The sequence below is a fragment of the Pseudopodoces humilis genome, chromosome 14 (genome assembly GCF_049639895.1).
Source record: "Pseudopodoces humilis isolate 2021_Gansu_Grassland_sample_001 chromosome 14, ASM4963989v1, whole genome shotgun sequence".
Classification (NCBI taxonomy): domain Eukaryota; kingdom Metazoa; phylum Chordata; class Aves; order Passeriformes; family Paridae; genus Pseudopodoces; species Pseudopodoces humilis.
Genome location: NC_142213.1, coordinates 2,580,531 through 2,721,523, shown reverse-complemented (window position 1 = coordinate 2,721,523; position 140,993 = coordinate 2,580,531). Strand labels below are relative to the sequence as shown.

Below are 140,993 nucleotides of genomic sequence, written 5' to 3'. Positions count from 1 at the left end.
GTGGTTGAAAAATCCCCAGAGATATCAAAAAATCCCAGCTCTGCACAGAACACTGTCAGGAAAGTCACAATTTGTGTATTCTTACTGTGTAGGAACGATCTTTATGGGGGATTCCCTCAAAGAATTTAAAAAATAAATCTAAGTCTGTACAGTCACTCAACATGAATTCTAGAAAACATCCAGGAAGAGCAAATGTTAAAAAAAAAAAATAACAACTGACGTAGTCAGAGGCTTTGGGACTTTAAACTGAACATATTTTCTTTATCTATGGCCTAAACAACAAGAGCAGCTAATAATTTAACCAAGGTCATCCTGCCAAGACTTGTATAGTTTTCATCTTATAAATTAAATTGATCAAAATATTCATTCTCAGACCTTAATGAGTAGCCCAAAAAGCATCAATTCTGATGGTGGAAATAAAAAAATTAAAAAAAAACCAAAAGAAAATGCAGCAAAAGTACTTATAAATAATCACCCATTTGAATAATTTCAGTGTTCTGGGGTTTATATGTTTCTTCAGACTTGATAATTAATTATCCAGATACTCAAAACAATGGACAAATAGCCAAATAATGTCAATTATCCTCAAATAGATCTGGAGGAACTCAAATGTGGCTTAGTGAAGGGACCCACGTGGATCACTGAATCCAACATGGATCATCCAACCCAAACCTTGTTAAGGACAGTTGACTAACAGGACACCAAACTACACAAAGCTTTCTTTCAGCCTGAGAGGGAAAAAGAAATATGATTATCTTTCTCTCTTTTTTTTCTTTTTTTTCTTAGCAATTATTCCTTGTTTCCAAACTCCCGTCTATTTCCTGGTTCCAGCCCAGACGTGCCATGGGAAAGGCAGTTCTCACGGCGTTTGCACAAACAGGAAGCATGCGGATTTTCAAAAGAGACCCTATTTTTGTGAGAGCTCCCACTGAGTTTTGCTGACTCAAGAGACCTTGGCCTGAATTTAAATAAGCAGCTTTGGAGGAACCCAACTAACTAATCCTTGCGTCTCCAGACTCCTTATCTGCCGTTCATTTACCGAAACAGAGCAAAGAGCCCGGCTCAAAACCCTCTGCCCACAGCATGGACTCACTCAGAACCTGGTACAGATCCTGTAGGACAGGGAGGCTCTAGGACTTGGAGCAGTTATGAAGAATACCATTTTACTGCTGCCAAATATTTAGGGAATCCCAATTTCTTTCCACTCCTGGGAAGGGGATCTGGCCAGATGTCACGCCGAGCTGTCAGAAAGCATCACCTTCCTCCCTCCTGATGCTGCCCAGACCCTGGGATGTCAAGAGCCATCAGGCCTGAAGGGGATGTTGATTTCTTTTGATGCTGAGGTGAAGATTTGTATCCTCCTGGCATCCTCTTGGAGCAACACCATTCCCTCCAATCCCTCTCCAGCTCGGCTGGGTTGGCTCAGCCTTTCCAAGGGATGGATTTTGATGCTCTCCCTTCTGGCAGGTGCCATTCACACCCATGGAAACGAGCCTGATCCCACCAAAACCTGTCCAAGCCTCATTCTGGGGTCTGAAGTTGGTGATTTTTTTATTGCCAGATGGAAATTGAGGCTTCCAGGCGGGTTGGAAGGGGCGGCTGCTCTAGGAAACAACAGGCTTTTTGAAGAATGAGGTGAAAGGACCTTTTCTGTGGCTGAAATTCTTGACGCTAATTTTAACAACTCTTCCAACCCCTTGAAAATTGCCACTCTGAAAAAATAAACAGGGCCCATATTCAGCCACTGAACTGGCACCCAGGCTTTGCTGGGCCACCACTGGGAATGCCTAACAATAGCCAGCCTTATTCCTGCCTGCAGAAACCATGGGAGAGAGAGGGAGAAAGGGAGAAAGAAAGGGAGAGAGGGCTACTCCAGCCTAATTGGCCCCTGGTTGGATGGGGCTGCTGACTTTGGGCTGGTTTTAAGTTACATGTGAGCAAGTGAAATGGAATATAAATAATAGCAGGGGGAGAGCTCCAGTGGAAAAGCCAGCCAGTGTCTGCCTGACTGGCTGCTCTGGTATCCATCAAGTCCTGCTGTGGTTTGTGTCACTCGAGGCAGGGAGCTGCCCTTGGAGAGAGCCCACCAGTGCTCCAGGGATCCTCTGGGGAGGGATCTGCCACCCCCAGGTTGGAAAAAGCCCCAGATGAGGGAGTCCCTTGGTTTAGAAGCTCTCGGTGAGCTGCTCTGGATCCTGCCCTGGCAGAGCCCGGCATTGCCATCTGTCCCCAGGGGGAAATGGCAATGGATGCGGTTTGGGATTTGTGTAGGGAAGGGGTGGATTTGCTTCCAACGTTACAACAGACCCAGCAAAGAGATCTTCACATCCTCTCCTTTTCCCACAGATCCTCAACACAGAGCAGTTTTAAATCTGAATATCAAGCCCTGCTACACCTGCTACAGGTACAGGCAACACCTCAGCTGGCAGGGGTTTCTGCAGTCCCACAGACCAGCTCCCTTGAATAAACAGTTCTTTCCTATCATTTCAGCCCATGTCTTCTGTTTTGCCACCAGCTGGTCAGTTTTTTCTTTTCTTTTTTTCAGTTTTTTTCAGTAATTTCAATTTTCAAGACCAGACAGGCTGCAGTAATTTGTCCTTTCTCCTACAAACACAAACATGCCCCTTGGAGGGGTGAGTCCCCTACATTTCATACATAACCATGCTTCTGTCTCCTGTTTCCTCCTTGGCCTTGTTTGCAAAGGTTTTCCCCCTGCAACCTTCTTAGTTTGGTTTGTTTATTTCTTTCCTCTCAGCTACATTTCCTCTTCATTCCTCCATCACCTCCTGCCTGTATTCTCCCTTCCATCCTTCTCATCATCTCTGCTGACAGGAGATTTCTCCCCATCTCTGGCAGGTCACACTTTCAGACCTGGTGGATAAATGGAGCTGGGTTGGTTTGTTTTTCATTACACAGAAGAGATGCAGAAATCCCTTCCTTTATTAACTTCTTTATATTTATAACTGGGATCCCTGAAAAAAGCTGTTTTATTGGTTATCACCATGAGTGCATCAAGTTCTCCTGTTCCAGGACTTTCTAAGGCTGCAGGGGAATCAGGAATACAGAAAACTCAGGAGTGATTTTCTGGGAAAACTTGTAGCATAAATATGAACCCAGCAAAAGCTTTGGAGAGGAAACACCCCAAAACCAGGGCAACCCTTTGAGCAAACATGATTTTTCCCCAGATATTTGTTCCCCACCTACCTGTTCCTCTCCATTCCTGTTTTCTGACTTGAGTGCTGGGAGAACATTAAACCCCAATCTGCACCTAAACCTCACATCTACAAAGCCCAGGCTACAAAAAAAGATAAAAAGAAAAAGAGGGGGGGAAAAAAATAAAAAGAAATATTTGGGCAACTGGAAGGAATTATTCTCTCTTCCATAGCCTGGTCTCTATCCATAAATCATCCATAATTTTTTAGATGTCTAGGGCAATGTTACCATTTGATGAAATAAAATACCAAACCTCTGTGACATCATCTTTTATCTGCAGAGTCCTGCACACTTGGTCATGTTCCTGAGCCACATTTGTTCTGCAGATATTTAGACCAAACCTGACATTTTATAGACTTCCTCCTGCTCGTGCATGTGTTGGAGACAGTTGTTTGGATTAGCACGATCAAAAAATTTAACACAGCCTTTCAAGATCCCATTTTCATCTGGATTTGCACAACACAGAAGAAAGCAGGATGCCAAAAATATGTTTTTTGGAAAACACATCCACTTTGTTGTGACTGTTTGTAGCTGGTGAAATCCTGGGATGCCCTGATTACCATGACCTGTGTGTTTTCATACAAGCCTGAGATAGAAAAGCTCTGTATACAAATGAAAACCGTTAACTTTCATACCACATGTGTTGTACTCATGCCAGTGGGAAATGACAGAGAATGTACAAGGTCATGGTTTACTAAAAATATAAAAGTTTAACATGTGGTGTTAATAGAACACACAACAGGGGTCACTGGTACAATGGAAAATAATTCATTTCCAATGTCAGGCCAAGTAATTCACTAGGAAAGAACATTTGAAAATGTGTTACTTATATCTTTCTCTTTCTGTTCTTTAGGACAAGTTTCAGGAGGGGAGAAAAAAGCAAAATTGCTGCTAATACCAGTGCATAAATAATAACCATGATCCAGATTTCAAGAGTGTCAGAATAAACCAGGCCCATCAGCCCTACAGGAGCTGGCAAACCTCCACCAGGGTGGGCAGCATGGTTGGACCCTCCTCTCCCTCCCTCATGTTTGACTGGAATGAGCACAAAACCCCACCAGGATGGGTTCAATCCTTGATCAATATCTCTGCAGCTATTGGGGTGCCACAAAACCCCTCTCCAGACTCTGTCTGATCCAGTAAAATGTCAAGCACAGGAAGGGCTGCCCAGAGATGTGTGGAGTCACCATCCCTGGAAGTGTGGAAGAAACCACTGGATGTGGCTCTGGATGTGCTCTGGTCCAGCTGAAGGGGTGGTGACCATTCAAAGGTTGGACTTGATGATCCCAGAGCTCTTTCCCATGGCCAGTGATTCCACGATTCTGCCATCCCCAGCAGGAGTCTGTGTGCCCTGAGTTACGTGCCACAAGTGCAGGGATTTGTCTGCACCAACCCAGCACTGAAACCCCGGCAGAAATCCCAAAGCTGGTGTCACCCTCCACGTCCCAGCTCATCTGGTGGTCCTGCCCAAAACAATGAGCCAGGCTGAGCCTTGCACAAGCTGGAGCCACAGGGCACAGTCACAGTGTCCCCTCTTTTCCCCCGTGACATCCAGACACAACCACGCTCCGACAGGGGCTGCCACCCTCCCACCCACATCCCCTGGCACCACCAGCACCAGCCGAGGCCCCTCCTGCCCCATCACCTGCACAAGCCCCAGCACTCACCCCAGGGATCCCACACTCCACAGGCACCTCCAGTTATGTGGAGGAACAAATAATTCAAGCCAGAGGTGACAGAGTTGCTTGTTCCAAGCGATGGATAAATCTGTGCAGTGTAGGGTGGCGCAGCTGGTGCTGCTGACACGATGCTGGCTGCAAGGAATGCATCTCTGGAGTCACCCAGCTATTGCATTGATGCTCAGAGAGCTGATGCAACCCCACAGCTGGCCAGGAGCATCCCAAAAAAACCGTCCCTCAGCTCCAGCTGTGCCCTTAGGTGCCTGTGCCACATGCTGCTCTGTCAGCAGCTTTGGCCTGAAGACAGCAGCAGGTGAAATTGCTCTCCTTTCCCTCCCTTGCCAAAAGTGCTTTGATTTCTGGGACGGCTCAGTGAATTTCTGTAACATGCATGTCCCTGCTTGGACAGGCAAACTGATGGAAAACATGTTGGAACTGGCTGTCCTTCCCTTCCCTGACACTGCCACCCCCAGTGTTCACTCCCCAGAGCTGCCTGGCACCAATGCTGCCAGAGATTTTTATGCTTTTCAAGCAAAAATGGTCACAGTGAAGCTAGAAAAGCTACTGGAAACCTTCTATCAGCTGGACCACAGAGACTCATCTGTGGTGCTTCTTTGTAGGGCTCAGCTCAAGCCACAGCCAAATTTTTTAGGTCAAACCTTGAAACTGTTTGTCTTCCCCTGGGAGTCCCGGGAAGGATTGTGAGCGAGGCTGATTTGTGCCCATCCACATCACCCCCAGTGTCACTGAAGTTTATGGGATTCTTCCAGTCTGACTCAGTCAAAGGATCATTAAAATAATACAGTGAGAAACAGTCTAAAACCCACGGCGGAGCAATTAAACCGAGCAGACAGACGGAAAGATGGATCAGAGGGAAATGTGTGCTGGGCACTGAAAAATACAGCGTGGGGGCTGTGCGTGGCTATTCCCAAAAACAACTTTATGATGTCTCCCAACTGGAAAATGCTTCTTTATAAATTGTCTTATCCCCTGCATCCCTTTGGATGCACTAAACCAGCAGCACTGATGGCATTGGATGAGGGTATTCCTTTTCCCCTCAAAGATTTTGAGTGGCAAATGCCAGGGTGGAATTAATCTTTCCTACCCAAACGTGCGTTCAACACATCCTGCTTGCTGCGATTAACAACCTGACATAAAAAAAGTTACAGGGCATAGAAGACTCATAATAAATTCCTAAGAGATGATATTAGCTGGCTCTTGGAGAGGCAGCCGTGTTACAACACACTGAGCTCGCTCTAAAGGATGATTTTTGGGGAGATTTCATCGCAGGGCTGTGGATTATATGGTATAATGTGGTTTTTTGCAATTTATCCTCCAGTTTTCTCACACTGTCCAAGGATTTGGAATGGATTTTTTAAAGATATTGTGTGTGATACGTAACAGGACTTTCCGTGGTGTTAAGGATGGTGGAGAAACCTGCTAAAGTGAGGGGAGTCATTCCACTGATGGAAACATCAGTGCCTCTGTAGAAACACTGGAGAAAAATAAAAGTAAATAATTGCAGCACTTGGAAAAGTGAAATAGTTTGTTTCACAAGCTTCTCTCCTGGTCTTGAGCTGCCCTGAGTCAGGTTAAACCCTTTTCTTGGCAGCACAGCCAGCCCTGCTTGCAGTGCCCCACAGGTGAGTGTGGCTGGGAACCTTTTAACCCTTTGCATGACCATCTGCAGCCTGCTAAACCCACCCAGGTACCCCTGAAAACACATTCCAACGGGACAAGATCCCTCCCTTTTTATCTCTGTGCACATTTACAGCGGTTTCTCATCTCCCAAAGGAAGAGGAAATCTTTTCCTTACATCCACTGATGATGCTTCAGATTATAAAGAAAGAAGCCCTTTTCTTTTAAAATACAGCATTAAACAACTCTTGCAGATATGCTCATGTGTATGCTCAGACAGACAGATACCCTGGCAACTATCACGGGGACATTTTTAGAAAATTTCTTAATTCTCTGGCCCAGGGTTTTGTTATGACATGTAGCTAAGAGAAGGGAGAGATGTGGTTTCTCTGTCCCCTGCCAAACCCTCTGATTTTCACTGTTTGCTTTGTTAATTTAAAAAAGTAGCAACAATTTCAAGAAGCTGCCCATAACATCAAATACAACTGATGGTTGTAACCTCTGCTGGCACAGGCTCTGGGTAAGGAATATGTGTGGGGATGTGAGGAGGGAAGGAGAGGATGCAGACACTGACCTGACAGAGCTTCCTTTTGCAATTCTCCCTCTCTCATCACTAAACACAGTTAAATAAATTATTTCATAAATGTCATCTCAGTAATTTGGGCTATGTCCCTTCTACACCACATCCATCAGGATGTCCCTATAAATCAGGGAATATGAGCAATATAAAATTTTTTTTCATATATAAACATGTCCAAAAAAGAAATCCAAAAGCTGACCAGTCAGGTATCAGTACTTTTAGGAAGATTAATTTCCATACAGCAGCAGGCAGATATATTTCAGAGCAAATCACTTTTAACATCCATCTGAGGAGAAAACTAAGGTGAGAGGGTCGGGATCCTCATGGGAAGGAGGATTTGCAGGGCTGGGATTCAGGGTCAATGGGAAACCTTTAACAGAGAGCCATAAAACACCCCGGAAGAGCTGAGCTCCCAGGCTGTTTGGTGAAATTTGGACTTAATGATCTTGGAAACCTTTTCCAACCTTAATAATTTTATAATTCCATGATACCTGAGCCAGCAATGCAGCCCAGAACATTTAATGGAAAGCAGGTGGCACTGAGGGCTCAGCACCCAGGGCTGCCACGGTGCCTCTTTGCCCCTGGAAAGCTCTTAAAATGCAGCAGGGTCAAACTGAGATCCTCAGTGTGACCACACAATCAAAGTCTTTTAGATTGGAAAAGAACTCTGGGATCATCAAGTCCAGCCCTTGATGACCAGTTTGTCAACTGAGTGCCATGTCCTGTCCCTGACAACATTTAATTGGGATCAGGGCCATAATCAAGGCTGAAAGGAGTTTTTTTTTTTTGCTTGTTACATGGACTTATATCCATCTAATATCCCCTAGAAAAGCAGTATTTAGGCAGGATAAATCTGCAGAAGAAAAGAGTGACACAAATTCAGCAACACCCCACAGAAACAAATCACACCCAGACCTGACTGTGGCAAAAACTGATGAAGTAAATGACATCAAATTAACAAATTGAACATGCTCAGGAAGAGGGTGTAAAACCCAGCTCCAAGCCAGCACTGGGACAGGTTCAAGCCCAGGTTACTTTCCCACAGGAGCTTTCCCTGTTTGGTCAGGCGGATCTGTCTGGCTGATCTATATTTAACTAGTCCAGAAACAAAGGCAGATAACCAGGTTAGGGTTAGTGCTGTGTGCCTGGGTCAGGCAGGGTATCCTGGTTACACAATTAAATGCTTTCCTGTTGGAGTAATTAGGAGAGACACGCTGAGATTTATAGAGCCCTAATCGTGGCAGACACTCTCAGCTCCTATCTGTGGGACTCAGCCTGTGCCTCTTGCCAGGTTCCCATTTCCACCACATTTTTGCAGTTGCAAAATTAGATTAAGAAAGGAGACGAAGGCAGAGGCTTCTCACTGGCTGCTGGCATTTTGATTTCTTTATTTCCACCGACTTTATGTGTTCCTCCCCTTCAAACAAACTCTGTCTTTGTCTTTTTCCTTGACAAGAGCTGTCTAGATGGAAATAGAGACGGAGGCAGACCTTGAACCTCTCTGGGAAAGGATGGAGCAACCCCAACCACTTTTATCCCATTAGTAGACGTGAAAAAGCCCCAGACTGGCCGCGACACAGAGCTGGGCAAAGCAGAGCGCTGGCTGCTCGTAGCCAACGTGGCAGCAGCACAAAAGCCTCGGAAGATGTGAAGATTTAGGGCTCTGACTCACACACGGAGCAGATTAAACTCAGGCTTCCCACAGCTTCCTGCCCTGCTCCGGTTTAAAGTCTTCCTTCTCCACAGCACGGACACTTCAGCCACGGCCACAAACCCAGCCCTTCAGCAAAGGCATTTCCATGGCACCTGCCCCTCAAGGATTTCTGCTTCCTGCCCCATTTTTTCATGGGGGAAAATTGAGATGAGGAGATGTTTGTTGGAAATTTTAGGACTGGCTGGGCAAAGCTGTATTTCTACAGGAGCAAAAAGACATCTACTAAAAACCTGCATGGATATGTAGGCAACTCATGGAAGTGTCTCAGAGTTAGAAATCAGGCTTTAAGGATTTTCAGTCCATTTCCTCCCATGACTCACCCCTCATGCTACAATAGAGGGGACATCATCTGATATCTGAGTTCCAATGGGAATAAAACATTATTAGTAGGATAAAAGAGTTTCCTGCTGGTTTTCTTGGCCCAGGTGAACAGGAGCTGATGAGAAATCAGGTAGAACCTCACCCCCTCTCATCAGGTGGATCTGGGACCACGATCAGCAATCACACCCAGATTTAGTTTTCACAGCTGAACATTTCTGGGACTCTCAATCACGTCCCCAGTTTACATCCCTGAGCATCAGTGTGAGTTAAAATCCACAGTGGTCGGCATTAATACAGCACCACAATTCCATGGGAACCCCAGGATTGCAGGGACAGGTGTAAACTCAGTCCTCTGGAGGATTTTCCCTTTGCAGGCTGCTTTTCCTGGTGAAGTGGTGTTTCCTTGAGGGAATTTGCCTCCTTATCAGGGTTTAGTATCTGCCAAGGTATTGAAATGTGATTTAATTTCTCATCTCTGTGAGCTGGACATTTGTGTTCTGCTTCAGTGCTGAAAAGTTCAGAATAAGCCAAGAGATTCCTGGAACACAACAGTTAATGAGGAAAAGTTGTCTTGGCAGGAGAAATGGTCTCATAGGCTGGTTCGAATATATTAAAGGTGAAATGTTTTGCAGTGGGGAGGATGCTCTTTCCAGCCTGAGCTTTTGAGGTTGAGTTTCCTGATTTGCATTCTTTTGAAAGCACAGATAAAAGCTTGGAGCCATTTCTGCTTCCTTTGCTGTTTGGAAAAGTCTGGGGGCTAGCATGGAGATGCTGAGGGATGTACTTGGCACACACAAAACCAAAAAAAAACCCAGAAAACAAAAACTGAGGGGAAAGAAAAACCAAAACAGGAAGAAACGAAGAGTTTGGGTGTGTGCTAACAGGGCTCATTGCTCCTCTGGTTTGAAAGCTGGTGACTTCACCACGGTGAGCAAGTTCTCATGTCCTGCAGCTCCCTAATGGCATCAGCTGAGATGTTTCATCAGGGAAACATGGAATTATTCTGCTCAGATCGATGGATACCAGCAGGACAAGGCACTCTGTGAGCTCCTTCCCATCGTGGATATCTCTGGACAGCCTCCCCTGCTGCATTTCACCCTTTCACGGGGGGCAAGTGGGACATCTTGTTAGCTTTATAAAGGAGCTTTCCCAGTGGATCAGTCCCTGATGGAAGAAAAGCATCCCTTTAAACCATCACCATTCACCTTGCGGTGTGAGGGTCCCTCCTGCCCATTTTCACACGTCCAGGGGGGAATACGAGAACTCATCATCAAGCTTTCAACCTCCCTGTTTGGCTCCTGCTCCCGCAGCAGCCGCTGCTCCCGCCTGCCTTTGAAGTGGATCTGAGCTGCAGTGGCTCTGGGATGACACTGCAGTCACACCTCTGCTGCATTCTTGTCTCTGTCAGTGGTCTTTGAATCGCTGACACGTTGGCAGCCCCATGGCCCTTCTGGTGAGCACGCTGTCCCCTGTGTGACCTTTGGGTTTCTGAAGGAGACACCTGAAACCCCAAATGGAAGGGATCAGAGGAAAGGGGAATCCCACCTCTTCTTCATCAGCTGCCAAAGAGCCGTCTCCCCTTCCACAGCATCTGTCTTATCTCTTTTTCTGTCTCCCTTTTCGTAGCTTTTCTTTTAGACATTGGACCTTTTGAAATTGCATCTTGCTTTTCCTTCTTTCCAATCCACTTTCCTGCGCAAATAAATATCATTGCAGAAAGGAGGGTGGGAGAAGGAAGGAGGTTGTGCTGCTGCTGTGCAGAATAAAGATGAACTCCTAGAAAATGCCTGAGTTTTTAATCAGCTGCAGCAGCAGCACAGGACACAAACCAATCAGCATTGCTGCAGCAGAGAACAGATTTCCCTTCTTGTGTCACAGTTGCCTTCATTTCAGTGTCAATCCCACTAAAAAGGAGCAATGGGATAAGACTTTTATATAAAGATTAAAATAAAATGCTAAAAGAAATCTCTGCCTGACTTTGGACTAAAGAGTTTCTGCCTCTCCCCATCTTCACCTGCACTAGTTTCTCATTCCTATTCCTACCACGTAACTCTGATAATAAATCTGAACTTCATGAGCTGATGAGTAATTTTACAGTGTTCTCCAACATGAAGGGAGCATCCCCAGAAATGGCATCAAGCCCAGGGCGTCCTGCCAGAAAACTCCTCTGCAGTTACTCGGGGTGGCCAGCAATGGAAGTGTTGGGTTGATGCTGCCTGCAGGGTTTCAGTGCTCGGGTGCCAGGCCTGGATTTGCTGGGCAGAGACAGCAGAAAGTCCCCTGAGCAGTGCAGGGCACCACGGGGCCCCTGGATGTGACACAGGATCTTGGGCAGCCCCACTCCAACCCTTCACTCGGGCCTTTCCTTTGCTTTCTTGCCCGGGCAGTGAAACAGAGCAGCTCTCATTTCTCCTCAGAGGACCAGCTCGCTCTTGGAAAGCCGCTGCCGGCACCAGTCCCTCTTCCAAGCTCCCTTTCCCTCCCTCCTGTGCTACAGATCCACAGCCCCATTTGCATTTGTGCTTCTCTGCCATGTAACGAAGACCAGAAGGGCTGCTGTGATGGACAGAACTGGTCCAGCTCTCGCTGGATTTTGATGAAAGGCAATTTGATTTCCACAGCCAAGCTATTTAATGAGCCTCTAAAATTACAGCCACAAATTATGCACATACAAAACTATGCATTTGTGCACCGAAGAGGCAAGATTTCCAAAACAGGAAGCCGTTGGTCTGCATTTAAAGCAAACCCCTGCCTGCGTAGCTGGTTCCCCATATCAATGTGTGCAATTATTCAGGCTGCCCAGCCAGCACGGTGCATTGACTGCACAATGGCCCTGTAGGTACCTAACTCCTCATTTTCACATTACAGCTGTCTCCTGCTGTGTTTATACATCCATTTGCTCCAACTGGGCTGCACGTTCCACGTCTGGAGCAAGGGAGGACACGGCTCCCACCACGCAAGGAGCCTGTGCACCATTTGCTGGTGTGGAGTAGGGGGGTAAAGCTGCCTTGGCCCAACTGTCTCCTCCTTCCACCCTCCACCTGCACAACCAAATTTTTTTAACCTGAGGTGCCCATAAATCTGCAAACTTTGCACCCCAAGCACCGTGAGGGTGGGCAGGCCCTGGCACAGGTGCCCAGAGCAGCTGTGGCTGCCCCTGGATCCCTGGAAGTGTCCAAGGCCAGGCTGGACAGGGCTTGGAGCACCCTGGGATAGGGGAAGGCCCCTGTTTGGAGGGACTTCCACTCAGGTCTGCCCTTTTACCATGAAGCATTTCAGTGGACTTGAAACATCCCCTTCAAGTAGTGTTTTCCACATTTATGACATAAATTAATTTAATAATAGCAATGTTCCTTGCTCAGTTAAACCTGCTCTCAAAGAATGGTGCTGGAAAAGCTGTCAGAAAGGGTCTTTTACTAATGCCACAAAGCTCAAGAAACTCTCCAGGAATAGCAGCTTAACAAATTGGATTTCTGTTGTCAAAGTGATTTTTGCTGCAGAGAAATGAGGTGCTCGAGTGACAGCCCAACAGATGACAGCCCCACGGATTTCCCAATGGGAAGCACGAGGAATAGTGAGGAATTCAGAGCAGCACATATTATCCTTACACACAGCTGTCTTTAGAACAATTTCAGCGCAGTTTCCAAAATCTCCAGAGTTCTGAGCCACCAGGTTTTTCTTAACCCTCGCAAACTCCTCTGTGGGCACCATGAGCAGATAGAAAATTATCTGCCCTTTTTTGTTTTAATTTGTTTTCTGTTTGTCTCTTCCTTGAAGCAAGTAAATTGTCCTTTTTTTTGCCAATTCCTGTCAAAAAGAGCAGGGTCTCAACTTTTTCTTTTAAGGACTCACACAGCCACCATCAGTGTGCAACACCCAGCAGCATTTAAGTGATCTCAATGCACAGTCAGCCAGGGCACAAATTTATTTTTATTTCCTTTTCAGACAAAATGCACGTCTTTGTTTTTCATCACATATTCCCTAATCCAACCTAAACTGCTATTTAAGCGCAGCTTTTTTATATTGAATAAGTCCTTTGTACAGCCTGACCATTTATAGAAAGTTATAGAATGAAAATCCCCCAGAATGCAGCAACAACTCCCAAAACTGGAGCTCCTGGGAGAGGCAAAGAGCTTGAGGAATAAGGAGAGTTTCCTGTGCAGCAGGAAATGCCAACATGCACCTCCCTGGGCAGAGCAGGATTGGCCGAGTGACCCGAGGAGGAGGAGGAGGTGACAGCAGAGCTAGAAAGGCTGAGCGTGGCACTGGCTAAACTTAGCAGCACATGAAATACATGAAATACATGAAAAACACATGAAATACAGACAGGGGCAGCCTCAGGATAAAGCTCAGACTTTTCAACACAGCCATTTTCTCAGCAGTTAAAATCCAGGGCTGTGAGAGCTGGAGAGGCACGGAGAGCTTAAGCAGAAAAGGAGATGCTTTCCAAGAGAAAAATACCAAAAAGAAGTAAAAAAAAAAAATAAATAAAAGGAGGAAAAGACTGCAAGGAGGTCAGGGCAGAGTATGGAAAGATTTCATCACCAGCAAAGAGATTTGAGATTTCTTCCTCTTCCAGCTTTTTTCTGGATATCTGAGTATTTTGGGGGCAACACAGCACTGAAATCTGCTGGTAAAGCTGGAAGGGGCTGCCAGATAAATCTTAAACACCAGGAGGGGATTTGAGCCAGTGTGGGGGGAGAAATCTTTCCAAATGATCCATGGTCAGCTCAGCTCCAGCTGTGGATCCAGGAGGGAGAACGTGGAGCATCTCTGCGGAGATTTAAACACCCAGCTCAGGAACCAGCATTCGACTTCTGCCAAGCTGGGCACAACCACCCACAGCTGAGCCCTGGAAAAGTGCAGCAGAGCATCTCCAAGAGAAATCTTTCCAAAAGCCCAAGCAAAGGAAGCAGCAGAGCTGCTTTCAGCAGTGTGGAGCTAATGGAAACCACCAAAGGATGCAGAGATGTGGAAGGGACAAGTTTCCACCCTGTGTGCCAGTGTTGGCCCCGGGAACATGTAACATAATGTAAAAATAATATGCTATTAAATATAATGGACTGCTTGACCTAAATGAGTCAAAGGAAGAAAATCAAAATTAAATGTCTCTGTGGCACTAAATTAAAATGACTTTGCCATTATTAAAAAGAAGTGGAAAAGCCAAAATCCGATATCTCACCTTTCGGGGAGTTGTAAATTTATCCCAAATTCCTGCATTTCATATATAATGTAGACAGCATTCCAGTGCGGGTAGAAAATTGCTCCATCAAAAAATGTTGGCTGGCTGCACCCAACAATTGTTGATACGAGAACCAAAATGGAATTTGGGTCAGCATCTTGGTCAGAGCAAAAACCCTGCATAAAAATGCACACATCCTACCCTGTTGTAATAAATTCAGCTATAATATCCTTTTGAATATTGCTTTCCTGCCAGCAGCAGTCCAGATTCAAAGCAGATTCTAAGGCTGGGCTTGAATCCTCCGGTCCCTCCATGTCTGTGCACCTGTGGGAGGGAAAAGGACACTCTGTGAGGTTTGGAACAACGAGGTGTGTGCCATGTAGGGGAAAAAAAAGGTAATTTAGGCACTATTAGTAAGTGCCAAATATTTGCCACTATGTAATAGGAATGGGAGTAGGTTTTATTTTGAAGGATATCTGAAGCCATACTGACTGTTTCTCTAAATGCAGAGCCCTCAGAGGCTCAAGTGCTTCAGGATGTATAAAATGTGGTTTTTCCTCTGGTATATTTGCTGTTTATAAAGGGTGTTTATGTGCTGAGGATGAAAAGGGGAGAAGGTTTCACTTATTTCCAGAGACCTTGCCAGTTCCCAACAACCTTCTATTTCTTTTAACACCGAGCTGGGGAACAATAGTCTTCAACTGACAGCAGCACAAAGCAGATGAGGTTTGAAATAAGCTGAGCCTAACGAGTGCAGAAAGACCAGACTTAGTGTTTAGTTCCCAGCCATGAAAGTGGGCTCTAAATACACGTTTTCAGCTGCTTTGCAAAGACAATTATTAGCACCTCTGTTGAAAATTGCATCTCCAGAGAGCTTGGCAAGTGTGGCCTGGGTTATCCCTGAAAACAGCCAAAGGTGGCTTGTGCTGGAAATATTGAGGTCTTTGTTGAGCCAGATCAAGGTCATCACCTGCAGGTCACTAAAAGGTGCCATTCCTGGAAGTTCAGGAGGGAATGAAGGACATAATCCCTACACCTCTCCCAGCAGAAAAAAAAAAAAGCTGCATTTTCTCCTCTCCCGAGGATGTTTCCATCCCTATTTGATGCCTGTGGTGATCACCACTCCAGTTTCTTTCTGCTTTGATTTCTAACCTTGATTTCACTGAACTCAGGTCAGCAGCTTCCCTCTTTCGTGTGCCCAAAAGGAAAAACTGTGGATGTAACTCTTAGTTCAGCTCTGCCAAAGACAGTATTTTCCATGGCATCACACCTGGACCATCCAAACTTCCACTCTGAACATTTTTATATTACCAAGGACACAGCGATCCCAGTTCCTGCAGCCCCTGTGAGGGAAGAGAACAAGGTTCTGTCACATTTCACTTGCGTTGGGCATTTTATTTTTTAACTCCCCAGCCAAGCAGGAAAAGCGGGGGGAAAAAAATGATGTGGGATTTCGGCACACACAAAACATCTGAGACCAACATTTTTGGAAGGTGGCGATTGCCAATAAAGAAAGAAGTGATTTGAGATTTTCATATTTGCTCGCGTCTTTGAGGATGTTTTGGGCCTTTCATCCCGTTTTGAAGGCGTGTCACCTAATTACGACTCTTTCATCCCTCTATTCCCTAGTTAGAACATGCCAGTCCCTTTTACGGCAATTGATTATGACTTGGAGGTTTCCACATTCCAGCCAGTTCAGAGAGCCGGGATATTTGTGAATACCTGAATAAACTCCTTTAATCCAAAAACAAACTCCACCTGAAAGCGGCGGTATGAAAAGGCCATTCATCCCGTGTTTTCCAACTTACTGCTTCATGGTTTCTTTGGATTTGACCCGACTTCCTGTACTAATGGTCTCTGAATGCATTCCCAATTGTGGCTTCTTGGTCTAGAAGGTGCCCAGCATTTACAGGGAAGAGGAAAAGGAGTCACACAGAAACTGCTTACACAGAAAACTCTGCCTGCAAGGGCAAAAAATGGAGCTGAAGTTAAAAGGAAATATAAAGTGTACAAATAACCATTCCCTAATGCTAAAATTTTTAAAACAAATATTCCCTTGATGTCGCTGCTTTAAAAAGGTCTTGGCTCCTCATGGATGAAAAATACCTTTAAAATTACCACTGCAATTGTCATTCCCAAGTGTGGGAATCGACACTTTGCTGATTAAGGTAGGCCCGAGTTGAAGTAATCTGGGAACAGAAGTGCAAATGTGTCAATGATCTCATGGAGAGGGGAGAGACCCCAGAGGAGATCCCTGCTCCCGATAGCCAGAGGGACAGCACGGGATTGCTGGAGTCGTGGAGAGCAAAGAACCTCAGCTCTGCCAAGATCAGGCCAAGGGAAGGTTAAAGTTCACAAACGCACATAATCACCTACTGCAAGGAATAATTTTGGAGGCTGTGAGAGAGTTTAGAGGTAGCCTTACACATTTTCACTCTATTTATATGTATTTGGATGTATTTTTCTTATACATTTTTCTCTGCCAGAAATATGACTCTGGTCTAGATGCTTTGCTCAAACTTGGTTCCTACAAAACTTAAAACTTCTCAAGGGGATTCATGTTTTTGGATTTTCAGGTTTGAAAGCTGCAGGTGGGCTTTGGTGGCTGAACTTTAACAAACTGGGCCCTGAATGACAAAAATGTGTTCATCAAAGCCCTCCAGCCCCACAGGTGAGATGGGAAATCCTTCCTTTCACAGCAGGCCTGCTGTCTCCAAATGCTTTTCCCAGTATTAAAACCCTGATGCTGAGGCTCAGCAAACCCCAGTGATGATGACAGACTTGCACCCAAGAGCCCTTTTAAAAAGTTAGTTGGTGCTTTTTGTAAAACTTTTCCTTAATTATTGCACTTTTCTGCCTCGTAAAGTTTTACTGGGAATGTGAAAACATCAGGCCCACAGATAGGCCCTTGTGTTAGAATTCCCATTATTTGGTGGTCTGAGGCGATTTATCTGCCCGTGAACACATGGACCTTGATTCCAGCATCCTGTGAGAGGCAGGATCTAATGAGGCAGAGGAAAGAGGTGACAGATTTTAGCTTCCTGCAGCCCATCCAAGAGACACAAACTGCCGGTGTTGATGGACCAGCTTGGCTGAGTGATAAGCCAGGATGGATTTGGGCACCAGGCCAAGATTGGGGTGATTCCTCCTTCAGGAGAAGATCTGTGAATTTTGGGAGTGGTTCAGAGGTTCAGGACTGGTGTTATATGCGATTTTCCCCCTTGCTGTGGTGATACTCCCTTTGCTGGCGCTGGGTCTCTGCATCACTCACTTGGTTTCCCATCTGACTCTGGATTGCTCAGGATGTGCCAGAAGAGCCTGTTCCTTGGAAAAGAGGCATTCCAGCCTGGAGAATTTGGCAGTTCTCCTCCACACACCATATCCTTGGTAAAGGAGATTTTTCTTTTTGGAACCTATAGCTGACTTTGCTTGCTGGCAGTGGCTTTTTGCCTACAAAACAAACAGGCCCAGAATATGCCTCATTACAGTCACACAGTGGGGTTTATTTTTCTCTGACATTTCGGGAGGTGGTGCAGAAAAGGAGCCTCTCTCCAGAGTGATTCACGCTGTGGCCAAAGAGGTCTCTGTGGCTGACAGTAAATGATGTGACCTTCCCATTTCCCAGTAAGGATCCAGTGCCCAGTGCCAGCACGGGACAGCAGGGAAAGAGCGAGAGGGAAGGGAAGGTTCTTGGGCTTGGAAACATCTCTGGGTGAAATTTTAAGGCAAGAAAATAAAAAAAATTAAAAAAATGGAAACGAAGGCAAAGTTTAAAAAGCACCAAAACAACTAAACCGCCTCAAACTGAAGCCAATCTTTGATTCCTTCTCTGAAATGACATCATTGCATACCCAGGGTAGCCACAAAGCCTGACAGCTGTCCTGGGCCTGCTCTGGGAAGGATATATCACTTCCCTCTTGGAAATCCGGAAGGTATTGTCTGTAATCACAGCCTGCCCGGGTCGGGCAGGGGGGCTGGCTCTTGCAATTCGATCCTTCTGCAGCTTTTTTGTTTTGTTCTTGGTCTTTCATACAAATTAGACTACTCCTGAGTATGGGACCCTCTCCACAGTGGTTGTGCACATCCACAGGCATTCAGCAAGGAGGTCAGAGAGGGTTGGAATGGGATGAAGAAGCCAGGCCCCTGCGGATGTGGCTGCTCTGAGGTGACAGCTGCAATGTCCCCTGGTGCCATCTCTTGCTGGTGGCATTCACTGCTGAATGTCTTCATGCTTAACCTCACATCTTCCAGGCTGCAACTGCCTACTCTCATCCTGCCCCACCTCAGGGATGAACCAGGAAAGGAACACGGGTGTGGTTCTTCAGGATTATGGATCCAGGGACAACCAGCTGTTCTTCACCACATGCAAGGAGATCCACAGGGATTGTATTTCCAGGATTCAGATGACCCCAGGATCATCCTGGGATGATTCATACCATATTGTCTGTGCTGGAAAGGATCTTATGAATTATCTGGTTCTCGGCCTCTACCATGGGCAGGGACACCTTCCACCATCCCAGGCTGCTCCAAGCCCCATCCAGCCTGGCCTTGGACACTTCCAGGGATCCAGGGGCAGCCACAGCTTCACTGGACACCTGTGCCAGGACATCCCCACCCTCAGAGGGAAGGATTTCATCCTAATATCCAATCTAAGCCTACTCTCTGTCAATGTGAATCCATTCCCCCTTTCCTGTCGCTCCAGCTCCATGTGAAACATCCCTCTCCATCTTTTTTGTAGGCTCTCTTCAGATACAGGAAGGCTGCAATTACGGAATCACAGAATATTCTGAGCTGAAAGGGACCCACAAGGATCATCAAGTCCAACTCCTGAGAGAATACCCCATAATTAGGTTACCCCAAAGCCTTCTCCTGTCCCTGTCTTGAGGTCAGAGCAGGTCACCATAGAGAATGGAGGAACGAAAGCCCCAGGAAGGGGACTTTGGTCTGGGATTTGACACAATGTTATACAATCCATGGCTGAAAGGAGAGAAAAGGTGATTAAGGTCCTCCAGAGACTTGGTTTTGGATGGTCAAACATCCTGCAAGAGCATGCAGACATCTGCCTTTCAATAGACAAAGCTGGGTTAGCACTTTGTTCCCAAGGGAGAGAGATCAGGGCCCTGCCTCACTCCACAAGCTGCAGTCTGGCAAAAAGATGGACAAATTCCGTAGGAATCTGAAAGATGTATTATTAGGATGTGTGTAGCTCATATTTCATTCTTCCAAAAGTCTAGCTCCATTAATGAAACCCATGTTGCATTGTTTCAGGGAATTTTAGGACCAAAGGGACCATTAGATCATCTGCTGTGACCTGGGGAACACAGGCCAGAGAATTCCATCCACAGAGACAAATAATGTGTGTCTGATTAAGCTCAAGTTAACACAATGTTTCGCCGAGACAATAGAAATGGATGCACTTTCATAATCCATATTTTTAGGCAAGATCTCACAATTTACGTTTTCCCTTTGGGAATAGGGGCTCAGACTTTATTGTTCTGCTAAATGGAGATGCTGCCCGCGCTGGTGGCCTGGCCACACTCCCATCCAGGGGGAGGATGGGGAGAGGAAACCACAGCCACATCACAGGGATGGGCACCACTGGAGGTCCTGCCAGTGGGGCTGGAGCCAAACCCGTGTCTATCCCATGGGCAGGTGGGCTCTGCACACAACAAACCTGGAATTGCAGAACCCCGTCAGCAAAATCCTCTCTCCTCCCAAAATCAGCTCAAACGAGCAGTGCGCAGACCAAGCACAAGCTGAGAGCTCTTCTGCTGCTGGCTTTTTTTATTACTGTTATTATTGTTATTAGCAGAAACACGGTGGAAGATACTCAGACGTTCTGGCCATAGAGCAGAGAGGGAATCTTTGAAATAAAATATCTTTATTATGGCTGCATATTTCAGCTGGCACCAGATGAAGACTGCTGCGATGAGCACTGCACAAGGAATTGCTGGAAGACACCAGGAACAAATGGCAGAGGAAGGCTGACTAGTGGTGAGAAACCCAAAATATCTTCAGAACCACTGGGAATTATTAAAGTTTTGAATGTGTTTCATGGCGTCCCTCTGCTCTTTCATCAGCTGTGGAAGTGGTAGGCATTTCTTCTCACTCAAATTTTGGCAATAAGCTGTGTTTTGCATCCCACAAAAGAGGATCCTATGTTCTTATTTCCTTTTCCCAAAGTACTGAGTGACACACAGAAGCACAAGGAGACTTTCCCCAGGTCATACAGGAAGTTTAAGGATGGGGACAGGAATCAAAACCTGAATTTCTGAGTCCATCACTACAAAGCATAGAGAACATGATAATAATGGATATAAAATAGGGGATATACAATAGAGGATATACAATAGGTGATATACAATGCACATTCCTTAGCCTAAGTAATTTTAGACAGGGGGTAGTTTGGAAGTTAGAAAGAGCTCATTTGCCTGTGGAAATTTTCCAACTAATGCAGTTCTTTAAACTGTTTAAATGAGAGCACAAATCACCACCACTTTGCATTTTTCTGCTGGAATCCATGCAAGTCAGTGATGATCCTGAAAGAGGGATTTTTCACCATCATCTTTCACCAGGCTCTCCATTTCCAAACTGGTACACCTCATTTGAACAGGTAATTTGGGAATGCTGTTGCTCAAGACGTCCAGAGCACAGAGCAGAAAACACTGACTCCACTGTCTTTTCTCCATTCTTTTTTAAGACTCCTTTTCTAGTTTTTTCTCATCCTGTGGTCCACATTACTCACAGACTTCAAATGATTCCCAAGAAAGCCACAATCAGTGGATTCTCCCTGTGTCTGTACAAACAGGAGCTGCTGTGAGGTCACCGTTTGCAGCCTGTTTTTGGCTGGAGCCGTGAAGCTGATTCCCACACACAACCACCCCTCACGAGGGCTGGGCTGGAGAGGACCAGCAAAGCTCCCGTGGTCACTTCCCAGGGCTTGGGCAGCCAGTCTTGGTCAGTGAGTCAGGACATCCTTGACCACCCTGTGACTGCCACACCAGCAGGTCTAGAAGGGGATGATGCTCTTAAAGCAGCACGGGGCATTAAATAATGAGAGCAAAGGATGGGTTAGTGGCAGGCACTGGGGTGCCCCAGCAGCACTGTGGGGCTCAGTACCTCTCATGGGGCTGGGCAGCTCAGTGTGGCACACACAGGGTGACAGAAAAGGCTCCTCAGCTGTGGGCAAAGCCCAGAGTTATCTGGTTTCCAGCCCGAGTCATGACTTCAGCTCCGTTCCCTGCAGCCTTAACCCAGCACTGCTCGTTTAGCACCAGCATCCCGGCTGGCAGAGCCGGGAACAAAAGCCCTCCTGGTCCTGTGAGTTCTCCTCAATGGAGCTGTGAGTCACTCGGTGCTGGGAGATGGGTGGAGGAGGCAAGGAAAGGTGTCACCAGGAACAGTCCTCGTTTGTGCTGCGTGCCCCTGGACACAGTGGTACTTTGTTCTCCCACCAGCCTGAACCAACACAGGCATCCCTCCTCCCCAGGCACCCCCCTTGCCAAACAGTAGGCAGAGGGAATTAGCCCTCAGCACCAGAAGCACCAGGAAAGGTGGCAGATTTGAGCCTTTCATAATCACATTGGAAGGAGGAATTAATTCGGAGTTATCACAAAAGGTGACAGAGTTGTCTTGCTTATGAACTGCTGCTGAGTCTGTGTGTACTGATCTGTCGAGGAGAAAAGAGCCAGAAGCCTTTATTGGCTTTGCTGTGCCTAGTGAAAGTGTCTGCCCTCTTCCACCAGATAAGTTCAGCCTTGTTTATTTTCATTTTAGCTGTTCGGAAAGCGCCATTCTGTGCTGTCCCAGACAATATCCCTGCGCCTTTAAAAAGGAAAGGAAGTGTGGTCCTGGCAAACTCAACCGGAGCAATAAAATATAAATCTTTGTAATTGTTGTGGAGACAGAAAGCAAAACAAACTGTACTTAAGTACATTGTAAGAAAATGTCAGAGATTTGAGGGAATGGTCATTAGCATACGAAATCATTTATCTCCCCTGAGTAAGTGAGTTGGACGCGGACCAACCCATTTAATTTTCTGTATTTTTCCCTTTGGGATTTCTTGGAATGTCAGAACTACTATTTTTTTTTCCTCCAGGAAAGAAGATTGACTTCAAGGCTGATGTTCAGAGGCCACAGAAACAAGCTGAACACGGTGCCAGCTCCCCCAGTCACCCCTGCACACGTGTGTACACAAATGCCCTGCTCTGGGTGGGGATGTCTCCGTGCCCCAAGCTCTCATGCAGGGATGCCATCTGTGGTGTTAGAGCCCTTCCAGCATCCATGGACTCTTCCTGGCATTGACATCCTGAAACATCATCCCCCACTGCCCACGAGGGTGTCCCCAGGGTGTTTCATTTGCTGAAATGAAAATTCTGGTTTGCTGGAGGTCTGCAATCCCCACGGCCACTGGGTTAAACCATCCCAGGAACTGCAGGATGGTCCCAGTGTCACCTCAAACCACCTCTGGTCCAGCTGGTGCCTTCCCTGCTGGGACACTCACCTGGAAAACACCGCCACAGACAGTCACAACTCTGTCATCGCACCAGCATCTCCTCTACTTCTTTCTTCAAAATCCAAATCCTGGAGGGAGAGAACTGCTGGGAAAAACGTGACAGGAGGTATCTCCATGCAGCTGGTGATGGGTGAGGTGTCCCCCAGTCCCCCCAGAATGGTCCCTGTCCCAGGAGATCCCAGGGATAGGGATGGGTGAGGCCAATGGGGAGCCCCATGCCGCTGCTCTTGGTTACACAGCTGCCGAGCTGAAGTGCATGAAGTTGTTTGAGACACTTATGGAAACATTTGGGCACCCTGAACTTCTCCCTGCTGGATTCTCATCCCAGATGGGAAGAAAATGAAGTTCAGATCTTCTGGGATTAATATAATCAGAGAATCTGAGAGGGAAAGCTCATGAGTCGTTTTGCTCCTTTCTTTGATGAAGGGGTGTCTCCAAGGTTAATGAACTGCATCCCTCCTAGTAGGCAAAACGATCCCACCCATGTTTCAGAGCAGAGCAGCCTTGGAAGAACCATGGAAAATGTTTATTCTTTTAATTATGGAACAGGAAAATTGTGTTTCACCTCGCTGGCAAGGCTGTTGCTAGCAAGAAAGTACTGAACAGTACCAAATGCAAATATCTGGCCTCTTTTTTTTCCTTTTAATACGGTGGTCAAAAGGTCTAAGGGGAAGCAGGGATTTTGGAAGTATGCATAAAGTCAACAGTGCAGTTAGCAATGGGATAGTAAGATTTCACAGCTTTGCTTTGATCAGGATTTCAGCAAAGTGAAGCCATAGCACAGAATGTCCTCTGAACTGAAACCAAGGCAGGCTTTGTCTTTTATCTCAAATATCAGCTCAGAAAATAAGAATGATATGAAAACACTGAACTCATTACATTTTACTCGCGGTTTCACAAAAGTGCTCCAGTAAGGGATATGGGTTCTTAATGGAAGTAAAACTTTCTGGGACACTCCAGAAAGTGCTTTGTGGGGTCTCTGTGGGAGCCAAAGAAGCCATCGTGTCCCCAGAATGTTTTACTATTTTCAGCAGCCATCCCTTATTAATTGTCCTTGAGTTTTGGAGCAGTGGTTTCACTTTCTTTTCAGAAGACAGAGATTTAGCCACTAAGAAGTTCAGTAGGAAGGGAATGATTGATTTTGCTTTTCAGCCTAATTGCTTATTTTCTCCTTCCTCACGCGTTTTTAGTCCTTTCTCGTTATTTTGCTTCGGTGCCAAAGCCCTTGCGATGTTTGTTTGAACTCACACGCAAGAAAAGAAAAATGCCCATCCATAATTTGAAGCAGATGCAGCTCCAACATCCAGAGCTTGGATTGTACCTGGAGGTTGTGTTGGGGACTTCTCCTCAGAAAATAATTAAAGATGGATTTGGTGGCATCTGTGCCTTTGTCAGCTTCGGTGGATTTGGATCAGGCCTGTAGTTGTACAATAAACATCCATTTTAATTCCAAAATTATGTCCATCACCTGCATTTCCATGGCTAACTGGAGATAGCCTGAGGTGAAAGAACCTAAGCAGGCAAAGCAAACATGATAATAAGAATTTAAGTAATAGTTGCTGTTTTTCTAAAGTACTTTCTTCCTCTAAAAAGAATAATTATTAATACATAGATAATTAAAGCTCAGGAATGTTCTTTGATTTCCCCTTATTCTTCTTAATGTGCGATTTCAGACAACAAAAACTCCTCCCAAGCATCTCCTTATCCAAATGTCTGCAGAACCACAAGTGGCAGAGAGGGAAGGGAAAACCCCCAACCTGCATTACTGTGCTGCTCCCGATCCAAAACACTTGGATTTAGTGGGAGATCAGACAGAGCTGGGTGTCAGGAGCTATTTGTGTAATTATCCCACGTCTGCTCCTCTGAGGAAAACCACAGGATCTCACCCAGGATACTTCTGGTCCATGAGGGTAACAGAGAAAATCGAAGAGTTGTGTGAAATTCTGGGGTTTTTAAAGAAAGCAGAATCATCTCAATCTCTTCTGAACCTCACGCTCACCACCTCAGTGGGCTTTCTTATGAAGTCAGCTGCAAATTATAGGTGACAAAATCAAAGCCTCCTGCAGGTTGTTCAGCTTGGCTGAGGGGAAGGATCAGAGGCACCTCCAGCCATGGCTCAAAGTCAGGGAAAGCTCCTGGGCACAATTTGGAATCTAATCTTTCAATTTTATCAATGTCCCTGCACTTCCGTACCGGCCTAAACAATTACCGAGCACACCATGGAAAATAAGGAATGAGATGGAAGCAAACTGAATTTTGCTGTCCCAAGGATGAGGAGTTCTCCATCACAGTGAAGAAACAAGGAAAATGGTGCTGGGAGTGGATGTGATGACAATGCCAGAGACCTGGAGCGGTGCCATCATCACCCTCGGTTTCCCGGGCAGCTCCGCTGTCCTCATCACGTTTTGCTTTGGATTTCACCAGAGCAAATGTCCATGGAATGATGATTTCTAACTTACATCAGCACATTTTCAGGGAATGAAAGTCCTGTGCTGTTAAGAGGAGCTGTTCACACCAGAAATGACCCACATTCCTCCAGCTGAGCAACAGAAACGGGTGCACTGTGCTTATCCATCCACAATCAGCACACCCAGCAAAATACCTGCAGGAGCATTTCACAAATTGCATTGCTCAAATGCCCTCTGAGAGCTCAGTGATTGGCCTGGCAGTGCTCCTGGGCAGAAAAAGAGGACAAAGTTGTCCTGTAAATGGAGCAGTTGGCAGTTTTCTCTGTTCTCCAGCTAGGATGCATCCCCAAGGAGAGGAACAGGAGGAGGAAGGGTGGGACAGGATGGGGCAGCAGCAGTTTCAGAGTGAGTTTTCTCTGTGCTCTCGGTGCTGCTCTGAGATGCAGCCCCAGGTCCTGATCTTCCCTCCCCCTGTACCATCCCTCTCACAATGTGCCTGTGTCTTTCCTAGCATGGATTTTTCCAGCAGCTGTTAATTCACTTGAGGCCTTGCTTCTAACTCCAAACTGAGTCCTGAGATGCTCCAGGAAGGTTATTCCAGCTCGAGGGGCACATCCACCCAACCGAGGAACAAAAAACATGGAGATGTTTGTTTTGGGATGCTCTGGCTGCTGCTGACTAACCCTGCTAAGCCTTTGGCCCCAGGATGCAGCTTGGCTTGGGTTTTGCTTTTTTGCAAGCTGGCAGGTGACACAATTGCAATTCCCTTTCCCACTCCAGGAGATTTTTGTGCTGAGGACACACCACCACCCCGGGGGCTGGATGCTGGGTCAGCAGGGAAAGACAGAAGTTCCCAGCCCTCAGACAGACCCACATCCTGCCAGAGACCCAGTGCTGCACTGTGATTTTCCAGAGGAATCCCGGGTCACCAGCCTTCAGGGACACCTTTCCCTGTTCTCATTTATGAGCTTCCTGCTGTATTTAAGGATTATTTCTCCTCTTCACCTTCTTGATGTAATGTAGGGGTGTTATCAGCTAAAATGAGGCTTTACTCCAACCACCTTTACAAATTTTTCTCCCTTTTATTTTTTTTTGCAAATTCACTAGCTATAGACCCATAAAATGACTTCCTACTTATTCCTTTTCTTTCCACAACCATCTCCACAGTTTGTGGCTGAGGGAACTGCAGCCCACCTGCTCTATTCCCCATGAACCCGCTCCAATTTTCACCCCTCAAGACCAGGAGACCCAGTAATTCCCAGGCTGACCCCTGAAGCTGCCCTTATCACAGGTGTGTTGGAGACAGGGGTGACCTAAGCCTTCACAACCCTCTGTATGTGGTGAGAAACAAGGAATTTTACTGGTTTAAAAGTGCATTATTTTTAGGGGTGGTGAGAACCCAACCATGGCTGCTGGAAGGATCAACCATAAAAGATTTTATCTTTTCTTTCAGAAATAACAGGAACTTTCCTCTGCATTGAGGGGTTTTTGTGACAATAAACAATGCACTCCTGAATTCAAACTATTTTCACTTCTTTCTTTTTAATGAGATGAGATTTATAGGAACCTCCTCATATTCAGAGAATCCACTCCAACCCTTGTTCCCCACACATTTTCCATGGCTGATATTCTGGGATGCCAGAGCTTCTTCCTCAAGAGCTTCTCCATTATGGAAAACTAATAAACACTAATTAATTAATACCTTCAATTCCCCACTCCATTGTACAATAACATCACAGAAGTGCTGACTTAACAAAGTAGATACAAAAGTTTAACCACAAATTGAATTTTTTTTATTTCAATAAAACCTCTCCCAGCCCTACAGTTAAGCCAAGCTTAGATTCTCTGCTGTGTCATTGCCTACATATAGAAAATAAGGAGAACAAAAGGGTTTTTCTTTTCCTTTGGTTTCCGTGGTCTTTGTGTCATCAGTGTGGTGGTGACAGTCGGTATTTTCCTCAGGAGCATCGTGGTGGTTTGTGTTTGTTAAGGAAAGTTTTGTATCAGGAGTTTTGTGGCAGGAGTTTTGCGCTCAGCTTTATTGCAGAAGCTGAAATGGTGATAATTCAGATTTTATGTTCTGTTCTCCAAGCCCTTGGAGGCATGGAGAGGTGGTTGGCCAAGGGAAAAACAAGCTCAGGAAAGAGTTGAGCACTTCCACAGTGCTGTGGAATCAAACAGTGCTGGGACTGCACACATCTCTCTTCATCTCCTCCCACTAGATACATTTTTACATTTAAAATTAAAAGAAAAGCAGCCTTCCAACCACTATTAAATATTAACACATATTATTGTAGGTGCATTTTTATCTGAGTACAGGAGAATGTGGCAGAATTTGCCAGAAACCTACTGGGCTTTTTCCCTTTGGAAAAACCCTCACCCACAGTAGATAAGAGAGGGATGAGATGAGGGAGCACTAAGGAATGTCATTTATCCAAATATCAGCCAAACTGTGAGCTGCTGTGCTCCTCCCTGGTGTAAATCCATGTGTTGTTCCCCATTTACAAGAGTTTAGAGGTTTTTTTTTTCTTTAGTTGAAAGTAAAACTCAAAAATTTATTTCACTGTAATCAGTTTAGGTAGGGAAAAAATAAGAAGGGAGAGAAAGGAAAAAGATGAGGAGGAAAATCAAAAATTTACTTCACTGTTATCAGTTTGGGTAGGGAAAAAATATGCAGGGAAAGAAAAGAAAAGGATGAGGAGGAAAATTCCCATGCAACAAAAACTCCATGACAGCAGAATCCAGATAAACATAGGATAATAAAAAAAAAATACCTCCTTTGATTTTAGTTGGGTGCCATGGCTTTTCTGGCTTGGCTCAATGAGCTGAGAGCGAGAGCCCCCGTGCAGTCCCATCCCCTTCCAGCCCATACAAACAGAGGAAGTGGTTTCCTGGGAACAAAACCCACATGAAAGTTGTGCTGATGGTGCTTTGCTTCCTGTCATTTCCTCCTCTCTCCACATTTCACACGTGAACCCCCCAGCAGAACAGAGCACCTGGTGCCTGGGTCAGATTTATTGTCTCATCTGAAAGGAGAGGGCACAGCTCAGCATCCAGGATCATCATCCAAGTCCCACCACACAATTCCCCGTCTCCTAGAACGGCAGAGGTCATGTCAGGCTGGTTTGGAATGGGATCCATCCATGAGTGGTGGGATGAGAAGAGCCAAAAGGGCTTTCTCACCCCCACCAGCTCTGATCCCTGTCTGCCACAGTACCACGGCCATGAGGGCCTCGAGTCCCAGGGATTTGTGTCTGCCCCTATTTAAAGTGATGTTTTTGCTGTGCTTACTTTAATTTAAGAGTTGAAAGGTGACTAAATCAGGTTCCAAGGGGTTGGATTTAAAAACACCTTTGGAGTAACCCAATTTCTGCAGTGTTCCGGGCATTTCTGGCCTCACCTGGCTGCAAGCAGGGATCACACGGGGATGATGTTGTGTTATCAGTGCCCAGACCTTCCCAATTCCTGTGTAATAAAGTAAAGCACAGAATCATGGAATGGTTTGGGTGGGAAAGTGCCTTAAAAATCACCCAGTTCCAACCACAACACCTTCCACTGTCCCAGGTCCAGCCTGGCCTTGGGCACTTCCAGGGATCCAGCGGCAGCCACAGCTTCTCTGGACATCTGTGCCAGGCCTTCCCCACCCTCACAGGGAAGAATTCCTTCCCAATATTCCATCTAAACCTCCTCTCTCTCAGTTTAAAGCAAGTTTTTTAATATTTAAGACTGAAGGATTAAAACTTAGATGCTTCCATAAGCACATTTCCCAAGTTATGGCGTAGATTAAAAGAATTTAATGAGTTAAAACTCCCTTCTCCTGGGTGAAGGCTGCATCCAAAATATTGAATGGACTGTCCTGAATTTGGCAGGAACTTCACAGAGCAGAAACATGCTGGGTTTTTTAAAGAATAATTTTAAATACCTTTAGTACAGTTTAGTTAAGTGCTATTTAGAGAGCCACTGGATATTTAATGGAGCAGTGAAAATAGTCTGATAAGACTGGACAAAATAAGCAGGGAGCTCAGAGTCAAAAATTCTGTTTCCAAATCAATGCAAGAATGCCTTTCATTATAAAAATGAGGTATTTTGTTAATTGCCTTATGTTAAAATATTGTAATTCTACATTTTGCAGAACCCTGAAAAACAACACAAGGGAAGGTTCTCTGCTGAACACCTCAAATGTTAATAAACTGCAGGTCTCCCAGTGGTTTATGTCTTGAAAATTAAGCCTTTAACATGTGTTTGAAGAGTCAAACTTCAGCTGTTTCAGTTAATTAGGAGGCTTAAAAATTGCAGCTTAATGAATTCAGTGCTTGTTTATGTTAAACTGTCAAGGAGTTAAGCAAGGAAAAAGTGTGATTTGGGGAACATCTGATTGCAGCCCATGTGGAATTCCATATGTCAGAGAAGCTGGAAAGCATTTTATTGAGCTATTGTCTAGAATGTGAATTAAATCCCTACTACTTCATAAAAGACTTCTTAGTAGGCTTGACAAAGGATTTATCATAATTATTGCTCTGGCCTGGATCATGATTATAAATGATACTTGCATGGATTTTGTTTATAAAATTCCCAGTTTGCAATTAAAACAAGCTGCAATTTGCTCTTTCCCTGCCTTCTCGTCAGCAGCTGAGCTGAAAATCTACCATTTGTTTTCAAAATTAATACCTGTCAAACATTTCTTTTGGCTCTACACGGCCAGGAAAAGGGAAAAAGAAGAAATGTTTGAAAGATCTGAACAGAAGACGATTGGTACCGAGCTGGTGGAGGATAAATGATGCTCCATATTTGCTGGGACAAAAGCTGCAACCACTTTTCTGTGTGAGGCTGTTTCATTGCTGCAGAGCCAAATCAAACACCCTTAATTATGTCAAGCACCAGCAGTTTGTTTGATTTTAATGAAATCACTTCAGAGGTTCCTGAACTTGGTTTTTCTCTAAATGATCACTGTGTCTGCATGAGTTTTGGGGGCAGGTGTGCATGAAAGGGATGTGTTAAATTAACAGGGCTCCGTGTGCTCCTCCAGGCGGAGTTTGGATGAGTTTCCAGCCAAGGAACTGAAAGAGCATCCCAGGATTGACCTGGCCAAGGTGTGCTGGGTGGGGAACATGGAGCGGTCACACAGACATTTGGGGATGAGGAGAGAGTGTGATCTGCTGTCCTGGAGTGGTTCCAGTGGGAAATACGGAGCTCCAGCAGGAGAAAAGGCAACTTGGGAATGAATCGGGTGAAAGGAGGGTGCAGCGAGAAGGGGGAGGTGGCTCTCACACCTTGGGGCCATCACCACTGACAGAAATTTGGCATTTATACAGCCTGGAAATGAAGAGCCAGCCCAGGATGAGCTGTGTCCTCTGCTCCTCTCATTCCAGAGGTGTAAATCCCTTAAATCCCTAACCCTGCATGCAATTAACATGCTGAGATAATTCAGTTTGGACACCTCAAGTCCTCTGCTTTTCCTCCTTTTCATCCCTGTTGCCTCTGAGGTTTCTTTTACATCCCAAACACTTGCCCAGGCCCTTCAGGATGCACAAGAGTCTGGGTGAGGAGTGGCTGATTTCAGATGGAACAGATCTATGGCTTTAACTTTACAACATTTCTATTATTAAATAAGTCCATCTCATAAATATGAAAAACTACTCAAAGAAGATATTCCAAGTCCACTGAAATACTCAATAGTGAAAGAACAGACCTGAGTGAGGCTGAAAACAAATCTGTCATAAAACTTGATCCAAAGAAGCATTTTGAAAACCAAAAAAAAATCCATTTCAGCTCAGAATTTCAAGCTCTTAAATGTGCCCAATAATTTTAAGTCTCTCAAATCTAGTTTTTCCTGCTTGATACCACCTCGGAGTTTGCAAGGAGAACCACAGCCATCCTGGGCTCTGTGAGCTCTGCAAGAATAAACAACTCTGTAGACATGGCCAAGCCTACGAGTCACTTGTGTCACTTGTGGTTTTCCATAAAATCAGGGCCCATTCCCTTGGAAATTTTGTTTTAAATGCTGTTGCAAGCACCAGTGGTACCAAGTAAGCCCAAAATCAATAGATGGCCCATTAAACATCATAACTGCCTATGGAAATGCTTTCCCCCTCCCAGCAAATCAAATTCCCATTTTCCATTCACAAAATTTGTGTGTTGTTTTTTGAACTTGCCTGTGCTGGATGGTGTTCAAACATCAAGACATTTTTATCACAGGTTTTGGGGTAGGGGTTTTTTTAATACATCTGAAAGTTAAAAGCCTAATGGGATCACTGCACAGAGAGGGAATAGTTCCCAGGGAGGAAGTAATATATGATAAAAAGAAGGGTGTTTGATTTCAAAGACTTCTAACAGAAAGTTTCAGAAAGCCATGAATAGAAAACACTTACACTAATACTGCCAGCCTGCATTATGTATATCAAATAAAAATAGAGAAAAAAAAGGTTCTTTTTTTAGCTCTTGGGGGAAATTAAAATAACATTCTTGTACAGGAGAATATGCAATCGAAGTGAAAGCTTTGTTTATGTTTCATGCAAGGCAGGGAAAAGATTTTTGAATTTGCTGGAGCAAATCAAGCTGGATGCATTTCAATGCCCGAGACTGACCATTGCCGTGATCCTTGTGCTGGCCTTTATCCTGGTGCTGGAATTATTCCTGAGTAATTCCTGAGTGGAATCAGTCCCCACACTGATTGCACTGATGGCCATCACCAGGGCATCAGACTAAACTCAGACATTAACTAACCCCCTTTTCATAATCTCAAATGTGTTTCATTTCTTCTCACTCCTTCGTTTCCTTGTTTGATGTGAAGTTTTCCAGAGTGTTTTTCCTTGGTTGAATTCCTAATTTTTTTCCCTGGAGACAAGATTGCATCCATCATCCTGAGAACATTTCGTGTCAGTTCCCTGTCCCAGTTCCATAAATACATGTGAGTTCATAAACCTTTCAAAAGGCCAAGTTTTCTCTGAAAAGGAACAAATTTTAACACGTGATGGAAATGAAAAGTAAGAACTGTTCGCATGTGCAACGTGAGGCTTATGGGAGCTTTAGGCAGCTACTGGAACCCCTGGAAATGCAAAATGGAGCTCTCAGTGTTGTTCCTGCTTGATGGTCCAAGCAGAAACACTTGGACCTTCTGGACATCAAACAAAGATTTCATCTCTGTGGAAACATCCCACAAGGAAAATCTGCTTCTGCACTCAACCAGCAGAAGTTGTGCAAACCTTGGCTCAGGCTGGGATGTGAGCTTGCAGAAAAGATTTAAATCCCACATATTTGACTTCTTAAAAACTTATTTATTTCTCTTTTCCCTTTCTCAGCCTTGTTTCTGAGCAAGTCTGGCTCAGCCAGGGCAGTGTTTGCTCCCAAGGCAAACCCCACCGGGAGGTTTTCCTCCTCCAGGACACGTGGGATGCTCAGCTGTGCCGAGTCCAGAGAGGTGGTGGAGTCACCATCCCTGGAAATGTCCAAAAAAAGTGTGGAAATGGCCCTTGAGGACACAATTTAGTGGTGGTGCTGAGCTGAGGGCTGGATTTGAGGATTTTAGAGGTCTTTCCCAACCTTAACGATTCTACCGAGCAGCATCAGCCACCACAGGCGCAACAAGAAAGGAGGAAAGGAAAGGTGTGGTTGTATTCCAGAAATCAGGATTTATCCCTCATCCCATTGGATGTGGCAGGACAGTCATTTCAGTGCATCCCACATGCACATCCTACCAACGTGAATTAAAGATGTGAATTTAAATACTGAATTAAAATATGTGAGATTGCTTTCCTCCACCAGTGTGCTGCTAACAATGTTTGGCTGGTATTTATTTGTTGGAGTGTTTGAAGAGGGACTTTTATCCACGTGAATATGGGTATTCATCATGTAAATGAATGTATTTATTCTGTAAAGGCTCACCCTGTCTCTGCTACACTCCTGCAGTTACTTGATAGGAATGTGACAAGAGGAAATTGAATATAAAGTCCACTGGACAGCCAATAAATCAGGCTTATATCTTTCTCTCTACCTCAGACAGGAAGGAACCCAGCTATTTTTAAATCTCTGGTCCATAGAACCAGCCAGAGCTGGCTCTCCTGTTAAAAAAAAATGGGGGGAAAAGACAGAAAAGAAAAATTAGCAAGATTTTAAAAGTCCTATAATTTGTTTACCTGGCCATGTAGCTCCGAGGGCATTGCCTCCCCTTCCAGGAGTGCACAACATCCCAGCCAAAACCCGCTCAAGGACCAGCGTCAGGTCCAACACAGGGCACATTCATCAGCCCCAACCAAGAGCTGGATAAAACAGAGAGCAATAAAAACAGTTTTCACACCACTGCCAGCACGGAGAGCGCTGGTCACCATCCTGGAGCCGCCCTGTCCAGATGTGACAAATCCTGTGTGCCAGGCAGGGCTCTAAAATGCCATTTCTGCAGCCCGGAGCATTTCGGTGGGGCCGGTTACTCACTCATGACCTCGGCAGGGCTGCCGGGGAGGAGGGATTCATTCCAAGCAATCCCCCAGTGTGAATCTTTGCTGATTAACATTTTCATTTGTCTTCCTTTAACAAGCAAGTTACTGCTGATGAGGAGATGAGGGATTCTTAAATTTCCTAGAACTAAATTAACTATTCCTACTCGATTTGCTCTGGCTGAACTTAGATTATATTGCCCTCAAGGTTGCTAATTTGAAAAATGCTGTTGGATATTTTTTTTGTAGTCTTTTTTTTTTTTCTCCTCAGTGTTCTTGATGGGGATCCAAGTGCTAATAAGGAGTTAAGTTACATTTCTTGGTAAGATTTCTTAATTGCCCATGTTGGCTGAAACTTGAACGGTTCAGAGATTCTGTTGATTGTGTCAGCCTGAATATTATTACATGGAAATCCCTTCAGGATAACTGCAGCTTTTGTTGTATCCATTGCATCATCTTCCTAATGTTGTTCAAACCCAGTGCTAAAATCATTTTGTGGATTGGAAGGAAATTAAGTGTGTCCATAAAGCTGTGCCTCTCCAGTTGGGACTGCAGTGTCTTAGAATCATGGAATGGTTTGGGTTGGAAGGGACCTTAAAGCCCATCCAGTGCCACCCCTGCCATGGCAGGGACACCTCCCACTGTCCCAGGCTGCTCCAAGCCCTGTCCAGCCTGGCCTTTGGCACTTTCAGGGATCCAGGGGCAGTCACAGCCATGTCAGGGCATCTCCATCCACCCAGGGAGGGATTTCTTCCCAATATCGCATCTAACAAAATGGTTTTTTGGCCCTATTTGCTCTATCACCTGGATGAAGCTCCACAATATTTTCAAGGAAATATTTCCCACTATGTAATTAGCCACACAGACAGCTCCAATATTTTAGGACAGTGTGGGAAAATTTCCTGCATCCATGAGCCCAGAATCAAGGGGCTCAAGATGAACAAGGGGCTCTCTGAATTCTCTGTGCAAGGACACCAATGAAATTCAAAATAAAAGAGGGGAAATTTAAGTCAGATGTCTGGAAGAAATTCTTCCCTGTGAGGGTTGGGAGGCATAGAGTGCCCAGAGCAGCTGTGGCTGCCCCTGGAAGTGTCCAAGGCCAGGCTGGACGGGGTTTGGAGAAGCCTGGGATAGGGGAAGGTGTCGCTGCCCATGGCAGGGATGGGATGAGATGGGCATTAAGGTCCTTCCAACTGAACCATTCGGTGACGATTCCACGGTAGGATTTTCAATCCAAGCAGCAGCAGTGGGACACATCCCCAGATGCTCATCCCAAGGCAATTCTTCACGGGAATCAGCCGGGACATGGGGTCAGCCCCATCCCCACGGCTGCAGGGCCTCAGCAGTACCTGCCTCTGCCATCAGAGCTCATTTAAAACATTTTCTGTCCATGCCCCTAAAAAATCCCTGCCTTCAGACAGCTCATCCGTTACCCCAGTCACCAGCAGCTCCAGGGGCCATTTGTTCCCTGTGAAAAATGGGGTCTCTGAAGGGACAATATTCTCCCTAAGCCGCAGCTCTCAGTGTCTCATTTATCAGCTCATTAAGAGCACGGCCGGGCTCGGTGGGGCTGATGCAGAAGATAAGACACATCAAGCAGCAGCCCCTGACAGGAGGAGCAGGATTGGACTCAGCTGGCCTTTCCTCCCCATCCCCAGCTCCTCCAGGAATTCCCACCGATGTCTTATTTTCCCTGGTTGCTTTTAGACGACTCCCACTGCAGTCACAAATGAGACTTCTGGTTTTGTTTTTATTCTCTTTTCAGGAAATGCATCATTTTCTTCCTCACTTGTTAGTGTTGGTGCACTCTCACTGCGTCCCTGCAAATCCAAACCCTCGCTCCACCAAGGAAATGTGTTTCTCGTTTTGCCAGCATCAGATTCTCAGAAGCAATTTCTGTATAAACTTTCCACCCTTCTTCTCCTGCTGTTTTCTGTCTTGTGTTCAAAAGGCCTTAAAAGCGTGTCAATTTTCTGTTCCCTTCTGTGGCACAACAATCTTTTTAGCAAATCTCATAAACATCTCTGCTGAGGATGCAAATATAATTCACTGCTCCTGGCTGAATATTTCCCTCTTGTTGGGTAGGCACCAGGAGTTACAACCCATAAAGCCTCCAAGATAAATGTAAGCATTAAAAATATATAATGGATAAAAATTTTCGTTTATTCTCTATTTACATGCTCTTGGTTATCATCAGTACGTCCTAAACCAAGGAGGAATTGCACAAAACTGCTGCTGAATGGAGATTTTACAGGTACCAAATGTGGGTTAATAAGGTATTTAAGGTTCTCAGGAATTTTGTTGCTGTAATATTTGCTGGGTTTTCTCACAACTCCCCTTCGAGACGAAAATCACCAGAACAGGAATGATTTTGTCACTCAAGTCACAGAAATTTTCAGCTTTCTGAACTCTGCTACCAACTGTGGCTGTGGTTGGATCTTTTATTCTCCTTATCCTTCACTTTCCACTCCAACACTAAACTTGGGACTTTGTCACTGCTGTGACAAGAAGTAGGTTTGAGGTTTCAAAATGTGAAAATCCTCTTTTTTTTTTGTTTGTTCGTTCTGTTAAATTTGGGGTTAAAAAAGAAACTTTCCATGTGGGGGAAAGAGAGTTGCTGTCTATTATAAATAATATATAATAAAGATATAATAAACAACTATATAATTATATATAGTAATAAATAATATATATTATATATAGAATAATAAATAAAACAGTAAAATAAATATATAATAATATTTAATAAATATAATAAAATATATCAAATGTAATAAAATAGAATAAAATAGAATAAATATAATGAGGCTCTCCTCATTATCCAGGGCATTCCCCATCCATCCTCCTGCACTGGGACCTGGCAATTCCCAGCCCCTGCTCCCTCCTGCAGGTGATGCTGCCACGTGAGCATCACCTCTGTGCGGCACAATTTGCTCTCAGAGTGCAGACAGGTTCTTACAAAGTGAAAATTTCAGCTCAAAAATGGTTCCATCCTGACTCTTTAGCCTTCCTGCTATCATCCTGGCTCCCGTTGCTAGGAGTGGAGGCAGGATCAGAGCTCACAGAATGTCTGCCTTTGTTTTTCCCGGTTTATTCTGGTGTTTCTGAGGGTTTATTCCCCCTGTTTCCTGGATATCTCTCTCTTTTCACATTAATTTTTCACTTCTTTGCACTGTTCCTGGTTGGGTGGATGAGATCATGGGGCTGGCAGTGTTGTTTTTGGAGAGCCTCTCACCTTATCAGATGGGAGCAGAGTATCCCCTCTCCTTCACCAAGCTGCACAACTGGTGAATTCTGCTTTTTGTGGGAGCTCTGCTCCCAAAAACTGCAGGAACTGAGTAGATTTGTGTGATTGTTTATTGACCTGAGCATCTGTTTGGTAAGAAAACGTGGTGATGAGCCCCCTCTCCCCAGGGCTGGGCTGGCCACTGATGAGATTTCCTGCCCCAAACCCCAGGGAAGCAGCTCTAACACATTTTGGGAGCCTGGGAAGTGGGGAAGGAAAGCAGCCAGTGCCAAGGGTGGCTGTGGTGTGACAGCACCTGCAGGGGGATGTTTTTCTGTCATCTGCTTGGCCGTCCCCAAATGCAGTACATTAGAGTCAGCCAGGCAAACAAGGGCAAAGGGCTTTTATTTTTTTTCCCCATTTGGTCAGAACTGGAAAAGTGAAGAAATCTTCTCCTGACTCTGAGGGTAATGCTGCTGTTCATAAATGGGAGAAAATTGGAATACACCATGTAACCCTGAGACTTCTTCAAACAAGGGTTTTCTAAAGAGTGAGAATCAAATTATTTCCCCCTCCCTTTGCCTTAAAAAAGATCACAACCCTCCAACTGGGGCAGCATTTCGGCTTCCAGTGCAGCTCTCTGAAGGATGAAAGGGTCTAGAGCAAGTGATAATCTAATTTATTAGCACCAGGGTTGAGAAAACAGGGAGGAAAGAAGAAAGGGAAATAAGGGAGAAAATAAAAGGTAGAAAGCATAAAAAAATATGTTCTTGTACTGAACTTCTCAAATCCTTGCGGCAGTAGGTCCCTCCTTGATGGCTAAACTTAACTTGCAAGCCCACTTTTAAATGCCACAAGCTGACCCCTGGTTTGGGATTCCCAGAGTTCTCCAGGCAGAAAAACAGCCTTTTACATAAAAAAAACCCCTCAAATTTCTGTATCCTAATGAGTCAAAATGGCAAGAGCTGCCGGTGACTCGATCCTGTGAATTTTATTCCAGCAAGCAAAGGAAACCTTTGTCAGATGAGAAGTTTTTGTGGTGTTTCTAAAGACAGACAAGCTCTGAGTTCACCTGACACTCAGGAGAGGCAAAGCTGATTTAGGAGAACAGAATGTCTGGGGATGAGCCAGGCAAACCCTTAATCACCTGCCTTCACCCAGCACCTCTGACTGGCACCCCACCAAAAACATCCAACATTCAAAACATTCCCTTGTTTTTCTTTTGGGGTTTTTTTTTTCCCTTTTCAATTTCTTCACTTCTAAGTCCCAATCAAGATGAGAAGGGCCCAGAGCAGCGTCAGAGACAACAGTTCACTCTTCACCAGGAACAGAGGGAGAAGAAAATCAGAGCATATTTTCAAACCAGATAAACCAGTTCCCAATATTTATCTTCTGTGATGCACCAGTTTCATTTTTCTAAGTGAATGGCTCATTCTCTCCTCAAAACCCACTTGCCAGGAAGAAGATTGATTAAATCAAAGAAAAGAGGACATCCCCAGAGCCAGGATTTGGTCAGCAGATGAACTGTCAGAAACTGAGGAAGGTAGAGGATGATTTCCAGTCAGAGCTGGTAAAAAAGAGAGGAAAAAACTGGGAAAGATTAAGACAGGATTGACTTAAAGATCACCTGAAGTGGCTGACTGTGCCTGTGTGAAATGCCCCACTGCCATTTTTGGCACAATCTGCACCTTTTGAAGAAAAACCTAAAACTTTCTCCCAAAGCTGGATGATTCGGTTTCCATGTCAGAGCCTGCAAAACGTGAATCCAACAATACCTGGTGCAGGATCAGGGGTCCCTGATCTGTTTGTTCCACCGTGGTTATCACCGCAGCTCTGCTGGGCCAGGCTCTGACCACAGAGGAGGGTGAGGGTACAGCTACTCCAGGTAGTAAATCTACTGAAACATCACTGGTGGTATTCCATGAGATAGCAGCCAAGAGAATCTGATTTCTTCTCTGTTGTGCTGTTTTCTCCAAGCATTTATAATCTTTAATAACCTTTTCCATTTAGGAATAGAGGAGAGGTGGGCACTGACCCTCCAGCTGCTGGTGGGACCAGTTGGGATTGCTCCGCCCCAAGTTTGAGCACTCAGAAGCAGCACAACAAACAGAATAAAGGAATTTACTCCCTTAGGTAATTTAGTGTGTGTGAGAAGAGAGGTGTGACCTCTGAACGTGAGGTGCCGGAGGCAGGAGAAGGCCTTGAGCCCAGCCCAGCATCCCCTGTGGGGTGGCTGGAGGGGAATGGGGTGCAGGAGACCTGGTTCTCTCCAAGTCAGAGAGAGGAGCTGCAGCACAGAGGAGCAGCTCTGAGAGCTCCCTGCTGCAGGTTCAAAAGGCCAGAGGGGCTGAGTCCCAAGGTGATTTATTTGCCCTCACTCCCACAGGCACCAGATGCAGCCGCTGTGGGGACAAGACGTGCGGGCTCTGTTCTACCCGCTGTCACCATAAGAGGGATCCTTTTGCCTGTCCCTGGAGGCTCGCCTGACATTTCTTCTGGAAATGGAGCAAACAAAGCCTTGCGAGTTGAGTGAAAGTGCAATTACACAACGCTTTGAAGTGCCCTGCTAATCCTCTCCTCCCTCGGGACATGAGGCACAGCTCTGAGCAGTGACAGCCACGGAGCTTCACCCAAATGTTGGCTCAGAGCAAAGGTTCTGGAGGCCCTGCTGCCTCGGGACAAGGCTGTGCACGTGGACAGAGAGTGGGCCAAAAGCCCCTTCCAAAAAAAAAAAAAAAACAAAAAAAAACAAAGTCCATTGGTTGTACTATGGGTGAGGAGGAAGAAGCCCAGAGAAGGAGGAGAAACCCCAGCAGATGAGAACCCCAGTGGACGCAGCAGCACCAGGACTGGTGAGGTTTGTGAAGCCCATCTCACCTCCTGGGATGAAGCCACAGAAAGCTGTGGTAAGAATGAGGTATCCATGTTATTTTAGGATACATCAGTGCAACTCCCAGCATGATCTGAGCAAGAATAAGGCCACATGAGGCTGGTGTGGACCATAAAAACCCTGTCTTCAGCTCAGAAATGAGCTGAGATTTTGCCTCCTGCCTTCCACCAGCTCCCTCTTGGACCTCAGGGATGCAAAGACAGCAGCAAATCATGGAAATCCCAGAGAAACTGGGGAGAGGCGTTCCCACCTGCCTGCAGCACCTTGGCGGGGCTGTTTGTCCCAGTGTATTTACACAGCCTTTAATGCTCCTGATGTCAGCGTGGAGATGTGTTAATAACCCAATTAAACCGTTCACCCAGCTGTGTCAAATCCCAGGCTGGGGGAAGGCCGGCCTGTTTGGCTTTGTAATTCTTGGGCCGCGTTGCAGCACGCAAAGGCCGCGTCCCCGTGGCCGACACGTAGGCCCAGCTCGTCCCCAGAGGGGTCTTGTGCAGGGTTGAGGCAGTGAAATGCTAAAATCTAAAGCTGGATGGATATGTGAACACCACTAGTGCTGTCTGACCGTGTCCTCCTGGCACGCGAGGTCCTGCGTGAGGCAGGAGGTGCTGGTGGCCTCCAGAGGTGAGAAACACCGAGTGCCCTTGGTTTGAATTCCCATGGCAAAGGCACTGGGGGTGGCAGGAGAGCCCAGCAGCTGCCACTGGTGGGGAAGGGGCAGGGTGTGCGTGGCACTGCAGGACCAGGGCTCAGGGCTGCCTGGATTTGCAGAGCTGTGGTGTCTGTGCCTCTGCTACCCCATCCTCCTCAGGAAGCCAGGAATGTTTCCTTGCCCCACTGGGAGGCTCCAGTCGCTCCTGTCCACGAATGGATCACAAAAGCTGTTTTTCAGAGGTGTTTCCTGGAAAAAGATGGGCTGGGCTGTTAATGTCCCTCCGGGGCTGTCACCCTCTGGATGTGAGCAGCCTGTGGAGCACAGGTGTGGATGTGTCCGTATATCCACATCCACAAAGGATCCGTGTTCATATCTCAGTGTATCAACCACAAATGTTTGAATATTGTGGTTTGTATTTCCTTTAGATTGATCCAACTTCCTTCTGATCAAAATCTGCAAGCTCAAAATGCCCTCAGCGCTGTCCCCTGAGCTATGAATTTAATACAAACTCCTGCAGGACCAAAGAGATTGAAAATTCTGTTACACGCTCCCACTAGGAGGAAAAAACTCCCCTCCCAAGAGTCCTTAAGCTTGGATTTAACTGTGGGCATGTGTAATGCCAGATGGGATCCCCAGAGCTGAAAAACACATTCATGAAGCTGAAATTCACCCATTTAACTCAAGAGCTGTTCCAAACTGGGACCAGCTTAAGCCTGTGCTTAAATATTTTCTTGAATCTAAGCCGGTATTAGTGGAAAAATCATTGTTCCATAGTAGATTTTTATAGGTCTGTGACTTTGGGGTAGTTTTAGTATTCTCAATAGTTTTTTTTCTTTGGATGGCTTCCTCCACTCATCATTAATATCTGGCGTCAACTGTCTTTCTTTCTCATCCATTCCCAGAGACAAGGAAAAATTTTCCCTTCTTTCCACGGATGTATTTATGTTCCCCATGGAAATTCCTCTCTGTGATATATGAACTATTTTCAGAGAAGTTTAGCAAAGCCTTAATCACAAAGGGGAAGAAAACCTCCTCAGCTTGAGTTCAGGAGGGGAAAAGTTGGGATTGCAGTGACCTGTAGTGTGAATATTTTCTTGGGTTTAATTGTTATTTCCATTCAAATCCCTTATATCCTTAGCCATAAATAACACTCCTGAATAATCCTTAATTTTTGTCCCTGTATCTGCCTCCCATAAAATTAGGAGGGAATATTTAGGATCTGCCAAGATGACAAAGTGTCCTTTATGGTGGCCGAATGAAAGGAAGAATATAACTTTGGGAGAAAGCAACATGCTTTTCTTCAGCGTAGGATTTCCTCCACAGAGACATCATCACAGACTGTCAGAAGCTGGGCAGCTCTCCAAAGGTTAGAGACAGGGCCAAAACTTACAATTTCTGCTCTGCACAGGGCCAGTTCTGTCTCGGAGATTTTAAAGGCTGTCTCACCACAGCTGTGAAATTCGGAGCTCGCAGATTGTGGCTCGCTCATGGCGTTATCTCGCCAGCCTGGGACAGTTCCCATCCAGGCTATTCCTAGGGAAATAGCTGGGAAATGGTTGTAAAACTGGTCAGGAATTGGTTGTAAAACTAGTTGGGAATTGGTTGTAAAACTAGTTGGGAATTGTAAAATGTGGATAGCAGAAAGGACACAGCCCTGTCCTGGGAGATGACTCTGCTGAAGCCACCATGGGAAAGCTCAGCTCCACATCCCTCTGCCTCCCTCCCTCCTTCCCCACACCAAACCACCCCAAACCCACTCCCTACAAACCTCCCTTCCCTTGCAGAGCCGAGTGTGGGCCCCAGCCGGGTGGGCAGCTGGGTCACCTCGCTGCTGTTGGGGTGTCTTGTGTGAGGCAGGGGTGCTGGGCTTGGTGTGAGAGCTGTGTGGAGGCACAGGAAGGACTGTGGGCTTGGATATTTCACATGTGGAGGTTTTGTGGTCCATGAGGTCATCCTCTGGACTGGGCATCACTCAGGGCTCAGCTCCCACCCCTGCCTAAGCCAGAGAGAGCTGTGCTGAGAGGCCAGGCTCTGCTCAGGCCACCCAGGAGAGATGTTCTGCTCCCAGAACCCCAAGGCTCCCTTGTTAGCTGAGGGTGTAGCTGCCCTGGACAGAAGGTGGGTGTTTCACCTTCAATCCCACAGCATTCCTTAAGAACAGGAGGGATCTCCTGGAGAGACAACCCTCACTGTGAAGAACTCCACATTCACATGTGTGCCACAGCCACAGAACTGCAGAATCCACCTGGGACTCTGTGCAGCCACGACCTTTGGATTTGCATCCCAGCACTTTGCAGTGGACACAAAGCAATCCAGGGAGACCCTGAGCCTGGGAAAGGTCTGCACAGCCCAGCCCAGCTCCCTGGTGGTCGCTCCTTGGGCCAGAGCAGAGCTGCTGGTCTTACCCTGGCTGGGGCAAAGGCAGCCAGGATTTATGGGCTCCCAGGGCTGCTCCAAGCCCCCAAAAGGAACACGCAGGAAGCCTCGGCTCATCGGCTCACTGATCCTGCCCCACCATAGGAAATCAGAGGAGATGGATTTTCCCTCAGACATCGTAACTGCAATAGAGTTTGGGAGGCAAACGCACAGCCCCTGGCACTGAGCCAAGGGAGTAAGCCTGGGATAGGTTTTCTTTCAAGAATTCCAACTCATTCATATACTTTCTTAATGATCCAAAGTCTTCTAGGAGTTGCCTTTCAGCTTCAGCTCCCTCTCAATATTTGTCATGTGTGTCAAAGTTGATTCTTCACATTTCCTCTGTAGTTTTAACGTTCTCAAACCAAAACTTCATTCCTTTGACATTTGAAAGATATTTTTCCCCCTATTGATTTCTTTTTTTTTAATGGAAGAAAAGAAGATCCCTTTTAAAGTAAAGGGGGGTAGGAGCAGAGGGAAGTGTGTCTTATTTGGAGATGCTAATAAAGAAATCTTAGCAAATGACTGGAAAAGGCCATGGAGTCACTAATTCCTCATATTACTTGGATGGACAAGCAACAGTCTACAAGCAGTGACCACTTGTCCACCACTTCTGAGTCCTTGGAAATGCCAAGAGAGTGCCCAACACCAGCTGGCCCTGATAAGGAGCAGGAGTGGGAACAGAACTTCACCCAGCTTTTCTCACAAGCTGCCCCCACCTTGGGAAACTCAAGGAAAGGCCAAAAGGTCTCTGCTGAGCCACCAGGGTGGAGTATGGCGAGTCCTGTCTTGATGAAAGGCTTGACAAGAGCAGAGAGAGCAAGGTTGGGAGGCCAACCCAACAAAACTTGGTGGGTGCCTGCCCAGGCAAAGCCTGAGCTCTGCAAATTAAACACTCAGCAAAGCTTGTCTGAGCCCTGAGAGACAGAACCCCCTCCAGACACCCCCTCCTGCTCAGAGAGAGTTACACCAGAAGGAGTTTCCACAGCCAAGAGCCCTCTGGAGAGACAGGAGAGCACCTGGGGTTTTTGGATTTGGGACGGGATTTTTGTTTTCCCCAGCAACGGAAATATTGTATGGGTACAATAAGAATTAGATCAGGAGACTTCAAAGGGCTGAATCACATCTCAGTCTGCTCTTGGGCTGGCTCTGCTCAGCCTCAAGCCTTATCAGGCACGTTTGGCTACGTGACTGCATTTCACACACTAAACACAATTATTTTCCTAATTTTCTATAAACTAAGCTTACAGCTTTCTGCCACTTGCTTTTGCCAACAGTTGACCTGTTGATGCTCAAGCAAAGTAAAATATCTCTGAAATTAGCTAGAAAATAAAACTGGGCAATCAAAGGCTTCAAGACAGGCAGCAAAGCAGTGCAGAGTAGCAGCTGAGTGCCCTGTTTGAAGCTTTAACTTAGTCTGCTACTACTTACTCTCATTAAATCCAGAGTCATCTGGCTTCATTTGGTTTGCCAGAAATTTGCTTTAGGATAATTTAGATCAGAGTCACCAGGCTTTCCCCCACCAGCACCTTTTTAGGACAGAGGATAATAATAGAGGATTTTTTTTTTTCCATGAAAGCATATGCAATTTCCTCTCTAACCATCCAAAACAAATAATCAGGAGATTTCCCAGTGTTTACAATGGGTCTTTCTACTGACCTTCCCTGCAAAGCACTTTAGGAGAAATCAGTGAAAAATACTCCATGAGAAGTGGGTCACAATTGCTGTTATTGTTATTCAGAAATTATGTAGCGTCTAATCTGAAACCAGACACAACAACTGAGGGCTCCTCTCTGCCCTTTTCATAACAAACCAATTCTATTTAACAGTAAGTACAGTTAAATGGGAATAAATCTGGTTTGTATGGAGAGACATTGCATGTTTATTAATAATCTTTGTGTTTAGTGTTTAGAGCAGTTCCAAATCTGAGCTGTAGCAATGTATAAAAACTTTTCTCTTGGCATGGTTGAGTCACTGTGACTGACTTGGCTCTGCCACTCTTTTTGAACAACCACAATTACATCAGTTTCAAACTGGCTACATGAGCCTCAATTTGGAGCAAAGCAAAGATGGGCAAAGTTGAGGGTAACTCTTTCAGATCTCGTGGGCAAAGAGATTTATTCAGCCCCTAATTTGAGGAGTTTTGACAGATTTCTTTGTCTTTTACCTCAGTTTTGAGAGGAAGTACTGGGGCTGCTTTTAAGTCACATCCCTGGGATTTGGGACTTCTTGCTGTGAATCCTCAGCACAAGGAAGCCAGGGATGCCTCACCTGCACTGCCGAGAAAAGGTTGTAAGGAAAATAAAAGCAGCCTTTTGGGTGAGTGTAGAGGGGGCAGTTTAGGCAAAGGCTGCATTTGCTGCAAGTGAAATTCCACTTCCTCTAATTCCCTAAACCACAGATTTAATCCAGCTCCTCCAGATATAACCAAAGGGTGATTTCACGAAAGCTTGAGCCTCAGGTGGCTGGGAGTTTCAGCTGCCTGAAGGTGTTTTGTGTCCTGGCAGATTCTGGAGATAATTTTGATGGCCAGCTCAGGCAGGAATTGAGCAGTTGTGTGATGAGTGTTGATGGAGGTGAATCTGTGTGACGTGCCCTGCCCAACTTTGCATGAGTAAGGATGGAAAGAGATCCCTGGGAATCAGGATGCTCACCTCTGAGCTTCAGTGTTTGGGGATGTGGTTATGAAATGTCACTCAGTGCGTGCCAGGAGCTGTGGGTCCACACTGTCCTCAGGACTCAGATCCCTGGGATGGAAATGAGGGAGTTCCTGTCGAGCTCAAAAAACAGTTTGAGGCTTTTGTTCCCGTGATGTGGCTGACCCTGAGTGCCTGCTCCTTCAGGGACCTTCAGGGGGAATCTCACTCCTGTGGAACTGTCAATGAGACAGAGACCAAAAAGAGAGAGATCACAGGATCATGGAATGGTTTGGGTTGGAAGGGACCTTAAAAATCATCTCATTCCACCCCTGCCATGGGCAAGGACACTTTCCACTGTCCCAGGTTGCTCCAAGCCCCGTCCAACGTGGCCTTGGACACTTCCAGGGGTCCAGGGGCAGCCACAGCTTCTCTGGGCACCCTGTGAAGAAGGATTTCTTTCTAATATCCAAACCAAGCCTATTCTTTTCCATTGTGAAGCCATTCCCCCTTGTCTTGTCACTCCGGTTCCGATGAAGAATCCCACTCCAGCTTCCTCGTAGCCTTTTCAGATACTGGAAGGTGCTGTGAGATCTCCACAGAATTTTGTTTTCTCCAAGCAGAGCAGTCCCAACTCTCTCATCTTGTCTTTACAGAGGAGGTGCTTTGGTCCCCTTATCAACTTTGTGGCCTCACCTGGACTTTTTCCAACATGTTCTTTTATCGGGGGCACCAGAAGAGGGTTCCAGGTGGGGTCTCACAGAAGTAGAGCAGAGGAGCAGAATCCCCTCCCTTGACCTGTTCTCAGATTGTTTTTCAGGTGGAACAGGGAAGGGCAGCACTGGGGCTCTCCTACATTTTAAGTTTCTGCAGGACCACCACGACCACCAAATCCAAGCCTGCCCCGCTCAGGCATACAGAGAAAGGCACAGCAAGAAATGAGAGAAAGTAGAGATGATGAAACACAACTTTTCCTATTTTATCTGTTTACCTTTAGGGAGGTGGATGCTTTCTGGTGCCCAGTCATCACTCCCCATTGGGTTTCTGCTCTGCTGATGGACGGGTGTAGCAGCAGCTGGGACACGGGGCAGGACAGCTCCAGCTTTTGCAAGGGATGAAGAGTTCCTTACACACTGTGAGATCCCAAATCCATCACATGGAGCCTAATGAGGGGGCTGAGCCAGGCCAAGTACAACTGCTTAACAGTTTATTTTAACCATCCAATGAGAGTCAAACAACTTAAAAGGATTCGTGCTGCCAACAATCTTTTCCCCTTTTTTTTTCCTCTTCCCCTCCTTGCGTGGCATTTGTTAGAAATCAGGATTTTCCTTAACTAAATGTCTTGTGGTCTCCTTAGCTTTGTTTCTTAACAGGGTTGTCTTTATGTTAGTTTTCTTTGGCTTCCCAATAGAAGAGTAACAGATTTCTTTTGAAGTTTTTATTGATGAATGAGCTCCTATAAATAACTCTCTGTGGCAGCAGCTTGATCTCAGAGTTTACTCTGGAATAATAGTAGCAATGGGAATGGAGGAAATTTATGGCAGCATGACATGAAATAGTTTAATGGGCTTCATACTGTTTAACTTAATCTTTACAGATGTAAAAACAGAAATACAATTATTTTAACAACTATTATTACATATTGCTCTTCTAACGAAAACAGAAATTCAGTAAGCAATTGGAGATAGGCAGTGAAGAATTAAGGGGTCCAGCTCACCGTGGATTCGGGGTTGGGGCAGTGGATTTGCAAAACCTCATCTGGAGAGCTCTGGGAGATGCGAGGTGGTTGGGAAGGATGGGCCTGCAGGTGGGATTTGGCAGTGGCATGGAAAGCTGAGTCACTGGATGGAAGTGCTGGAAGCTGCTAAAAACAGTGGAGCTCTGTCTTTTTAAGGAAAAGAAATCAACCCAGTGTTCTGTTCTGTGCCCCCTTATTCCACCTGTGTGCTCGGGGTGGAGCTGATCCAAATCCCACCAAAGGTAACTGGGGGTACTTGGACACATCCCTTGTGCCCTGTAGCCCCATGAGGGGCAGAGCTGGAATCCTCCCGCTTTAGGAGCAGAAACTCTTCTCACATCAACCAAAGGATGGGAAGGATGGAGGGAGATGTTGAAAAGTCAGCTGATAAAAGAGAATTTTATGTTTATCACATGTCTGCTCATCTTCCCATTATGGGTTTGCTCAGGTCTCTCAGACAATGTCATTTGAGGCAAAGGTGACCCAGATGTGCCTCTTTAAGCTGTGGAAGCTTAGGAAAGTGAAAAGGAAAATCATAAGAATTTTCTGTCTGAATAACCAACCCAGAGGCCGGCTGGCATTTCAACCAACCCAGGATCCAGCTGGGGGATGTTTGAATCAATGTGCAAGAGGTGGGTACAAAATCCAGTATCAGAATTCCTAGGAAAGGTCACAAGACCTAATCCAAACCTGAGATTTCCCCAGATGTGGCTCGTGGCCAAGCCCAGCTCCATTTGCTTCTCGTTGCTTCGCGAAGAACTTGGGTAAATATTGAAACATGTTCATGCTCTGCGTAGTTTCTATTGAAGAAAAGCTGACAGCTTTTGTTTCCTCCTTGAGGGAGCATTATTTGAAACAAAACTGCAGTGAAAATGATCAGCATTGTGCATTTCCAGCTGTCTGTTCAGTGGGAAATTTGCATCCTCCACGACGCTTTCCAATCCACGGAAATCGCCTGTGCGAGAAAGAGCTCGCAAATTCTCCCTCGATTTCCAAAAATGTGGGAAAGTTTATTTATTTCTCCGTGCATTCCTGATTCGCAATGTGCTCTCTAAAAATGTCGCTAAGATTTAGGCTAACCGAGCTCATGCTAAATTTAGCAACTATATTTTAAATAAACATTCTTTACGCTTTGCTGAGCCGGCTTTGAAGCTGGCTTAAAACAAATCGTGTTCGCATGAACATGAGCAATGTTTGACTTTGGCCTAAGAGAACATCTGAATAAGTAATAATGTATTATTCTCTATAATCCGAAAATGAGATTTTGGAGGTTTAATTCAGTCAATTTAGGAGAGATTCCTATGAGGGATAGCGAATCAGGCCTGGATTATTTCTGGAAGGGCCCATTCTGTTCTCTCTGACCACACAAAACTTCCTTTCGGTGTCTTGTTAGACACTGGAGCTGTGAGGCTCAGTGAAATCAGCTGTGACTTAGCACGCACTGCGTTTGAGGAATCTGGCCCATTTTAAAGCACTTAATGATTTGTCTGGATAAAGCACTAAAAATATACTGTGGGGAGCAATTATGCAACGTCCAGACTGATGGATTGCATAACCTCATAGACCTTTTCCATCTGTAACTTCTCTCATTCTGTGATCTTGTCTTCTTGGTCTTTCACTTCAAATCAAATATGTGATCTGTTTAATATCCCCAACGCTGTCTCCTGGGAGATCTCTTCTCTGGGTGTGTGGGGCTATGAATCAAGTGAGGAAGCAGATCCTTCTTCCCCTTTTTGCTTTGGGAATTGGCTGCTCATCACACCAGGCTTAGGAGCAGTCTGCAGGAAGCCAGTGGGTTTTGGTGTGGAAAGGGATGGTCCCTCCCTTATGTGCTTTCTCTGGTAAAGAATGGAAAGGGAATTAACTTTTAAAATGGGGTGGGGGAAGGAGAAGAGGCTGCAAAGTCCCTCAGATTTATGTCACCTTGGAATCAGGCATGGACAGCCACACCTTGAGTGACAAATCCTCAAGGTGGCTTCTGCTCGTTTCATAAAATATAATCAAATACTTATATGATTATATTTTATACCTGCTATGGGACCAACTTAAGGAGAACACACACTGAGCCTACTTAAAGACTGGAAGCCCCATTTATGAGAAATTAAACTCCGGAATTATTTTAATATGCTCAGTTTTCAGTTCCCCTCATAGGAAACTGGTGTTTGGAGCAAAGCCGCTCTGGGAACCAAACAACTCCTCTGAGAGCTTCTCCCCTCTGTGATCTCCCCTGCTTCTAGGAGTTAAAATTGGCTGCAGAGCTCAGAGACGGGAAACCTTGCTGGGTTGGGAGAGGTCATTCCTCTGCAGAGGAAGGGGAAGGCATCTCCATCGCCCACACAGGCACTGTGCTGTTTATTCTGCATCCCAGGCTATTTTCTCCACTTCTCCCCAGTATTCCAGGCTGGTGTTTATAGCCAGCCCTGAGAGGCTGGGAAAGCCAGGAGGAGGAAGATTCCAGGGATGAGGGAAATTCTGGGTGGCAGTTCTGTGCTTGGCAGCTGCTTTTTTGGTTTGTGAAGCAGGTGTGAAACCATTGGCACCAATTCCTTGCAGCTTGTCAGGTCCTTGATGTTTCGGAGGGCTGCACAGCACCAAAACTCACATGGATATGGGGAGGATTAAAGGATGCTCAGCCCCATCCAAAGGGCAGGAATTGGTGTACTGACTGCACACTCGTTGCTCTGCTGTTGTTTTTACTGCATGTTTTTATTTTATGTTTTTACTGCATGTTTTTATTGTACCATGACTTCTCCCCTCTCTATAAACAGATGACGTGCAAAAGCCGTGTGTGGTTACTCATCCAGCCTGCTGGCAATAAGACCCTTTTTCTTGGTGTTCATGCCCTGTTACAGCACTGGCCTGATCCCAATTAATTCCAAATTGCCCCTCAGAACTGCTCACCGGGTTCTGAGCTCACTGGAGTTGGTGTCACTTTTGTGCAGAGCATGTTAAGTTTACTAATTTCACTCCCTCAAGCAAAACCAAAATCAAGCTCAAAGCAGCTTTTAAATGCTGCAGCTGTACTTGGTCCCACTCCACTCCACCAAAACAGAAATAAGATCAAATGTCAAAGCAAAGCTGCACAAAGAAACAAATTCCCATTGCGTAGAAAAAGCTGGGTTTCCAAAAAAAAGTGTCTGTGATAAAAATATACATCATGTATTAAACTGAGACTCACTTTTTTTGACCACTGAAAAACTGCTCTAGTGCAGAAAGGGCTCTGATGGGGAGAGGTTCCACATGTGTGAGTAGAAAAGGAATAAAAGCCCTGTTTACAGGTCCAAAAAGGTACTTTGGGGGCTGGAGTAGGAGCTGAGAGGTGACAAAATTGGGGGTCACAGCGGGGAGGCCACGTTTGAAGAAAGGGAAACAGAGGAGCTGAAGACATGGGTCAGAAGTGGTGACTGAGAGCATAAATATCCACTTTTGGGGGGGTAAAACCTTTCCATGGGCTGGGCTGTGGGGACGCTGGGGATGGAGGATCCTTCCCTGTGGGGAGGGCTTGACTGAGATCCACCAAACAACTCCTGGAGGCAGCATCAACCTCCCACCTCACCCTGAGCCCGCATCATCACTCGGGGGGTGGAGAGAGGATCTGAGGTCTCTGCTGGGCTCGTTTTCCTCCTCCTGCAGCTTCCTGTGGCTGATGTCACCTCCCAGAGCCCAGGCTGCCGGTGATGGCAGTGCCCAGCCTGGGATGGACCCTCCTGATAAGGTGGCCCTGCCTGTCCCCGATGCCACCCAGGAGTGGCACTGCAGGGCCAGCAGGGGCACACAGGGAGCTTTAACCCTCCCAGCACTCTGCAAGCCCTGGGAATTACGGTGGGGACTGAGCAGCGACACCTTCACAACCTTTTACAAGCGTTTCTTCATTTTCTAATTCAGTGCCAGAACTTTAAACAAGGGGCTCAATAGATATTCAAACAGCAGCTGTTAGAAATAGGAAGTAAATAAGGGATTTTATTAAAATAAAGTCTATTTTGCAAATCTGTTTTTAAAAAATAAAATCTCTTTTTTTATCCTCTTTTTTCACATTGAGAAGCTCCAGCTCAGCCTAACCAGGGATCTAGGGATCTGCCTATGAACATTCTATTTTTTTTGGGAAGCTAAATAACAATTCTCACCTTTTGGAGATTTCCTGTCCTTCCCCTCTTTGCCTTGGGCTGGGATGAGCAACCCTGGTCCAAATATCAAGGAATTGATGCCAACCTTCCTCTGCAAAAACTGAGTCAAAACTCACCTGGAAACCCCACATTTCCAATATCCAGGTGCTCATTTAAGGAGAAGCTTTGCTTTCGAGACAGGGTGGGATGAAATAAGGGAAAGAGAAGGAGGAACAACAATTTTGGGGAAGATTTCATCTGTTTCAAGGAACGGGTAATTTCCCAGGAGCTCATTTGTATCTTTTCGTGACCCATCATGTCAGCACCAGGATGCAGGCCCCACTCCTCCATCCTCCAGCACAAGCCAAGGGGTGTTTCACATCACACCAGCCACACTCCTGAACAAATATACCTTTATTGGATATAGGTTTGGCTCCATAATGAAAATTGAGAATATAATTTGGTTTTTTTCCAAAAGGGCATTTATCCACTAATATACAAAAAGCCTCTATTTACGGCAAACAAAAATACAAAATATTCCTGATTTCTTGCAATGTGTCTTCCTTCTTTACGAAAAAAGAAAACTTTAGAAACATAGCTGATGTCTCTTTATTTTTTTTCCCTGGTATTTGTCCTGGCCTCCACAACCCTGCCTCAGTCTTTTTTGGTCAGAAGCAACTGATCCCAGTAAGACATGGAAAGCAGACAAAAGTCCATGTTTGCTCATCCATCCTCCTCTTTTTGGCCAGATCCATGAGCAGAAACTCTGTGGGGATATTCCAAAGCACCAGTGCTGGGCAGGAAAGCAGCTCCACGCCGTGCTGGGTCAAAGCAAGCAGGAATATTCAGGATGAGCCTGGATTGCTTGGTCTGCCATGAGTTCAGCCTCTGGGCCAGTGGGGAATATCAGGAATTATTATGTGCCTGTGGGTATTGATGGCAAAATTTTGGGCATTATTAATACCTGTGGGTATTGATGGCAAAACAAAACTCATCCTCCTCCTCCTCCTCCCGGGGTGGGGCTTGGCTTTCAAAGGAAAAATAAAAGAAGAAAACAAGAGACCTGAAGGGCACCAGAGAAACCTGGTCTGAGGAACCTGAGGGATGCAAAGATTAAAGGTGCAGAGCGAATCCCACGGGGCTTGGGGGCCAGCGTGGGCATTCCCCCGGTGCTGCCTCTTCCTTCACCGCCCACGGGAAAACAAAGCCACTTTACCTTCAAAAGTCGCTCTGGCAGGGAGGGGTGGGAGGCACCCGCTAAAGAGAGTCCACAGCAAGACGCACCTTGAAAAATGCCCTGAAATCCTGAGTCACCTTTAAAACAGCGCTTTGGGGTTTGTTTTGTTTTAGGTCTTCACCCGCGTGGTGAGGTCTGAGTCCGATCTCTCCCTCCCACCGCGCCCCCCGGAGCAGCGCTCGGGGCCGGGGGGCGTCAATTGCGGGGCACCTACTGGAAATTAAACACCGCCTCGGAGAAGTGCAGAGGGAAGCAGGAGAGGAAGGGGATGCCGATGTGGTAAAGCCTCCCGTGCACCTGGGAGTCAAGCATGAGCGAGGCGTTGAGGGCCGGCCCGAAGCCGCCGCTGGCCACCAGGGAGCCGGCGGGGCTGTCCCGGGCCGCCTTGGGGGCTGCCCCGGGGGGCGGCGGCCGCAGCCCCCGCGCCAGGATGCTCTCGATGCTGAAGCTGCGGCCCCGGGGGCCGCTCTTGTGCGGCGGGGCCGCAGCAGCGGGGAGCGGGGCCGGGCCCCCGGGGGAAGCCGCTGTCCCCCCCCTGCCCGGCCGCGGGGCCGCCGCGTCCCCCGGCGCTGCGGCCGCGCCGCCCTTGGCCCGCTTGGGCTCGACGGGGCGAGCGGGCGGCCCCGGCTGCTCGCCAGCCTTGGCGTCCGGAGGGGCCGCGGCTTTGGGCTTCCTCTTCCTGCGGCGGTAGTTGCCGTTCTCGAACATGTCCAGGCACCGCGGGTCCAGGGTCCAGTAGCTGCCCTTGCCCGGCCGCCCCTTCTCGCGGGGCACCTTGACGAAGCAGTCGTTGAGCGAGAGGTTGTGGCGGATGCTGTTCTGCCAGCCCTGCTTGTTGTCGTGGTAGAAGGGGAAGCGGTCCATGATGAACTGGTAGATACCGCTGAGGGTCACCTTCTGCTCCGGAGCCTCTTTGATGGCCATGGCGATGAGGGCGATGTAGCTGTAGGGGGGTTTCTGGGGAGGGTCCTGCCGGGATATCGCCCCCCCGGGGGCGAAGCCGAGCGCTGCCGGCAGGTAAACCATGGACGGGCTGCCCAGCGGGGAGAGGTGGCTGCCGTAGATGTGGCTCATCTCCGGCGGTCTCGCAGCTCCGCGTCTTCCCCCTCGGAGCCGAGCGAAGGGACGGGGCAGGGCAGGAGCGTGGGGCGAGTCCACCGGGGAGCTGTTTGTGCGAGCTCAGCTCCCAGCCCTGCCTGAAGGAGCTCGCTCTGCCTCTGTCCCTGCTTCATAGCTCTTAAAAAAAAAAAGAAAAAAAAAAAAAAAAAAAAAGAGGAAAAAAAAAAAGTTAAATAATTGTTGTAAGTTTGCTATTATATGTTGACTTAGCGCTGGAAAATAAATTGTCTCTGATAAACAGTCGTTTGTGTTCTCAGCCCACCCACATTAATTAAAATTTCATTGCTACAAAACTCCGAGCTCTCTCCACGTGTCTCGCTGGTACCAGCCAATGGTCTCCGGGTTATTCCTTCATTTGTTTATAGAATTAGTCTGTTGATAAGTCTGCCCACCCAAGTCGAATCAAGCTGTGTTTATTTGGAAAAATTTCCGGGCACCCAATATATAAACGCACTGATCTGATGTTTGAAATATCACGTCCACCCTTTGACGCTGTAAGCACACACAGCAGAGCAGGATGTACACTGCTGGAGCTGGGGAGCAGCGGGCAGGGATCCCCGCAGCAAAAGTGGGACATTAAACAACACTAAAATTAAAAAAAAAAAATAAAAATGAAGAAGAGAAAGGGGTGGATGAGGGGAGGAGGCAGAGCTGCGATGGCGAGGGAGGAAAAGGAAAGGGGGGCTCAGGTGTGGAGGTGTCCCACCTCCCACTGCAGGGGGTTTTCCACCCCAAGGAGACCCCCGGGGACGGGCGAAGGGGGACCCCCGGCCCAGCCCCGCTCCCAGCCCGAGCAGGCAGAGCTGCGCCGGGGGAGACTGCAGCAAAAGGGGAATTTGGCAGGCCCGGGAGGAGGCTCAGTATTTGTGAATGCGGGCCTGTTGCTTTATATTATGTACTTTCCTGTTTATAACAAGGAGGGGGATTATAACAACTTTACAAGTGCACACAGCTGGCCGGTGCTTACATTAGGAATTTGTGATGCTCTTTTTCTGTATAAACGTCCAGGTTTGGGTTTGGGGCTGTGTTTTTTGTTGTCGGATTTTTTTTTTTTTTTAATTTACTGACGTAACAGCTTTAATCCGAGGGCCCCAAGGGATTCCGATGCAGTTGGAGGTGTCGCCTGTGTCCCCAGTCCCCCGCGGGTTTAGATCCCTGTTCTGTGGAGCATCTTTTCTCCGAGGGAGGGAAGAAAAGGCCTGAGGGGGATCCTTTCTCCTTCAAAGAGAAATATCCCAACAGCACAGCTCCCACGAGGCTGCTGGGATTTTTACCTGGCAGGAAAAGGTACAAGCCGAGCACCGGGTGTCCCCCAGCACCACCCGGTCCTGGCGATGCCTCCACCTCCCCATCCCCGGATTTCTCCGCAAGTTCCCCTTCACCCGTGAGGTTTCTCTCCCAGTGTCGCTCCCCTGTCGGGAGAAGGATTTTCATCCCCGAGGATGCCGTGGAGCTCCGGATGGGTCCTGAAAGCTGCAAACCTCCAGGAGAGCCTGGGAAACGCAGCCGGGGTGCGCAGGGAGGCGACTTCTCTGGCTGGGGTGTGGGGGTCTCCCCTCTCACTGGCTGGGCCCACTCGTGGGAGGGGAAATCACCCCTCTAACACCGCCCTCGCCCGAAATTCCGCATCCCTCCCGCGCCCTGCGCACCCCCGCCGGTCCCCGGGAGCTCCAACACCCGCCCGCCGTGCCGAAAGCGCAATAAACCCCCAAATAAATAAATAAAAAGAGGTGAAAGGAGGGATCTGGGGGCTCACATCCTCTCGACACTGGGGAGCAGCACGCCCGGGCAGCCTTCCCGCCCCTGGAGCATCCTCGCCGGGGAGGGATGGAGCAGAGCGCGGCGCATCCTCAGAGCAGCCGGCCGAGGGTCTTCCCCCCCCTCACCCTCCTCCTCTCCCCACCTCGGGGAGTCCCCCGCTCCTTGAGACACTCCAGGCACGGATTAGTAAAATAATAAATACTCGCGTGTGCGGCAGGAGACAGTCACACGGGCTCCCGCTCTCTCCCCGAGCTCCCTCCCCCAGTAAAATTCTCGATTCCTCCCTTGTTTTCCCCTCTTGGCGGTGGGAAATCCTTGGAGGCGGGGATGCGGCTTTTCTCTCCGTTCCTTCTTCCCGGCTTATGTGCTGCGTGTTATCCCTGTTATCCCTTTCCTGCCGGCGGCATCGCTGGAGCTCCTGAGCTGCGTTATCCGCACGGGATCAGCCTCCGAGCGGCTCCGACGGCTGCGGGGGGGGCGGAAAAGCGACACAGAGGGGTTCTTGGTGATGTTGGTACCGCCGCTCTTTCTCTAAACGGTAAAAAAACAAACAAACAACGCAGAGCCGGCGATGGAGCCGCTCCTGGGTGGGTTTTCCCTCCTCTCAAGCTGGCGAGCCCCTTTTAAAGCGGCGGCGAGGAGAGGTTCCGCCCGGAGCCCCCGGCGGGAGCAGGGCGCAAATGAGCTCTCCCCATTCCTGCTGCATCCCGGGAAACGGGGGAAGAAGGGGTGGAAATCAGCGCTCCCCATCCCCAAGGATGGGGGAGAGCAGGGTTGTCAATCAGTGATTCCCACTCCTGCTGCATCCCAGGATGGGGGAGCAGGATGTAAATCAGTGCTTCCCATTCCTGCTGCATCCCTATCCTGGGGGGAAGAACGGGTGTGAATCAGATCTCCCCATTCCTGATCCATCCCGGAAAATGAGGAAGAAGGGGTGTAAATCAGTGCTCACCATTCCTGCTGTGTGCCGGGATGGGGGGAGCAGGGCAAAAATCAGGGCTCCCCACTCCTGCATCCCAATCCTGGGAGCAAGAAGGGGTGTGGATCAGAGCTCCCCATTCCTGCTGCATCATGGGAAACGGGGAAATAAATCAGTGGTCCTCTCTCCTGCCTTAGTCCTGCCCGGCGGAAATGGGGCTGTACATCAGTGCTCCCCATTCCTGCAGCAACCCCGGGATGTGGGGAACCCAAAATCAGAGCTCCCCAGTCCTGCTGCATCCCGGCCTGAGGGGGAACAGGGCCAAAATCAGAGCTCCCCATTCCTGCTGCATCCCAGCCTGAGGAGGAACGGGAATGTGAATCAGAGCTCCCCACTCCTGCTGCATCCCGGCCTGAGGAGGAACGGGAATGTGAATCAGAGCTCCCCACTCCTGCTGCATCCCAGCCTGAGGAGGAACGGGAATGTCAATCAGAGCTCCCCACTCCTGCTGCATCCCGGCCTGAGGAGGAACGGGAATGTGAATCAGAGCTCCCCACTCCTGCTGCATCCCGGCCTGGGCTCCCTCTGGAATGAGCTCCCGGCAGGAGCTGCCCGCCCCTCGCCCCTGGCCGGGCACGGAGCTGCCCGGACGCGAGGTGGCTCGGTACTGGCCCGGGATGAGGGATGTATTTCCTTCTCTCCCGGCCTTCCAGTGCCAGGTATGGATTTCTGCAAAGTCCCTTTGAAAATGACGGAAGAGCTCATGGCCTTCCTCAAAAACCTCCTGGCCGGCGCCTTCCCACAAACTCTGGGGAAGGTGGGGTTGATTGGGAGGGACGAGACAGCTCGTGCTGGGCTGTGCAGAGCCCTGGGGGGATTCCTGAGGGGAATGGATTTCACCCGGGGCCTGGAGCACCAGGGGAACGCTCCCTTCACTGGCTATAGGGACCAGATAGAAACCCGCCGGCTCTTCTCCCCAAAACCGAAACTGTCTGGGGTTTTGGACAAGTTTGTAAACCCGGTGGTGAATGGCAACACGAGAAAAAAATTTATGAAACCCATCCACAATCCTCATCCTCTTCCTGGAGCCACCCTGAGCCCTGGTCTGGGGCCACCGGCCCCGCAGCAGCATCAGCCGGTCCCCGAGGGCCAATCCCGGCCCTCTGACCTGCGGGGAGAGCGGCTCTGGGGGGCTTCATGCTGCTCCTTCGATAGGCTGCAGAGCCAAATCTGGTCATAGCTGCCTTCAAAAGTTACTCTGGGCCTTTGTCCTTCCTTCACTTCTTCCCCTCCGCTCCGGCCAGGCTGGAGTCACCTGTCGCGACAGACTCCGATCGCCGTATCGAGCTCCCTGTCGCAGCTTTTAAACAGAGCCACCAAAGGATCCCCGCGTCCCGCACGGGGCTTCGCTTCTCCTGCGGCACCAGCCCACCCCAAAGGGCTCTCCTGCCACACCAGCCCACCCCAAAGGCTCTCCTGCCACACCAGCCCACCCCAAAGGGCTCTCCTGAGACACCAGCCCATCCCAAAGAGCTCCCCTGAGACACCAGCCCACCCCAAAGGGCTCTCCTGAGACCCCAGCCCACCCCAAAGGGCTTTCCTGAGACCCCAGCCCACCCCAAAGGGCTTTCCTGAGACCCCAGCCCACCCCAAAGGGCTCCTCTGAGACCCCAGCCCAACCCAAAGGGCTCTCCTGAGACAGCAGCCCATCCCAAAGTGCTCCCCGTGGGATGCTGGGGGTGACTGGGGACGCGGGACAGGACGGGACCCAGCAAAGGGACGATGCTCGCAGCCCCCGCAGGAGCTCTCCAAAGGGACAGGAACTAGGGACAGGGGACGGGAGCGGTGCAGATCCCGTGCTGGAGTGTCCTGCCGGGGCGAGGTGGGCAAAGAAACACCAAAAAGGAGGTTTTGGGGCAAAAGGGATCCCAGGAACTGTCCAGCAGCAGCGTGGGGGATGGTCACAGAGCCCTGGGGGTGTCCCGGATCCCGGTACCGCATCCCATCCCTGCCTGAGGAAAAGGGTCCCCGAGTGCCCGGAGCCCTGGTGGGAAGATGTGGGAGCAGCGACGATCCCGGGATTTCTCGAGGAGTGTGGGAAAACCCCCAGCAGACACCTGACTTCAGTCATCTCCCCCCACAGCGTCCCCGGGATCCACGCAGGAAAAAAATCCCATGGGAAGAAGGTCTGGACCAGGGAAGAATTCTTTCCCAATTCGTATTTTTTTCCCCTTTTCCTCCTATGTATTTACTTTTCACCATTTTACTCACTTTATTTCCCTATTTTTTAAATCTTTTACAGTCTGTATTTTCCCTTATTAAGAGAGCACTTTGACTTTTATTTCATAAAAAAATAAAAATAAGAAGAAAATATAAAATTAAATAAAAAGCACCCTCTGAAAGCAAGGAAAAACGGCAGGGAGCTTTTTTACAAGAACGCTCCTTAAAATATACATCAAGTGAGGCTCAGGCATTTTTTCCTCATTTAAATTGAGAGTTTCTGTGCTTTTTGCCAGCTTTCAAGAGCAGACGGAATTTAATGGGTCAAAACCAATTTAGATCATCGATTTCAACAGCCTGACGTGGGTATAACCCCTCCCGAAGCCAAAAAAAAAGGGTTTTGAGGGGCACTGGGGGGCGGCGGGAGGTGGAATGGGGGCACGGTTGGGATTTATCCCCTGGAAATGCTGGATGGATGTGATTTTACAGCTGGGAAAGGAGCCTGGCTCCAGAGGGCTGGGTTTGAAAAGTTCCAAAAACTTCCCGAACTCTGCTTTAGGCTCTGCCGGCATTCCCGGGATTTCAGGTTTGCTAAATCCGGCGTTTTGCCCTGGATTAAAGCTGCTTGAACAGGTTAAAGGATGATTTGGGAAAAACCAGAATATCTGGCAGTGCCCGGCTTTGTGAACAGGAGCTTAAATAGATGAAGAGAAAGTTAAAATCAGCCAATTCTTCAAACAAGAGAGGATCTCAAAACTGAAATTATTCTCGAGTGAACTTTCCACCTTTCAAAGACTCCGCGGCGAGGCCGGGTTTAAATGATCGCTCTCCCTCCCAGGCACTCGGGATTCCTTTCAAGAAAACCAAATAAATAAATAAATGGATTTTTAGGGGAGGTAGGGGGTGATTTCTGTCCTGGAAAGAGGCGGCTCCGGGCGCGGAGCCCCGCGCTCGCAAGGACGGGGCGAGAGGAGCAGAAATTCCCCTCCCTGAGCCTCCTGTTTTCCCCATCGCAGGCCTGGGAAAACTCCCGAAATTTCCCTCTGGCAGGGATTCGGGATTTTTGGGGGCTCAGCCCTGCGGGGTTTTCCCTTCCCCTCCTCCCCAGTTGTACAATTCCAGCTCTTCACGTGAATTCAACTTTTTCTCCAAGAAAGAAACCTTCAGGAAAACCGCTTTGTTTTAAAAAAACAACCACTGCCACGTTTTCTGTGTGAAGGAAAGGTGAAGGGAGAAAAAAAATTTAAGAAAAGCTGTTAAAAAAACCCCAGTTTATACACAGAGAAGCGCCAGACTTGGAGCAGAAAAAACCAGCATGGATTTATTTTAAGGTAAGTACAACAATTAGGACCACATAAGACAAACGAACTTCGAAGCAGGTTAAAGCAAATAGTCCTTAGGAATGGTAAAGGTGAAATCTATTATACAAAACATCACACGTCGTAAATAATAATAAAAAAGTATCAGATACTTTGTCTATTTTTTTTTCCTTAAAAAAAAAAAAATCCACCAGCAAAAAATAAATTATTTCCTCGTCTTGCGAAAAGAACAGCTCTAAAACGAAAGAAAAATCTATTGCATAATTGTACACAGAAGAAGAAGAAGAAGAAGAAGAAATCACTTGTCATTAATTTGGAAGTTAGGAACTGTTGGGCGAGACAAAAATAATCCAGTGAACTCAACTTTAAATATTATATTAATGGCTCTGAAAATCAGCCTGATTAGAAATCCACATATTTTTTACAGCACAACAGAGAACTCAAAAAATACCCAGGACATATATTTATATATATATTTATAAACTTTTTTTTTTCCTTTTAAAACGTATAAATGGTCGTTGTGATATTGGTCCATAACTTATTTTTCTGAGACCCCCTATACTTTAGCATATAAAATTTGCCACTTTTAGATAGACATATATATATATATAATTTTTTTAACTTTTTTCTTTTCTTTCTTTTTTTTTTTTATTTCCTTTTCTTTTTCAAATGAGAGATCCCCCTTTTATCAAGTAAAATATACTTGTCCGGGATTTAAGGAGGCCCAAAAACGAGGCTTTTGGGATCTTCAAAACTCTGTGGCCACAAAGTCCACGGGGAAGCTGTCAGATTTCTTTTTATTGGTGTGGGTTTATTTCTCCCGATTTTTTTTTAATAATTATTATTATTAATAATAATTTTTTTATTTTGTTTTTCTTTTTAATGGGCCTAAGCGGGGGGCTGGCGGCTACTCAGTACTTAGTGCAGTCGTAGGAGTAGGGGGCGGCGTGGCGATATAGGGAGGGCGCGGATCTGTAGGGGATCTGACAGGCGGAGTTGCTGCTCACCTGATGCTCGCTCAGCGCCGCGCTCTCCATCCCCAGCCGGTGCGACGTGAACATTTCCCGCACGTTGGGAAAAGTCTGCTGCTGAGAGCCGAAAGTGTGCCCGGGCAGGTGGCTCAGCTCAGCGCCGTGGTTGAGGTACCAAGAAGCCGCGGGCTGTCCCCCCGCCGCCCCTCCGCCGCCGCCGCCGCCGTGGGGATGCCCGGTACCCAGCGCTCCGTCCTGCCCCGCGGGGAGGCTCAGCGTGCCCAGCGGCGACGGGGCGCCCGTGGGATGCTCTGCCAGCCCGTCCTCCAGCGGAGCGCACATGTGCGCCGGCCTGTCGCCGCTGTAGAGGCTCATGGCCCGCATGCTGCAGTGGTAGCTCCCACTAGTGTCCAGCGCCTGGCTGCACGCCGCGCTGTAGCCCGACGGCTGCCCCGCGGGGTAGCCCAGAGCCAGCCCGCCGCCCGTCCTGCCCGAGGCGGCACTCACCGGGCTCAGGTCCCCCGCGGGGGAAGTCCGCAGGGTCATGATGCTCTCCACGCTGAAGCCCGGCAGCCCGTTGCCGGCCGGGTGATGCTCGGGCAGCGCCGCGTCCGGAGAGGCGGCGGCGGGGGGCGAGGCGGCGCTGCGGGGGCTGTCCCGCAGGGCCCCGCCGCTGGCCGGGCTCAGCGTCTCCACCTTGGTGATCACGGGCAGCTCGGGAGACGCCGTCTCGCTCTTGATCACCACCTTCTTCTCGGAGGCCGGCGCCGAGGCGGAGGAAGAGGAAGAGGAGGAGGAGGCTTCCTTGGGGAGGTCGGCGCCGGGCAGCCCGGGGGGCTTGGGCTGCTCCTTCAGCAGCCGTTCCCGGGCCTCCTCTTTCTCCTTGGAGACATCCTTCTTCTTGAAGCGTCTCCGGCGGCGCAGGAAGCTGCCGTTCTCGAACATGTTGTAGGAGTCGGGGTCCAGGGTCCAGTAGCTGCCCTTGCCCGGCTTCTTGTCGTCGCGGGGCACCTTGACGAAGCACTCGTTGAGTGAGAGGTTGTGGCGGATGCTGTTCTGCCAGCCCTGCTTGTTCTCTCGGTAGAAAGGGAAGCGGTCCATGATGAACTGGTAAATCCCATTGAGCGTGATCTTCTTGTCGGGGGCATTCTGGATGGCCATGGTGATGAGGGCGATGTAGCTGTAAGGTGGCTTCACCAGGTCCTTGGGGGCGGTGGGTTGGTGCGGGTGGTAGGGGCCGTAGGAGCGCCCCATGCCCGCCGCGTACTGCTCGGCGTGGCCCGAATAGACGCTCATGGGGTTGCCCATGCCGCCGTACGTCCCGGCAGCCCGGTAGTAGTTCTGCTCGCTTAAATACGGCACCACTCCCAAAGCGTTGGGGTCCGAGACGGAGTAGCGAGCCTGCATCATGGAGAGGGGCTTGCCGCGGCCGGGGAGGATAGGAGGAAGAGGAGGACGGTGGAAGGGCCTCACCCCCGTCCGGGACCCCTCCGCGGAGAGGGGAGAGAGGGAGAGAGCGGGAGAGAGAGAGAGAGAGAGAGTCTCGGAGCCGAGCTAAATCCCAGCGTGTCCTCTAGCAGCGGCACCGCAGCGGCATCCTCCGGGTCGCCGGGGGCAGGGTGGTCTCTGGCGGCCTCTCCCTCCCTCTGTATGACTGTGATTCTGCTACACACGCCTACGGCCCGCGGCGGCGGCGGGCACTGCTGCGGGGAGCTGGGCCGGGGGGAGCCTGTTCTCGCAGGAAAAGGGAATTTCTTTTAAAAAAAAAAAAAAAAAAAAAAAGAAGAAGCGAAAACAAAACAAAAACGAAGAATAAAAAAAAATAGAATTTTTTTTTTAAAAATAAAAAGAAGGAAAAGCAGCCTTGCTGAAAACCCAGTCCTTGTCACAAGAACGGCCCGAAGCGTTCCGGAGCCCCCGGAGGGGTGCGGGAGCCGCCGAGCTCCCTCCCGGCCGCGCTGCGCAGCTTCAAAACTCTCCCCGCGCCGCCGCCGCGCTTTTACTCCCCGCTGGCCCCGCCCCCCGCCGCGGCCGCCAGCCAATGGGAGCGCGCGGCGCCGCGGCCGCAGCCAATGGGAGCGCGGGACGCGGCGGCGCTGGCGAGCGGCCCCCGCGCGCTCCCGGGCCGGGCCGAGCCCCGCTCCGGGCACCCCCGGCCCCCTCGGCAGCGCGCTCTGCCTTTCGGCCCCAAAAAACAGCCCCGAGCCACCGGGGGGACCTGCCCGCTGCCCGCCCCGAGCTAACAGAGCACGCTGTAAGAGCTGTTCGCAGGCAGGTTGATGCCCGGCACGGCGGGAGGGGTCGCGCCGCGGTGCCGCTATCACGGTGTCGCTGTGCCCCGCAGGTCCCGCGTTCGCATTTTTAAATATATTTTAAACATATTTAAGTGAGATGCCACGGAGAGGCCGCTGGGTGCCCGCCCGGTGCCGGTGACACCGAGCCTCGGCCCCGCTGGCGCCGTCGCTGCGGGTTCAGAGGTTCCTCTGTCGCTTTGGGGGAGTTTGGGGATATTTTATTATTATAGGAAAAGAACAAAACCGACAAAAAACAGAGAGCGCGTTTAAGTGTCTATTTATTTCTTTTCCTTGCGGGCACTGAGGTGGATTTTCTCGTGCCTGTGAAATCCGCCCCTCTGCCTTCTCCCTAATGAGTTCATTAGAGGCAATCAGAGTGGGACAATTAGGGACGCATGGTGACAAAGTGTAAACTCAAGTGTTGGGGGAAACTGCTGCGAATTGTTCTGTTCCATCCGAGAGAAGCGTGGATCTGTCGGGCGAAGGAACCGAGATGGGAAAGCAGCGATTTCCCCACTCCGCAGGAAAAAAAATAATAAATCAGAATATATCTATAATCAAAAATAGCGCTGCAAAATAGATTCGAGACAGGAAAGAGCGAGATAAGGACGAAATGAATTTGCTGTCGCTTCTGCTGGGTTTTTTTCCGCCGCCTCTCCCGATCCTGGCTGCTGCCGCTCTGATTCCTGAGCGGTGATTTTGGGGTTTCTTACACTGTAATTTTGCCTTGCCCTCCTCGCAATTTGTGTGGTTTCGTAAGGCTTTAAACAAAGATATATATATTTTATTTTTTTTTTTTCCCCAAAAGTCGGGCTGGGATTTTGGCTGGCTGCTGGGACCGAGGGTCCCTTTCCCGCTCGCAGCCGGGGCTGTGAGACCGCAGCCGGCTCCGGCCGTGGGAACCCGGCGGGGCTGTTAATTACCGGAGATTTTCTTAATAAGAAAGGAAACGATTTTATTCGATAACTGAGGGGAGGAAAAAAAATTCAATTATGAGACAGCTCCTCTACAAGAAGGGATGGTTTAAAATGATCTGCGATGGAAAAATTGATTGGGAAGTTTCTCCGGGAGCTTCAAAATTGTTATTTAATTTTGACGGAAATAATTTTGAATGTTCAGGGAGGGTTTCGTCCGCCGAGAAAATATTTTGTTTGGGAAAACAAATAGTGAATTCAGCGAGATAAGCTGGTACTTTTCATGTAAATGTATGACCATAAGAGAAAACTTCTATTTTTTTTTTTTCTGGAATAATTTGAGAACGACTTCACACTTTTATGTTCGGTTTTCAAATAAATCACGTTTCTCGTAACAATTTGGGCTGTGTCTTAGCGTACACAAGCACATGGGATTTCTTTAACGATATAAGTTTATAAAATGCAGGAATTTTTAAATGCAGAGCTTGAGCAATGCCACCCCTGCGGTGTCCCAGAGCTGTCCCTTCCTAGAAATATCCTCGATGGAATCTTACCTCTCCTCGGCTGAAAACTTTACCGAGCTGAATTTCTACAGAACCCCCAGAAGCAGCAAAAAGTTCTTTGCTTGCTGCAGCTGGACACCGAGCAGAGACTGAACCAGAGGGCACGGAAAAGCCCAAAATTCGAATGGCTCAAAGGAAAATAATAATAATAATAATAATAATAATATTAAAAATAATCAGCATTATGAAAAATACGGGGGTGAGCTCAGGGTGAGGAGCTCCTCCAGGAGGAGAGCGGGAGGCGCTTGGAAATGCGGGATTTCCCCCGGGGGCTCCCTTCTCCCGGTTCTCCGGGGGAGCCGCCGGTTTTCCTCTCGCAGCCTTTACCGGCAGCGCTCGGGGCGCCCCGGGGACCGCTCCCAGTGTCGCTCCCGGGTTGTTCCCGGTGTCATTCCCGGGCCGTTCCCGGTATCATTCCCGGGCCGTTCCCGGTGTCGTTCCCGGGCCGTTCCCGGTGTCATTCCCGGGCCGTTCCCGGTATCATTCCCGGGATGTTCCCGGGCCGTTCCCGGTATCATTCCCGGGCCGTTCCCGGTGTCATTCCCGGGATGTTCCCGGGCCGTTCCCGGTATCATTCCCGGGCCGTTCCCGGTGTCATTCCCGGGCCGTTCCCGGTGTCGCTCCCGGTGCCGCTCTGGTCTCACCTGCCCGAGGGGGCTCCGCGCGGCGTGTGTCGCCCCCCAGGGGACACCGCGGGGACTGCAGCGCTCCCCGGCACCGCCCGGGACAGGGACAGGACACGGGACAGGGGGACAGAGATGGGGACAGGACACGGGACAGGGACAGAGGGACAGAGATGGGGACAATGAGAAACTGAGCAGGAAAAGAGGAAAGAGGGAGAAGTGTGGGAGAGACGATGGAGGTGGGAAGAACGGAGAGAGAGGATGAGTGGAGAAAATAAGTGAGCAAAGGGAGAGGAAAAGTAGGGAAGAAATGGAGAGAAGGGAAGAGAGAAAGGAAGGAAGGAAAGAATGAGGGGGAAAAGAGGAAGAAGGAAGGAAGGAAGGAAGGAAGGAAGGAAGGAAGGAAGGAAGGAAGGAAGGAAGGAAGGAAGGAAGGAAGGAAGGAAGGAAGGAAGGAAGGAAGGAAGGAAGGAAGGAAGGAAGGAAGGAAGGAAGGAAGGAAGGAAGGAAGGAAGGAAGGAGGGAAGAAAGGAAGGAAGGAAGGAAGGAGGGAGGGAGGGAGGGAGGAGGGAGGGAGGGAGGGAGGGAGGGAGAGGGAGGGAGGGAGGGAGGGAGGGAGGGAGGGAGGGAGGGAGGGAGGGAGGGAGGGAGGGAGGGAGGGAGGGAGGGAGGGAGGGAGGGAGCGAGCTCTGTCTAGCACCAGTCCAGCCAAGACCCATTGATGCACATTAATTTCTCCCAGTTTTGCACCTGTTCTGGAGAGGGCAGGAACCTCTGGCTGGTCCATCCCAATTTCCCAGACATTGCTGGGCTCATGCAGGCCAGCCCAGGCCAGCCCCACCTGCCTTAAGGTGCCTCCTTCACCGGGTTATTTCATAAACACAAAAATTCACTCATACACTCTTTATTCACACATGGAAATCCACGCTGCTTTCATTAATAAAAACGTCATTAAAAAATGCATCCCTTTAAAACCCTTTTCAAAATTTTCACTACTGACCCCCGGGCAGAGCATTATGGCTGGTTTAAAGCTCCTTTTTGGGTGCATTTGGGCTGATTTTCGTGTCTGTACTGGTGTGTTCAGTTCCAAGGAAAGATTCCTGTAGCACAAGGAGTTTCTTTCTGCATTTTTCCCAGGGTTTGGGTTCGTCTGATTCATCTGTCCCTCCCTTTTTCTAGGTGTTTCCACAAGTTGTGGGTGTTTCAGCGGAGAGCTGCTTTTTGTTTGTTTCAAAATGCCAGATCCTTTCTTAACCTCTTCCACGGAAATATTCAATTCAGATTGGTAAAAATGGTTAAAAAAAGCAATTCAGGCACATCCAAAGGTTGATTTAATTTATAATAAAGATGTGATAGCCTTGTCTGCTTCCAAAAGAGAAGAGGCTCACCTGTGGCAGCTGTGTGAGCCGCTCCAGGCTGCAGTGACAGAAAAGACCCTGCAAAAGGAATTTGGAGCAAATTTAAGCCCTGTGGAGACAAACCAGGGAATTGAACCAGCAGGAAAAAATGCCACCTATCAGCCAACTCCTCATTTTTTTAAGGCAAACCCCCCTGATTTGCAGAAAACAGCTCGGGCCCTCTTTTCTGGAAGCAAATCCTTGGAAGGAGCAGCTTAGCTGAGCGTGGAGGGAGATGTAGGTGGTCCAGAAGGATTGTTAATGGATTAATTAATTACCAGCACTGCTCTCCCTCCCTCGCTTTCCCTTCCTTGGGGTGGGAGCGAGTCCCAGCTGGGCTGGGGATGTTGGGTGACAGTGGCCAGGCAGTGCTGGCACTCCCAGCCCCAGGAATCGCTTCTCCAGGGACAGAGGGGTCACCGGCAGCTTTCCATGAGTAGGAAATGCAGGAATGAGCTCCCAACACCTCGTCCCAGCTCCTCATGGGTGGTCTGCTGTGCCTGGAAGGATTCCCACTGGCTCCAGCGGCATTCCGAGCCAAGGAAAGGCTCTTCCCAAACCCCATCGCAGCACCAGCGCTCCAAAACCTTCCTTTTATTTTTTGTTTGGATGCTTACAAGTGAAAAGGTGAAGCATTTTATCACGATATGCCGGGTATTAATCCAAATTTGGGAATTGCTCAGAGCTGGAGGGGGAATTCCTTCAGACTCCTGAACTTGGCAGAGTCTTGGCCTTAGTGGAGGAAAAAAACCCTCAGAAAAGGAGTTTGCATCTGCGACCGCTCAGAGAGGAGCATCTGAATTTGTTCCGCTTTTTTGGGCTGGCACAGCCACAGCCGGCCCTGAGGATCCGCAGCATCCAAACCGAGCATAAATCGAGGACATTTCCCCTCTTCCTGCCACACTTTAAAATAAACCTTCCTTGTTTCATTGTTCCCATAACCCCTCCGTCCTGCTCCGCTCAGCAATGTCGGAATCCTCAGCATCCTCCCTCTTCTTAGGGCAGTTTCAGTGGAATATATTAATTCTATAAATAATAAATCATGCAAACAAATCATTTATTATCCAATTAAAGGCGAGCAAGAAGTGAACTTTCGGGAAGCCAGCAGACTGGGCAACCCACGTAGAGGCTGGATATTGTTTTATTCACCACCAGCCAATTTTAAATGGAAAAGTAATTAACGTGAGGGATTATTTTACAAAAAACAAGGTGGTATTTCATCCCCAGCCACAAGACGTGGTGGAAAACCCATGGTATTTGTATAACGCGGGCCGAAATCTCACATTAATACGCCAGCACGGCCTTTTTTATGTTTAATTCCAGAAATAAATCGGGCCCTGAGCGACATTCCTTCACCCTGCTCCCTCAACTTTGCCTTCGAGGCGTTTTGAGCCCTCAGCGCCGCCGTAGCCGCCGTGCGCGCGCCGGAGGGGGTGTGTCCTATTCAGAGGCCCCGCCCCTCCGGTCTGATTTTAATAAAGGGGCGGGGGCAGTGATACAGTGACGTCACAAATAGGGGGCGTGGCGAGGCGTGGTTGTGACGTCAGTGTTGAGGAGCGTGTGGGGGCGGAGCGGCAGTGACGTCACGGGGCGGTGGAGAGCGGCAGAGCGGGGGGATGGCGGTGACGTCACGGCCGGCGGCTGAGGGCGGCGATGGCGGTGGCGTCACGGCGATGGCGGCGCCGGGCCGGGCGCTCACCTCAGGGCCCTCCTCCAAGTGGGACATCCGGGAGAAGGTGTGGGAGCACCTGGAGGCCTCCGGTCTGGCCGAATTCCCGCGGCCCGTGCGCGGCCGCATCCCAAACTTCAAGGTACCGGCGGCTGCCGGCGCTGGGCCGCCTCCTGCTGCTCCTTCCTTCCCTCGCCTCGGGGCCTGCCCGCTCTGCAGCCCGGGCCGGGATGGGCCCCCAGTCCCCCCCAGACCCCCCAGCAGCCCTCGAAGGAGAGAAAACAAAGCCGCCCTGTCGGTGAGGCACAGACTGGTTTGAATTGGAAGGGAACGTAAAACTCATTCAGCAGGGACACCTTCCACTATCCACTGTTGCTTCAAGTCCTGGCCAGCCTGGCCGTGGATGTTTCCAGGGATTAACAGGAAATTACCAGCCCCTCAATTAAAAATGTGCGGAGATCAGCCTCTCTAGAGGGTGAAAGGTTCTAAATTGCCCATCTCAGCTGCGAGCTCTCTGATCCGCTGATATTTTATGCAAACAGGGCGCCTCCCATGCTGCCACGAGGCTTCTGGGCTTGCAGGAGTTCCAGGCTGCCTGTACAGTAAAAATAAACCCCGATGCTCCCCAGAGGAACGCCCGCTTCCTAACGCTGGAAGTAAGTGAAAATGTTCTCCTCTTGGCTCCTTCCCTCTCTCAGGGCTCTCTCCAGGCCTGCTGCTCTCTCAGGGAGCTGGATGCGTTCAGCAGAGCACGGGAGGTGAAGGTGGATCCTGACAAACCTCTGGAAGGTGCCCGGCTGGCGGCTCTGCAGGTAACAGTGCCTTGGCAGCCCTGAGGAGGGGCTGGGAGGGGACAGCAGAGCCTGGCAGCACCTCAGCAACACCGGGCACTGCATCTTCAGCAGTTCTGATGTGCAGCTCACTGCTGGACCTTGAGCCAATAGGTATCATGGAATGGTTTAGGTTGGAAGGGATTTGAAGTATAATTCAGTTCCAGCCTCCTACCTTCCACTGTCCCAGGGTGCTCCAAGCCCTGGACACTTCCAGGAATCCAGGGGCAGCCACAGCTTCTCTGGGCACCTGTGCCAGGGCCTGCCCACCCTCACAGGGAGGAATTTCTCCCTAATACCCAATCTAACCCTGCCCTTTGTCAGTTTGAAACTAATATATCTTATAAAGCCATTTAGAGACATAGCTTTAAAGGACGGGATATCTTTAAAGGTGTGTCCTCAAATATCTTCAAATGTATGCCTTACCTTTTATTTCTTCAATAAACCTTTTAATGGAATTTTCCTGTATTTGGAGGAAATTAATATTACAACCACTACAGAATTAACAACACTAGCTACAACATAACAGATTAAATATTTGGCCATGTAGCTTTTGCTGTGTGACAGTAAAAATAGTTCTTCAGTGTAAAATGAAGCTTTTCATGTGGTTCCCCAGGCAAGGAAGACTTTGCTGGTTCCCACACCACGTCTGAGGACTGGGCTGTTCAATAGGATTGTTCCCCCTCCAGGTGCAACCAAGGAGATCCTGAGAAGATGTGCCACATCTCAGGTGGGAATGAGGGAGGGCTGAATTAACTTGTGGGACAGTGTGGGGTTAGGATGGACCAGCTGGAAGACCTGAAATATCTTCCTGTTAGGATGTTATTCCTGGGTTTGTGCACACAACTGCCATCGACAGGATTGAAATCAGGAGAAAATTTAGCCTTAGCAGGATGGTATTGATATTTCTCAGTGTTTTTTGGAAAATTATGAGCGACTTGAGGTGAGTTAGATTTTTCTTCAGGCTATTACATTGTGCAGTTTTAAGCTGCAGACCCCTCTGGGGAATATTTTGGTGCTCTTAAATGTTACCAGATAGGGAAGAGGAGTTTTTTTTTTAGAATACAGCATCCACAGACCCGTGAATTGTGGCATTTGCATGCAGTGAGGCGCAGGCACGTGGTGAGGTTTGATTTTGCAGCGCGGTCTCTTGCTGCCCTCTCGTGTTACAATCTCACTCCACAGCTGAAGGCTTTGGCCAGAAAACCCTGGCAGGTTTTATATCCATCTTTATTTGCCTTGAAAACCCAACTGCTACAGCATGAAGAGGTTACTATATGGATTTATTTCCTCCTTTATCTCCTGCTAAAGGCAATAAAGTTCTTCAGCAATGCCATAAACAACTGAGGTTGTAAATGGCTGGTAATTAGTGACTTTCTTTGTTGGAACTTCTATTGGAGTCATTAACTAATTAAGCTGTTCAGGGTTGAAGAGCACTTTTGAAAGAGACCTTTCTCTTGGCCTGCTGTCTGATCTGGGCTCTTACCACCCCGTTTCTGGTTTTCCCCCCAGCCCACTAATGAAAAAATGCTGTTGGCAGTTTGTATTTACAAAGCACTGTGCAAACAATCCTCACCACTCTGCTGGGAAGTGCCTGATGGGCATTAGTGCTGATAGTCAGCCACAAATTACTGAATTCTTGGGGTTTGTGCTCTGCACAGAAAACGTTTGGCTCTTTATTGTGATTTTTTGTTAGTTTATGATTAGCACCAAGTTGAGTTGGTGTGAGGAGCATTTGCAGTGTGCTGTACACGTATATTGGTAGTGATTGAATCACAAGATATATTTTTAATAGTTCTAAACCTCTGATATTTAAAAACCCAAATAAACAAAATCTTTAATTTCTGCAGTCTGGACAGAATTTTTGTTAAAATGAGAGCAGATTGAAGAGGAATGGGTGGAGCTGAACAGGGAGAGAGGGGAAGAAAAAATAATTGTGTTACTTTGCGTAACTTCAGATTTCTTTGTGCTGTAGCTGTCTGTGTCTAAATTAGCTTTGTGATTTGTATTTCAGAATTAATTGAAGCATTTGTAGTGCTCTGGTATTCCTCAAGTTTTTAGTAGAGTAGGGAAGTGTAAATAGGAAGTGTCACTTGCCCTCATTTTTAGGAACAGATTTCCGAAAAAGTGTTTCAAAATATCAGGTTTTGATCCTAAATAAATAACCTTGCTTCTAAAAGTGCCCACCTCCCTCAGTTCTCCTTGCAGTGTGCCAAAATTCTTGTCACTGTAGTAGGGAATCTATTCTAGGATTCCCTGGGGGATAACTTCCCAGACATGTACAGCTTGGCTAAACATGGAAGATACACTTGGAAACGTGGGGAGTTACTTGGATTTATCAAAATATCCTGGATTTCTGCCTTGGTGCTTGGAAGATTGTGCACTCTGCAAACCTCAAACGCTGTTTTTTCCTGCAGGGTGTAAAAGACTACAGCGTGCCTGTGGGGCTGGATGGGAAAGCACAAGTGGATTTGGTTGTGGTGGGATCAGTGGCTGTCTCTGAAAAAGGTAAGGAAAAACTTGCAGCAGGAAGGTCCCAATCCAGTGTCGGGAAGGCCACACTACGTGGCAGAGACAGATTTATCCTTGGAGCTGAGTTTGTCTTGAGTTCTGCCTCTGTGTGTGACAAATCCCTGCTCTCAGTGCCAGCAGGAAGCAGCAATGCCTCCAGGATGCAGTAGGCACACAGCAGAGATGTTTTGGCCCTCAGGAAAACTCTTGAGGCAAGAAATTATTTGTGTTTTAAAGGAACCCAAGTAGGCTCCCTGCTCAGAGATCTCTGCTCACACAGGCTGTGTGAAAGGACATGTGTCAGACCTGCTGATTCAGTACCTATTTGGGGATCAGATTTTGCGTTTTCTAGTATTTTGGAAACCTGCTGGTGCTGAAAAATTTTCCACTGACTTTATCCCTTGCCTAAAATAACACGGTTTTTGTACGTGACCCAGACTCCTCTTTACCCACATTAACCTGTGTTGGACATGAATAGAAGGTTCTAAATACAATTGCTAAATAAACTGCTGTGCTAACTGCATTAAATTTGTTTATTCTGAATGGGAAGCTTCTGGGATCTTTTAGGAATCATTGAAACTGATGTTTTACTTCATTTCAGTACTGATTTCAAGGAAATTGTGCTCTGTGAGAGATGCTGATCTGTTTTTTTCCAGAGTTACAACTTGCAGACTGCCCGGTTAATGACACAGTTTGAACAATTTTAACAAAAACTCTGCTGTTTGGAATTTTTTTTTCCCTCTTTTCTGTGCTTTAGGCTGGAGAATTGGCAAAGGGGAAGGTTATGCAGACATGGAATATGCAATGATGGTGTCCATGGGTGCAGTGCAGGAGGACACACCCGTGGTTACCATCGTGCACGACTGCCAGGTGAGCTCAGATGTTCAAATATCCCCTCTCCAGTGGGGAGGGAGCTCTGGGGCACTTCCTGCTCTCTCTGGAGAGGATACATGGAATGATGCTGGTTTGGCATCTTTATTCCCATTGTCTTGGATGGATTTTCATGTGACAAGACATCAGGAATGGGGCACAGTTTTAGGGAATTTGGTTTTTAGCTACTTAAGCAAATCTCTGCCTTGTAGGTGCTTGACATATCAGAGGAGATCCTGGATGATCATGATTTAACTGTGGATTACATCCTCACTCCAACAAGGACTATCCAGACTAATTGCAAACGACCAAAACCTCAGGGAATAATGTGGCACAAGGCAAGTTCAATCTCAATTCAAGTTAAATCTTAAACCTTTGCTGCTGGTGGCTTACCAGTACCAATAATCTGCTGATAAACCCCTCATTTTTATATATAAACAATTTTTTTTATTAGAAATACTTTGTAAAAGAGCAAATGTGTTTGTCAGGTGAAACGAAACAGCATCTGTGTGCAGTGGGGTTTAAGGGGTAATGGTGAGGAGGAGAGATATTTCCCAGATCTGAGGTTGCTGGATTATCAAGAGGTATCTTGATAATCCCCATCCCTGGAAGTGTCCAAGGCCAGGCTGAGTGGGCTTGGAGCAATCTGGGATAGTGGGAAGTGTCCCAGGGGGTTGGAACTGGTGGGTAGAATCTGTGTTGGTTGTGAAAGGAAAACATAACCTGCTGGTGGTACATTCCTGTTTCTGTAGTGGATTCACTTTGCAGGGATAAATTTGTGGCTGGAGCTCGTTTTCAGGTGGAAGAACAGTGACTTTAAACATGAATCTTTATTTATTGGTAGTTCCTCTATTATGGATTTGGCCTTTTCCCCCTTCCCAGTGTCAGAAACTTCCTCAGCTTCCCAAATAGTTTTAGAAAAGCCTTGAGTGAATTGTTTTGCTGGAGGTTCCTGCTGGGAAAACTTTTTGTCATTGGATTTTCATTTCTAAAATCATCCAGTTAGAGAGCAGACACAATCCTGCATGAGTGTGTGCAGCAGGAATGCTGAAATGAGGAATTGTGCACCCACAGAAAGTGAGGAATTTTAAGGGAATACTCCCAGGGAAATGAAAAATCGTTTGTTAAAATTTGCCAACCAGGAAAAAGAGTTACATTTCTTTAGGTAATGTATCTACAACAAACAAATTCTAGCCAGGACTATTTTTACTCCAATGGTGGGAGAGCATTTTACCCTGCCTGTGGTTGAGGATTTGAGGTTATAAATAAATAAATAACAGCTCTGTCTGTCCTAGTGCATTTTTTCCACTGAATTATTTTTGAATTGTAATTTTTTTTAGTATCTTATTGAATGTAATTGTGTTGAAGGCCTACCCCTCATGCTCCATCCATCTTGCCAACATACTTTTGATCAGTTTGTCTGCCTTGGTGTCAGACTTCTCAGTAAGTGGCCTTGCTGACACTTCTTTATTTCTTTTTCTGTGCCTTTAGCAGAAATTGAATTTTCTGCAGCTTTCACTGAGAATGGAGCACAGATTGACCCTTCATTTGAATATCTGAGTGTTGATTTAACACCTCAAGCTGTGTTTGGAGCTGTGTGGATTAAACAGGAAAATTGGAGAAGACCAGCCAGAGCAGGGATAATCATCACTTTTCTGTCTTTTTGGGACCAGAACAAAGTGTGGTGTCTATATGAAGAAGAAATTACCATTATTCCCCAGGGAAATGAGTGACATTTATTTTGTTTGTGCCTGTGGTGGTACCTGGATGTTGAGCTCTTGCACAGAAGGGTTTGGAGATGTGAGGTCTGGTTAATCACCAGGGGGTGAAAAAGACAACATTTGATAGGGGCTATTTAAGTGTTTGTCCTCTGGATTTTCCTGGCTACTTCTCCATCATTTTCTCCCCCTCCTTTTCTCCTTCAAATCCTGGCTTTGCTGGTGCATTCCTGTTCCTCAGAGCAAAACTAAATGAACCAAGAGGCAGTGAGTAAATAAATCATCCACTTCTAAACATGGGGTTTTGTCAACAGCAGGTAGCTTAACTTCATTGTGAGGACGTGTGAGGTGGAAAGTACACTGTAAAAAAAAAAGTTGATCCTTGATTGAACAGGGCTGGATCAAGCCAGGAGTTTGAAATCCAGGTGTTTGCAAATATGGGATTAGAGCTAAGGATTGTTGTAAGGACATGCTGCCAGTAGTGCACACTCTGGGTTTTCCTTCCAGAGCGAAGGAGGTGCTCACCCAGCAGACAAATCCAGGGCTCCATTTCCATGCTGAAGGAACTTCTGCATTTTCCTGGAGTGCTCTTGTGTGTTCTGTGCTGCTTAAAGACTTTCAAGGAAGTGCAAGAGCCACAATATCATTAATACCAAAGAATCATTATCAAGCACTCTAGAAACACTTCTAAATCGACAGTGCTGAGAGGTGTTTGTGGAAGTTTTGTGCCTCTGAGGTCAGAGTTTTGGGACATCAATTTGACTTACTGGAGGGCAGCAAGAGCTGCTGAGAGCTGAGCACTCTGGAAAACTTTATTTGGATGCCAGTGGAGAATTATTTGGCTTCATCTGCATTGAAAACCCACCCCATTGTTTCTGGGAACTCTAAATTCATGAAGCTACTTGCTTTCTCGTTTAATATTTTCTATGGGTAACTGTGATCTTTATCTGGGACACTGGCTATTATATTTGTCCCAATTATCATGTTATTTGTGCTGTGTTTATTTTGAATTGAAACTGTACAGACAAATTAAAATATTTGGGTTCATGAAGAGGGAAATGAGAGTAGTTGGTGGAAAAATCACTATATTTTAGCAAGCATTTCCTTCTGGTTTTGAAATAATTCTTTTGCTGAGAATTTTATAGCAGTAGGAAAATAATTTTCCTGAAATGAAATGAACTGTGGAGGGAATCCCAGTGGCAGAGATGGAAACCCTCTGACAACAAACTGCTTTGATTTGCGTCTGTGATAGAATATTTGGAAAGGAAAGCTCAAAAGAAAAAATGCACAAAAAGCTGGAAAATCCTTCAGCAAAAGGAAATTGCAGTCAGTGTGGCCAAGGCTTTGTTTTGTTGTGTTTTTTGGGAGCAGGGAATGCTTCCACACGTGGTCACACATCTCAACACCTTTGCAAAGCTGAGCCTCGCTGCAGAGTCCCCGGAATGCAGCTGCCACGGATGGATTCCAAGTGTGGGTTGCATAAGGTTCTCCTGAGGGACACCAGCAGGCTCCATGGGCTGCCAGCTCCCAGAAATATGCCCTTGGATTGTGTGCACATATTTGGACATTTTGTGCAAATGAATGATAAAATGTTCAACTGTGCTGGCCTTGCTGTCCCGACCTTGTCTGGGCCTCAAATCCCTGTTTGCTCAGAGCTCCTGGAAACAAGGACACAGCATGAAAAGTGGGGTTTGTCCTGGAGGTGTTGAACAATCTGGGGTCAGAGCCCTCTGAGGATGGGCAGAGATGAACCTTGCAAACACCTTTTGCCCACCTGTTTGTAAGGGCTGGTGGATCTGCAGCACTGGAGATGTTTGGTGGTGTTTGCAGTCTGCCAGGGCAGCAGCATCAGTCTCCATCTTAAAATCATGGAATGGTTTGGCTTGGAAGGGATTTTAAACAGAATCTTATTCCAAGCCCCTGCCCACCTGTCACCATCCCAGGGTGCTCCAAGCCCTGTCCAGCCTGGCCTTGGGCACTTCCAGGGATCCAGGGGCAGCCCCAGCTGCTCTGGGCACCTGCGCCAGGGCCTGCCCACCCTCACAGGGAATAATTCCTTCTCTAAACCTAAACTAAATCTTCCCCTCTTCCATTTCGAGTCCGTTTCCCTTATCCTGATGAACAGTCCCTCTCCAGCTTCCTTGCCTATTCCTATCCTGGAAGGTGCTGGGATGGCTCCAGGCTGAACAGCTCCAACTTTCTCAGCCTGTCCCCACAGGGGAGCTGTCCCAGTCCTCCTACCAACTTCATGGCCTCTTCTGGACTTGATCCAACATTCCATGTTTTTCTGAAGCTGGGATCACCAGAGCTGAGCACGGGATTGCAGGTGGAGTCTCCCAAGATCCACATGTTCCAGTGTCAGTGAGATGACGAGCTGTGGGAGGCAGAATGAAATGAGAGGATAAGGACAGCCTCTAATCCAATCTGCCCTTCCCTGTCTGCCTCACTCCAGGATTGCAGTGCTTCCAGGGAAATCTCAGTGCTGTTTGCCTTGGCCTGGGCTGGCTCAGGGGTCAGCATTACTCACTCTGACAGAGGACAAATACATCCTTCATTCTCCTCAGCAAAATATTGAAAGTGGCTCCAATGAGAGTTGTGTGGGAGCAGAGGGTGAGGAGAGCCCTGGTGTTCCAGCAGGGATGGTGCAGGAGTCCATCTGCCACCACATTTTGGGATCAAACCAGGTGTCGTAGCAGTGGATGCTGTGGTTAAAGTGTGGGGAGATGTGTGTTGGCACTCAGCATCCAGGACTTTTTTTCCTCAGGTTTCTGTCAGAAAGGGGCCACATTTCCCTCCTCAGCTCCTTTCCCAGTAATTGTGTGCCAGAAGAATTTATCCAGCCTGCTGTCCTCTTTCCCCAAGGCTCTCCCAGCCATGGCAGGGTGTAGGCAGGATTATTAAATGATTAATTGCCTTTGGTGGAGTTATTTTTAACCCAAATCACTTCAGAGTTTATGGCACAGACCCACGAGCACTTCTGTTGGCCAGCCCCAGAGGGCTGAAGTGTGGAACTGGCCTGGGAATTGGTGGTCAAGGGATAATGGGAAGCTTCTTTGGCTTTGGTTTCACTACCAAAGCTAAATCACTCAATCCAAAGTTTAAAAACATCACTAAATGACTTGGCCTTGACTTTAGAGGGATGGGGGAAGCTTTCAGTGCTGGGTTTGCCTGTGTTCCCATAGCTGCATCAACCAGCCCTGGGCTGCAATGTCCCTTAAATTCTGGCTTAGCCTAAAGCAGTAGGTAGGGACAAGGACAGGGGGGAGCAAGGCTAGGGAGGACTGACCAGCCAGCACAGCACCCAGAAGTGTGCAGCTTGTTTGAAAGAGAGAAGGAATATCTTTGGCCTCTCTCCACATGGAAATAAATCCTTGCAATCCTCCACGGCTCACAGGACAAAAGGAACTTCTTGCATGATTGTAATTAGCAACACATTGTACTACCGCAGGGTTCTTTTGTTTGCTCTTTTGCAACAGAGCAGAACAAGCTTTTTCCTTTCCCCTGCCACCCACTGTCCCCTTTGCCCTTTTAGTTCTCACCCCCAGTGGATTTGTTTGTTGAATCAAAACCCCAAATTGAGTTTTTGCCTTTCTGTGGCATAAAAGTGGGAGAAAATGGGGAAGGGTTTAGAAGGTTTGACCCAGCTGAGATGTTCTCCTTGACCCCAGAGAAAAAAGTCCTTAAGGTAAATCCTCTTGTGAAAGGAAGGTGTCAGCTGACTGTGTCAGAACTTGTCTAATGTTTTTTACAAATCTTTGCTAATACAAAAAAATACAAGCCCTAAGTCAGCTGCCTTTGTTGCTTTGGTGATGTGAAGGTATTTTGCTGTTGTGACTGCACAGGGCTGGATTTTAGGGGAATGACAGAATCACTTCATGGTGGTGTTTGATCATAACTTTAAAGAAAATAGTTCACAGCCCTCACAAAAATCCCAGAATCATTGAGATGGGGAAAAAAAACCTTCCAAAATCATCAAATCCAACCTGTGACTGATCCCAGACCAGACTACTGAGTGCTATGTTCTGTCTTTCCTTAAACACCTCCAGGGATGAGGACTCCACCACCTCCCTGGGCAGTAATTCCAATGTCTAATCCCCCTTTCTGTGCAGAAATTCCTCCTAAAACATAAATGCTGTTGTTCCTGTATCTTCCTGAAGTTGCCAGGAGCCTGAAACAGTAGCTCCAAGAGCTGCAGTCTGATGCCAAAATCTGCCTAGTGGGAGAAGATGCCTTGTGGAAGTCTCTTAGGGGTTGTGCTGTTCCCTGGATATCTAAATCCTGCCCTTGGATTGTCCTTGAAAGCCTGGGAATTGGAGTTTATCCTCTCTGTGCCCATCTCTGATTGCCCTAATCTCCAAAGCCCTGAGGGTTTGCCCTTGGTAGCATTTCCCTTTCTAATCAAACACCCAAGCCGTGCCCTGGCAACTGAGTTTAATTTCAGGATGAAAGGAGCTGTTCTTGGGAAGAGGTTGAGGTTGTACTTTGGGCCCAGGAGTGGTTGGTTGCATGAGAACAGAAAAATGCTTTTCCTGTTTGGTTTAATTAGCATAGAGCTTACATTTCACTTCGAAATTTGACAGAGGACAACAAATCTTCTTAATTGTTGGCCAGGACAAACAAAGTGAGATCCTTCAGCCCTTGGTTTGATGTTATATCACTCAGGGAAGAGGAGTTTGCTGTCAAATGCTGCATTTGGAGTTCTTGGCTGAGAAAAACAAATCAGCCCCAGAATCCACCGAGTAAGAACTCTGTAAAATCTGAAAATGGTCTGCACCTTTCTGAGTGTGGAGGCTCCTGGAGCAAGTCCTTGCTGTTTGATGTTGTGTTAGCAGAACTAGCAGAGTTCCAGCCTGAAATAAAACCCACTTGTTTGCTCTTCAGAAGAAGAAGCATGAAGAGAATTCTGTTGAGTGACTTTCCTGTCACCTCATCCTGACATTGCCCCCACCCTGGCTTGGCTTTTCCTCGAGTCACTTCAGAGCTGGGCTCCTGTCCCCAGAGAGCTGAGCTTGATGTTGTGCAGATCCAGGCTGGCTGTGACTGTAACTGTAGGAGCAGGAATCCAGAGGCTCTGGGATGAGTGAGGTCTGGCCTGGGAGATCTGCTGGCATGTCCTGGCTGGGATTAACTGCTGCTGCTCCAGTCCAGCCTGCTGAACATGCTGCCCTGCTAGAGTGGCCTGCTGACATGCTGGGCTACTAGCCTGGGTCTCTGCTAGCTCAGACATTGCTTCCCCACGCTCTGTTTTGCTCCCTAAATTTCAGTATTGGATCTCGTGTTGATGGATGTTGGACTTGTCCAGCAGCCAAGCAGGAATTCCTTCTCCTTCCAAGCGCAGTGTGCAAGCCAAGAGCTCAACCACATTAGCTGGGGAACCACTGCATTTCCTGCCAGTGTCTGAGTGCAGCCTGGGGCATCTCCTCATGCCTCACATGGATGGGGTTCAGCTGTGGAGAGGAAGAGCCCTCACAGAAAAGCTCTTTGGGAACAGGGCATGGATGGATGGATGGATGGAAGGAATAACAGACTCGCAGTGTGAAGTGCAGCGTCCGAGCACTTCTGTTCCCTACTCCAGCCCAGCAGATCTGTGTGGGATCTGAGGAGCTGTGGGTGGTGTGGGAGGTCGGATGGCACAGAGGGGATGTGCCCCAAGCAGGGGATGTGCCTCCAGCTGGGCCCACATCCATAGGAACCCTGCTCCAAGGCACGCTCCCGCTGCAGCTTTCACCATTGTGTGACCCAGCCCACGGGATATCCTGTTCTGGGGGAAAAGAGCACCAGGAGCTCTGCAGAGTGGAAGTGTCTGATGGATTGGGATGGATTCTGCCAGGGCAGGAGCACAGGCCCTTGGTCAAAGCAAACACAGAGGCAGAACAAGGAGAACACAGATCTGAAAGCACTCAGATAAATAAATGTCAAATTGGAATAGTCCTGACTTGGTTTGGGATTTGCCTGCTGGATCCACATTGTGCTTCAAGAATCACTAATGTTTATTTTTGTCCTGCAGTGTGTATTTTGGGAGAGACTTCCCAATCAGGCCAGCAATTAGGAACATTTGGAATGCTCTGGCACTGTGCGTGGCAGCAGAATAATAAAGGTTCCTCTCTTTTTATGGCACAAATGAGCCCTGATGCTCATCATCTTTTTCTGGAAGGCAAGAAATCATTTTCTAATAATTATATCCATCTTCCTCCTTTTTAGGTCAGCTCTGAGATGCTGGGAAAAATCCCCATCCTAAAGACTCTTCGATCCAGGGAGAAGCAGGCTGGCAAGGATGTCACCCTCAAAGATGAACATCCAGCCCTGGCAAACACCAACAGAGCAGCAATTTCAAACAAGAAGGTGATGGCTGCATCTACCCAACCACGGGCTGCTCCAGGCTCAGCTCCAGTGGGACAACCCTGTGTGGAAAGTGATCCTGTGAATCCCAAATTAGAGGGGTCTGACACAATTAGCACTGTGTACGTGGGGAACTTGCCTGGCAGCCTTAGGGTGAGCGAGCTGAAAAGCGCCCTGAGGGAATTGCGGGTAGTTCCTGTTCGGGTGAACTGGCAGGGAGCACAGCACAGGGCTTTCCTGGATTACAGGGATCAAGGAGCTGCAGACAGAGCTGTGTCCTCCTTGCAAGGCCTGAGCCTTGGGGGCAATGCTCTGAGAGTGGAGCTGGCCAAGAGCCAGAGGAACAGAGGGCAAGGAGAAATCAGTAGTCACAAATGATTATGGGGGAGAAAAAAAATCAAAATAAAAGGTGTTTTCATTGTTTTGTGAGAAGCCAACCTGAAGTTTTAAGGTTTTTAGTAAGCCTCAGGTTTAACTAAACCAAATTTCTGCACAAACTCTCTTCACTTCTGCACTTGGACATGCAAAAGTTTGTCCCCACAGGTGAGAGAGGACCCATTTATCTATAAAAAAATGCCCACAAAGTGCTCACACTCTGGTTTTGGTGTTGTTTGGTGTTTTTGTTAAGCCTGGCTTAAAGCCCTTCCCATTGGCACCTGCAGCAAGGTAGTTCCAGACAGTCATTTAAGGTTGGACCTGTCCTTTTTAACCTGTGAGATTAAAAGCCAGCAGCAGGAAATCTGTCCTAAGGATAACAATTCTGTTTGCTAAAAATGGGATTTGCCTGTTGGAAGTTTTAAGTTTATTTTTTATAAAAATGGCCAGGGAGAGAGGGATTGTCCTTTTTGTGCCTTGAAGAGTGGAAACACTGGTTTAATTCTAGCTCTGCTAAGAGCTGGTAACATCAGGTAGGAAAAATGGGAACCCTTTTCCCAGCTCTTTGCTAAATCAGCCCTTGGTAAACCTTATATTTCTTATTTCAGAGGAAAACAAATCCCAGTTTTCTCTGCTTTTCCCCAAAACCGCCTTTCTTATGGATCAGATAATTATGAAATAGCTGCTGGGATCACTGAGATGTGATTCCTCTGCCTCTGTGAAATATTACAATGATGATAATGAAAAGCAGGCACACTTAGTCTGGCATGGAATTCTTTGGGAATTTGCTGGAGATTGTAGCAAAGCCTCTGTGCCCTAGTCACCATCCCTGATGCTGTTCCACATCATCAGTGAGGAGGGTGAGACAGCACCACACAACTTCTCCAGGTGAAAGTGCTCCCAGGCACTGTCCTGGACATGAACATTCCCTTCCAGTGTAATGCCAATAATGATTTATCTGCTATAGCTCTTATTACCTTTTTTTTTCCCCTTGGGTTTCCTATTCCTGAAAAACAAGTTGAATTTTGGCCCAGCCATCCTTTCTAAACAGAAGCACTTTTGCCAGTGATGCTGGGCACATAGTCAAAGTAAGCATCTAAATGGATTTTTATTTTTTTTTTAAAGTAAGAGTTGGAAACTTTTTTCTTAGCCAGGGAATACTGTTAAGTATATTTTAAGCAGATTATTATGCCTCGAGGGTCAGCCATTTATTCAGTATTAAATAAAAAGTTCTCATCGTTGTCATGTGGCTCTGTAGGGAAGGGCTCAAGGAAAGCTTTGGAGCTGCATCCAGCCCTGGGATCCCAGCACAGGAAGGACATGGAGCTGTTGGACAGAGTCCAGAGGAGACACCAGGATGAGCAGAGGGATGGAGCAGCTCTGCTGGGAGGAAAGGTAGAGAGAATTGGGATTGTTCAGCCTGGAGGAAGGAGGGATTAGGGATGAGCTCACTGCGGCTTTCCAAATGGAAGTGACTCCTCCTCCCGATGGAAAGGGACATTGGACAAGGGCCTGGAGTGACAGGACAAGGGGGAACGGCCTCAAACTGACAGAGAGTAGGGTTGGATGGGATACTGGGGAGAAATTCTCCCCTGGGAGGGTGTGAGGCCCTGGCACAGGTGCCCAGAGCAGCTGGGGCTGCCCCTGGATCCCTGGAAGTGCCCAAGGCCAGGTTTGGGCTCGGAGCAGCCTGGGATGGTGGAAAGTGGCCTTGTTCACAGCACAGGGGTTGGAACAAGATGATCTTTCAAATCCCTTCCAACCCAAATCATTCTGTCATTCTGTGAACTTCTTGTAAGGTCAACAAAGGATCTGGAAAAAATCAGTAGTTCCATTCCATTCTTTGTACAGCTCCAAATGATTTCCAGTATCACTCCAAATCCAGACGAGCACTGCACAGCCCTGTGGGTCGCGTTTCAGGGCTTGTGCATTCAAGGCTGAGAGTCAGGGTTATGTTACTACCCAAACACACTCACTGCATCATCAGCTTCCAAAGCAGAGGAAAGAAAAGCAAAAAAATAATTATCCATCCCTGCCTGTCCCTTTCAAATGATGGCAAATTGAGTAATGGGATCATTTGCTGTTCCTTTTGACTCTGGGATATTTCTTGCTCTGCTGAAGATGTCCAGGTGACCTTAGCAGTTAGAAGCCAGTGACTCTGCCAACGAAAACTTCCAGCATCTCAAACTTCCTCTGTTGCATTTCAGATGGAACCACCCTTTTCTGGTCACATTTGTAGGAATCACATCCTCTACCTTCTTTCCTTTCTTCCCATCTGAAGTTTCAGTGCAGATCTGTTTATGTGTTCTGTAAATGTGGTAACTTTGCTTGCTTTTCTGTCAGCCCAGCCTGTAACCAGGGCCCAGATTTGTTTGGACAAACATCTGGATGTTTTTCTGTTTGCAGTTGTGGTTCTGGGTGGAGCCCACAGGTGAGCAGTGTCCAAAATCTGGGCTCTTTCCAGCCTGTCACTTTTTTCTGTCATGTATTTCCAAGCCACATTTCACCGCATTTACCCAATATCCTGTTGCTTTCCCAGCTGAGAGTTAAACTCCAAACCATGCTATGAGGAGATGCTAACTGGGGTTATCCAACAGGTTGGAAATCAGGAGGAATTTCTTCATGGAGAGGGTGGTCGGGAATTGGAAGGGGCTGCCCAGGGAGGTGGTGGAGGTGTCCAAGGATGGGCTGGACGTGGCACTCAGTGCTCTGGGCTGGTGACAAGGTGGGGATGGGTCACAGATTTGATTTGATAATCCTGGAGCTCTTTTTCAACTTCCATAATTCTATGAATTTTAGTTAGGAAGAAAAATAATTACTGTAATCTTAAGTTTATTAGCATTTTGAATGGACTGGAAAAATGCTGCAGTGATCCTTGTATTTTTGATGCAGGTAACTAATAAATGTCAAGGTCTTTCAGGTGCTGCCATCTCAGTTAGTAAATCCTTCTCTGAAATCAGTGCAGATCTACCTTGGAGAGTCAGGGAAACAGGGGCAGAGATGGAGCTCTTGGTGCTGCTGCTCTCCAGCTAAAAGACATTTCAGTGCCAGCTGCCAAACTGCTGTTGAATTAAATTAAAATAATTAAACACAAGAGTGGCCAAAGCACAGCCCTGCTTGGCCTTCTGGTGTCTCCAGCTGTATGATGTGGATTTTCTCTTGTGGGTTGACCCTAAAGGAAACAGATTGTGTAGGAAAAGTGAATGGGGCAGTCTGCCTCTGTCAGAGCTATTGTTCCAGGCTCTCTGCATGCTCAGGAAGGCATCCCTTAGAGCAAAGTCAGGAGGGGTTTCTATAAGTCCACAAAACTCTGAAATGCAACAGATTTTATTGAATACTTGGGTTCTGATCTCATAAGAAATCTCAAGGAATTGAAGCCTGCTTATGTTTTATTTCAGCCCAGATCAAGGCTGTGCAAGATACCAACAATGTAACCATAAAATCCATACCTTGAAACATTCTCTGACTGAGTTACAGCCTTTATAGAGCAGAATACTTCTCAGGTGTTTATTCCTCATTCTGTACCTGCTGTAGCTGTGACCTGTGCACAAAGGTACAAAATGTGCCTCATCTCAGGTGGATCCTGGCCCGGTTTTACTGCTCAAGACTCATCAGAAAATCATCAGCAGTAGCAAAGCAGTGCCTGGATGCTGCAGAAAAGTCTGAAATGCTGCTGATAGATCTCTACTCTGCCTTTAATAGGGAGTGAAGTGATCCTTAGCACAGCCTTGGGTGCAGCAGCAGCCCCAGCAGAGCTGTGTGATGAGAAGAAACGTTCAGCAGTACAATGGGAAATGCTTTCCTGAGCCAACTTTGTTCCAAATAATTCAGACTGAGGGCTCTCTATTCTCTGCACAGCCCGATGTCCTCGCCTGTCATGTGGTCAGGCACATTCTTTCCAGCTCCTTTCATGGCCCAAACATTTGAGATGCTGTTGTTGAGCTGTTGTTGCTGCTCTCCCCTCTTTTTGGGGGTTCAGTGGGGGAAGATGCTGGTCTGGAATGAACCCCTGGAGCCGGGAGGGTTTGGGATCAGCGGTGACCACCAAGGTGTTCCATGAGGGAAGTGACCTCCCCAGGACCATTCTCCCTTTCTCCCTACCCTCACTTGTGGAAGAAATGCAGAGGGAAGCCAGCATGGGATGAGTGGAGCCTCCACCAGCTCCAGGATGGAGAACAGGGTGACTTTGGAGGGGTTTTTTTGTTGGAGGCCATCAGTGCCAGCGTGGTGTGTGGCTCAGAGCAGTGAGGCAACGCTGGAATCTGCTAACAATGAGGGCGAGGTGGCTCCGTGCCACCCCCAAAACTGCACAGGCGTGAGGGTTTTCCTTCAGCCAGCCATGTCCATGCATCTCCTGGAACAGGGACAAGGCCACACAGCTTCAAGCCACCAAAGACAACAGTAAACAAGCTGGGTTGCTGGGTAGGCTCTGAGTTACAAGAGTCAGAGACTATTTGTTTCCAGGGAAGGAAAAAGGGCAGAAAAAAAGATCTCTCACCATCAAGGCTTTTTCCTGGATCTCACATCCAGGTCCACATCCAGCCCTCCAGAATCTCCCTGATCCCCTCCCAACACGCAGCCTGGAAGGACAGAGGTTTTATCCTATTATCCCAATTTAAAAAAAATCAGGAAAGGGATGGTTAAACACTCTCTTCAAGTCATGCCTTTTTTTTTTGTGTGTGTATGCTTTTTTATTTCATCATCTTCTCCTGCTCCAAAGGGAGAAACAAACAGCTTTTAGGGGAATGTTTCCATTGAAAAATCCAGCACTGGGGCTGGCTTTTTTCTGCACAGGGGTGAGGAGGGGGAGGAAGAGCGTGTGCAGGGATTTCTCTCATTCCGGTTCCTCTGAAGGAACAGCCCCTCACAGCACTTCTGGCTCTGGAGGAAACATCTGTGGCTGTGGCCACGTTCCTCGGGCAAACCCCCCTGCTTGGGAGGCTGTTGTGTACCAAATGCTTTGATTTCCTGGTTGCCATCTCTTAAAGATTATCTCCCTCCCAGAAAAGGGCAGCATTTCCCATCTTTCCATGTGTAATGTCCGTGATGGCTGCTATAAACATCATGGAACGTTTCCCTGCCCCTCCTCTGACATAGGTAGCAAAGTCCCTGCTTTTCATCTTTCAAAGCCCTGCAGAAATGTTTAGGGTCGTGTATCCTGCCATTGTTCTGGGCTGGGCATCCCACTGAAGTGCCTGGGAGAAATGAGTTCAGGATGTGGGTCTATCTCTGGTCCATCTCTGCTGCGGCCCCAGGAACATCCACATTTTACAGATGGGAACTCAGAGATGGCTCCTGATAGACTGGAGGCAACTGGTGATTCCCACCCCTTCGGAAAACAACAGGAGGACAAGCCAAGAACTCAGCAAAAGCTCTCAAAAAACCCCAACCAAGCCCCTGTTGGGCTTTTCTGTGTGACAGAACTGATGTTCCCAAGGGGCATTTTGATACCTGGAGCATCAGGGTGGCTCTGGGAGCCTTTAATCCCACTGGTCCTGCTGCTCCAGAACTTTCCATCAAGGTACCCAGCACCTGCCAGGGACAAACCACAGCTCCTGCTCTGGGAGATAAGGGCATGAAAGAGAATTTTCTCCCAGAATTTTGCCTCAGAAGCATCCACATTTTACAGATGGGAACTCAGAGATGGCTCCTGATGGACTGTAGGCAACTGGTGATTCCCACCCCTTTGGAAAACAACAGGAGGACAAGCCAAGAACTCAGCAAAAGCTCTCAAAAAATCCCAACCAAGCCTTTATTGGGCTTTTCTGTGTGACAGAACTGAGGTTCCCAAAGGGGATTTTGTGTCCCAGGGGATACCTGGAGCCTTCAATCCCACTGGTCCTGCTGCTCCAGAATTTTCCAGTACCTGCCAGCGACAAACAACAGCTCCTGCTCTGGGAGACAAGACATGAAGCAGAAATTTTTCGCCAAATGTGCCACCTGCAGAGGTCTCCATGTCACACAAATGTGTTATCACCCACCCATCCCACACTTGGAGCCAAGCCAGGTTTACCTTTCCTTAAAGAATAAAGCAAACACATGGGGCAGTTAGATGGGATCAAAAAAAGGGCAGGGGAAGAAGGGAAACATTCATGTGGTGAAAGCTGCCACATTTCTAAGCATTAACATATCCATGGCTACCGCTCCTTCAGACTTCAGAGTGAGTAATTGTTCAGACAAGAGTCATGCTTGTGTTTTTCCAGAGGGATCTCGTGTTTTCCGAGTGTTTCCAGGCACCTGCACTGCTCAGGCTCTGGCATTTCCATCCCTCTGGAGGAGGCAGTGCCTGGAGCTGCTGCCCTGCAGTGACTTTTCTTCACCCCCACACAACTGCTGCAGCGAATTCTGCTCCAAATGAACTCCTGGTACCCCAAAGTCCCTGCAGAACTTTCCAGGCCATGTCATCCTGCTTTCCCAGGTGTGTTTGCTTATTTTTGCAGTAATTAGCCTGAAGCTGAGCCACAGAGCTGCACTTTCTGTGCCATTCCAGGGGTTTGGAGTCCTGCTGCTTTAAATAAAGGAAGGTCTGTGCTCAGGCTCGTGTTCTCCCTGCTGAAGCCAAGTGGCACTGCCGGTGTCCCCACATCCCTTTCCATGATTAAACCGAGGTGGTTTCACCTCTAGCATTGCCATTTGCTCTCTGGTGCTCGTTCCTGACATCCTGGGGATCTCTGAGATGAGCTGGAGAAGTGTCTGAGGAAAGGAAATCCGTGTCGATGGCACAGTGACTCCTTCAGCAAAATGTTCCAAAGGATCTGCAGCTCCCCTGCAAAAGTTCAGTTCAAGACTGGAGTTGGAATGTTTATCAGAAGTTGGATGAATCAGAGCAACTTCTCATGGAATGGTTTGGGTTGGAAGGGACCTCAAAGCTCATCCCATGCCACCCCAGCCGTGGTAGGGACACCTCCCACTATTCCAGGCTGCTCCAAGCCCCATCCAACCTGGCCTTGGACACTGCCAGGGTTCCAGGGACAGCCACAGCTTCACTGGGCACCCTGTGATAATGGGAATTGGGATATTGAGCCAGAAGCTCAATAAGATTTATTCCTTCTGTTGTCTTTCATCAATAATAAACCCACAGGATCATTTCAATTGGAAAAGACCCCCAGTCCAACCACTGATATTAATATTCTGGTTTTAATTCCTTACTGGATTCTGACAGGGAAAGTTACTTAAGAAAACAAGGGAGCCCCATGCCTTTCCTCACTCGTGGAGCCAAACTGAGGATTTCTAGGAATAACACTAGCTTCCAGCTGCAGAGCTGCTGCTGGCACTGGGGGCACCTCCTTTCATCCCCCTGTTTGATCCCTGAGGATGACTCCTTGTGGCAAAGATTTCTTGGCAGGGATAAATCCAGGAGCATCCCAGCACTGCCTTTTCCTGCAGAGCATCAGGCAGGAGTTATGCTTGGAAAAGGAACAGATGTTCGGGTGTGGCCTCCCAAAAGCATTGCAGAAATCAAAATCCCCTTCTGAAAGTGACAGGAGCTGTTGTTTGGATCCCCTGAGATCCCAAATTTTTTGTTTTGAGGGAGAAATCAGACACCCACTTATGGATCTCAGATAAGAGATTCTTATGGATCTCAGCCTTTATATCTGATAAGAACCTGATGCCAAACTCATCCCCTGGTATTCCAAATACCCATTTAATGTTCTGGACATCGTTCCCACCGGTTGATTCTCCAAGGTTTTCTGCAAATCTGGATAATCAACCGCATCTGAGAACATCCTGTGTCAGGTGCCTGTATCCATGGATTACTCCATGTTTTTCCAGGTGTTCCCATCTGTCCCACTGGGCATGGAAAAGGTTTGATCCAGAAGTGCTCCATGAAGGAGCTGGAGCTGGTGTGAAGATGGGATAAAGGGATGTTCCCCCTCACAGGTCCGGATGCCAGAAGGGAAAGATAAAACCCAAAATAAATACATTTTGAAAGAGATTTTTAAAAAATAATTAATAAGGGAGAAAAACAAGCTTTTAGCATCCACCTGGTGGAGAAAAGGCTCCAAACCGGCCCTGACTGGACGGGTTTGAAACCAAATTTTGGGAAAGCCGCGGGCCGGCGGTCCCTGCTCGGCGCCGCCAGGTGGCGCTGCCGGCAAGGGAACGGCACCGCCCCCGGCCCCGACCCCCGGGATCATCCCAATCCCACCGGGATCATCCCAATCCCACCGGGATCATCCCACTCCCACCGGGATCATCCCACTCCTCCGGGATCATCCCAATCCCACCGGGATCATCCCACTCCTCCGGGATCATCCCAATCCCACCGGGATCATCCCAATCCCACCGGGATCATCCCAATCCCACCGGGATCATCCCACTCCTCCGGGATCATCCCAATCCCACCGGGATCATCCCACTCCTCCGGGATCATCCCAATCCCACCGGGATCATCCCACTCCTCCGGGATCATCCCAATCCCACCGGGATCATCCCACTCCTCCGGGATCATCCCAATCCCACCGAGATCATCCCAATTCTCGGGATCATCCCAATCCCACCGGGATCATCCCAATTCTCGGGATCATCCCAATCCCACCGGGATCATCCCACTCCTCCGGGATCATCCCACTCCTCCGGGATCATCCCAATCCCACCGGGATCATCCCACTCCTCCGGGATCATCCCAATCCCACCGAGATCATCCCAATTCTCTGGGATCATCCCAATCCTCTGGGATCATCGCAATCCCACCGGGATCATCCCAATCCTCTGGGGTCATCCCAATCCTCTGGGGTCATCCAACATCCCTGGAATCATCCTAATTCTCTGGGATCATCCCAACCCACCAGGATCATCCAAATCCCTCTGAGATTCCAAACCCCCAAGGATCCCTCAAACCCAGACAGGATTGTCCAAAAGCCTCCAGGATCCCTCGGTCCCCTGGGATGTCTCCAGTTCTCCCACAGGATGCTCCAATCCTCTGGGATCATCCAGTGCCCCCGGACCCTCCAAACCCCCAGGATCCTCCAGCCACCCCGGATCCCTGAGAGACTCCGATGCTGCTTCCCAAAAAAGGCTGCAGATCATCCCAAGGGACTCTCCCAAAAATGTGTCCCCCCCACAGGGGACCCAGCCCCACATCTTCCAAGGGTTTCCTTGGGATCCCTGTGCTATCCTGCGCTCCCTCCAGCTCTGTCCCCACGTGGGGCTGTGTCCCTCGTGAGCACCCTGGGGACACGGGCAGGGCACAGGGCACAGCTCCAGCTCCATGGTAGCCTGGTGAGGATGAAGGAAACATCCTGGATGAGCAGGGGGAAGCTCTTTGCCACCAGAATCCCTGCACAAGGCCTGGGGACACCAATGTCCCCTGATCCAGCTGGGACAACCTGGCTGGAGACACCAGGCCCTGTTTCTCATCATGCTCCAAAATCTCATCCCTGTTAAAAACTCCTGGACAATTTCATCCCTGTAGAAAATCCCTGGGCCTGTGCAAGGCATCAGCGATGAGAAGCTGTTTCCTGAAGTAGAAACACCAAAACCCCAAAAGAAAATTAATTTTATTCCCTAAGGATTGGGATGTGAGGGATGAGGAGCAGGGAGTAGCTCGCTGATGCTGAGCTGAGCCACATCTGAGCTTTTCCGGCAGCAAATCCCACATTTCTGAGCAAGCCCTGCCTCGCCCCTCTGCCAGGGCTCCCACAGCATTTCTGGGCAAGTTTATCCCTCCTCACCTCCTCTCAGAGCCCAACCATTCCTGGAAAAGCACAAAGCTGGGACAGCAGCTCAGGATTTACCAGCCCATGGGACTAAAAAGACTGGGAAAAATCCTGATGGGCTTTTGCAGATGGAGAGTTGGGGGCAGGAGCCGGGGGGTTTCGGCCTCTCCTGGCTGCTGGAGGGCTCCGGGATGGAGAGCTCCTGTTTAGACTGCGCTCACTGGCTTGAGGAATATGTGGCGTCCATGGAATGCAGTGGCTCTGTTTTTCCAGGTTTGGAAAGCCACGGGAGGGAGAAGAATGAATCACATCAGGCTTTGCTGGGGAGCAGATACGGAACCCCTGCGAGCTGTGCCCGAGCCTCACAAGGTGCTGCCTGTCCTTCCCAGCCTCCAGCAGCACCAAATGCCAAGGAGGAGCCAAAATCAATCCAAAAGGATGAAAACAAACCTGGGGAGGGACAGTGGGATTTCAAGGAGATGAACTCCTAACCCTGGACCATTATCTCAGCCACACCTAGTACAGATAATTTGCTTCAGGAGCAAAAACCCCTCTGTTTGCAGCTTGTACCTGAAAGGATGGAGACAATGTGCTCGCCTCCAGCAGGGATGGGCAGGGATGTGGGAAAGATCAGCCCAGAAAAGCATAAAAACAAGGAAAACCAATAATGCTGCAGGTAGATTGCTAATGGTTTAAAGAGAACTAAACAGAGATTTAAAAAAAATCCCAAAACATTAACAATTTTTTTTAAAAAAAGACCAAAACCCAACAGTGCTCCTCAAAAAAACCCCACAAAACAACAATAAAAAACCCACTCTGAAAAGGCCTCCCCGAACTCTAATAAAGCCTTGTCTTAAATACAATAATATTACAAATTTGTCCCTTCTTGTTACAGCGCGCTTGGCTTTTAATTAATCTGATTCCACAGAGCTGGGCTAATTAGCGTGCAGTGATTCAATTTCCCTCTCTAAAGGCAGAAATCCACAACCACGTAATCAGATTAATTCGCCTGCATCTCTTTTTAATGGACATTGATATTGGATATTGATGGAGACAGATTGGCCCACGAATTAAACCAAAAATCCTGGATACTGGGGGATCCTGAATTAGCCCAAATCCCCCCAAATTTCACAGGAACATACCGATATTTAAATGCAGCTTTATCACTGCCCCGTGCACGACAAAGATGGTGCAGTTGATCTGCATAATTTTTCATTCTTGTTTATTAATTCTTAATAATTTGGGTTAATTTGGGTTAATTTCCTTCCATTTTATGAATTTTTGTTTCTTTTTCACGCGGGGAAAAGCCAGCGGGAAGCTCCCTGCCAGAGGTGCCGCAGGGATGTGCGGATCAGAAAATTCCCGGGATGGAGGAAGAGGAAAAAAAGGAACCGCGGGCTCCATCCCGGCAGCCTCACGCCTGGAATTCGAGGGAGAGGCAAAGAGCTGTCAAACGGCGCCTTTTGCCTTAGGAAAAAACGGGATAATCCTAATAGTAAAAAGCTAAAAAGAAAAAGCACCGCCGTTTTTCCTCCTTCTGCGTTTCAATATCCTCAAATCGAAATATTTCCCAGCAGGGAAATTGGCAACCAGGACTCCGCGAAGGTGAAAAAAAGCCTAAAAAGTCGATTTTGAGTCTGGGAATTATTGCCCGAGGGTTTGCAGGGCCGGGCCGGGGCTGCGCGGCCCCTCCGAGGCCACGGACTCCTCATTAATTAAGCTTAATTACACCGCATGCTCGTTTATTTGCTGCTCATACAATCGTGAAGCCCATGTACAAATAACATACAGGTTTTATTTCGGGATTTTTTTTTTTTTTAGGGACAAAACGTACACAAAAAAAAAAAAAGGCGAAAAAAAACAAAACAACAAATCCACATAATTACAATTTTATACAGTGCAGAAAGAATTAAAATAGGTGTCACCGAACTGTACAACGTCAGGGTGGAAAAAAAAATAGAGAGGGAAGGGAGGGGAATAATCCTTCATTATATATATATTTCTATAAAAACATATGGAGGATTGTCTTTACACAGAGACCACGGTCGCTTGAAAATTTACAAAGGTTAACTAAAAAAACCCAAATCTATATGGCAAATATTGCCAACAGAGATTCCCCGATTTAATACTGATCAACTGAGACTATTCGTGTCTCGATTATTAGCAACAACAACAACAAAAAGAAATGTAGAATAAATAACAGGATGAGCATGGCTGTCTCTTTCCAAAGTGCCTTGTTCTCTCTGCATAGGGTCTGGTCCTGCAGTCTTTATGCAGGCAAAAAAAAAACCAAAATTAATAATTCCAAAAAATCCCTCTGAGAGATTTTTTTTTTTTTTTTTGCCTGCTGAGTGTTGGCCGGCAAATAAAAAAAAATTAAAATTTTAAAAAAAGGAAAGAAAGGAAAAAACCAAATTTAAAAAAGTATTTTTCCGGGCTCGAAGTGAGACGGCACCGAGGGGATTTGAGTTCGGGGTCTTTTCCAGCCCCCTCAGCCCGACCCGGCTCTGCTCCTCCCAGCCGAGCCGCTGCCATCGCTCACCGCCAGCTCCCAAACCGAGTTTGAAATTTCATATTTTTTTTTTTTTTAAAGAAGTATCAAAACCTCATTTGGCAAAGCCTCACCCCAAACTCGCAGTCGGGGTTTTCTGGACGGACGGGGGGGTGCTGCATTTTCGCTTTCTCCTCCCCGAGCAGAAGAAGGCACGGGCGCTGCGGGCTCGCACCCCCGGCCGGGGCTCTGCTCATTCCCGGCTCCTCTCTCCGCTCTGCCGCCGCTTCCCGGAGCTCCGGTCCGTTCCTGCTGCCCAAAGCCAGGCTGGGACACCCCCCTGGCACCCAGAGCGTCCTGAGGGATCTCATCTGGGGGATGCTCAGCGCTCGCCTCCGGCCTGGCCGGCCCCAGCAGCGGGGATTTTCCGCCGCGGCTCACATAACGCACGGCTTGATGTCCTGGTATGTCACTTGTTGGTGGTAATAGGAGCCGCTGCCCGCTGAATGCATGGAGGAGGAGGCCATGGCGTTGAAAGAGAAGACGAATTCCTTTCTGTCGCACATGCTCGGAGACTGCGAGTGATACCGCGGGATGCCTGCGGGACGGGGGGAGAGATGGTCAGCAGCGCCAAGAGATTTAGGAGGGGAGGGTGAGCGAGGAGAAGGGAGAAAAGCTCTGGATGGGGTAGAAAAAAAAATCCCAACAACCCAGCCGGCCCTCACGGCCCGGTCCGAGAGCGGATTTGGGGGTATTTCGGCACCCTCGGGGCTCCGCGGATGCGGGCAGGTGCGGCGGAGCAACACCGGCGGCCCCGGGACGGAGCTTCCCTGCCCGGCCCAGGGCACTGCGAGGAGAAGGGATTTGCTTTGGGTTTAGGGTTTGGGGTTTTTTTTTTTCAACACGTTGATTTATTTTCTTTCGCCCCGGCTGTTTTTCCCATCGCCTCGGCCCGTGCGGGAAATGCGCCGGGTGCGGAGCGGGGCAGCTCCCGTTCGTGCCGGGAGCGGCGGTGGGGACCGGCAGGAGGCCGGGAGCGAGAGCCACCGGGAGCGGGGATGTTCCTACCGCTCCTTCCGCCAGCTCGGCATGGAAAAGCGCCCCGGGAATTCGGGCTGCGCTGGGGATGGGGTGCCCTGCCCGGGAGCACTCCCCGCAGCTCCTTTGGGTGAAAATCAGAGCGTTTCGGTGAAGGCCGCGCATGGGCCCGGTGGCTCCTCGGGGCGGATTCCCAGCTCCGTTTTCCAGAGGCCCGGGATGCGCTGAGCTCCGGGAACTGCCCCGGGGCCGGGGGTACCCGCGGTGGGCACTGCCCCGGCCCGGCCGGGACTGCGGCTCTGCCCGGGTTCTGCAGCTCCGGCCCGGCCCGCCTGATGCTTTTTCCCCTTTTCGCTTTGTGTCTTTGACCCATTTGTTCTCCGCTCCACAGCCGTTCCCGTCAGGCACATCCCGCTCCCCCGAAGGCCCGGGGTGATGGGCAGGGACCCCCAAATCTGCCCCATCAGCCGCCCGTGGCTCCCCCGTGCCACGAGAGCCCACAGCCACCGCATCCCGAGGGGAATTTGGGCAGCAAAGCGAAACCCAGCGCTGGCCTCGTCCCTTCCGAGGCCTCTTCCCGGCCAAACACCATCTCCATTCCAAGACCCAGGGCAAATGCAGGCCCGACAGCTCCAGGAACGAGACCGAGCCGGGGTGTTGGGGCACGGGAAGATTTGGGGGGTCCGGGCCGCCGGCTGGGGCGTGAGCGACAGATGGAGGGAGGTGATGGGCCTGGAAAACACGGCCCTGAGATGTGTGGAAAACACAGCTGATGGCGAGGAAGGGGCCGGGACGGGATGGGGAGGGATGGCGAGGGTGGCGGACCATCCCATGAGGAATTCCTCCCTTTTCCCTCGGCGGAATTCTCCAAGTCCCGAAGGAGGTGGGAGAGCCCCAGGCCTCTCCTTCCCGCAGCTCTCCGCTGCCTCAGCCCACCGGCTTTAGGCCCGGGACGGCCCTGGAGGTGAAGCAGCCGCCGGGAAGAGCGGAGCCCCGGCCCGGGGGAGCCGAGTCCCGGCCCGGGAGAGCCGAGCCCCGGCCCGGCCGTTCCCGGCTCCGCAGCGGGGAGAGCCCCGACGGGAGCCCGGCTGCCCCGGGAAAGGAGGCGAGGAGCGAGGGCAAGGCAGCTTCCCCTCGGGAACAGCACTAAGAGAGCCCCCGAAGCGGGATCCCGGCCCGCAGGGGGTTCCACGCGGGACCCGCAGCCCCCGGCCGACCCCCGTGGCCGCGGTCGCGGATGCGCCCCACGCGTGGCCGCGCCTTACCTTGGAGGTCGGCGGTGTTGTGGCTGTTCTGGTGTAGGTAGGGCTGGTCGAGGGAATGCGTGGAGAGGCTGGAGGAGAGCGGGTTGGCCGTGGGGTTGCAGGGAGAGAGGGGCTGCTGCTTGATGTAGGACGCGCCGGTGTTGAGGGCCGCCGAGGCGCTGGGCGCCCACGCCGAGGCCGAGCTGGAGTAAACCGAGTGCGGCTCCATCACGCCGCCGGCGGGGAGCAACGGGGATGCGGGCACGGAGCTGTCGTGGTGCGGGTATTCCCCGGCCGAGGAGCCGGTGCAGCCGCCCATGTAGGTGTGCCCACCGTTGGCGGGCAGGTGGGGCACGGAGTGTCCCGCCAGGCCCATCCCCTCCACGTTGCTGGACAAATGCCCGTTCATCATCCCCAAGCCCCCTTCGAGGGAGAGGCTGTTGGGGGGGCAGGAGAGCCCGCCGGCCGAGCCCTGGAAGCCGTAGCTGTCGGGGAGGTGGTTGAAGCTGAGCCCGTTCATCATGCTGTACATGGGCTTCAGCGCCTGGCATTTCCTCCGGAACCCGCGGGGCCGGCGGCGGAACGAGCCCTCCTCGAACATGAACTCGCTGGCCGGGTCGATGGTCCAGTAGTGGCCCTTGCCCGGGCGTCCCAAGCCCTTGGGCAGCTTGATGAAGCACTCGTTGAGCGAGAGGTTGTGGCGCACCGAGTTTTTCCAGCCCTGGTAGGAGCCTCGGAAGAAAGGGAAGCGGCTCTGCAAGAACTGGTAGATCTCGCTGAGGGTCAGGCGTTTGGAGGGAGAGCTCTGGATAGCCATGACGATGAGGGCGATGTAGGAATAAGGCGGTTTCTCCGGCCGCCGGATCCCCGCGTTCGTCTTCTTCGCCTTGGGGCCGGCGCTGCCCGGGGCTCCGCCGCTGCCCGGGGCGCTGCCGGCCGCGCCGCCGGTCCCCGCCGAGGCGGCGTCCATGGCCGAGCTCTGCGGCTGCTTCTCAGCCACGGAGGACATGGGACCGTAGCTGCTCTGCACCGGAGGAGGAGGGGGCTGAGAGGACAGAGCCTGCTGCGCTTCTGCAGTCATCTACGGCCAGGTCCGCGGCGGCCAGCCCCAGCCCCGGCCCTCCTCCGCCGCCCCCCCAGCGCCCCCCCAAAAGGCCACGCTGCTGGGGGCTCGCCGCTACTCACCCACCACCCTCCCTCCGGCGTCCTCCCGGCCCCCCGGCGGGCTGCCTTTCCACCGGGAGACTTCACCCCTCCGTGGATAAACAAATGGAAGCGACGACACCCCCCACCCCCCCTTCGCCTCCTCCTCCCACTTTATCCCTAAATCCGAGCGCGGCTGCAGAAGGCGAGCGAGAGGCGGAGGGTCGGGGGGGCCGCAGGGAGGCGGGATGGGGGGGCGGGTGGAAGCGAGCTGAGCTCGGCTGCTGTGAGCGAGGAGCCGGGGCCGCCGCCCGCGCCCGCCCCGCTGCCCCTCGCCGGGCCGGGCTCCCGGGGCCGCCGCCGTCCCCTCCGGAGGCTTTAGCTGGGCCGGCGCTGCCGCTGCTGCGGGGAGCTGCTTCCCATCGCGGTGCCTGTCGAGTCTGCCCCCGGCCCCGCCGCTCGCCTTCTACTTTATCTCTCGCAGCGGCGTCTGCCGCTCCTTGACAGACGTAAGCGCGGAGCGGAGATCCCCGCCCCGAGCCGCTCCCCCCCGCCCTCCCGGGCGGCCCCTCCGCCGCCCCGTGCCGGCCCCCTCCGCCGCCGCTCCCCGCTGGTGGGCAGCTTTTAAAGAGCCCTTTCCACGCCGCCCTGCCCCACCCGGGGGGGCTGCACGCCGCGCCCCTGCCCGCCGCGGAGGGCACCGAGCGTGTGTCTGTGCCTGTGTCTGTGTGTGTGGTTTATGCCACGCGTGACCGCGACGCGCCGTGGGGCTCCTCCATCCCCGTCCCTGCCCTCTTTCCCAGGCCTGGAAAGCACGGGAAGGGCCCCACGCGGGTCCCCTGCGGGCAGCGGGGAGGTTCCGCGGGCCGTGGGGCGGCGGAGGCGCTGCCCGGCTCCGGCTCCGCGCTGCGCGCAGCTTCACCCACTCCGAACCCCCTCTTCTTGCGCTCTTTTTAAGCTCGGCGGGCCCGGGCAGGATGTTTATACTGCGCAATGTAAACACGGGCTCGGGGGTGCTTTAATAAAAAGAAATCGGCGAAAACTCCCGCTGCCTCGCGAAATGCCCTTTTCTGCCTCCTCCGCCGCTCCGGGGCCGGGAAAGGTCTTTGGGCTCCTCGCCTGCTCCGAAACTGCTTTAGGGATGAGGGTGGGTTGGTTTGTTTTGGGTCGTTCGGGGGTTTTTTGAGGGGGGTGTATATAAATCTGGGCTGGAGTTCCGCGGCTCCATGCCCGGAGTTTGACGCTCAGCTCCTGCGGTGCCACGGGCACACGCGGTCGGTGGGGGGGAAGGAGAATAGAAAGCCAGAGGGGTAGAGACCCCCTTTTCTCCCTCCCCTCTCCCCCAAAAGCCACCTCTTTGAGCACCGTGCCACCGGCAGAGCTGTCACTCGAGGTAAGTCCCTTGAAATCGTTGTCACCTTCTCGCGGCCCGCGCGTGGAAAGCTGCGCGGAGCGGGGCGGGCGGATTGCGGGTGGGCACGGGGCAAGGAAGGGCTCTCAGGGCTGCCCGTGTGCCGGCTGCTGCCGCCTGCTCCCTCCGGACATTGGGGAAAAGAAAAGAGAAAGGAAAAAGGGGAAAAAGAAATCCACGCCGTCCCCCCCTAACCCGGTCGCAGGCCTCGGCACAGGGTGTGGGTGCATCCCTGTGCAAAGAGAGACAGGGGACATCCCCCTCCCCAAGCCCCCTGCCTTCCAGCTTCTCTTTTCAAGTTTTTAATGATAATTTAATACCTTTTAAAGGAAAGATAGGCACCGATCGGGTTTCCAAACTCCCTCCGCGTTATTGGCGAGCAGTTGTGAGCAGCCTCGGGGGCGCCTGTCACATCTGTGGTACGACCAAGAGGGATTTCACATCAGGCTTTTCTTTTCTTTTCTTTTTTTTCTCTTTCTTTCTATCCTCCCCCCAACACACACTCCTTTTCTCCCCTTTTGACATAAAAAAGCCTAAAAAAATAAAAGTCATCCTGCAGACAGCAGCGGCCCTCCCGTTCCCGGTGCAAAAGGGGCCCGGGACAGGCACGGGAGAGCGCTGGGCAAACCCCAGGCCGGGGGCAGGTAGCCAGGGAAGGGTGGGAGGAGGTTGGGACGGATATTTCTGGAGCTTTTCCCCGGAGGAGGAGGAGAACGAGCAGCTCCGGCTGCCCGGGGAGGCGGCGGCCGCTGCTCCCTCGGCGCGGAGCAGAGAGAGAAGCGCGTGGCTGCTCGAGAAGGGGAGAAACCACCCCAAAAATCGCTTTTTTTTGGGAATCAATCACCTTCCGCGGGGCTTACATCCCCGAGGTCGCTGGTGCAGAATATTCCCTTTGCTTCTCGCTGCATTTCTTTTTATTTTTTGCTGTGGCAGCGCATCTCTGACCCTGAGCTTTGCTCCGCATCGAATATTCTCCCCCGGCTCTCGAAAAGTGTGGGTTTCTTTGCTTTATATCACTCTGCGACCGCATCTCCCCGATCTGGCCCCAAAACACCCGGGGATGGAGCTCTAAACACAGCACAAAGCACCCGTGAAAAATCACGTTCAAAGGGTTCGCCACCATCAGCCTTTCCACAAGGAAATAAAATATCCCAGAGTCAAAAAACCCCCAAAACTCTCCGTGGAAATCAAACTATTTCCCCTGAAAGAAAACCAGTCCCTTCACGAGTGCCCTTTCCCCCTTTCGCAATATCTGTTAGGAGCAGGAAGATTTGGTTTCCGATGCATTTATTACAGCTAGCAAAAGTTAAAAATGGGAATATATCTCTCGGGGTCCTATAGGCCTCGTCGTGGGAATAGCAGAAATGTTGGAGGGTTTTAATCCGAGCCCAAGAGTTGGGGAAAGGAGAATTTTGGGGAGGAAAAGCCTGGTGTACGAGGAGGAGGAGGATGGTGTGGGGGAAAACGGGACTCGCGTTTGGTGTTGTCTGCTCGTAGTTTGGGTGGGTGAATCGAGTCCTCCCCCAGCCCCCGACGGGCTGAGATGAAAAGCAGGGAAAAAAAGAAGAAATGGCAAAAATTAAACTATCATCTGGTGCAATCAGCCTCTCCCATCCCGTTCTGAGCCCGCTTTACCGGCCCCACCAGCACCCCCCGCCCCGCCGCCCTTCCCACCCGGCTCCTTCCCAAACCAGCTCCCCTTCCCTCCCCCTGCCCCAAACTCGGTCCGTGTTTTGTGTAAAAATAGACAAATCCGAGCTTTCTTCCTTTTCCTGCGCCGAAGGTATTTTTACTAGCTAATTGCTTAAGTGAAGTCAACTCTGCGAGCAGGCCGGGTGTAACCCGAGGATGGAAATGTATATAGGTGGTATTGTTAGAGGGTGCTGCTCCGAGAGGGGCCGGGGTGTTCCTGCGAGCCCGGACCACCCAGGGCGAGGGGAGTGACCGCCCCGTGTCCCCCTCCCCGCTGTCCTGCTTTGCATTAACACCACCCGCGGGACCCCCCCTGCTCCCCAGCACCGGCCTTTTCCCCTCGCCTGCCTCGGGTTTTTTTTTTTTCAGTCTCCGCCATCCCCGTGGCCGCTGGCCCCAAATCCGCGGCGAATCGATCCCTAAATGTTTATTTAAAGGCGAGGGGGTGCATTCGAGCGAGGGGCTCGAGGATGGGGAGAGGAGAGCTGGGGGAAGGTGGAAGAACCGAGAGATGTTTTTAGGGAGACGCGCGCACACTCCAAACTAATTTTTGCGGGTCCATCACACGGCAAGGCTTTGCCCCCCACTCGTGGGATCTTTCCCAATCCCAGCCTCGGCCTCTCCTATTCCTGGAGGCAAAGCCCAACGGGCCCTGGAGAAGATTTTAGGAGAGCAGAAGCCGAAACTGGGAGCTCAGCAGAGCTGCCCGGGTGTCTGAGGCTGCTGCGGGGAGGTGCGGGCTGGCTGTCACCGCCGTGCCTCAGGCAGAAGTTCGGAGCTTTGGTCAAAAAGGGAAAAAAAAGAAAAAAAGGAAAATTTTAATCTCCCCTTTTTGTCTCCCTTTTCCCCCTCTGCCCGTCCCGAGTCTCCCCCCCGCGCCCTTCGAGCCCAGATTTTCCATGACGTCCTTCGATGAAATATTGCAGCACAGGAATTTACAGCCTCCTTCGGCTCGGGAATTTTTTTCTGTGCAGTTTTCTGGCAGGAGCAGATCCCTGCAATACAAATCGGTTCCAGCGATAATAAGCTCCGAGCGCTACCACTCAGACACAATCGCTTCCCACAGAGATCTTCCAAATATCTGCGGGTATTTATATCCCCGCTCAGGGACGGATAGCTAGAATGCTTTCCCGCGGGGATGCTTTTGGGCTGGCTGGGATTCAGAGCCGAAGAATTGGGTACCCAGAGAAGCAGCGGGGTTGAGCAGCAGCAGAGCTGGGACCCGGCGAGTGATGCTCCCACATCCCACAAATTCGCCCTGAAAGGCGGCTCGAATTGTAAATCCAGGTGTAAATCCAGGTGTAAATCCAGGTGTAAATCCAGGTGTAAATCCGCTCCTGAGACATTCAGGCTTTCCTGGACGAGGTTTCTTCCCTGGGGGCCCTCGGCTGGGGATACTCCCAAAGCAAACAGAACCCCTGGGAAGGGATATCCCCTCTCCCAGCAACTTGGCATAGCAGCGGCATCCAAACAAAATTCATAGCCACTTCCAGTTTTCCAGCACCAAATGCCGTCAGGATAGAGATAAAATTGTGCTGGAGAAACCTTTCGATTCGTTGCTGAGCCTTTTGGCATCGGGAACCACCTCCAGTCCCCGGCAACTCCCGATGCCAAAAGTCCGGCTGGGCCAAACTGGGCCGGGGTCTCCACCAAACCAGGAGGACGAGGGAATTCCACAGGGTTCAGCCTTATTTCCACCCTTATGAAACCTTTTTGTTTGGCTCTTGCAGCGTTTTTTTGTTTTTTGGTTTTTTTTTCCCCAAGTATAAACCAAACCCTGTCGAAATTCCATCAATGTGCCGGTGCTGGAGGAAGGGGGAATTTTAGCATCGGGCAGGCGAGGGTCATCAGCCCCATTTTGGGGTGTCCCACAAAATCCGTTTGCACCGAGAGGTGGGAGAAATTAAAACGGAATATCCCGCATAAAGGAGGAACAGGTTATTTTCTTCCACGGGTGCCAAAAGCCGCAGGGACCATCCATTATCGGGATAAATAATGGGCAAGGTGGGGAGTGGATCGCTCCTAAATATCGTGGGGAGATGCGGGAAACAACCACTGCGGGTCTGGGGAAGGATCCGGCCTCCCTTTTCCAGGGGACAGCACCCTGGGGGTGAGGACAGCGAGATCTCTGAGAGGAAAACCCCGAGGGGAGGCTGGGGGGACCCACGCGAGCCCCGGGGTGCAGATCCAGGTGGGCTCCTTGGAGGGAGAAAGGATTTTATCCAACCCGGGACCACCGAGCATCACCCGGCCCAGGGTGAGAGGGGGTGCCAGCAGCTGGGCACTGCCCTGGGCAGAGGTCGGGGTCCCCAGCAGGGACCTTGTGCTTTGTCACCTGCCAAGAGGGCAGAGCCACCCGGGCAGGGCACGGCGGTGCCGCGGGGGGAACGAACAGAGAGGGATGCTGAGGACAGGGATGTCCCCGGAGCAAAACCACCCTGCCCGGGGAGCAAAACCGCCGTGCTACAGAACCCTCTTGTCCCTGCTCAAGGTGCCCAGGGACAGAGCACTTGCAAGAGCAGCTTTTACTGCAGGGAAGCTCGGAGTATTCCTGTGGAGAAAGGAAAATCGCACGGGAGCGGGGCTGGGCGGCACAACGGCCTGGTAGCCTGCATCTTTTAAACATTATTTCTACAGTAAATATCGTACAGGAACTCCGTGTTCCCCTTTTCCGAACCCAAAGCGGGAGCTCACAAACGCCGTCAGAAATTCCCGCTGTGAACAACCTCTCTCGCCCATTCTCCCTTTCCAAAGACCTGCGGGTGGTTTTCCTTGGAAGCCTTCCCGACAAAAAGCTGTTTTCCACCGCTAGAATTCGCAAATAATGATGTGCATCAGCGCCTTTGGGTGGTGCAGGCTCGTGGATCCCTCTACTTTGAAGCTTCCAGAGCAGAGAGTTAAAATACACCAAAATTTGACTTATCGTCTTTCCCACCTCCTGATAACAGAGCAGCTCCTCGAAAATCGATCCCTTTTGCACAACCAGCCTCTAAGTAAATATTAAAAGAGACCTGGAGGGACTTTAAAAAAATCTTCTGCAGGGAATAAAAAGCTCGGCTGGCGTTCCCGGGAAAGATGCGCTGTGGATACGCGAAATGCCCGAGCCAAGGTGGGAAAACTTTCCCCAGCAAGGATTGTGGTGCCCGAGGTTAAACGATTTCTGCAGCAAAAGGGATTGATTTTTATTTGGGGGAGAATCATCCTGGGAACGGGAAGGGAACGGGTGCATTGATGTGTTCGTCTTCCCACTGTGAATATTTTGGGGCTTTTGGGGCAGATGTGCGTGTGGGGGAGGCAGAGAGGAATTGGGAAGAATTCTGTAAAAACACCCCAAAACGCCAAAAAAACCGAAAGAACGATCCACTGAAAACAACGACAAAACACCCCCACCTAAAATAAAGAAAAACCGCACCAAACCTGGCCCAGACCTCACTAAAATTTCGAATAATGAACCCAGAAATGGTTTTGCTTTTCCCATTCTCAGAACAGCTCGGAAAATTGCAAAACTCCCAGCGCGTTTTGCGCAGCACCCTCAGCTCCTCTCTCTTAATTTCCCTCAATTTCAATTATTAAAATGCACCAACTAATTTTGCATTATCACCCTTTAAAATCGGGGGGTGAAAGAATTTCTTCAGATCCCTTTTTCCCGCAGATTTTGCGGGATACCTGCTGGCAGAGATGCTGCCCAAGGGCTGAGGTTGCAGCATAAGAATTTCCCTTCCAGGATTATTCGTTTCTCCTTTGGAAAGGATCGAATTTGAGCTCTTCGCTCAAAGCACCGCGGGCTGAAGGAGTTTTTCCCCATCCGGACCCGCGGGGTGTCCCCTGTGTCCCCTCACCCCACGCATGGGGACATCCAGGAGTGAGGCTGAGCCCTAAAAGCCATCGGAATGTCCCGAGTGGGAGCGGGTCCGGTGTCAGAACCCTCCCGGCTGAGCTGGAGCGGCTGCGGGCGAGGCAAACACAGGCGGGCTGGGATAGCCGAGCTGGCACTCCAGGAAAGGGATTTCTCATCGGGAAGAGGGGTTGGAGCTGAGCTGGAGCACAGCCCTGGTTCTGGTTCGTCCCGCAGCCCCAGGAAAGGAAAACAGAAATGTTTCCGAATTGTGCAGTGAACAAATGGGTATGGAGAGATTGTGCTGGAGGGGAGAGAGAAGAGAGAATAAAAGAGAAAAAGTGGGAACAGACGAAATGGGCAGAAGGAAGCAAAGAAGGAAAGGAGAAAAGAGCGAGAGAAAGACAAAGAAAGAGAAAAAAGAGAAAGAGAAAGAAAGAGAGAAAGAAAGAGAGAAAGAGAGAAAGAGAGAGAAAGAAAGAGAAAGAGAGAAAGAAAAGAAGAGAAAGAGAGAAAGAGAGAAAGAAAAGAAAGAAAGAAAGAAAGAAAGAAAGAAAGAAAGAAAGAAAGAAAGAAAGAAAGAAAAGAAAGAAAGAAAGAAAGAAAGAAAAGAAGAAGAAAGAAAAGAAAGAAAAGAAAGAAGAAAGAAAGAAAAGAAAGAAAAGAAAGAAAGAAAGAAAGAAAGAAAGAAAGAAAGAAAGAAAGAAAGAAAGAAAGAAAGAAAGAAAGAAAGAAAGAAAGAAAGAAAATTTAAGAAGAACGATTAAAAGAACAAGAGAAAAGACAAAAAGAAAGAAGTGCGAAAAAGACAGAAAAGGGGCAGAATGAGAGAGAAAACCCAAAAGCAAAAAAACCCAGAGAGCAATACAAGCACGGAAAGGGGAATTATTTTCCCGCAAAACCAAGAATAGGACACAATTTAATTTTTTCCCTGGAAAACGGGGGTGAGAGGGAGGGAAGAACGGCCCGGGCTCTGCGCCGCTCTCCGGGGCCCCGCGGAGAGGAGCACGAAGGGCAAACACACCGCGAGCGGCTCCTCCTGTCCCTGCTCCTTCCCCGGGGCAGAGACACAAGCGGGAGCAGAGATTCGACAGCGATTTCCCCGTGGGTTTTCCACGTTAAACCCGGCTTAACCCCCGCGGGGAGAGCGGCGCGCCCGGCCCCGCGCTCGCTCCGTAGGTGGCCGTGTATATTTGGGTTGGAGCCGTGTTTATGTTAATGAAAAAGGCTGAGATTACAAACAGACCACTGAATGCCCGCGGTGTTGCTGCCGGATTGGTGGAAGATGTGTACTTTCAACCGTAATCGCTTTTGGGGTAGCAAATCTGATTAAAAAAAAAATATGATGTAAAATTATTATTTTTAGCGGTAAGGAATTAAGGATCTCTGGGGCTGCTCCTTGCCCTGTGGTTTGCCAGTGGTGAAGGCGGGGATGGAGAAGGGTTGCAGGAAAAAATCTCCAAAATTCAGCCATAAATCCAACAAAAACGAGCCCTGGAGGAGGGCAGGGAAAAGGGGGAGTTCATCTCGCTCTCCCTGAATCCACCTCGACCCCGCAGAAAGGGTCCCAGTGGGAAATGGAATTATGTCCCCCAAAACCTCGGCTGCTGGGGACATTGTGCTCAGGGGTTTGTCCTTGCCCGGGTGGAGATTGGAGGAACCCGAAATTTACTCCAAAAATCCCGTTAATTCACTCATTTAGGATGGGATATATATGTTTGCATATATAAAATAACTCCAGTCTTTGTAAATGCAACTAAGAATAAAAAAAAATCATTAATTTACATAAAAAATTAAAGTATAAGGAGTTTTTAAATTAATTTTTAGGGTGGGTCGGAGCAGCAATCATCATCCTGTAACTTTGTTTTCAGAGTCTGGGTTTGGGGTCAGTCTTTTTCTTGTTTTCTTCACAAAACCTCTCTCCAAAATTATTCTTGCACCCCCTCCCCATCTGCATTTGAAAGTTTGAACAGCTGATAGTTAAAAAATCCGATTTTTACAGATTTTTTTTCCCCGCACTCGATAAATCCCCAGCACGGAGGGATCCACTTTAGGTCCCAGGGAGAGGATTTTTTTTCCCTCCAGGAGCTCTGGGAACGAACGTGCGCTCAGCCTTTGGCATCTCCCTCGCTTTCAACACTTTCCTTTTGTGGGCAAAAGCTCTCGGCGGAGGAGCCCGTGCGGCAGAACCCGGCGGACCTGGAGGATTTGGATATTCAGATATTTTACTACTGTTAGGATCCCTCATTGACTGAAGAACAAAGAAAATCCCTGGAAAGGGATGCGGATAGAATTCGGGGCAGATTTGAGCAGGGAAAGTGCTCCAAAAAACAAGGGGGGAGAAGGGAAAATGAAAAAAACCCGACACGGATTTTTCCCCGCGCTACGGCTGTGCTGCACTAGAGATGCAGGGGAGAATTCCCTCTGGGTTTTGGAGGCAGAGGAGTGCTCCGAAAACAGCATTTTCTGCCTTAAAATATCTTTAGGGTGTCCAACCATCTCCCCGAGACAGCGAAAACTCAAAGTGTGAAGCTCAGAGCGAGAGCAGAGGAATTTCTTTCTTCTCTTCTCGCACCTGGAATTAGCCTGTATTCCCTGATGATTTTTTCCCCTCCCTCTTTCTTTTTTTTTAATTTTTTTTTATTATTATATTGATAGAGGGCGAGCATTTAGTTTTCTCGGTGACATGAAACGATTATTCTGCAGGAAGGACAGGAAAAAAATAAAACCAACCAAACAACAGCAAACCACCCCGAAGGCAGCGGATTTGAGGCGAATATCGCCCAAAATAACCCGGTGCTGTGAGGGTCAGGTAGGCCCTGCGGTGATGCCAGGGCTGGGGGACACCGGGACGTCCCGGGGGTCCCCGAAACGTGGGCAGGGGGACACAGAGAGCTGTCCCCTGCCCTGCCACACGTTCAGGGACACCCCCCGGGCTGTAACCCCCGCATCCGACCGCGCTGCTCTCCCGGAGCCCCGACCGTGCCGAACGGGGCGAGGCAAGAGCAGATGAAAGCGATGTCACATTAATGTCAGCTCACAGCTCGAGCCCACACAGCCTTGATTGCTCTTATTAATCTTGCCAATTTGTCTGTCAGCACTCGGCTAATCCCTAAATAGCCTCCCAACAGGTGCTTCATGCTTCCGCCACATCCCCGCTCTGCCGCCCGCACCTCCCGGGAGCGCCGCTCGCCCTCCCCGGGGACACCGGCTCTGTCCCCATCTGGGAGCGGCTCTGCTCCCCCGCCACGGCTGCAGGGGAGACAGGCGGCTTTGCAGATGTTGTTTAGTCTGTCCAAAAAGAGGAGTGAGAGTTTTGGGCTTCCCAGAAGGCAGCGATGAGCGGGTTTTGGGGAGAGGGGAGATGCTGGGGGGTGGCGGAGGGGAATTACCTGGGGGTGAGCAAACCCTCCTTGTGATTCGTCCCGCATCAGGACGAGAAAACACATTTATGGCCCAACTTCTCACAGCAGGGAGCTGAGCTGCTCCTGTTCATGGTGGGTTTGGTGGGTTTATGGACAGGGGAGAAGATTAAAACAAAAAAGTCCGAGTTGAAGCTGCAGTGGAAAAGCCACTTTAAGCCCTGAGCTGTTTTATCATAAACTCGTGGAATGGTTTGGGTTGGAAGAGATCTGAAAACTCCTCTTGTTCCAGCTCCCTGCCATGGGTTCCAACACCTTCCACCAGCCCAGGCTGCTGTTTATCCTGCACTTAAGCTGAGGGTTGATTATTTTCTTTAGTACTCTATCAGAAAATCCACTGGCTTGTTATGGTGTGTGTTCAGCCATAAAGCCCCAGCCACGTCAATTCTTCAGCAAAAGACTAAAATTATTGTGTTGTGAGGCTTAATCTTCCTAAAGTCATTATTTAGCACGGCGGTCTTAAATCACAAAACACGGATTTTGTGTTTAGAACACTTAATTGCTAAACTAAATTAACTGGTAAACCCTTTTAATTGCTAAAGGAGAGCTCAGGTTGTTTTCCTCTCTCAACATTTTGAGAAAAAAAATAAAAAATATATTTATTGCTGTTTGGCAACTCTGCTGCATGGAACGTTCCGCAAGAAGGTTACGAACTGGTGGTTCCTGCTGTGACTCACCTGCAAGGGGCTCTGCTCTGGAGGAAGAGCCACCAAACCTCTCTCCATGCAGCAGGATGCTTTTTTATATCCAAAGCTGCTTGGGTCCACTCCCAACCTAGCAGGAAGGAAGAGCTCTCAGGAGCATCTTCAACAATTCCTCCAAGAAATGAAGACTCCACTAAAAGAGCTCAGAGCTGTTCATTGTTAACCCTTGGGTGCTCCAGATCAGATCCTAAAATCTCCTAAAAACACCATTGCCCACTGAAAGCTCTTTCACTCCATCCTAACCTGAATTTATTATCAGGAGACAGATTTTTTTAATTTTTTTTTTCCTTTTCTTTCTCCCTGAACCATTTGTTTCATCCAATAAGTCCATCCATCACAGCGAGCTGGAACCGACCTGGGATCCAAGGATATTCTTAGCTGTGCAGTGTGTCAGGAAACGGGCAGCAGCCCCGTGTGATGCAAATATTTGGACGAGCGAGAGGTAGGAAGGATTGTCCAAATGTTTACTGAAGGCTGTTGATAGCCCCAGGATTTATAACTGCTGGATAACGCCTGCCCCCACACAGCTCCTCCAGCAGGTGCATCCAGTTTCCGCATGACACGCGGGGTGTGTGTGCTCTGGGAAAGGGGATGCAGGATGCAGCCAGCTCCCCGGGATTCAGCCCCCTTTTCCCAGCTGCTTCACCGCTTTGGAGCCCATGGAGCAGCAAGACAGGAGCTCAGGATCCACTCCAATGATTCGTGCCCCTGAGAGCAATTCCAGCCATTGGAAAAACAAAACACGGCCAGTTGGAATTTCTTAAGTGAAACCAATGCTAGGAACTGTTCAGGCCCATCAAAATATTCCCTGTCACTCTCCTTCAGCGCTGCGGCAGCGGAGGAAATTCATGGCATTGTTGTGCTTATTGTTCTTGGCATTTCGCTTCCTCGCTTGCAGCCCCGGGATTGGAGCTCTTCTGTCTCCCAGCGAGCCCTGGCTGCTGCTGGGGGCACAGCACAAGTGCTGGCAGAGCACTTTGAGCCATTGCTGGTGCTCAGACAGCTCCAGCTTTTCAGAGCCCACTGGAAATGTCCCATAGCTGCTGCCAGGTGGCCTCTTCCAGCCAAAAGAGGAGAGTATGTCCAATAAAAACCAGGCTGATGCACTAGAAATGGGAATCTAGTCAAGGGAAGGCTCTGCTGCCTTGATATGCCCTCCTGTACCCTACTCAGGAGGTCTCTGCATGATCCAGAGGCACCTCAGAGGGCTCCAGCCCAAATTTCTGCTCGAGGCAGGTCCATTGGCAGCTCTAGACAGGGTCAGGCCTGGATTTGTTCATCTGGGCCTTGAAAACCTCCAAGAACAGGCTCCAGCAAGCAGGGCTATGGACATCCCAGGCAGCAGAGGAACTGTCAGTGCCCTCATGTCCATCCAGCCAGGGTGGGAGGCTCTGCTGTCAGAGCAGAAGCTCTTTTGGCTGTAATTCCCTTCACCGTGTGATAGAGGAGCAGCATCCCATTGAACTGGAGAGGTCAGCATGGGGTTGAGTCACTCAGCTCCAGTCATCTCCTTCCCCCGCACCATTTTGCAAGTTCTGGTGATGCTGGGAATGTGAACTCATGGATTTAACGTGCTGCAGACACCCAGACAGCTTTTCTTAGCAGCAAACAGCAACTGCATCAGCTGCAGAAAAGCCTTTAATTCATCACAGCCCTGCAGGAGCAGTTTCCAGACTGCTCCGACGGGGAATACAATGGCCCTATTGTTTTTCCAAAGGGAGATTCCTTCATTTCAGGCTGTTGCATAAACTGTGTGTTTTCTATTTGTTACCTGACTCATTCCAGTGACCTCCCTGAGATGGGATTGAGATCACTGGGAGCGATGAAAGGAACCCTCGCAGGCTGAGGACCAGATTGTCAGAGTCACCTCTTCTGCTTTGGTTCACAAACTGGGAGGAGAACTTGGTGTTCTTCGAGGGGGAAGAAGTTGTGTAATAAAATATACGGGAAAAAAAAAAAGAAAAAAAAAGAAGCAAGTGCTCAAATTCCAAAGTCATCTGTTGTGCTCCATGAAATTTTTCCGTGCATTGAAAGAATTCAATCCTGGGTTTGATTCTCAGGGTGACCTTAGATGGGGAATCCTAACTCAGACTCCTCTCGCCTTGAGTGTATTTTGCAACAGTTCCTGGTGTCGGCAGCTCTTGGTAACATCCCAAAAATGCTGGAAATGCTTTCCAGGCAAGAATCTGGGGCCATCCAGATGGGATGTGAGGAAGAACCAGTCCCTGCTGGAGAAGTGGCTGGTTGGTAGCTGGGACCAGCACTGCAGGTGTAGGAAGATCTGAAGGTTTCATGGTGGCCATGCATTGATGTCTTCAGGTTTCCTCAGCTGTGAGCCTTGGGGTTATATTTGGGCGTCAAAGGGGATGTGCAGGGGCCTGGAAGAACCTTCCTGAAGGTTTCCCTCCATGGGGAATGGCCAGAGGGATTGCACATGGATGGAGCTGGCTCTTCCCAGTGCGTGCAGAGTGCTGGGAATGGGAGAGATGAGGTGAAGGAGAAGGGAGGGTTTGTTTGTGAGGACATACACACAATCCTTCCACCAAACTGATCAACTAAACCCGCCTGGAGGAAGAAATTAACTTTGTGTTATCTTTCCATACTGCTGAACCTCTGGGTTGGGAATTCATTCTCTCTTTTCCAGCCAGGTGAGGGAGATCAATCCTTTTTTTAGCTCTGACCCTGCCAAGCCCTGAAATTCAAGCATGGCTCTTCTCACCTGGAAACACTGCTGCTCTCTGCCTCCCCTTGCTACTGAAATCCAACCAGGAGAAGGTTGCGAACCCTGGAGGATATGGGCCAGTGTTAAGCAAAGCAGGAATGAACAAGCTCAGCACACCCTGGTGCATCCCCATGCCTTTGGGAATGGAAGGGGTGAGCCTTGGCTTGTGGTCCAGCCCAGCCTGGTGCTTTTAGCTGTACAAAACTGAATTTGTTTTTTCCAAAGCAAACCATTACTGGAAGACTGGAAGGGGTTTATCCTGCAGAATCTGCCCTGCCTCGTCTGCCAGGGAACATGCAGGACTCAACTCCTCTTCCTTGGAGTAAATCACAGTGTGGGGCTGCCTTATCTCAGCCAGAGCCCCCGAGCAGGAATGCTGCACTGTCCAGCCCTTGGGCCACCCAGCCCTAATCCCAGGAATCAGCTCCAGGCCCACACTCTGACCCTCCAGAGCCATATTTTTGCAAGGTCAGGAGGCTGGGAGGTAAGAGGGGAGTGGAGAATAGCAGGGAGAGATTCAAGGCAGGCTCTGCACTGAGATTTTGTGGAAATGTTTACACTGGCCGTGGAGTGGAGACTTGAGCCTGTTCCCCTCTCCAGATTTTCTGGAAATCTGCATCAGGTGTGGACACAGCTCCAGCTTCCATGTGTCCTGGCTGAGGGTGGCTTCACACCCTTTTGCTTGGTTGTTTTAATGGATCCAAGTGGATTGAGGAAGGGTTGGATGTGGCAGCCAGCCCTGTCAGGCATCATTTCATCCCTGGTTCCTTCCTAGGACAACGAGGCTGCTTTTAGTTTGAGGTGTAGCCAGAGGGAAGGATAAATAAGGAAAATCAGATGGCAGCAGGGCACGTGGGAGAGAAGGGGAGAGACAGCTCTGTCAGATGGAAGTGAATGGGTGGAGAAACAGCTCTGAGTATTTCCTTCGTCCATCACAGAATATTTTGTGTTGTGCTGAGGTGATTCAGCACCTGCCAGCTTGTCAGCAGAAAGGATGACAGAGAGGAGAGCAGTGCACAGAGAGGGCCCACTGTGTACACGTGAAGGAACCATTCCATCCTGTGTGGATGTGTTCTCTGGGATCAGGACAAAAAATAATTTGATGTGAAGTTTCTCTGCAAAATCTCTGTTGCATTTGGCTGGAAAGGCCAACGAAGGGGATTCATCCAAGAAACAGCTGTGCAAAGGGTCACTGGGTATGGACTGGCTGTCCATCAGGAACAGGGAAAGGCTGTGTAGCACACCATTCCCAGGACACACTTCAATCAAGGGAATGAAAAGGGGTCAAAGGGAATGCTCCAAGCAAAATTCTGATTTTCTCAAGTTGCTAAACTGAAATGAGGTTACTATTTCTTTTTGTGTAAAAATCCTTCTTGAATGGAAGAGAAAATATAATTTCCTTCTCTCTAAGGGCTGGTATCAACAAAGGATGTGATACACTGCCCAGTGAAGTAAGAATTCAGGGTCCACTATCGAGGGTTGCACGGTGAATTCTTCCTTAACATCTCATTGAAATGAGCTGCTCCAACGCCTCCTGAGCTTTTTGAGTGGCTCATTTTCAGAAGTGAAGCCCAGGAAGTCACTCTTGCCCAGCTCCCAGCCCAGCTGCCCTTCCCTCCCATCCTGTCCCTGTCCCACTTGAGCCACCCACAGCTGCATCCCTGAATTCTATTTCCATTTCAGCCCTCACTTTGCTCCGTGTCTCCGAGTTTCCCTCCCTCCCTCTCTGCCTCCCTCCCGTGCAGCTGCTCAGCTCTGCGAGGGAAAGGCTCCCAGATGTGCCGGGGAGGGAGCGGGCAGAGCCCTGAATTCCACTCCGTGCCGTGTGGACTCTTTGTATATTTAGTTTTGAAGGAGGAAATATGTGGAGTCCTTGGAGGACGGCCGGGGACCAGGCACGGCCCTGGGAGCTCCGGCACCGCGGGGCTACCAGCTCCTGCAAGTCCCCTGCCCTTGGCTCGCCTCGGCCTGCAGGATGGGCCAGCTGAAATCCATCAGCATCACCCAACAGGTCCCCAAAGCCCCTCCTGGAGATGGCACAAGGTGACCAGACCCTTTGAGAAAACGCGGCTTGGCTCAAAAGCCGCCAACACCTCAACAGCCGCAGCCGGAATTTTGGGTATTTTTGGCTCACGGGTGATGTGCTGTATCAGATCAATAAATATTCACACGATCCAGAGCGTTTTGTGGGGTTGGTTTCATTGAGTTTTAAGTGCATTTATCTGTGGCACTTGGTAGCTACTTGATTATTGCGTGAGACAATACGTTTATGAAGTGTTTGCCTTCATTTAGTTAAACACTTCATTGATGTCTAAGACCAAAACGGCATGAAACTAATTGTTCCCGTGGAAACAGGAACCCAGGGAATGATTTCATATCACAGCTTGGCAGCAGAAAAAGAAGAAACCTCTGTAATTGTTCCCATTAACCCAGCGCAGGGGATTCATGCTCAATCTCTACCGCACTCTGCTCCGCTTCTGCTGTGAATTAGGGGACCAAAAGTCAGCGCAGAACCACATTAAAAAGCCCCGAAACAAGCTGTGCTCTATGGAGCATTTGTAGCTCTGCCACCAAAACCATTTCTCTTCTGCTTTGCAGGTTTCTGGCCAGCGGCGCGGAGGATTGTCACGGCCAGCCCTTGGTTTGGGGATGTTGGGTTTTAACCGTGTGCCTGCAGGAGGAGAGGGGACACCCCTGGCCATGCTGTGGGCTGGACACTGCACAACCCTCACCCCCAGGGTGGGTGATTAGTGCAGGCAAAACTAAATCTGCACAAAAACTTGGGGAGAGTGAGAGAGGAGCCATGCAGAGCACTCTGTGTGTGCAGGAAATGTCCTGAACCCCCCAACTGAGGTTTCTCTCTTCTCCTATAGGATGTGATGATGACTGGGGCATCTCAAGGGGTTTGCTGCTGTAGAAAATCCCTGTTATCTCTGAACCAGAGGAGATCACATCTCCCAGACCTCCAGATTTCCCACCAAACTGAGAAATCCCCTCCCCAGGGAGGAGCTGCAGCCCCCACTGAGCCCCTACCATGGACCATCCCTTGCAAGACCAATTTTGGGAATCCCAATGGCTCTGCAATTCCTGTCTCTGCACAGCTGTGGAGGTGGGAGCTCCCACGCCCTCTCCCTGCCCAGATGGAATAATTTCCACCTTTTTCCCATTTTTAGGCTTTTCCCCATCAAGCCCAGCAGGAAAAGGGAACCAACAGCACAAAACCCATCCTGGCTACCAGACCAGTGGCCGCCCAACCCCGCAGCTCCTCTGGAGGGACCAGGAGACATGGAGCTGCTCCATCCCAGCCCAGAGCAGGTTTCTCACTGCGCTAATTACTGCTAATTGAGCCACTTGACTATCGGGGCGGGGGGCCTTGCCCTGGCCGGGCTGATAGAGTATCAGGGAGATAAAGAGCACTCAGCACAGGTAACACAGGGAAGTGTTGTCAGACCTGTGGTGGGACCTTCTGGAGGGGTTATCTCTCCTTCCCCAAGCACAGGGCACCACATTCCTAAGGGAAGCACTGTGACCCTGAGGATTTGTGGAGAGCCTGAGTTTTTAGGAAGTGCCCTGTGGGATTTTGGTGACTCAGGAGCTCAGCAAAGCAAGCTGGCATTAATTTCAGAGTAACTCTTTTAAATTTCTTTAACATGCATTTTATTCCTTTGGCTGACTTGCTGTTGTTAATTTAACACTGAGGAAACGAAACTTTAAACATTTTTTCCCCCTTTTTTCTTCCCTACAGAGAAATAAATTTTTTTTTCTTTTAAAAAATGCTGTCTCTCTCAGAACTTTTGTTATTTTTCACCACCTCCCCTGACCTACACAGAGTAATTCAGCTCCTACACCATCCTGAGCATCAGGTAGGAGTTACTAACACCTACTTACCCAAGTGGAAACTTGGACGGGGTGACATTGTTATGCAGTTTGTTGTTTTGTTTTTTTTAATTACTCTCAATTGTAAATAGGAAATCAAAATTTCAGGATATTTTTGCAGCCAAGTCCGAGAAAAATCTTTTGTGTAGGTGCAGTTCCTGGCTGTGGGTACAGCCACACATCACACCTGGGAGGTGAAGCTCACAGGGTCACAGTCCCTGCCCACAGCAGCGCCCGTGTTTTGTCTCAGGGATGTAAAAACTAACAAAACATCACCATTTCTCTCCTGGAGGAGCCAGCAGAGCGTGTCCGTGGCTATCAAATCAATGACAGGGCAACCACACACCTGGCTGGAGAAGCTGCCGGGTCCTCTAACCCAAAGTTTAGGGTGTTTTCTACGTCAAGTATCCCCATTTTCTTCCTTGAGGTACCTCAATCATCTGCTTCCCCTCTTACCCCTGTTCACTTTCAGTTTGGTTTGAGTTCCCAAAGTTTCTCAGCTTGTTACACAAAGCTCATAACAAAGTCTGTGGCCAGCTCTTTCTTTGATAATTCCTTCCCCCCATTTGTTTATCTGAAGTCCTGAGCTTTGTTCCAGGCCCAAAACCAAAAGCCTTTCTACCCTGTTCTCCTCTTGACTTGTTGCAGATGTAACGAAATAAATCTTCAGAAAGAACAAACCTTCACTTCCTCTCTCCCATCTGATTCGGTCACAAACCCCAGGAAAGAAAAATAAATCACAACCTGAGCTCGCCTGGTCTCGAAGGATTCCTGGGCTGGTCCTGAGAGCCACCATCCAAACTGGATGTGTCCATTCCTCTGGGCAATCAGTGAAGACAGAGACCAAAAAGGATCTGATGACCATGAAATCCTTGTTTTGAGCATGGCCAAGGTAAAAAAAACTTGTGATGGGCCCAAATTAAGGTTGGTGTGGTGGTTGATGAGCATGACCCAGCTGGGGGTGCCTTCCTAGAGCTTGTCCTTGGTGACGTGTCCCTGGCTTGTCTCTCAGCCCCTCGTGTGGCTCTGCCCCTCTTTTCTCCCCTGCCACCCCCACCCCAAGGAATTTTAAATTCCAACAAATCATATTGGGTTTTTCTGAGCTGGCCATAGCAGAGGTGGAAGTTTCCTCCAGAGTTTGTCCTTCTTCCGAGAGCTGTTTCCATGTGAAACCTCTGTCGCTCTTCCATCAACCATCAGATTCTCCCCAGACACAACCCAGTCATGGAGGACTGAACAAATTACCATTTTCAGCCCATGTGCTGGAGATCCCATGGATTTCCAGAGCCCTCTTCACTTGGCAGCGCCCTGGGCTAGGAATGGACAATCGGGCACTGTCCCCTCCATGGGGATGGCAGACAAGTGGAGAAAAACTCCTTAAAAGTGGGGCTGCCTGTGTCTGCCTAACGAGGTCTTCACTTGGGTCTAAGTCAAAGCCAGGCTCAGCTTTAAGCTGGGAAATACTGGAACTGTGTAAAAGGGATGATTTGATTTACCAGATACGATCTACCCAGTGGGTTTTGCTCTTCCAAGGGTGCTTGGGGGAAGATGTGCAGAACCACAACAGCTGTCAGAAGATTTTTGGGTTGTGTCCCTAGCCCCGACTTTCACTGATGAACCGAGGGTTTTCTCTTTGTGTGTGTTTTGTTTTAAATTTAAACAAGAGGTCTTTGCACACTCGACACAATCCATCCACTTAGCACTGAAGAAAGTGTAATTAGACACTTGGAGAACTGGAAGAAATTAACTCCGACCACAGCCTGTCACTCAGACTATTACTTAATAATATTTCCCAAATGTGCAAAGTACTTAGTTCTAGAATAACAGGAAAGAAGTGTAACTTCTCACCCCGAGCAAAGGCTTTGCCTCGGGAAGCGGGCGTGAAAAACTCGCCGGCCAGGAGAAGTTTTGCCACCTCCCATCACCTGAGGGCTACCAGGGGGTGTGAAGGATGTGATTCATGGTCCTCAATCCCACGGCGCTGAAGGGCTGGAACGGAGTCAAGGGGAGTGACCGGCCCGAGGTGCTCGGAGCTGCGTGCGAGAAGATCTCCTTCAGCTTCCAACACGCCACGGAAACCGCGGAGAAATTGCTGTTTTCCTTCTTCTCCAGCACCAGGCCGAGCCCTTGCCTCACCCCACGCTACAGAAGCCTGGCTAGAAAGAGATTATTGTGATTTCTGCTCGTTTCTTTGCTGGTGACAAAAGGCCCCATTCATGCGGGCTAATTTTGAGGGGAGAGCGAGGGGTATCAGTAGCATGAACTGGATCTGAGCGTCTCGACCACATTTGAGCAAGACCTGCTTGTTGGCCAGTCCAGCCCAGGGAAACAGATATCTTTCATTTGGAGCTTTGGAGGGGAGCGTTTCTCTGATTTTAAACAGAAGTATCTTTGCTGGCCGGGGCAAGTTTTAAAAAGTCCTGACGAAGCAGGGCTGGGCCATTTTACCAGCAAAAACAAGAGGCCATTCAAAAAACGGGGGGAAAACGTTGTTCTTGTGTGTTTCTGCCTCAGGAACCAACACACCCAACTTCACCTGACTAAATTACCCCTCACATATTCAATAAGGCCGTGTCCAGGACAATGAACCTCTTGCCTTGTTGCAAAACACTGAAAAAAATGGATTTTTTTAATAAAAACATCCATGATGCCTTAAATGCTTAAGTCATTGTGAAGAACAACTCCCAGGACTTCCCCGTGTCTGTGGGAAGAGCTACAATGTAATAGCTTAAAGCAGAACATCACTGCAGTCTATAATTAAAATATATGAGATTGCCAATTTCAAAATATTTAAGTGATTTCATCTGTATTTAGGTGAATGTATCTCTCTGAGCAGCTCATTAAAGATGATATTTCTATTTTCAGTGCATAAATCGGGTCCTGGGTAAAAGAAAAGGATAATTTTGATGTCTTCTTTGTCTGGGGAATGTTGGAGACACAGAGCTCAGACTTTAACAGAATATACCAGTCCTGGGGAAATCCGTGGTGAATCCTGAAGTGACATTCCAGAGGTGGAGTGGGAGGTGCCACAAAATAAAATGAAATAAAAAAGATCACTACCGGGAAAATCTGGCACCTCCTAAATCACAGTGACAATTTCAGCATTTATACTCTGAGTAGGAAAAATAAATGGCTTTTGAGGCCACCACGGATAGGAACCTGCAGGAACAAGTGACCAACGTGGCTTTGGAGTGTCCTGAAGCTTTGAAAACTCAGCCCAGAGCCCCAGAGTTGGAGACCAGCTGGGGTCTCTGTGATCCATCCCTGCTCCTCTCCCAGTTTGCAGCCACAACCTCAGGGATGAGAAAGGACCTCAGCTGCATCTTCACCAGGAAAAAAAGCAGGGGAATATCCTGACTCCAGTGCAAGGAGAATAACTCTGAGCACGTTCTGCCGCCAGCACACAAAGTGTCCCCGGCCACCACGGCTGGGAGGTGCCTTTTCCTTGTCCCTTCCTGTCATTTCTGCTGTTCCTCCCAGGTAAATTCTCTCTTTAGGAAGAGATCCCTGCCCCAGGAGCTGGATGGCTCCTCTCAGTGGCACAGTCAGAGGGCAGGGACGGTTTTGGTGGGGTTAATCTGCCCAGAAATCCTGGAATTCCCAGAGTCCCTGCAGGAGGGAGCGAGGCCCAGCCTTGTCTACAAAGCCGAGTGAGGGATCTTCACTCAGAGGATGAAAATAAAAAATAAAAGAAAGCAAAGATGATAATGTTGCTGTTGTAGCTGTAATGAGACACAAATGCTATTTTGATGGTTTTCTCTGAAAGAAATACACGAAGCCCAAGCGATTTAATTAAAGATCTCCCAGGCTTTGCAATCAGCACGGCCGCAGATGAAGGGAAATCAACTTTTATGTGGCAGAACATGAGCGGTTTTCCCATTAAAATAAAAAGAGAGATGAGAAAAAAATCCTTTTAAAGAGTTTGGTTTTTTTTGGTAAGGGCATGACATGGAGGATCTACATTGTCCATGTGAGAGAAAAACTGTGATCAGCTCAGATGAAACACAGAATTTGGGGTTTTTTAACGTTTTATGAATACATGCATGGCATTACACTTGTCTGCTTAACACTGAGCACATCTCCAAGAAGCCCTTTGGCAAATGCATTTGGGCAGGAGAAAAGGGAGAAACCCCCAGGCAGATAAAGATACCAATGGGTAGAAATAAACATTCACCTATTCAGATTCTGAAGCACCTTCTGGGCTTTTCCTGAGCAGACACCCAAAGATCAGGATGCAGCTTTTGAATCTGCTGAGATCTCTAAACTGAAGAAGTGGGATGGCTCACCCAGCAAAAAAACATTTTTATTTTTGGCAAGGAAGCCTGGAGAAAGTGAGGATTTGTTTTTCACCTGAGTGTTCAGGGGGGCTCTGACCCCCTGGGACCGCTCTGCTTGGAGGGGCAGGAAACGCTGTGAGACTGGAGCTGGTGGAAATAGCTCCTGTTTCCTCTGCATCCCATCCCCACCGAGGCTGGGAGATGCACAGGATCCCACAGGCGTCCAAGGTTTGCTGCAGAACACCAGGGAAGAGGCGAGAGGGCAGATGAACCCCTCTGAAGGAGCCTGTGATTAATGCAGCTTGGAGAGAGCTGGAGGAAGGGGAATTGCTTAAAAACATGGAAGGAAGTCCTGGCTGTCCCTCCTTGATACTATATATGGTGCTTGGTCAGTAGTGCTTGAGGAGCAGCAGCCAGGGTTGCATTTTTATTGTATTTCTTTTTAAAGCAGAAAAAAAAAAGGTCAAATAACTGGGCTGTGTTCAAAGAGCCCGTGGTGATGGATAATGCTGCGAGTGGCAGCTGCTGAATTTCCAGCCCTGAGAGCATTTCTGGGGCTGCTACAGGGGTTATGCCCTCCCTGCCTTCTGCCAGGCCAGTGGCCTGGCTGTTCCCACCCCTTTGGGATTCTCCCAGCCCCAGTTTTGGACTGGCTTGGCAGGGAACTGGGTCGGGTTTGAAGCAGGAATTCTCCAGAGCAGAGCTGGGGTGATGGTGTGAGCAGGAGATGGGAATCAGGGCATGGAAAGGGGATTTCTCCTGCTGCTGCTGCTGATTTTTACTGCACAGATAAGGCCAGGATAATGCCAGGAGCTCTATGGACACAGTCTGGAGGTGCTTCAGCTGACCAAAGAGGACACTCATAGGTTACTCAAAGGTGAAGAGACAACTGGTAGTCACAGACTGGCAGAGGAACATCCTGTGCTGCACCAGGGGAACCGGCAAGAAACGAATTCCTGCTGCCTCACAGATATCCCAGAGGGTCACAGCCCATTCCCACTGCCCAGAAAATCACCTTTATCATCAGCACCCTGAAACCTCAGTGCCCCTTTCCACCTGCCTGGTAACTCAGGCTCACGAAATGGGGCAGGAGCATTTATTCCCATCATGACCTGGCCCCCACAGCAGGCTGATTTCTCAGGGTTAGGGATATCACGTTGTCTCTCCTCTTCTCAAACTCTCATTTAGGGTCCAAAGCATCTGGGGCTGCATTTGTTGCAAATTCTGACAGGCTTTTTCTCCCCCGATCCCACCAGCACTGACAACCAGCTCTGCAGAAAGTGCAGGAACGTTCCCCCCTTCCCTCCACTCCCCTTTTACATCTGCTCTACATTTGCATCCCAGAAATTAGAGAACTGAGTTATGCGGAATTACAGAGCTGGAGTATGGAACTGATTGGTTATTCAAGCTAAATAAGATGAATTTAAAGATCTCTCCAGGAAATTGAGTGGAACACCCAAACTGACATGGGGTATTAAATATTATATTTGTGCAGTTGCTCTTTAGAGCCCGTTGGCATCGAACATCTGGGAGCACGATTTGGAACACAAAGAAACTGAATACCTGCTCAAAATTATGCTCATCAGAGCTCAGAAATTAAAATATTACTGGGTACACTCCGAGCCAGTCCTTCCCTACAAGGTAGGGCTATTAAAATATGATTAGCTGAGCCAGATCTGCTCTCAGAACTGTCAGACACCATTACAGCTGAAAGGAGCTTGATGCAGCACTGTTGGCACAGCCTCCTGCTCCATCAGCAGCGAGATGCCGAAGAATGAACATTGCAAATGCTCACCCCAGGAGGAGGGGAATGAAAAAGAATTAAAATGAGAAGTTGGGGGGGTCTCAGAGCATTGGTTGTGCAAATTGAGGTGGTTTGGGGCTGCTCTTTAAGGCAAGGAAGCTGAAAGCTTGGATGTTTTGGGGTTTTTTCTGATGTGGCAAGAGCTTTGCCCGTCACTGCCTGGAGCGTGTGCTGCCTCTTCATCATCACCCAGGAGAGAGATGAGGATTTCTTCCTGCCGGAGCCCCCTGCAATCCCAGCTCCCTGTCTGTCCCCAGCGCGTTCACATTTCCGAGAGCTCCGTGCACTCCATGGGTGGCCAGGATTGCATTTCCCCCTCCTTGCTGGAGAATAAAATTCAAACCACCGCAGAAAACCTGCAGAGACTGGGCTCAGGTCGGGATAATTACGATCCTCTCCTGCTTCTGGAATCACAGTGAGATATCCATATATCTGCATTTACAGACGTAAAAAAATCCTTTGCATTATGTGATTACCATATATATATATATATATTTATTTTTTTAAGTGTGGCTGCGCTAAACCAGACACCCGAGCGAGAAGCAGCTTTGTAAAAACAAGGCAGAAATGCTGGTTTTTGTTTTTTTTTTCCCTCAGGACTGTGGCCAGGCGAGGTCTGAGGTCCCAGCCCCGGTGTCCCCACTGAGCTGATCCGTGCAGAATTCCCGAATTCCCGCAAAAGCCAAGGCAGCGCTGCCCGGCCCGGCCCTGCGGGAGCCTGCCTGTGTCAGGGTTTATTACTCCGTGTTTTCACACTTATCCCCAAGGTGTTGAACTCGCCCCGAAGGTTAATTAGTAATTTATTGCCCTGTCATCAGTTCGAGGCTACTAATGGCTTCAATTTAGCCCCAGGGCTTTTGGTTTTCCTTTTTTTTTTTCTTCCCTTTTCCTCCTGCCTTGCTTTGGAGGAAAGAGGCAAATCTGTTTGGAAAAGTGCCTGGAAATAAGGCCCGAGGAGGAGCTGAGAATCACAGGATGGGTTGGGTTGAAAGGGACCTTAAAGATCATCCCATCCCAACCTCCTGCCACCAGCAAGGGAATTCTTCCACAGAGGACAGCTCTTCCCCCTTCTCCATCTCTGGGAGCAGCAAAAGTGGGATGTGCCTGGGTGATTCTGGGTGCCAGGCTCCCAGTGCATCCTCACCAGGGATCCACAGGAGAGAAATCAAGAGATTTTAGGGGAAAAAAGGGAGAATTAGATCTCATCAAGAACATTGGGGGTGTTCTTTCCAACAAAAGACCGCAACAAATCCCTTGTGATTCACTCTGGGGAGGGATACCTGGGCAAAGCCCACACCCAGAGGGAAGCAGGGGCTGTGGGATTTGGGATTTGGGATTTGGGATCCCTGCATCCTGCCCATCCCCGTGCTGGGATGAGCCAGCCCAGGCAGAAGGGTGAAAAGCTGCAGCTCTCGAAACGGCGTGAGCTGTCAGGCAGAAAGGAAAAAGACACGGACATTTCTTTGGGTTTTGATTTAAAAAGGAAAAAAAACCCCTCCAGTTTTCACCTCCATGCACAGGGGTTCCCAGAGCCACATCTGCTATTCCCCTCCCCGGTTTAATTTATGGCCGTTAACTTTAGGGCTAAGGAAAGTTTATGGAAAAAAACACCTGCTTTCCCCTACTCCCGGGGCAAGGGTGGAATTTTCTCTGACTCTGCATCCTAAATAAAGCTCCGTTCCAGGCCCTGATGATTCATGCCATGGCTCACACACACATGCCTTATGTTAGAGGCCCTGTCAAGATGCTCAGGTCCCTTTGGAGCCGGAGCACTTTGCACAGAGCTCCTTCGTCCCCACCCCCAGGGGAAATCTGAGCCCTGAGCCATGCTGCCCTGCTGGTGATGGACAAAAAATCAGATTACTTTGGGTTGGAAGGGACCTTTGAAGGTCTTTTAATCCAACCTTCCTGCAGGGACATCCTGAGCTAGATCAGGTTGTTCCCCATTCAACCTGACCTTGAATTTTGACAGGAATGGAGCATCCACCACCTCTCTGGGCAACCTGGGCCAGTGTTTTATGACCCTCAGTGTGGAAAACTCCTTCCACCCGTGTGTCAGAAAGTCATGGGGAGCTCTGTCCACATTAGGGTCACTGCAAAGCCTCCCAGTTTTGCTTCCAGCTTGGCTTTCTACATCCCAAACTCATCCCATCCTTTCCATCTCCTCTCCAAACCCACCTTACACAAGCACCAAGCTCAGGCCAGCCCTCGTTGTGCTTTCTCAGCCCTTTGATCCCTGGCTCTGCTTCTGTCCTTATAAAAGATTTGCTTTCCCTGATGGAGCTTTCAGTCAAGGAGAAGAAAAATAAAGGGGAAAAAAAACCCAAACAAAACAAGAAAAGAAGAAAATAAAAAGGGGAAAGAAATCAAAATGAGACTGATTGGCTGCAAACAGCAGATAAAACCTGGACAGGCATCCAAACTTGTGTTTGAAAGCTGATAGCCAGCACTGGGCATCTCCAGAGACGCCCCCAGGCAGCAACACCCCTGGCCCAGAGCAGGGTGTCCCACACAGGGCTGGACCTGGGGCTTTTCCCCTTTTCCCACATCCACTCCAGCCTCAGCACAGGGACAGATTTGGCTGTGTTTTCGGAGTGGGAGCAGAGCGTGGTGGTGCTGCTGGGGTGGGGGGAGAGGCCTGTGACTAATCTTGTAACCTTTCCTTCCAGTGTTTAAGAGAAACGAAGGCTGTTTACAATAAAAGCGAGTGATATTTTTCATCCCTGCAAATGGAACAAGGATTCTATAAACAGAGGAACCTCAGACACAGCAAACACCTGTTGAAGGGAACCGGCTTGAGGAGACACGCGAGGAGCCTCTGTCCATCCATCAGAGCCTCCTGGAGACCCCTGGTCAAGTTCAAGTTGAAGTGCACGGCACGGATCTGCTGATGGGGGGAGGCTGGGATATGCAAAAGCACCAGCAAATATCCCTGGGTGTTTATATGGGATATAAATGCCTGGGTTTTCCTCGGCAGGTTATGGAGCAGGGGAGAGCTTTCCAAATCTTGAACTGAGGAGCTGAGGTCTGCACGTTCCTGGACAGTTCCTCAGTCGGACTGGAGTGGTTTTTCCTGTTGTCTGGTATCGCACTTCCAAGGAGGACCCCAAGTTTGGGAAGTTATGGAATAACCTGTCAGAACTTTCCCTGTCTTTCCTACAGCCCCTGGCTCAGGTTTCAGCCCTGCACCAAAACATGTAAACCTTGATTTAATCCAAGCTGCTGTGGCTTTGAGCTTTTCCCAAACTAATCAAATCAAACACAACCTTGTTCACATAATCCTGCAGGCTGGGTTTGAAATCAGCAGCTCCTCTGGCTTCAGCGGTGTCTTGTGGTGGTGAATTCCAAGGATTAATCATTGATATCTTCCCACAGAATAGCCTACAACGTACCCCTGGTAATTACTGACCTAAGGGAGCTAAATCAGTCTCATAGCCTTTAAATCTGCATTTTTTTTCCCCACAAAGGTTGGTCAAAGCCGCCCATAATTGTACCAGGGAGCACCTGTGAGCCACCCATGGGTTTGGAATCATGGAATATCCTGAATGGGAAGGACTCCACAAGGATCCTGCTCCCCTGAGGAGTAACATTCCCCATGAACTGCCAGAAGAGGAATTTCCAAGGCCATTGTTCAAAACCATGACAAGTCCATCCTCTTTATGACTTCTTTTTCCCTTTTCCCACCCCTCCAATAGCAAGGCAGAGAAATATCCTCAATTCCAGCGCGGATTTCTCAGCTTGGATAAATCAGCACAACCCCACCCATGCTGTGGAGCCTCTCCAACTTACACCTATTCCAGAACCTGCTCTCCCATATTTTATATCCTGTATTTCCCTGAAGGCTCCATCAAAGTGCAAGCTGCCTGTTTATCTGACATCCCATCCCAGAGGATGAGCCAAGGGCGCAGGACTCGTCGGAAACACGGCTGATAAAGTGCAAAGCAAATCGTCGTCTTCCGTGCTTGTAATTCTTCCCAAAGCTTCGCCTCCAAAGCATTTTTCCACCTGTTGCAAGAAAGGCAGTCTTGCTCTGGCTGGGCTCTGGAAGTGTGTGCTGACAGGCTGTGTGTAATGTCATCTCCCTGCTCCCAATCCCGTTCCAAGCTCGGGAATCCAGCGCGCTGGGCTGAGTGTTGCTCCCTTGGAAGGGGGAGGAGGTTGTTTTATTTTCGAAATTTAATTTTAAGGGTTGGGTTTGTTCCTATCCCAATGAACAGGTTGGCACAGATGATTAATCATCAACAGGATTTAAAGTCAGGCTGTCCTTCAGAGCAGCAAATGTCTGTGGTCACTTGGTGCCCAGCTCACCATTCAATTCCCATAAGAAATGCCCAAAGTTTTGTTCCCTGGCCATTTTCTGTATCCTATGAAATTAACTGATACTCACAACTTCTATGGGTTCAAAAATTCAAGCAGTGAAGGTTAGAAAATATGTCATTAAAATCATGGAATGGTTTGGGTTGGTAGGGATTTTAAAGCTCATCTCATTCCAATTCCCTTGCCATGGGCAGGGACACCTTCCACCATCCCAGGCTGGTCCAGGTCCCGTCCAGCCTGGTCTTGGGCACTTCCAGGGATCCAGGGACAGCCACAGCTGCTCTGGGCACCTGTGCCAGGGCCTGCACACCCTCCCAGGGAAGGATTTCTTCCCAGTATCCCACCTATCCCTGCCCTCTGGCAGTGGGAGCCATTCCCTGTGTCCTGGCACTCCAATTCCTTATAAACAATCTCCAGGCACTGGAAGGTTGCAATTAGATCATCCCAAAACTTTCTCTTCTCCAGGCTGAACAATCCCAGTTCAAGACACTCAGTGAGCCTTGGCCACAAAAGTCTTTTCTCCATACACACCTTTATCTCTTCTCTACCAAAACATATCTATCTAAGAAGCAAATAATGGGAATTTTGCTTCCTGGCCCTGCATGTGAGACACACTTTCTGTTCCTTGGGGTTTTTGTTGGGTTTTTTTTTTGGTTGTTTTATCACTTCTTTTCTGTGAAACTCTTTGTGTTGGAGACAGTCACACAGCTCTTAACATTTTCTCTTTATGAAGAAATGTGGCTTTTCATCCTTAAATAATTATTCATCTTGTTCCTTAATATAGACTTGATTTAGCTGCTTTACAGTGTTCCAGCAGCAGCCAGGCACTATCTCTGAATCCTGACTCATTTTCTTATCCCAAACTCTCCATATTCCTTACAAAAACAAATTTACATAAAATTTAAGAGCACTCTTAAATATTTATGTCATCCCCAAAAGAGAGATAGGACTGGTATCAGCAGATCTGAGCTAAGTCTCACAGCCAGGTTTGGAGCTCTCAGCTCACCCTGCGTTTTTTAGAAGGGTCAAACCTGAACATCCAAAATTTGCCTCTTGGCTTGGGGTTCTCCAGGCACAGGAGTGGAAAAGCAATCCCATCCTGTCTTGGGTTTTCACTGGGGTGAACTGAGCAGAGCAATGGGTCCAGCACAGCCCTTGCAGGTTCAGTGCTCCTGGTGTTGTGGGATTGACTTCCTGTGGATCAGTTTGGATCACGTTTGATCCCACTCCCCCTGGTTTTGTAACATCTCAAGAAGTGCTGACACCGGCCAAGGCGTTCCCATACAAACACGAGGAAAATCAGGCAGATGGAGCTTGGATCTGGACGAGGCTGCTCGGATCCAGATTGTTGGCTTGAGCTTCCCTGTAACTCACATCCAGCTTGGGCAAGGAGAGCAGCAGAGCAGAATTCATGTGATTTTCTCCCCTTTCCCAGCCTGTCCATGGACTCCTCGCTGTCCCAGGAAACAACCATCGTTCCTAACACTCTCTGCTCTCTGTATTTCCACACTCACTCCCTCCAGGTCACCTTTTGGCTGCTTCTTCTCCACCTCCCCGAGTCCAGCATTATCTCTGCCAATTGTTTCCAACTATAACACATCCTGGATTTATTTTTTTTATTATTTTTTTTTTTACTTTCCAGATAATATCAAAACTTCTTCCAAGCTACTTTGTCCTCCAGCCAGTACCTTTTAAAGCTGACAGGAGATGAGTGTGACTTGCATCTCACAAGGCTGGCTTCCCACTCAGGGCACGTGGGCACAACACAGGAGTGCCAAAGAATTATATATAACAGAAAATTGGACAAATGCAAAGAGAGATTTAAATAAACCATAGTTCCAAACGTGTCAGTACACTCATGTTGATTGCTGGGCTGTTAGAAATCCAGGCTGGATGTACAGACTAATGAAACAAGAACAGTCACAGCCCAGAATAAGATAACTTCTCCTCAAACTGCTTCTTACAGAGTCCTGCTGGGTGGGTTGGCTGCCTTTGGATTGAGCTCCATGGTCCTGTGCCTTTCCCTGGTTTCCATGGGCTGAGCACAGAACCAGGATCTGTTTCCATGGGCTGAGCACAGAACCAGGATCTGTTTCCATGGGCTGAGCACAGAACCAGGTGCTGTAACCCAAATCCCAGCGCTGACAGCAGAGGATCTGCCCCAGCCCAGATGGCCCCACCAGAAGTTGTGCACAATCACAAGGCTGGGCTGGCTCCAGCTGAGCAGTGACAGCTGTTTTCTCCATGCCAACCCCACCATAACCTCAAGGCTCTGTCTCTTCACCTTCCTCCTCCAGCTCCTCCTCCCAGCACAACAGAGGCAAGAGCCCGGCTTGGCTCTGGTTCCTGAGCCCTTGGACCACAACATTCAGTTTTGCCTGGGCTGATGTGAGATCTTGAACGGCTTTTCCACAATCCCACTCCCACCAAGGCCTGTGTGTCAGGTCCTCAGTGGCTGCACTTCCCACTGAAGCCACCGAAGCCAACGGGGCTGGGCTGAAACTCATCACCTGACTCACTTGGCTCTGAACCTTTGAGTGTGGACTTCAAGGAGAAGAAACTCCAGCACTCCATGACTTTTTCCTGACCCCAGAAGGGCTGAAGTAATAAAATGTTCTCTGGTTGTGTCCAAATCCCACAGGAGCCCTCAGTGGAGCAGGCCACAAGCGTGTGCGAGGTACAGACCCCGCACTTGGGGACCACAGCCACGACCCGATGGCTGAGAATGTTAATTGTTCTCCATTACCCCCAGTGATTTTAACATTTCATAATTCGTCCCCTGGCTGACAGCTGGATTCTTCCTTAATTACAAACCCGTTGGAGTTGAAAAATCAGACATTTCCTGGAATTTAAACAACCAATTTTCCACCCGTCAGCATCCAACAACACAATCCTACAGTTTCATTCTAAGCACGCTGGAAAAAAGTTGTCAGAGCAGGCTGGATAAATGATGGGGAAAAGGGATTTTGATGACTTCATACACTCAAATGCAGCATTCCTGGATCTTTGGATTCCACTGAAAGGTGGAAATAGCACTGACAGAACCACAATTCCATGTTTTTAAAAGGCAGCATGTGGTTAAATACTGTGGATGGATCTTTTAAACACAGTGCTGGCATCTGACTACACAATTATTCCTCTCTGCCTTAGGAAACACATCTTCATTCAGAATTACTACAGAATAAATATTGATTTTTTTCTTTTCCCCCTCACCATTTGCCACAGGATTTGTTCATTTTCTCTCTGCAGCAAATTGTTGTGACAGTAAGGAAAAGCTGCAAACTCCCAATTCTCAGACTATTGAAAAGACAAAAAAGAAACCCTCGGACAGTGGCTGGCCTCCAGGAAACTCCAGGAATGGAGACCCACGATGCTGCATCCTAATTGCATCCTTGGGGAACAGCAAAGAGCCCCAAACACTCATCCAGCAGAGGCAGAAACAGCAAAACCCCTTGACAGGACATCTCAGCTGCTTCTTTCTCTTCCAGAACCCACAGCTTCAGCCATATGGACTTCTATATATTTTTATTTTTTTATCAGTCTCTATCTCCTGTGGTCATGGGAAAGAAATAACCTTTCATCTGTAACTGATTAACGAGGCTGGTGCTGGAGTTTGCAAGGAGCCTGAAATGAGAGCTGGTAGAGATTTGAAGAGCCTCGCTTGCTCCTGTGAGCTGTGAGCTCCTGGGGGGACCTCACTGGATGGAGTCTTTGCCTTAACTGACACAGGACAACTGCAAATGGAAAAAAAAGGAGCATCACACACCCAAAATGACCTTTGAAGCTGGGACTACACAAAAAAAGCAGCCCCAGCTTGGAAACCTTGAGGGAAGAGCTTGAAAGTCATTGCGTCGGGGGCAGCTGCGCAACGAGGACTTTCCAGAGGAAGCAATTTTATTTGGGAAAGCAATCCTGGAACTTGGAGTCCTGTTTGAGCAATGGAACTCGAAGAACGTATGCATTTTGCTTTGTTTTGGGTTTGTTCTCCCCTTGGGAGCAGCTGGGTTTTCCCCACATTATCCCATTCTCATGGTTTCATCTATTTTGGCATCACCTCTGTTTTTCCTGGCTTTTCCCGTGGGAGGAGGAGGAGGAGGATTCCATGGACAGCTCCTTCATCCTCCTGTCCCCAAACTGTCCCCACCTCTGAGCGTGGATCTGCACCTTGGCCGAGGCCAGGGGGAGGGAATTGAGGATTTGCAGGGATTTGCACTTGTGGGGGCACTGAGCCGAGCCCAGATTAAAACCTCTGTGCTCAGAGCATCTGCAAAGCCGAGCCTGGGGGGATGATGCAATTGGGACCGCGGAGATTTCCCCATCCCTGGATCATTTAATGCAGGTGAGAAGCTGTGGAAAATGCTCTGGAAACTGCTCAGCTCATCGTGGGAGATAATTTGTCCCTGGACAGCCGAAGGAGGGGTTGCCAAAGGCATTAAAAAAGCTCCTTTTGCCTCCAGGAGGGAAAAGGGAAAGCAAGGAAGAACACCTGTTTCAAGGAATAGGAGCGATCCTGCGGAGCCCATGCAGAGGGCTTGGAAAACGGAATTAAATGGAAATGCAATTCCTAAAGTTTATTGCCAGGTTTGAGCATACTTAACCCAGAAACCCACAGTAAAAACAAGGGATAAAAGCCCTGAGGGTGAGCAGAAAGAACAAGTCCCACGTGGATCACTACAGCTGGGGAAAAACCTTTTTGGGAGAGGTTTTTGAGCCGTTTTCACTCTTTCTGTCAGCATTTCACTGCGTGCAGCTCACCAGAGAATTTATTTCATCCTGTTAAACTCTATTTAGTGGGAGTAGCACAGGCTGTGGAGGAAAATCAGCGATGCCAAGGTAAATCTTCCCCCAGTTATTAGTGCTGGGAAGGGCTGGGAAGATCTTTAATAATGAGGGAGGCTGAAGAGAGATGTCTGTTTTTCATAATTGCACAGTGCTCCCAAGACAGCTGTTCAGCCATCTTGAAAATCAATGTTTTGATGCCCTTTGAACCTTCTTTTCCTGTTGAGTGTCTCTCCTACAGGTTGCTCCCCAGGATGAAAACAATAAAAGCAAATATATAACAGTAAAGGCCTGAGGTTAATGTCTTTAACAAGATAATGTTACTTAAGGGAACTGTAAACCAAATCATTCCTAAATTCCATTTGTTCTTTGCAATCTAGCATATATTATGAAACCATATGTGTGCCTATGGATTTTTTACAGGAACACAACTGTATTTTCACATTGTGTGTTCCAATATTCCAGTATCACATTATTGTTGCTGAGAATTATTATTATTATTCTTATTCTAACTATTAATACTTCTATTAATATCTTGCTCTTGCAGCTGTGCCATAAAGAATCACAGCCTAAAATGTCTGGCTGTGGGTTAAATGTGGAAGATCTAAACAAATTTGCACCAGGTCGTTTTACCAAGAATTTCTCTCTTTGGATTGAGTATCACAAGGAAATTCAGTCCAACCAACTGGCACATGCCCTTATTTTTTTTTTTTTTTAAATTTTCACCAGTGAAGAGCTTGGAAAAATTGCTTCAAGCTGCCTTCCTTGTGTGTTTGGGAACTTAAAAAAAGAAAAGCAAACAGGAAAGGGTAAATAATCTTCTGAGCACATGTGCTGGGTTTTATACCCACTGGAAATTCCACTCAAGACATGTTCAGGTAACTCTGTCCAGAAATTCCTTTTGCAGAATTCTCAGACATTCGCTGCAATTCAATTAACTGAGAGCAAATTTGATATGAAATGAGACTCTGGCCCTCTGTGTGTATTTTTTGCCTTGGTTTTCATGGAAATGGGAGCCACAAAGAAGTGCAGAGCAAAGGAGCGAGTCGAGTTTATTTAACTTTCTATTATCTACCATGCTGTAAAACTTGGAAATGAAACAGAAACAGAATCCTACAAAACATTTTGGAGGTTGTCCAGAAAAAAATCTAAGGACACTGCTGATGTCTGCACCACTGGATTCATTTCCATTAAGCCAAGGGAAGGAAAATCCCTGCCTGCCACAGTCACTCTAGGATGGCAAAAAATCTCAGTTTCTCGTGCCTTCAAGTCACAAACTTACACAGAAGCAATGAATGCAAGAATTTAATCACCACAAAAAAGCTTGGGAAATATTGGCCTGAGTCCAGCTCCTCCTCTTTTCCTCCTCCTGAGCCTGTCAGGGATATTTGGCTTCGTGTCTGCACAGGGATCAGGCAGTGTTGGAGTGTGAATTGAGAATCTTCGCGTGGTCAAGATGGAAAAGACAAAGCTCTTTGCCCCTCTTTATAGCACAGATAGCTTTAATCAGCCCTTTTAATTAACCCAGCCTTCCCACGACATCCCAGCTGCTCGATAATTGTCCAAATTCTTCCTTCTGTGCCAGCAGTTTTATCCCTTCCCAGGATAAAACTGCATTTTCCCAACTCAGGCTGCACCTGCTGTCATCCATAGGGTGTTAAAAATGGGACAGGAAAGTGATGCTGTTTAAACCAGCAGACATTTTAATTCACATTTATTAAAGAAAGCACATTAGCAAGGTGATGATTTTCCTGATTCCAGAAATAATATCTTCTGTAGTGGATTAAAGGAAAATAATAAAAGAAATAATAAAAGAAAATGATTGATTTAGATTTATTATATTTTGAATGTTATCATATTGAAATATGAGATTCTCAATGTCTCTCAGCTTTTTTTTTCTTTCACACTTGGAGTAAATCCTGAATTATAACTTGGAAAAAGAGAAGAAGGTTGGATAAACATTTAATTACGAGTGGCACATTAAGGTTGTGAGGAACAATTACTCATTATTTCTTAGAAGCTGGAAATTTCAAATTAAATGCTCAGGCTGTGGTTCTAAAAGAAAAAGAATATTTTTTTCCACTTCATAATTACAATTAAAAAAACTGCCCTGAGGATGTTTTGGGTACTGAGAGCACAAAGAAGTTGAAAAATTCACTGTCCTCTTTGCTGCACTGGGAAAAGAATGACAAATTTTGAGTAAAAATCAGAATATTCATATCTGAAAGCCCTTGAGCATTTCTGGCTCTCAGATCTGTTTCCAGTGGTTTTCAGCTCCTCGTGGTTTGCAACTGCTTTTTCAAAGGATCAAATCCTGCGGCTTTGCCAGAGTGAAAATTTTGGAAAATGTGGGAAAAGCAACCCCTTTAGCAGAGATCTGGGATCCCTGGAGCTGGGGACACACGGATTTGGAATGCCTCTGCCAGAAAGACAAACTGACACTCCGTCCTAACAAACATATTCCGAAACAGCAAAGAAACATTTACCTCCACCTCCCACCAACCAAAGTTATTTTTAGATTTTTTTTTTATTTATTCCAAAATTAAAAAATAACCACAGAAAGCCCCCAAAATCTTTTAATCTAATCTTGGCTATATTTTCCCCTTCAATGCCTGAGGGATACAAGATTATTTATAACAGGAAACCTTTGATTTCAGAGCTTTTATGTTTGGGGTTTTTTCTTTTTTTTTTTTTTTTTGTTGTTGTTGTTGTTGTTTGCAGCGTTCCAACTTGCAAAACACAGAGCTGTTTGGTTTGTTTTTTGGGTAATTTTTTTCCAGGCAAAAAGCAAATTGCAAAGTGCATCCAGGGCTAATTCCACCCCTTCTCCCTGCTGCTGGAGCTGGATGAGATCCATGGGAAGGGGTTGGATGATCCCACCCTTTGGAGAGCAGCATCCCTGTCTGTTCCTGGCAGGAATGGGCTGGAGACAGCGGTGACAGACACATCCAGGATCCCCTCGGGAATTCTCTTTCCCATTAGCATGGCCAGTGTGAAATCTGCAGCGGGGTCAAGGCAGGGCCTGAGCATCCCCCTGCCAACAGCACAGCCAGAGGAACCTCCCCAGGATCCCTGGAAAGTTTCTCACTGATTTCACAGCTGGGAGTCAGGACCGTGAGAAGCTCGTGGATGGTGCTATCCCGTTTTTCCTCGTTTATGGATGAAGGGAGTGTAAAATCCGGCTCTTGGGGAGAAGCCTCAGCTCCTCTGCGTCGCCATCTCCAGCCCCACCCAAAGTGACGCTCCGGAAAATAAACCTGGCTTAGCTCTGCTGGACTGATTTGAAAGAGGATCCTGCTCTTCCCTCCAAGCTGTCCTTAATTCGTGGATCCATCCCAAAAGAAGGAGCCCCTGCCTCTCTGAGTGACAGGTGTCAATCATTGCAGCAGCACAGGGCTGTGACTGATCCCGGCTGGAGATTTGTGCAGACACAAGGTGTGCTCTTATTTTCAGGAATACTTTCCCTACAGGACACAACCCAAATTAAAAACTATTCCTGACAAAATTTCAGCTGGATGGAGATGATTTCAGGTGTCGGATCAATCGTCATCTCCAGCTCCTCTGAAGAAATTTCTCCAACTTTTTCGTGAGAACCAAAACTCTCCAACTTCGTCAGAGTCCACCATTCCCACATTCTTGGGGAGTTAAAAAAATCCTCTCTGATGCCTTGGTCTTTATGAGGGCTCAGATTAATTATATATTTATAATGAAAAATTAACATTTTTTATCAGAAATGTCTTCCTTTATTCATTTAATTATTAATAAACTCACTAAAAACAAAACCAGTTAACATTGAACGATGTGAGCAAAATGAAATGCGAATAGTTTGTAAAGATCACCGTCAGAGTCTAAGTCAGAACTAAAAAAGTCTTTAATAATTAAAAAATCCTCATGTGGTGATACTTTTCCTGCAAGCTTCAATAACTAGGAAAACAGAAAAGTTTCTCTGCATCTTTTTTAAAAAAAGTAAAAATATATGCATATGTAAATTTAATTAGGTCCTTGCCGTGGGTAATATCAATGCCAAGCCCAGTTTGTGAGAGATAAATCAGATTTCTGCACACAGAAATTTTCCTCTTGTTGCCTGCACAGGTTAAATGGGATTTTAATAAAGGTATTTAATTAGACCCTATGAAATTTCAGCACTAACAACTTTTCATTGTCCCTTTTAATCTTGCCTTGACTACGGCTATGATGAAGGCGATAATAGTTTCTCCTTTGCTGGCAAGAGGAGAAAACTGATTTTATACTGTTTTTTTCCCAGGCATTTTCCAGGTGGATGGGCAGAGCCTGGCTCCAAGCAGGGTCTGGGGTTGGTTGATCTCCTGTCTCCCTCACAGGGTGATGAAGATGGACAGAGGAGGCTGAAGAAAGGAAATCCATGAGCAAGAGCACATCCCTGGCTGCACCATCCCATTCCCCAACTCTGACCCAAGAACTCTTTTTCCTGCTGTTTATTCCCTCCTATCCACACTCTTAAAAAAACCCAAAACCCAGTGGTTTCTTTCCATCATGACCAAACTGGAGCCATCACACTTGTCCAGGAAAGAGAGAAAATCTTCACTGACCTGGTTAAATTCAAAACAAATATTGTTAGGACAGGAATTTATTGCTCGAGGCTGGGTAGAGAGGCAGGGAAAAGCTGACAGAGATGGGATGTGGTGGGTGGGGATTTCTCACATCTTTTCAAGGTTCCAGCCACTCCAGCAACTGCACCAACTGCTCTGCACGGGAGCAGAGGCTCCATCCAGTGCTTCCCATGTTCCAGAGGTGCTCAGCTCTCAGCCAGGAACCCAAACCCACAGAGTTCAATAAATCTGAGAAGATCACTTTGAACTCAAATCACTTAGAATAGTAACAAAACCTAAAAGGCTGCCCCGAGCTCTGGCAAACCCATTCCTTTGAAAGTTGAGTTCTTTTCTTTCCCCATGAAAAATGATGGTTCCCCCTTCCTCTCCTCTCCCTTTAATCCCGGCAATGCTGCATTTATTCCAGTTGACCATGGACTTTCCTTCTCCTCTCCCTCCCTCTCGCTCCAGAACATTAATGAATGGGAACATTTTTCTTACTTCCAGAGACATTTTGAAAGGTTTCAAAGCAAATTCTCTGGAAGCCCCAGCAGAACCCACACTTCCCCCTGTAGCGTGTCCATGGAGAGGATTCCAGCGAGGAGAAATCACCGTGACCCCATTCCCATTAGGAAAAATAAATCCCTTTTCTTCCCTCTGAGCTGCAACTCCACGTGGAACAATTTAAGCCTTTCCTGCCACCTCCAGGCACTGAAGCTGGTAATTGAAATCCTGAGGATCAGAGCTGGCAGGCAGACAAGCAGGGAATTGTCATCCCTTTGGATCTGCCTTGCTTTTGGATGGTTTCGCTGCCAATTGATCTCTGCTTTTCATTAATAATTATTTTTTTTCTCTTCCTCTCAAGCAGGGCAAGGTGTTACGAGTGTTACCCTCAGGAATTTTCATCCCACCTTGTCCCTCTGTTAAACTGCCTCCAAAGCAGCCAGGAGATTCCTCCCAGGAGGGCTGAGGAAACCATCTGGCTTTTTCTGGGAAGTGCTCAGCCTCTCTGCCAGGAAGCAGCTGATCCCTGCCAGCTCTGGCTGACTACCAGGAATTGGATGGACCTGAGCAACCTCGTGCAACATCAAAGTTGGCTCATCTGGCCATGTCATCTGGCTCCGACAGCCCAGGAGAGCTTCAGAAGTCCTTTCCAACCTCAATTATTCCATGGTTTTAACACTTGAGCCTCAATCTTCCTGAGGTGGTCAAAGCTCGAAGTCAGGCTCTGATTTTATGGAGTAGAAATGGAGAATCATGGAATGGTTTGGGTAGGAAAGGACCTTAGAGTTCATCTCACCCCACCCCTGCCATGGGCAGGGACACCTTCCACCATCCCAGTTTGCTCCAAGCCCTGTCCAGCCTGGCCTTGGGCACTTCCAGGGATCCAGGGGCAGCCACAGCTGCTCTGGGCACCTGTGCCAGGGCCTGCCCACCCTCACAGGGAGGAATTTCTTCCTAATATCCCATCTAAACTTACTCTCTTTCAGTGGGAAGCAATTTCCTCTTGTCCAGTCACTCCAGGCTCTTGCAAACAATCTCTCCCCATCCTCATTTTAGGCTTTGAGGCCCTGGGAAGCTGAAATTGGGTCACCCCAAAGCCTTCCCTTCTCCTGAACAACCCAAATTTCCAATTTCCCAAAGGGAGTCTCTGTGCTGTGAGAAATGATTTAAAATGAATCCTGGATCAGAAAAGTGGGAAGAGGGAGGAACCACTTAGATAAATTCCAGTAATCCAGGGGCATGGGGCTCCACACCTTCAGCACCCAAACTTTTCCTAAGATGCTTCTAAACACTCCCCATGGCTGAACAGAACCAAAAATCCCTTTAAAACACATCCACGCCCAAACACAAGAGGCTGAAAGGTACCAGGGAGCTCCAGGGAATTCTTCCAGCCCTCCAGCCTTCTCATTATTTATGAGGAGCCTTAGGCACTACAAACAGCTTTATTTGTGTGTGTGTGAGTTGTACCAGGAGAAGAGAAAGGAAGCAGCACAAAACCAAGGAAACTTGGCTGGAAAAAACACTCAAACATGTCAGGATGAAGAAATGTCCTCCAATCCCTCCTCCCTCCTTGGGGTCCCTCACACAGGGATGGAAACAAAAGTGTTCCCTACATCCATTGTTGTTTTCCTTGGATTTATGCTGATGGCACAAAAAGCTCCTCATCCACCCTGGCACAAACCTGTAGGGAATATAGGTGATATTCCAATTAAAACTAGCTGGAAATTGCTCCACACCCATTTTTCTCATTCCAAGACACCAAGACTTTGACCAAAGCCAGTTTAGTTTCCCTGGACATGGGTTTTTTATGGAGGCTATTTTTTTCACTCTCTTAAATCGGTGGAGAAAAAGAGGATGACCAGATAATTTCTGCAGACAGTTTTTCTCTTTCTTGTTGCTTTGCCTCTCTTTTAATTTTAATTTTAACCATTTTTGGACTAATCTTTTTTGAAGGAGTGGAAGCATCCCTCAAAATCTGGGCAACAAAAGAAGAATAAGAGGGAAGTTGTGTGGAAATGAGGAAACCTAGAGAGATCAGGGATGGTTTGAGATCCTGCCTACAGACATATCTGCTCAAGAAGGATGTCCTAACTTATGATTTGCATCTCCTCCACCTATGTGCCTTGATCTACCTGTGGGACAATAAAATTGAGTCTTAATTAAGGTAAAAGCAACCTCAGGGAAGGATCTCCAGTGTGCCACAACATACCCCAGGAGGAAACATCCAAGATGTTCTGCACAGAGAGAGCTCACTTTGGTCCTCCCAGCTTTCTTTTCTTTCAGTTCTGAAGTTTTCTGGGTTGGGCTCTGAGAGTTTTGATACCATCTTAGGGAAAAAAAAATCAGCATCCACACATCTAAAAAACTACAAACAGATTCTGACTCGCTGCTCTGTGTATTCCACCCCAATGAGCACTTCACCAAATGTAAATAAAAACAGCTTTTCCTCTTGTGACTCGTCCCATGAAGCTTTACTTGGGCCTCCATGTAATCCATGGGATTTCTGCAGCATTTAGTTTTAACTCAGTAATTTGTACGGCTGCCTGAGGTGCTTCCAAATGTGCTGGAGCTCAGTTTTGGTCTCTTCCCAGCTGCCTAATTAAAACCATGGAATAGAATAGTTTGGCGGAGGTGACTTTTAAATTCTTCTTTCCTCCTCCTTTTATTTTTTAATCAAAAGAAATCTTCTGAGTCAGGGGATTATTCCAAACAGCCCCTTGGAAAGGGCACCTGCTGGAAATCCTACAGAGGAGAGGAGGAGAGTTTTTTAGAGCTCGTTCAGACTGAATGCCAAAGGTTATGGCACACACAGGAAAAATCAAATTGCTTGTGATCCTCCTCTCGTTGCAGCATCCCTTTTGGAATGCTCTCATGAGGAAAAGAAGATTTCCCCCGCTTCCAAAGCCTTAATGAGGATTTTGGAGCCTCTGATGAGGGAACAACCCTGGAGGAGCCGGGTGTGGATGAGAAATGTGCTCGAGGGTGTCCTTTGGGGAATCAGCAAAACCTGGGAGCAGGGAGCGCTTTTACACGTCCAGAGGAAATCTCCAGCCTGCTGCAGACTCCTTTGTGGGGAACAAACTTGAGTGACAGGGGGCAAAACCTCCCCCTCAACACACAGAGAGTGAATTTGGAAGCTTGTGAACAAGAAATGACTTTTCTCCTCGTTGTGTCCGTACAGCCAAGAATCAAAATCTGGGCCTTGTAATTGTTTGGTGCAAGAACTCCCGGACTGAAGTTTGGGTTTTGTGGTATCTGGCTCAGCATGTCCACCTCATGTGGATCAAAGACTACATGGTAGAATTAAGCAAATATAATCAGTGTAATATGATTCATTCTTGTCCTGTTCAGCAGATGTTGGAACAGATGTCAGGTAAAAAAAAAATCTGCTGGGGAGTGAGTGCGGTATTTTGAATTAGTGCATTTAAGAGAAGGGAGTATCTTTATTAATCCCATTTAAGGTGAAAGAGAGTATTTATGGCACTGATTCCTGGGAAATTATCCTCCCTCTGCCTCAGATTGTGGGAAGCAATCAGTGGTTCCCTATCAGCAACAGGACAGTGCTGGTGGGCTGGGATCCTTTCCTATCATCCTGCTCAGCCTAAATATCAGAAACAACATTCAAAACACTAAGGAATTACAGGGTTGAATATTTGGAGTAATTTCTAACCCCCTATCAGGGGAAAACCTTTGATTTGGCTTGTGTTGTACAGCTGCCTTCATTATATTTTGGGGAGTTCCCTAGGCCTTTTCTCCCGTTTGATAAACACGTGACCAAAAATCTTTCTTTTTCTGGGATTTCCTCATCAGCACTAAAACCAAGGGAGTTCTATTACACACCTGATTAATCACAGAGTTATAATAACTGGTAATTAGTGAGGCAAACTCTCTTTTAGGCATTTATCTGCAGCTCTAGTGACCACCCAGAGATCCCACCTCTCAATTTAAAGTCCCAGCTGGAGCAGACCTTGAGCATCCCCACTCTGCTCTGCCAAGAATGTTTCTGCAGAGTTTAAAAGCTCTGCCTCCTTCGTTAGTCAGAACTCCACAAACCCTAAAAAAAAACACCCTCGTAGCCGATAAAGAGCTGCTTGGAAAAGTGCCTGGCTGTGAGTAACCCATCTCAAATTCCAGATATTCTGAGGAAAACTGCTTGCTCCGCCAGAGCAGTAGTGCAGGACAGGTTGGTGGGGATGGGAAGGGAATTTCTTCCATGTTCAGTGAGATTCCTGTTTGATTATTCTGGATTTTAATCAGCTGATGGGAAAACCACAGGATCCAGGTGGTTTTTCCTCTTCAGTTCCATTGGCTGGAGAGCTGCAGACACCACTCTTTAAAGAGGAGGAGAAACCAAAACAAGCAAGTAGGAAGCTTTGGGGTGACTCTGCTCCTCCACTCAGCGCTTTTATATCAGAAAAGAACATCAAGGCCTTCATCTTGGAGGGTCATTAATTTCTTCAGGGATCCTGGATGCTTTCCCTCTGAATCTCTGCGGAGATGCTGCTTTTTATAACCACCCAGTGTCACTGGGGAAAGTTTCTGCAGCCAGCACATTCACTGAGCCACCAGTGCTGACATTTCCCCTCTGATGTGGCTTTGTTAACTCTGTCTGGCCATCCACACAAGGTCATTCCTTGCAAGAACAAGCAATTCCACGTCTACGTTGCAGCAAACCAGCAATACCGGCAAAAAACGGGCTTCAATTGCATTATTTCATTTATTACTCCTTGCCCTTCATGATAATCTGAGTGTTTTTTTTCTGATTTTCTCATTTTCTTTGCCATCAGAGCACGTTGCAGCTCTGCCCGCTGCACATGGAGAAGTTGCCATGTTTTGGAAACCTTTCAAGTGGTGAACATATTTAGATGTGTGCCTGAAACACAAGCTTGTGCTGTTGTTATAAGGGTATGGATCTTACTTTAGCTACAAGGCTTGGGAATTCAATTAGGAGAAGAATGTGGAGCAGGAGGCAGCAGAAAGCTGCTGGTTAAAACTCTCCCTAATTCCGATTTTCTCCAGGACCCTCATCCCATCACTTCAGCTCCACACGTGCCTGATCCTTTCCCACTCATTTATTCCTCTCCCCTTCCAGAATCTGCTCCTAAAGTCAGCAAACAGGCTGGATATTGGATCCAGACCCCAGAGCTCCTACCTGGGCTCATTTCCAGCCGTGTATTTGTAAAAAGGCTTTTCCTGAAGAAGCCTTTCAAAGAGAACAGATACCCACACCTTGCTTGTTTTTTTGGAGAAAGCTGAAATGATCCCTGAAGCAAATCCCTTCTTTGAGCCCTTCTGTGATCCAGAGGCTGAATTCTGTCCTGCTTTCAGCCAGGAGTTGCACCACGATGCTGCTGCTTGATGGCCACCATGGGGATTATTTTCATTTTTCCAAAACAGAGGAGACAGAGCAAAGAAACGCTCCAGGCAAAATTCTTGCACACAAAGTGCTCGAGCCCTAAAGGTGTGATGAAAGCATAATCCTGCACATAACCCTCAGTTCTGCTGCCTAAAATAATACTCCAGGATGCTGGCAGGGGAATACTACGCTTCCTGTGAGTGTTTCAGTTCTCATTCTCCCAAAAATAACACAGTGACTGTTAACACCTGCACTTTTCAACATTTCCTTGCTAACAACAAGGAGATTAATGGGTTCCATTCAAAAAGACCTTTTTGACCTCATTTATGATGTTGAGAAACTCAGGAAATTGCCTGCTAATCCAAAGCTTGATAATCCCAGAATTCAGAAAGGATCCCGGCTCGAAGCGTTCAGCGGGAGAAGGGTTGGATCCGGGCAGGACAGGATCCACAGGGAATCACAGCAGGCAGATCCCTGAGCTAAGGGATGAAGAGGAGAGGTGGGAATGCAGGAATAGAAGTTACTCAACCTGCCCAGCTCTGCAGACCACAGGAACAACTTCATTTGGCCAAGGCTTTATTCCCATTTTGGAAAAACGTGGGAAGATGGGAGCCCTGGGGGATTCCGGCAGCTCGCAGGGGCTGCAGGCAGGATCAGGCCAGGCTGACCTTGCAGACAGATCCTGCAGTGCCCCAGGGGCCTGATCCAGCAGCTCCTGATGGCTCAGAGCCACAGCAGCTGGGAGCTGGCACGGGAGGCAGGAGCTGCAGGTTGGCTGCTCCTGGAAAAGTTCGGGCTGGCAGATGGCAGCACTTTGTGCCTGGGATTTCCAGAGGAAGTTTTCTTCCAGTTTTTCATAGCCAGCTCCAGCCTTCTGCTTTCAATTTCAGAGAGGACTGGAGGGTATTTTTTTATCTTTTCTTGTTTCTTTTCAATGTATTTATTTATTATAAACATGGAGCAAACCCCAAGCGTTTGTCAGAGAGGTGCAGCCTTGAGAAAACAGCCTTGCCCGGACTGTTCAAAGTACATCTCTACCTGCTTCTGCTTAAGGAAATGCTCAGCCAGTTGATCAAATGCCATCTTAATTACAAGCTTTGCAAAGAGCACAAATGAGCCAGGAAAAATCAGAAATAAGGAGCTGTGCAGCTCCTCCACAA

General features: G+C 48.5%; 4 protein-coding genes and 1 long non-coding RNA gene across 12 annotated transcripts; 2 read left to right on the top strand and 3 right to left on the bottom strand.

Annotated features, from left to right (window-relative positions):
* Positions 1 to 51,953: 51,953 nt before the first annotated feature.
* FOXL1 (forkhead box L1) lies at positions 51,954 to 54,742 on the bottom strand. Its single transcript, XM_005528161.2, has 2 exons — positions 54,666 to 54,742; positions 51,954 to 53,815 (listed from the first exon to the last, which is right to left on the bottom strand). Exon 2 carries the CDS (start codon positions 53,651 to 53,653, stop codon positions 52,790 to 52,792), a length of 864 nt encoding a protein of 287 aa, XP_005528218.2. The 5' UTR covers positions 53,654 to 53,815; positions 54,666 to 54,742; the 3' UTR covers positions 51,954 to 52,789.
* A 5,151-nt stretch (positions 54,743 to 59,893) lies between these two features.
* FOXC2 (forkhead box C2) lies at positions 59,894 to 62,686 on the bottom strand. Its single transcript, XM_005528162.3, has one exon. It carries the CDS (start codon positions 62,296 to 62,298, stop codon positions 60,829 to 60,831), a length of 1,470 nt encoding a protein of 489 aa, XP_005528219.1. The 5' UTR covers positions 62,299 to 62,686; the 3' UTR covers positions 59,894 to 60,828.
* A 5,570-nt stretch (positions 62,687 to 68,256) lies between these two features.
* Positions 68,257 to 91,005, top strand: MTHFSD (methenyltetrahydrofolate synthetase domain containing). 8 transcript variants are annotated; one of them, XM_088062392.1, is made up of 11 exons: positions 68,259 to 68,490; positions 68,891 to 68,945; positions 69,047 to 69,160; positions 69,795 to 69,908; positions 71,596 to 71,686; positions 72,447 to 72,559; positions 72,772 to 72,897; positions 80,479 to 80,769; positions 82,250 to 82,386; positions 83,335 to 83,422; positions 83,531 to 84,064. In XM_088062392.1, exons 1-11 carry the CDS (start codon positions 68,333 to 68,335, stop codon positions 83,558 to 83,560), a joined length of 1,317 nt encoding a protein of 438 aa, XP_087918518.1. In that variant the 5' UTR covers positions 68,259 to 68,332; the 3' UTR covers positions 83,561 to 84,064. The 8 variants fall into 8 exon arrangements, with proteins under 8 accessions (XP_087918517.1, XP_087918515.1, XP_087918518.1 ...); XM_088062389.1 differs by having other exon boundaries at positions 68,258 to 68,490; positions 83,335 to 84,065; XM_088062393.1 differs by lacking the exons at positions 83,335 to 83,422; positions 83,531 to 84,064 and adding an exon at positions 90,924 to 91,005.
* A 1,413-nt stretch (positions 91,006 to 92,418) lies between these two features.
* Positions 92,419 to 96,692, bottom strand: FOXF1 (forkhead box F1). The gene is made up of 2 exons (XM_005528223.3): positions 95,445 to 96,692; positions 92,419 to 93,739 (listed from the first exon to the last, which is right to left on the bottom strand). The coding sequence occupies exons 1-2, from the start codon at positions 96,502 to 96,504 to the stop codon at positions 93,579 to 93,581; spliced, it is 1,221 nt and encodes a 406-aa protein (XP_005528280.2). The 5' UTR covers positions 96,505 to 96,692; the 3' UTR covers positions 92,419 to 93,578.
* A 1,097-nt stretch (positions 96,693 to 97,789) lies between these two features.
* Positions 97,790 to 118,031, top strand: LOC148183122 (uncharacterized). Its single transcript, XR_015773767.1, has 3 exons — positions 97,790 to 97,959; positions 112,951 to 113,667; positions 114,877 to 118,031. It is a non-coding gene; the product is annotated as an uncharacterized LOC148183122 (long non-coding RNA).
* The last annotated feature ends 22,962 nt before the right edge of the window (positions 118,032 to 140,993 follow it).

What these genes read in the sequence shown, in the direction of transcription:
- MTHFSD (XM_088062389.1), top strand. Translation starts at nt 68,333, where the DNA reads ATGGCGGTGGCGTCACGGCGATGGCGGCGCCGGGCCGGGCGCTCACCT. An exon ending in GCAGGAGTTCCAGGCTGCCT is followed by an intron (nt 68,946 to 69,046) that starts GTACAGTAAAAA and finishes TCCCTCTCTCAG; the next exon opens with GGCTCTCTCCAGGCCTGCTG. An exon ending in AGGGAATAATGTGGCACAAG is followed by an intron (nt 72,898 to 80,478) that starts GCAAGTTCAATC and finishes CCTCCTTTTTAG; the next exon opens with GTCAGCTCTGAGATGCTGGG.
- FOXL1 (XM_005528161.2), bottom strand. Translation starts at nt 53,653, where the DNA reads ATGAGCCACATCTACGGCAGCCACCTCTCCCCGCTGGGCAGCCCGTCC.
- FOXF1 (XM_005528223.3), bottom strand. Translation starts at nt 96,504, where the DNA reads ATGACTGCAGAAGCGCAGCAGGCTCTGTCCTCTCAGCCCCCTCCTCCT. An exon ending in CAACACCGCCGACCTCCAAG is followed by an intron (nt 93,740 to 95,444) that starts GTAAGGCGCGGC and finishes CCCGTCCCGCAG; the next exon opens with GCATCCCGCGGTATCACTCG.
- FOXC2 (XM_005528162.3), bottom strand. Translation starts at nt 62,298, where the DNA reads ATGATGCAGGCTCGCTACTCCGTCTCGGACCCCAACGCTTTGGGAGTG.